We start from the raw sequence: 144,179 nt of genomic DNA on the forward strand, positions 1-144,179 counted from the left end.
ACATGATTTTCTCTGCTTCCTTGTACGTAAAGTATTTGTTTTCTGTTTGGTCTTAAACTGCTGAGAATGGCATTTCTCCTTTCTTGCACTTCCTGGGAGTCAGAGCAGAATCTGTGAACATTTCTGGATGATTTATTTAATAACAAATATACTGTTATCTGTTCCCCTCCTCAGTCTCCCAAGTGATGAGCAGTTTCAGGGGTATACATGGGTATACATCACAAGAGGAAGCAAAGTCAGGCTCTGTTTACAAATCTGCTTGTGTATTCATTTTGTTTAAATCAATAAAGCTATTGGTGCTGTTATTTGCATATTTAATTTCATCTATTCAATTACGCATATTGTGCAGGTTAACTAATATGAACTGTATTGCAAACACTTTAATTTGCGGTGCCGAAATTTAATTCAGTGTGCGGCCCCTCGCGGCCCACTTTACTTGAGAGCTTGGCCCGCACTGGATTATATGTGGTAACACGCACTTTAAGGCACGTAAAAGCTCCGCCGCAGTGGCTTTCTGGGAAATGTAGTCTTCCCCACCGCCCTCTCGGGATTGGCTCTTGCCTCAACGCCTTTCTTATAGGAGGCGTCTTGCGTAGAGGCCAGGCCAGCCATTGGTCAGCCGGCAGCCAATAGCTGCCGAGAGTTCCCTCCGGGCTTCCCCGATTGTTGTGGCCCGTCGGAAGCGGCGCAGGTGTGCGCAGGCGCGCCTCGCGAACTCACCTGTCTTCCGGCTCTACCTGTCCGCGCTGGAGCCGGAGGATGCGGCTGCGCTCGGGGGTCTTCGCCTCCGCCTGCCTGCTAGTGCAGGCGCTGGGCGTCGGGCTCTTCCTCAGGGGCTTTTTCCCGGTGCCGGTGAGGTCGCTGCCTAGGAGCGGGGCGCTTGCCGGGCCGCCGGCGGAGCCGCCTCCCACAGGTAAGCGCTTTGCCTCCTACCTGGCGGCGTGGGGGGGCGGGAAAGGTGTGGGGAGCGTCTCTTCCAGGCCTTGTGGGGGGTTGCACGCTTGAAAACAACGGGGGTCGGCCTCTTTCTCGTCGCTCAACCCGTGAGTTCACCCCTCCACACCCTTTTCATGGGAAAGAGGCGTGGGCGGGGTAGCTGCTCCACCCCTAAAACAAGTAAATACAGTGGTACCTCAGGTTACATACGCTTCAGGTTACAGACGCTTCAGGTTAGAGACTCTGCTAACCCAGAAATATTACCTCGGGTTAAGAACTTTGCTTCAGGATGAGAACAGAAATTGTGCTCCAGCAGCACGGCAGCAGCAGCAGGAGGCTCCATTAGCTAAAGTGGTGCTTAAGGTTAAGAACAGTTTCAGGTTAAGAACGGACCTCTGGAACGAAGTACCACTGTAATTGAAAATAGCTTACAAGTAGAAATAAGTAAAAAGATTTCGACAGGTTTTCCTGAGCACTTGGGGTAAAAAGAAAGGGATTTAAAACAACTGTTGTCCAATCTAAACCAAGTCCTTATTACGGTCAGGGGCCAGCATAATAGCACCTCCATACATAAATGTAACATGCTAGATAGGCAATAGCGTAACTGTTGAAGTAAAAAGGTAAAGGACCCCTGGACGGTTAAGTCCAGTCAAAGGCGACTATGGGGTTGCAGTGCTCATCTTGCTTTCAGGCCGAGGGAGCCGGCGTTTGTCCACAGACAGCTTTCCGGGTCATGTGGCCAGCATGACTAAACTGCTTCTGGCACAACGGGACACTGTGACGGAAACCAGAGTGCGCAGAAACGCTGTTTACCTTCCCGCCACAGCGGTACCCATTTATCTACTGGTGTGCTTTTGAACTGCTAGGTTGGCAGGAGCTGGGACACAGCAATGGGAGCTCTCTCCGTTGTGGGGATTCGAACCGCCGACCTTCCAATCGGCAAGCCTTAGAGGCTCAGTGGTTTAGACCATAGCTCCACTCGTGTCCCGCAAACTGCCAAAGTAGAGGGTACACTTACTCATGCTCACAGTTACAGTAGAACAGCATAAGATGAAAACACATGAAACATGTAAATCAAGCCTTCAGTTTTAGACCTGCCGTGTCGAACTGTTGTTGAGACATTTCATTCTGAATCTGCTAGACAGAGCCAGAGAGAAGGTGATGACAGGTGAGTGTCCTGCCCCCTTCCCAACATAAATCCTGCCTACGCCCATGGAAAGAGGCTCTGCCTTGCATGCAGAAGGTCCCAGGGGCAACCTCCAAGGAGCCCTGGGATTAAGCCTTTTCTGAAACCCAGGAGAGCCACAGCCAGGCAGTACTGAGTTAGATGCACCCAGTGGCCTGACCCACTACAGTAGACGCTCAGGTTGCAAACATGATCCGTGCAGGAGGCACGTTCGCAACCCGCAGCGTTCGCAGCCTGCAGCATCTGCGGACACGTGGGTTGCTATTCAGTGCTTCTGCGCATGCGCAAAGCGTGATTTAGCGCTTTGTGCAAGCGCTGAAACCTGGAAGTAACCTGTTCCGGCACTTCCGGGTTCAGTGCGGTGCACAACCCCAAAACACATGACCTGAAGCGTCTGTAACCCGAGGTATGACTATATAAGGCAGTGTCCTTTGTCTCTCCACAACCACCAGCCATCACGTAGCCCAGGAGAGAGGGAGGGCAAGTGAGTAGGGAGTGAGCTGGCAGGTTGCCCACTTTCTGCAGCAAGGCAGACAACTGGGGGATAGTATTTACACTGAAAACTAACCCTTGACTTGATGACTCATACATGTCCTAAATATATTTTAGGATTCTCTTCCAACTGGACGAAGGTGCCATCCCCTCTCTTTAAAAAAGCTGTCATAGTACTGATTGATGCCTTGAGAGATGACTTTGTGTTTGGCTCAAAAGGCAAAAGGTTCATGCCCTACACAACCCAGCTGGTGGAAAGAGGAACATCTCATAGTTTTGTAGCGGAAGCCAAGCCACCTACAGTCACCATGCCTCGAATTAAGGTAAGTTCTGATATTTGCTTCAGAACAATGTTAGAAATTAGCCGGCATGTTTTGCAACCAGTGCGGGTCTGATTGCAGCCATGTGGAGATCTCTGGCTGCCATGTTGACGACTGACATCTCCATCTGGCTGGCCTCTCCAGCTTTCTAAAACAGCTAAGCAGAAGGGCTAATTTATTACATTTATATCCCACCTTTTCCTCCAAGGAGTACATGGCTTATCACCTCCTCAGTTAATCCCAACAACAATCCTGTGAGGTAGGTTTAAGAGGCTGTGATTGGCCCAAGGTCACCCAGTGAGCTTCACGGCTTTGTGGGGATTTGAACCCTGATCTCACCGGTCCCAGTCTGACACTCTAACCACTGCACCACCCTGCCTTCCTAGAGCACTTCTGCTGTGGGACAGCTATATAAGTTAAGCAAGTAAATAAATATGGGGAAAGCAGAATGTCACTTAGAGAAGGATCTGAAATCTTTCTTTGAAGCTTGAAATTCTTTTATTCTGGGTTGTTTTATTTAATGTTTTAATGTGGTATAAAGTTCTTTGAGATTTTTTTAAAATATAAAGCTGTATAAATATGAAATTAATAATAAAAATATTAATACATTTCATTTTAAAAATGGCCCCTAGATATTCCATTGCTGCGACCGTAACCTAGGTTTAAGGTGCCATTTGGTGATTAGCTGACATATATGAGTTTCTAATACTGCTTCAGAATTGCTTGTACTTTTTTGAGAGGACTTCCAGGTTAGCAAGCACTCTAGGTGTAGGACAGAATTTCAAGCGTCCGGTATCTTTGTGCAAGACAGAATCTTGCTAGCTGTTTCTTCCCCTTAGAACTTCCCACTACTTAAGAGGCACCCTGCTTTTGAACAGAGCAGAGGCTTGTCTCTTCAATAGCAGCAACTATTGAGAGGAAAACTAGCCAAACTTTGCATGTGTTTGTGGTCCTCATACATTTATGTTCCTCCTTTTGATCCTGGCCATTGGCTTTGTTGTTATAATGAAGGGCAGACAATGGAAAATCTCCTGTTGTCATATTGAGGGTGGATGGTTTATAAAGTTTTTGAAAAAATGTTTCTTGAGCGGAACCAGTAATGACTTCTGCTAAGTGTTCATGAGATCAGGGTGTAATTTTATCTATATTCTTTGCCCCAGGGAAATTTGCTTAGCAACTCCTTTGTTTTCTGAGATTATATCTACATTTCCCCAAAGACTTGCAAACATACACATGTTCACAACTATGAGGACTAGAAACTAACATTTTTTTTAAAAAAAGGGAAACAGATTATTTAATCTGAATTATGTGATGTATCCGGTAGCTTTCTTGGGCTGCTGTATGTAGTTCCAGCCCAACAAAGTACCTACAAACAAATTGGGATCAGGATATCCAAATTCCACAAAACAGAAGAGTATAAACCAGTTATATACAACACCTTTATATCACAAATATGAACAAATGAAGACTGACATAACCTTTAAATACTTTAAGATTTAATGGGTGTGCCAGTACATTTTAGGAAGCAACATATTACAACTAGCTGTTGCAGAATTTTTAAAATTTTTTTTAAAACCATGGATTCAGAGCAGGAAATGTGCTAAATTGTGTTTTTACGGTATAATTGGTTGCATGTAAGAGCTCCATGAGCTTGCTTAGGCTAACCAACAAAAGCTGCTGACATTAAGGATGGAAATACAGTCATACCTCGGGTTACAGATGCTTCAGGTTGCACATTTTTGGGTTGCACACTGTGCCAAACCCGGAAGTACTGGAACGGGTTACTTTTGGGTTTCAGCGCATGCACAGAAGCACCGAATCGCAACCCGAGTGTCCACTGTATGCTTTAATGGGTTGCAGGCAACCAACACGTCCCATTAGCTCAAGGATTTTTGCTTGCATGGTGGGACGCTACCCCATCCTCCCATGTGTGTGCCCTGTGCCCTCCCCTAATCTGTTCTGGAGTGTTGGGGGAACTCCTAGAACAGATGTAGGGCGTGCATAATTTAGTGCTGCCTTTTTATATGCCACAACAGCTGCCAGGGTAGTGATTGCCACTAAGTGGAAATCTCAGGACACGCCAACAAAGGAAGAGTGGATTTGTAAATTAAGTGAGTATATAGAATTGGCAAAATGAACTTCAGTTATAAGATATCAATCAAATCAAAAGTTAAGAATGGAGTGGAAGTATTTCGAAGATTATATGTCAAAATATTGTTCTAAAAATGACATTCTAATAGGCTTAGAATAAAAAACGTAAGCAATAACAAAGCCAATAAAGAAAGAGGGGAAAATCAGAATTTAACAAAAGCAGTTTATTATAGAATGCAAGGGAAAAAAGGTAGAAAGAAATATAAAGAAGTCGAATTGCTGTGGAGGAAAGTAGAGGGTGGGGTGGGTGGGTTTTATAATTAAGCATATAATTATGCAGCTGTTGTAATTTAGATATTATATTTTACATGAGGGAATCATTGGGAATTTTGGTTATTATGTATATATGTTAAGTTTCAATAAAGATCTTAAAATAAAAACAAAAATAATAATTTAGTGCTACCTTGGATACAACCCAGTACTTTAAAGAATTCATCTGGTCCTATGCATTAAGAATATTCCTGTTGGGAGTTAATGGTGGGCTGTTTGCTTTAAAGGCTCAGATCTCCAATATCTACATGTGTCATTGTGGTGATATGATTGTTGAGGGGCAGCAATAACTAATATCTTTTTTTGCTGTATCTTAAATGAGAGTAAGGAGGCAAGCGCTCCTTTATCAGGTGTTGGCTGGAGATGTGAAAGTCCTTGTGAACCCCCACCCCACCCCCAGTTTCCCCTCCAGTTTCCACCCCTCCTCATTTTTTTTTTTTTACAGACCTTCACATCTCTAGTGTTTGCATCCAGAAAGATAAAATCCAGCACAAAATAAGACATAAAAAGGCAGGCTCCCACTTCATTAGAAGCACGACCACGTGGGAAGTTTCAGCTGGGTGATGTGATAAACTGAGCTAAATGTATAGAAGAGAGTTATTGCTGGTGTTACTACCTCTTCTTGTTTGTTGCTTGAACTTCCTGTCCTTTGTCAGAAGTGCCCAAGGTATATTGAAGCAACAGTAAAACATACCTATCCATCACTCTAAAATCAATAATCAATAGAGGGAGGATACTAAAACCAATTCTTCGTTTTCCCAAACCAGGATAAAACCTTCAGCAAACAATGGAAGCTGTAGAAACATGGTGCACCTCTTTGAGGAGGGAGTTCTACATTCTTGGGGCTACCACCGAGAAGTCCCCCTCAAGAGCTCACTGCTCCTCCTCAAACCACCAGGAGGTTGTCTTCCAATTGTCTTAATCCCAGGCTGGTCTGTAGGGGAGGAAACACTCCTTCAGATATAAAATTGCCTGTGCTATTTTTGAATCTCACAAAAGATTTTGAAGTGCTCCCCCCGGTATTTTTTTACTCATGCACCACTCTGAGCTGTGTTTAGTGTGTGGACTGAACCCAGGGACATATTTAAGCTATCCCATCACTAACTGCAAGAAGCAGCCCAGGTTTGGTCTTAGGTTTGACCTTGATGGGGGCCTCATTGAGCTGTGAGAAAGGTAGGAATGGGCAAAATAAAATGAACTTTTCTGTTCTAAAGACAAAATAAAACATGCAACCCTCAGGAATCTCTATAGCAAGGAACGCATACTACAGCCGTACCTTGGTTTTCAAACCGCCTTGTTCCTGAACGTTTTGGCTCCTGAACAAACGAAACACGGAAGTGACTGTTCCGGTTTTTTAATGTTCTTTTGGAAGCCGAACATCCAGCGGGGCTTCCGATTGGCTGCAGGAGCTTCCTGCAGCCAATCAGAAGCCGCGATTTGGACGTCGAAAGCTTTGGAAGTCAAACAGACTTCCAGAATGGATTCTGTTCGACTTCCAAGGTACAACTATACTATTTTGTGCATCAGGATAATAATTCCTCAGTACTAATATTAAATGAGTTTCTAATTAAATACTCTGACAACATCAAGAACTGTGTTATTAGAACTTAATGAGCCGTTGCAATTAATTCATCTTGTGCCCTTAAAACTTACTGTGAAGTTTCCAAAAAAAGACATTGCAATCTCTGTCCCAAAATAGATGCCTGTGAGGATTGATTGTCTGCTTCGGAAAGTGGCCGTCATCACAATTTGTCTTAAGTATCGGTTTCTTTTAATTTTGGTGAATGGATTCTGTAAATGATGCACAACAGCTACAGCGCAGTTGATCAACTTTTTAATTTTGTGTGTTGTGAAACGGCACTCGGTGCTTGTTGTGTCTTTTCCTTGTCTCGTTTTTGCTGTACAGCTGGAATCTTTCCAAGTTTAATATTGGGGATGGGCAGAAGTCTGAGGAGAGGGGATGGATGTGTGAGCAGAGGAGGCAGGGGAGCTGGATGATGATCTGGGGGAAGGGACCAGTGATATGTGGGGTTTTGTGCAACCCGTGAGGCAGGTGCCAAGGAGAGCCAAGGGGAAGAGACTGGGCACCCAGAGACAAGGGGAAAGGAGGTGGGAGGAGAGATTCAGGGAGTCTCAGAGGCAGAAGGGGCTGTGCCGGTCCCAGGGAGAGTCTTGCCTTTGGTCCTCCCTTCCACTGTCTCCATGCATAACGAGGGTCATAAAGTGATGGGAGGAACTAGAGCAGAGTTGTAGGGTGCTAGCCCCCATTGAGAGATTTTACGTTCTTGGGCACCATGATCACTGCAGATGGTGACAGCAGTCACAAAATTAAAAGACGCCTGCTTCTTGGGAGAAAGGCAATGACAAACCTAGACAGCCTCTTAAAAAGCAGAGACATCACCTTGCCAACAAAGATCTGTATAGTTAAAGCTATGGTTTTCCCAGTAGTGATGTATGGCAGTGAGAGCTGGACCATAAAGAAGGCTGATCGCCGAAGAATTGATGCTTTTAATTATGGTGCTGGAGGAGACTCTTGAGAGTCCCATGGACTGCAAGAAGATCCAACCTCTCCATTCTTAAGGAAATCAGCCCTGAGTGCTCACTGGAAGGACAGATGGTGAAGCTGAGGCTCCAATACTTTGGCTAACTCATGAGAAGAGAAGACTCCCTGGAAAAGACCCTGATGTTGGGAAAGATGGAGGGCACAAGGAGAAGGGGACGACAGAGGACGAGATGGTTGGACAGTGTTCTCAAACCTACCAGCATGAGTTTGACCAAACTGCGGGAGTCAGTGGAAGACAGGAGTGCCTGGCATGCTCTGGTCCAGGGGGTCACGAAGAGTCGGACACGACTAAACAACAACAAAGCCCCCATTGCATCAGACAAGGGGTTTAAAGTTAGTTGAAAGGGCTGTGGTCCTAGAGCTGCTCCATCTGTCCAAGTCGGAGTGCAGGGCAGTAGAATTAGATTGCCTAGGCAGCTACTTAGCAGGGGTGGTGTGTGTTACCATTGCACCTTAGGAGATGATGCAGCTGAGTTCTTTGTTATAAAGAAATAAACTTCCAAAAGCATGCCTTCATTGGGCTGGGTTTGCTCTGGACATTCTTGATCTCCTATCTAAACTTTCAGTGTTGGATCCTGGGAGCTGGGAACATTTTTCTCTTTGTTGACGGATAGAAGTTCTATTTTTCTTAGATAGCAAATAATCATTTGCCTTGATGCTGGCGGCGGCTAGGGACTGAGGGCCAGGTGAGTTCCCACCCTTCTTTCCAGGCTTAGGGCTGGTTCATAACATGGGTGAGGGTTATGTAGAGACACAGCCAAACCCAAGCAAAGCATCAGGCTACTGTGCTCTGTCAGGAGGAGGACTAAAGGTATGGTATGGTTTATTTAGATACTGCACTTTAGCCTGAAGGCCCCCATAGCGTTGAGCACCAGTAATACATATCAATGCAGAAGAAATAGCCCATAAAAGTACAATTCATAAAAAACACCAAGCAAAGCCCAAAAAAATATATATAAATAAAAATAGGGGCAGGATTTTGAATGGGGTTGGGGGTGGGAAATGAAATGTTCCATTACGTGCTGGTCCAAGGAATGCACTCCATATCGGAAGATGTCTCTTAGCACTATTCCATTCCTAGAAGACTTGGGCAGCTAGAAGTTCCTGTGCTCTTCTGTACAACTCAGTTGCCAGCTGTTCGCTTTGGGACGCAGGTCACGCACCCCTGAAGTCCTCCACCTGTAAGTGCCTGAGCAGAAAGGAGTGGCTGGCCAGCAGATGGCAGACAGACGAGCAGAGAATAACAGACAGCAACTTCACCCAGTCCTCCTCTCACACTTTAGCCCAACATGGGCCCCACGTGTTCTCCCCCTTCTATTCTGTTGGGTAGAAGACTACTGCCAAGAATAACTTCCATTGAAAATAATCTCAGCTTTGCATTGTGTGCGAACTGGGAATCCTGGCTTACAACTGAATGATGAACCCGTTGTTTCTTGGGTTTGCACATAATGCTAGGCTAAGATTCCCATCACCCTTGAACCTCGGCCATGCTGACTGTGGGGTGATGGGAGGGAGGAATCCAGCAACAATTGGAGGATACCACATTGGCTATCCTTGTGTACATTTCTAACTGAGACTTGCTTGGCAGTTGTGTAGATGTGTTCTCTCTGGTTTTTTGTTGTTAAAAAAGTGTCTCAGAATTGGTTCATCAAGCCTGTTACAGATGATTGTAATAGCGTTTTTTCCTGTCCATGCACCCTTGCCCTAAGGCAGTCTCCTCCTCTTCTCAAACCCTATCAAGATGTTTCACCCTCCGCTTTTGTGGGGCATCTGTTTGCAGGCACTTACAACGGGGAGCATCCCGGGTTTCATCGATGTCATCATGAATCTCAATTCTCCAGCCTTGCTGGAAGACAACTTGATACAGCAGGCCAAAGCAGCTGGGAAAAGGATAATCTTCTATGGTGATGATACTTGGGTTCGATTATTTCCAAAGCAGTTTGTGGAATATGATGGAACAACATCTTTTTTTGTCTCGGACTATACTGAGGTAAGAAAATGCTCCGGTACAGTGATGTAAGAAATTGCATTGTTAGGTTTGTGTGCAAATGATTACTGTGTGAAAATTTGATTTATTTTTGCCTATGTGTTCTTAAAGATCTGTATATTAATGCATAGCAAAAAAGCTAAATTGATCTGTGATACTCTAAAGCATGTTTTAGTTGCCACATTTCTAAAATGGGTATGTATTTCATGTCTGCGTTGTTTTTGGTGGTTTCTTTTGCAATTGGAGGCAGTCAAATAATTGACAAGCTCTGCCTCCCCATTTGTGATGAACTACTAAAAGCTCCATATGTGGTTGTCACAAAATACAGGCCGGCATTCCTTACTTTAGCTCAGGAATGGAGAGCTCCAGAAGATGCCAGACTCCAACTCCCATCATTGCTGAGCATTGGCCACGCTGACTGCAGCTGATGGGGGTTGGAGTTTAACATCATCTTGAGGACCACTGATTGATTCCTCAGCTCTGCCCTAGCCGGCACAAACCCTTGAAGGCTTTGGAGTTGCCATTTGCAGCAAGTACAACTCGTCCAAAAGGACGTGGGTGGCGCTGTGGTCTAAACCACTGAGCCTCTTGGGCTTGCTGATTAGAAGGTCGGTGGTTTGAATCCCCATGACGGGGTGAGCTCTCGTTGCTCTGCCCCAGCTCCTGCCAACCTAGCAGTTAGAAAGCACACCAAAAGTGCAAGTAGATAAATAGGTACCGTTCTGGTGGGAAGGTAAATGGCGTTTCTGTGCGCTGCTCTGGTTTTGGTGTTCCGTTGCACCAGAAGTGGCTTAGTCATGCTGGCCACATGTCCCAGAAAAACTGTCTACGGACAAATGCCAGCTCCCTCTGCCTCTAAAGCGAGATGAGCGCTGCAACCCCAGAGTTGTCTGCGACTGGACTTAACTGTCAGGGGTCCTTTACCTTTTTTACAACTGGTCCACTTGGAACGGTTCTCTAGAACTTCAGGCAGGGCTCTTTCCGGTCCCTTTTAATTTTGTATTTACTATGTTTTATATGCTGCCTTTTCTACCAAAGAACTCAATACTATTTATTTATTTTAAAACAATGGATACATGAGATACAAGGAAGCTAGGGAGAAGAGGAAAATAACTTACTTGAATATTGCCTTTTTCATACGGTTATGTTAATGACCAGGCAGAGAAGTCTCTGCAAGAGATGGTTCTGGGAGGGAAGAAACAAAATGGTGCCTTCTCCTAGCTGAGCCAATGGGGAGAGCCTAGCTTTTTCAACTCTTCCTCTACCACATCTGCATGGAAGGGTTTTTACAAGAGCCTTCTAACTGGAGATGCCAAGGATTGAGTTCCCGCTGTGAAAACCATGCCATGATCTCTGGCTCTTCCCAAACTGATGCACATGACATCATCATCATTATTATTATTATTATTACAATGTTTTGAAAGGTATAGTCTCTGCTTCTGTTGTAGGAGTTTAAAACTTCTGCCACTGCCTTGGTAGCATGAGGATTGGCAGCCTGGTCTTGTGGATTGCAGCCGAGTGTGCTCTGATTCAGAGAACCAGTTAACCTGCAACATGCTGTGCTTAGAGGCTTAGAAATTCAGTTAGGTCCACATGGTTACATAATTCTTATTAACTGGCCATCTGCCTAAAGATCCTTCTATACCAGTGTTTCCCAGACTTGGGTTTCCAGATGTTTTTTTTCTGGACTACAATTCCCATCATCCCTGATTATTGGTCTCGCTAGCTAGGGATGATGGGAGTTGTAGTCCAAAAACAGCAGGCGACCCAAGTTTGGGAAACACTGTTCTATAGTGTTTCTTGGACTCCAACACTCCAGAGGAGAGGGGCATCATGTCTGAACGCTCCCCAGTTGAAAACAGCTCATTGTATGTAGAAAATGAGCATGTCTGTGAGAGACATTCAGCCTTGACTTCTCCCTTTAGTGTGCAGTTTCCCCTCTTGTGTAGGAAATGATCGGAATCATTGCAGTGTGATAAAGTCCAGGAACAGCTTTTCCCCTTGGATTCTGCCGACTGTATAAACTGCAAGCTTGAAAAATTAAGATGGCGTAGGACTTTCAACCTGACTTTGCTTATCCTTTCCCTCTTAAGGTTGATGATAATGTTACCAGACACTTGGATAATGTGATGAAAAGAGAAGACTGGGATTTGCTCATCCTTCACTACTTGGGGCTGGACCATATTGGTCATCTGAGTGGACCGCACAGTCCTTTAATAGGGCCAAAGCTTTCTGAAATGGATAACATCATCAAGAAGATTCATACATCTCTCCTCTCCAAGGTGACATGCATATATATATTGATGTAAATTTAATCATGAGAGTAGGAACAGCATATGAAGCCTTAGGTTTCTATCCAATGTCATTTATACACTTATCGGCCTGTCCCAATGCATGCTTACTTGCAAGAAAGTCCCACAATATGTAGCAATTCTTATTCTCAGGCAAATGTACATAGGTTTACTGCCTTCGTGGTGCTGTCGCCTTTGACGTTTGGGGCAAGTTAACCTGATGCCCTTGAAAATCTTGGCCAATGTGTTAAGGATACGAGTAATCCTAACAATTAAAAACTTCATCAATGCGTGTGGCACAATTTCAGGCATTATGCAAAGGCTGTTTTCAGGCGTTCATGGCTATTTCAGGCGTTATGCAAAGGCAAATCCATGTTTGCCACCACCTGACAACTCAACACGAAGCTGCATCCGATGGCAGCTCTCTCGGCAAGGGCACCTGTGTGTAATACACACAACTGTGGTACTCAGATTGCACCTTTTTTCAGTGAAATGAGTTGAGTGACCTTAAAGCTCCATAAGGGAAAGGACCAACTGCCAACTTTTACCAGGGTGTGTGTAAAAAGGAAAAAAACAAAACAAAAAACAGTTTGTGGCTTAGTTACTTGAAAAAGTGATGCCGGGGCTCAAATCTGAGAATGCCACCTGATTTGGAAATTATTCCATCCTCCCTCAATCCCCGATGCGTTGGGGGACTCTCTGTACTTCCGAAGCCATTAAGGAAATACCCTCTGAAACCGCTCTAGTGTTTGAGGAGAAATAGGTGCCTTTTTGGAGTTGGGGGGAGTCCTGTCTGTGCTGTGTGGCACAAACTACATGTGCCATGGTGCTGCTCTCTGCCTTTTTCTTTTGGGTGAACAGTACAGTCGTACCTTGGTTGCCAAACACCTTGCGACTCAAACGTTTTGGCTCCCAAACACCGCAAACTTGGAAGTGAGTGTTCCGGTTTGTGAACATTCTTTTTTTTTTTTTTTGAAAATAATATTTATTTAGGTTTCATAGAAACTTACAATAATACAAAAAAAGAAAAATAAACAAAAAAAGAAAGAAAAAAAGATACAAAAAACAGAAAAAATAAAATAACAATTAAAAACAAATCAATCTTTCCATATCCTTACTTTCATTCGCTTGTTTCCCTGACCTCCTCACACCTCCCTTTTTTGCGTTCCCATTCAATTAATTAATTCAGCAAATCCTTTCCCTCTTTGATCTTATCTTAATCTTTTGTCTTAATATATTTTTACTTCAAATTCCCATCTATTAACAATCCATTTTTACATAAATCTTAATAACATTACTGCTAAAGCCACTTAACTTCAATCCAACATCATTCTAACATTCCTTAATTTTACAATATTTATGTAAATAGTCCTTAAATTTCTTCCAGTCTTCTTCCTTCGACTCTTCTCCCTGGTTTCGGATTCTGCCAGTCATCTCAGCCAATTCCATATAGTCCATCACCTTCATCTGCCATTCTTCCAGTGTGGGTAGCTCTTGTGTCTCAGTTTGTGAACATTCTTTGGAACCTGAACGTCCGACGCAGCTTCTGCAGCTTCTGATTGGCTGCAGCAGCTTCCTGCAGCCAATAGGAAGCCGCGCTGTGGTTTCCGAACATTTTGGAAGTTGAACGGACTTCTGGAACGGATTCCGTTCGACTTCCAAGGTACCACTGTGGTGGCCCTCCGTTTGTGAAATGCTCTCCCCAGGGATGTTCGCCTGGCACCTTTATTATGTACTTTTAGGCACCAGGCAAAAACATTCCTCTTCAGCTGGCCCTTTGGCTGCTTAATATTCTACAGCCTTTTAAATGTGTCTGTGGGAATGGGGGAGTATTGCTTTGCTGTTTTGTTCTATGTATTTACTTGTTTTTATCCTGTATTTAATTCTGCGAACTGCCCTGAGGTCTTATGACAAAGGGCGGTATATAAATCCAATAGATAAATAAAAAACAAACAATTGGCTGAATGGCAGCCATTCCTCAAACTGCAGATGGGGAACCTGGTGCCCTCTACACATTGTTGGCCTCCACTTCCCATCTGCCCCAGCCAGCATGACCAGCAGTGAGGGATATGGGGAGCTGGACCTCCCAACAGCTTCTACAGCGCCATGGGTGCCCTGTTCCTGCTCAAACAGTTTTGACTACGACAGCCTGTGCTTTCTGAGCTTAGATGTTGTGAGTTAAGGAAACGAAATGGTCAAAGGAGTATGTCAATCGCCCCGCTAAGCCCTCTGCAATTTCCTTCCTTTGCAGGAGGAGGGAGAGGTGACTTCACCCCACCTGCTTGTTGTGTGTGGCGACCATGGGATGTCTGAAACGGGGAGCCACGGGGGATCCTCAGAGGGCGAAGTGCGAACGCCCCTGCTTTTCGTCAGCTCTGCTTTCGACAGGGCCGGGGGTAAGGGCTGGATTCCTCTTGCCGGTGTTGTTATTTCAGTAAAGAGATCCAGCTGCTTTTATTAAAAAGTGCCGCAGAGGAGTAGCTGCTCCCTTGTGAAATGACGCAACTTTAGAAAGGTGTGCTTAGTGTGTCCTGGTAGACAGACAGTCTTATTTCAGAAAAAAGACAGAGTTAAAAATGTCTCAGGTCTGTGGCAGCCCTAGCATTAATAACGCCAGGACAGCTGCACAAATTATTATAGCTAGGAAGTGGAAGGGGCAAGGTTGAATATAAAATGGAAGAATGGTACAAAGAACTGTGGGATATAGCTATTAATGATCAATTGACATATGCCATTAAGGTAAGACATGGAATATGCAGGAGAAATGATTTTGAGGAGATGGGGAAGGTATTTGTAGAATTTGTACTGTTAAAATGGAAAGGGGTCAAACCATCGCGAGAGGTGTTGAAATTTTGGGAGGTTGGATAGTTACACTGGAATGGCCTTGGTGCTGGGGTGCACATTTTTTCCCCTTATTTATTTATGATTATTACTTTGTCAAAATAATAATAAATAAAAAATGTCAGGAATCACCCTTCCCCACTGTGGGTTTTTTCTTTTCTTTCCCCCCCGGACTACCAATCCCCTCAGCCTTAGGTATCACAGTGAAACTTCTTGATCTGTTTTGGTTAAAACGTGACACTGATAATGCCAAGGTTGCAGGTTCAGTCCCCTTATGGGCTGGCTGCATATTCCTGCATTGCAGGGGGTTGGACTAGATGATCCTCAGGGTCCCTTCCAACTCTACAATTCTGTGATCAGAAGGAACATGATTGTGTAGCAAATACCTCTTTGCAGTTATCATATTTTTGGGAAGGCAAGCCAGCGAAGTCTTAGCTGGCGTCTTTCTCCTCTCAGGTCTCCTGAAACCTCCAGAGCTTGTTCAGCAGACTGACTTGGCCGTCACGCTGGCCATAGGCCTTGGCTTGCCCATCTCAAGGAACAGCGTCGGGCAGCTTTTGTTGCCTGTCGTGCAGCAGAAGACGGTGAGAGAGCAGCTGCGGTACTTGCATTTAAATGGGTTCCAGCTTAGCAGACTCCTCCAGGAGAACATGGCTACCTATGAAAAAGGCAAGTAAGTTAATGTCTGCGCTTTTTATGATAGCTGTCGAAATGTTCTTAACCCACAGGAAACCCGCTTTGAAGAAATAACAATATTCTGATTGTTAGGAGGTTGAAATACTGTAGATTTTTGTAGCATGACAGGAGAGAGACAGGATCAAAAGCTGAGTTAATTAATAGGTTAGACTGTTAAGATAAATTACCCAACAAAAATTGAGAAAGATGGAAAGAATTTGCTGAAACAATTAACTAAACTAGAATACAAAAAGGGAGGTGTGAGGAGGTCGATGAAACAAGTAAATGAAAGATAAAGATATGGAATATTGGATGTGTGTTTTTTATTGTTGTATTGGTTTTTATGCTTTTTTATTTTTTTCCCTTTTTTAATGTATCGTAATGTATGTCTTGTTAATTTTTTTGTGGTTTTCTTTTCTTCTTTTTTTCTGTAATTTTTAAACTTTTAATAAATATCATGTTAAAAAACAAAACAAAAGCAACTCTTGTTCTTGTGACTCAACGGTCAGGGATGGTTCCCTCCTCCTAAGGCAGAACCTGCCGATGGTCACTTTCTGCTCTGGTGTGGACATACAGGCTGAGGCATTTAGTAATTTGCACATTTAAATCCCGCCTGCAGAGGGAAATGGCAGCTCTTCTCCCTTATTTATTTTAATTTAGTTTAAACAGTGTATAAAACAAATGAGTTGTTAGCTTTAACAGTGGTTTAAAGCGGACACGTGCTCATAAACACTTACTTGGATTTCTTTGCAAACTGTGTTTCGGATTCTGTTTAAAACTCAGTGGTTGCGAGGGAACCATCACAGACCTTTATGTCTCGATACAAGTAAGAAGAATCCTTTCTGCAGATCCCTCGAATAACTTTCCGGTCTGCGTTAATGTCTCTTGTGACTAGATCCTGGATACCAGCAGTTTAAGATGGCGGAAAAATCCCACGGAAGTTGGATCAAGCTCTATTTGGAAGGGAACACCTCGGAAGTCCTCAGAAACCTTGGCAAAAAAGTTCTCAGGCAGTATTTAGAGGCCATCAGGGTCCTCAGCTCTTCCTTGAGCAAGCAAGTGGCACAATATGACACGTATTCAATGATAATGGGAACCATCATTGTTCTGGAGGTACGGTTGAGTGTACAGAAGCCATGAAAATTTTCAGTTCAGTCAATAAGTCACTTACATTATCTCTTTTTCAAGTTGGGTGGTTAACCTACTTAGAAAGTACTTTGTTCATGCTCTGAAACAAGCTGACGCAGCACCAGCCTCTTGACTCAAATTTAGGTGGCAACATATCGGCAAGGAGCAGTGGGATGTTTCTTCAGAAGTTGCTGCCCTGGCCTTGCACCTTACATGTGTTGTCTCTGGTTTCCATATGGGCAGTATAAAAATACTGGGATGCGGGTGGCTTCGTTATGCTGGCCACATGACCCGGAAGCTGTACGCCGGCTCCCTCGGCCAATAAAGCGAGATGAGCGCCGCAACCCCAGAGTCAGTCACAACTGGACCTAATGGTCAGGGGTCCCTTTACCTTTATAAAAATACTGTTTTTCTGACAGTAGCAAAAGCTTCACTATCTAGATCCATGCTGCCTATATTTGCGTCGAAAACCTTGTACGTGCAAGACGCCCCATGCTGGATTGCAGACTTTCTCCTCAGTTTCCAAAGTTTTGTTTTCCTACGTGGCATTGGGAAGGGGCTGCTATTTGAGAGACCCAAGCCTGAAACTCTTATGAGCGTGGGAAAATATTTTGTGTGTGTGTTTTTCCTGTCGGATCCTGGCCATAGAGTCTGCGGCTCAAACGGTATAGCGTTGGGTAAAAGAGCAAGTCTTGCCTTTGCTCGCAAAATGCTCACGAGCAGTAGATGCAGAGAAACGCTGTCTTGCTCGGGTAGTTTGAGAAGTCAGCCGGTCTGGTCTGTCCCTTGTGCCACGCATAATGTGAAATAATGCAGGACCCTAACTAAATATAAAAAAGAGCCAGAGTGGTATAGGGGCACGAGAGTGTTAGGCTAAGACATTGGAGACCAGAGTTCAAAATCCCGCTCAGCCATGGCCACTGGGTGACGTTTGAGCCAGTCAGCCTAGCCCAGCTCCCAGGGTTGTTGAAAGGACAAAATGGAGGTGTGCAGTGGGGAGGACCAGGTCCGCCCCCTTGAGGCCATTGGAGGAAAATCAGGATGGAAACGTAATGGTCAAAAAACCAAAAAACTTCTCCTTCCACCGGTTTTGAGTTCAAGACTCTCATGGGATGTTCTTACTTGTTTTCTCCTCCTAGGTGCTGGTGCTGCTACTCTTGAGTACCGCAAAAGCTCTAAGCAGCAGGGCGGAACTGGAAGTGCCCCTCTCCCCATTGTGCTCTCTGCTGTTCTACCTGACATGCCTGATGCTCTGTGCGGTTCATGTCGTCGTGTGCACTTCGACGGAGAGCTCGTGCTATTTCTGCAGCATCTCCTGGCTGACAGCCATTGGAGTGATCATGCTGATTTCCGGGCTTCTCTGCGTCATTCTCTCTGCCCTGGAAAAGGTGTTTGTGAACCCCAAACAAATGGCAAAGGTAATAGTTACAGGAATGTAATTTAAGCTGCCGGGGAATGTGGATCTGTAGTTTTCTTGTGCCTCGTTGCTTCGGAAAACCACTACACCTTTCACATGGTAACTTAAACCAGTGTTTCCCAAACATGGGTCTCCAGCTGTTTTCGGACTACAATTCCCATCATCCCTGACCACTGGTCTTGGTAGCGAGGGATGATGGGAGTTGTAGTCCAAAAACAGCTGGCGACCCAAGGTTGGGGAACACTGCTTTAAACCTTTGCAAGGAAAAGCATACATTGTGCAGCATGCTGCACATTTATGTTCAGCACCACCACTTCTGCCTGTCGGTAGCCGCTGATAGGCAGACAAGCCCACAATGTTCTCCTTAATGAGACTGACCTGGCACCTACATCTCAATCTTTTCCATGCTAAGCAAAAGCGTTGCTTTTTGTCCCAGGCATTTTAGCTTGTGGAAAGCATGCTAACAATTGCATTGGTGTTGTTACTGTGTTTGTACTGCTATACAGTTAGTTGCATAATGACCTGGAATTCTAAATAGGATGGTCTCTCTCCCCAGACCACCCCCAGGCTGGAATTGGACATTAAACGACTCCCACTTCTTTGCTTTTCCATTGCCTGTTTAATTTTATTTTTTTAAACCCACCTACTGCTCCTCAACATGCTAGGTTGGTGAGGTCTTGCAGTCCAAGGCTGTTACAAATGATCTTAGCGTGGCAAATTGCGAACATCGATTTGCCACAGTGGTGATATTGCTGCCTGAAAGGTAAGCTGCTCTCAGTTATAATGACTAAATTACCAGTGCCTAAGAGCAGAGTTCAGGGAGATTAGTGGTGGTGGAGCTGCTGGCTCGGCTCTTCTGCAAAGCTTCAACGGGCATCTTTTAGTCTTTGAAAACCGCTGCATGAAAGCTGCTTCTCCCAGTAATCCATGTTATCCGATTTTTATACTGGAGCGGTAATGAAAACCCTAGTTTTGAAGTCACGTCTATAGATTTCAGTTTAACTGCTTTTTAATATGCAGTTTCTTGCAAAAGCGCTCTGGGAATACAGTAGCTTTGTATAAAAGTGGCATAAAATTGTGACGGGGAAAAACTAGCACAGAAAAAGGGGAAGCACGCGAAGGAAATTAAGCCCCTCCCTTTTGACTCAAACCCCCTTTTTTGACCAGTTTATGTACGTGGGCAGAAGTGTGCAAGCTATGGGGAACCTTAGCTTGGAACTGGTGAGGATGATGGAATTGGTGAGTACCAAAATCAGTACAGCTGTGAGTTTATGAGCAAACCTTTTAAAGCTACATTGGTTCCGGTGGTGTCGCTGTATGAGAGATCGAAAAGAAAGCATTAAAGATTACTCTTTTGGCTAAGAGCAAGTGGTAACTTCCCTTGACTTGTAGGTTTAACCTTGTGCACTTCTTCAGAATCTTAACATTGAGGTTTTGTTAATACAGTCATACCTTGTGTTGCGTTCCGCTCTTGTTATGGACTTTCAGCTTACGAATGTGGAAAACCCGGAAGTGTTTACTTCTGGGTTCGCCGCCCACGCAGAAGCAATCTGCATGCTTCACACATGTGCAGAAGCAATCTGTGTGCTTTGCACACACACAGAAGCGATCTGCGTGCTTTGCGCATGCACAGAAACGCTCAATCACGCTGCTCAGAAGAGGTGCTCTAATTCTGGACTTTTTGGGGTGCGAATGGCACCCCGAAACGGATTAGGTCTGCAACTAGAGGTACAACTGTATGGAAATTGAGTAGGAAAAAGGGCATACAAGCATCTTACTGTACATTGAATTGGTTGATTTGGCTCTGGCTGACCACTGTAATCCATGTGCTGGTAACCACAAGGCTGGATTACTGCAATGCGCTCCATGTGGGCCTGCCCTGGGGGCCTAGCTTAGAAGCTCCAGTTGGTGGCGAATCTGATGGCCAGATTGCTGATGGGGGGGGCACATGGCCAACGACATGACGCCCCGGTTAAAACATCTGCACTTGGCTGCCCATTGACTCCAGAGTCATGTTCAAGGTCTTAGTATTCATTTACAAAGCTCTGAACAACTTAGGTCCAGGGTAGGAACTGTCTAAAACCTTACCTTCCAGCTCAGCTGCCTAGTTCATCTGCAGGAGCATTGTTCGTCATCTCCTGAGTTGGCAAGGCTTATCTGAAAGCAAAAGGGAACTGAGCCTTTAGTGTCATTGGCCCTGCCTGCCCTGTGCAATGCTCTGCCAATAGAAATTCAGCAGACTTCTTCCGTGCTGATACTTATGCATCTGCTGAAAACTTTTCTATACTGCTTATGCATAGAAAACTATTGTTGTTGTTGTTTAGTCGTGTCTGACTCTTCGTGACCCCATGGACCAGATCATGCCAGGCACTCCTGTCTTCCACTGCCTCCCGTAGTTTGGTCAAACTCATGCTGGTAGCTTCGAGAACACTGTCCAACCATCTCGTCCTCTGTCCTCCCCTTCTCCCTGTGCCCCCAATCTTTCCCAGCATCAGGGTCTTTTCCAGGGAGTCTTCTCTTCTCATGAGGTGGCCAAAGTATTGGAACCTCAGCTTCAGGATCTGTCCTTCCAGTGAGCACTCAGGGCTGATTTCCTTCAGAATGGAGAGGTTTGATCTTCTTGCAGTCCATGGGACCCTCAAGAGCCTCTCCAGCACCAGAATTCAAAAGCATCAATTCTTTGGCGATCAGCCCTCTTTATGGTCCAGCTCTCACTTCCATACATCACTACTGGGAAAACCATTCTGCTTAATAAATAAATAAAACTGACTTGCCATAAGTGGGAACCATTTACCCCCTCCCAAGCTGAGGGATTCAAGGTGGTGGTCTCCAGTAAAAATAATTATGCTTAATGTTTAATTATGAGCTTTAAGTTTTAAAAAGAAGGGCTCCAAAGAGGTTAAGTGGTATGCCCAAAGAGCAGCCTTCATCAACTTGGTGCCCTCAGATGTTTTGAACCACAACCCTCACCAGTCACAGCCAGCAAAGCCATGCTAACTTGGGTCTGATGGTGAGTTATGGTCCAAAACATCTGCTTGATGAAGGCTGCTATAGACAAAGTCTGAGCGTAGGTGGCAAATATTCTTTGATATACCCGTAGTTAAAGAGTTCTTATTCCTGATACTTTCCGGCAGTCGAAACTGATTACACTGAATGCATAGACTAGAGCAGTAACTGAATAAGCAAGTCAGTCTTTCTTTCTGTTTCCCATATATACATCAAGATCCTTTCAAGCACTGCCTAGGCAGTGAAGTCTGAGAGGCCTAACATACATACAGCATTGAAGTCTATGACTTTGATCAACTGAATGGCTGGATATTTTTTATATACTTCTCTCTGCATGTCTTATTAGTGTTCAGATGATATCCCTTTATTTTACTTGACTGCACTTTTCCAGAGTCGTTTTGTTTTTTGTAGTGCTAAGCCAGTGTTTCTCAAACTTGGGACTACAACTCCCATCATCCCTAGCTAGTCAGGAACGATAGGAGTTGTAGTCCAACAACCACTGGGGACCCAAATTTGAGAAACACTGAGCTAAGTGAACTTTCAGCTTGCTAATAAATGGTGCACTCAAGGATTTCTGAAGAGCTATCCTTAAACCGGGTTACTCTGCAGCAATTAACATATAAAATAGCCATTTCCGAGGTAGACTTGCCTGGCTGCTTCTTAGGAAATAAACCCATAGCTTTAGTATGAGCAATGTAATAACCAGCGGATCAATATTATTCTTGCTGCAGCTGCGAAGCTAAATGAACAACTGTAGATGGTTGGTTTTTTTTCCTTGCATTGCAACACGCTGGAAAATGGGCAGATTTAAAGAGATCAGAGAAACGGCTCCTTACTTACCTCCTTTAGAATTTTCTGATTGCGAAAAGATTTTCTATTTTTAGTTCCACATCGAGGCACTTCATACTCAGTCGCGTGGCTAGAGAGACAATGCGAACTTTACATGGTAATGCTGGTTATTCAGAGAGGAGCCCTGCGCACTCCTTGAAAGAGAACGTGCAGCCGTTTCAATGGCACAATTAACCGAATGTTGACAGCAGCTCTGAATTACGCTGAAATTAACCTTGTTTTGGGCTAGGAATGTAGGAGAATTACATAAAACGTAACAAAAATACCGTTGTCGTTGAAGAAGCCAATGCATGCAATTTTATATGCCGGCGGGCTCTAATGATGCGTTGGATTCTTTCCAAATTATATCGCCAACACATTTTTCTCCCTCCCCTCTTCACAGAATCCAGCTGCCGCTACTTCCAGCTGGTCTGAATTTGACGTGCTCATCCTGGCAGGCACCGTTGGCCATGTGTCAAGTCTGGGCGCCAGCAGCTTCATTGAAGAGGAGCACCAAACTTGGTACTTCCTCGTCAGTACCCTCTGCCTCGCCCTCTGCCAGGAGACCTGCAGGCACTATTTCCTGGCTAAAGACTGCGATCTTCAGCTTCCCTCTTCAGCCAAAGCAAACCCTGAAGAAGCCAAAGGAGCCCACCACCACAGGGATGATGCTGGCTACCTGCAGGACGCCCCGAAAATGGGCAAGGCTGCCAACTCCGAGAGCACGAGGGGCTCCGAGAAGTGGATGGCGTTGGCCACTCCATGGGTTGTCCTCGTTTGCTGCCGTCTGCTTCGCTCGCTAAATCAGACTGGGGTTCAGTGGGCTCACAAGCCAGATTTTGGCCACTGGTTGACAAGGTGCGTATTTGAATTGCTCTGTGTTTGTTTTTGGTAGGATGGGTGATGGATTAAGGCTTGTACATGGTAGTTCACCTGCAGGGAGGTATAGAGTGGCTGGGAAAACCCACCAGATAGGCAGGGTATTAAAAAAACCCTATTATTATGTAGGGAAGCATAACAAAAGGTCTTTCTTTTGGGCCACAAGCTACTGATACTTTATGGATCTTGCGGCTTTATTAGCTAGTATTTGTAAGAGTTTGTGTTTCATGCCATGCCTTGGAAGGTTTCCTCATATTTTCTTGGTAACCTTCAAAACAGTGGAACGTAGGTCAGCCATCTACCCTGCGTCACTCAAAGGCTCTGAAAAGGTTACGCAGTTTTTGAAAATTTGGCAGTGGAATGTTCTTCCTCTGGGCGCTTTCGCTCTTCCAGGGAGGAAGATGGCAACCCCATAGTTTTCTGGGTTAATGACAATGTAGAGGGAGAAAGAACACTGGAGGAAGATGGCAATGTACCATTTGGAATATGGCTGGAGGTTCCCTTACCTCTGAAGCCACAGAGCAACAGGCTTTGGCTCTGGAGCACTGTTACTTCATCCCACCCTTCCACCCCGCACTCTACAGACCACTTTGGAAATTCTTCGGGTTTGGTCTGACCACTCAAAATGCTTTTGTTCTACAAATCAAGGCACAGCTTCACCACCAGCGTCACAGTCAGAACCAGCATCATCTTATGAAAATCCTAGCGCCTAGGCCAGGGTGGTGCCAGCCCGCTCATGGTCAAAGCAGCCTGTATGCCAGTCTCTACAGCGGTTCTCAACCTGTGGGTCCCCAGATGTTGTTGGACTACAACTCCCATCATCCCTGAGCTCTGGCCTTGCTAGCTAGGGGTGATGGGAGTTGTAGTTCAACAACATCTGGGGAACCCACAGGTTGAGAAAGGCTGCTCTAGAATGAAGTTCAGGGCCTAGCAACGGCTAGTCCAACAACGGCTGAGAACCCCAAATTTGAGAAACACTGGGCCAGGCTAGTCTTCCCCATGATTTTCCTTTCTATCTCCAGTTAGCCAATGGGGTGCTGAGCCTGAATAGTGTGGTGTATTACTTAAGGCCACTAAATGAGCTCACAACAGAGGCCAGATTTGAACTGGCGGCTTCCTGGTTCACTGCTTAATCATGCTGGTGCTCTAACTCTACTTGGTAGTTAGATTCATAGAATTGTAGAGTTTGAAGCAACCCAAAGGATCATCTATTCCAGTGTTTCCCAAACTTGGATCTCCAGCTGTTTTTGAACTACAATTCCCAACATCCCTGATCATGGGTCCTACTAGCTTGGGATGATGGGAGTTGTAGTCCAAAAACAGCTAGAGACCCAAGTCTGAGAAACCCTGATCTAGTTCAGCCCCCTGCAGTGCAGTTGTATCTGTTTGATGCTTTGCAAAAGACTGAAACAATCTTCCTTTGCATCTGCTTGCTTTTTAAAAAGAAAGTTCCCTTTTGCATCTAGGAAACAGTTACCTGCTCTTGGGTGGAAAAACGATGCTTTCTGACATAACTTGCCGATCCTTAACTACAGACTTCTTTCCAACAGACTCGCTTGGCCTGTGAAATAAGATTTTTAAAGCAAGCCTAAAAGTGAAGGCTTAAGTATCAGCTGCCGTTGCGTAGCAGCCCACTCTAAATCTGCAGTGAAGCTGCCTTATACAGAGTCCGACCATTGGCTTACACAACCTCACTCTGGCTCTTCAGGTTTTTGGGCAAGGTCTATCCCAGCCCTACCTAGAGACACCAGGATTAGGACCTTCTGAATATCAAGGAGGTGTTCTATCACATAGCTATGACACTTCCTTGTTATATTCATGTGCAAAAATAAGGTAGGGGGGAGGAAGGTGCCAGGCACCCAGAATGAAAGCCATGGCATAAATAGCTCTCTGTGCTCCGTGCTAAAAATACAGCGAAAACTCTGCTCCAAGGCAATCCAAATTCTCTGATGCAAAAAAAAGCTGAATTATGTCGCTTGTATAAATTAGGCAAGTTTGTGAGATTTCTCTAGTTTTGCATAACACTGTGCTTGATACTATTTTAATTTATTTATTTTTGCATTGGATATTCTGCTTCCGCTAATTGTGATGAGGGGCAAGGGGCTGGAACTCGTGACTTCCGAAATTTCACCAGGTGTTGGCACTGCACTTTGAAGAATATATTTGCAACCCTAATGGCTAGAAAGCTGCTCTTTTGCTGGAGCAGAGATGGGGCGGGCGGGGAGCAAAGCCCTTTTACAAATGGTGCTTGGAACATTTGACTACCCCAAGCACAATTCCAATTTTCTCAGGGTAGTAAAATTGTCCCCAAGCAGATCCACGTGTGTGATATCAGAAGAAATGTATTAAGGCTGCAATCCTGAACCCACTTACCTGTGAGTAAGCCCTATTGAATTTAGTAGGGCTTACTACTGAGTAGACATGGTTAGGTTTGTGCTGTAATTCTTCCTTGGATTACCTTTTGTTGGGAAAACCCCCAATGGGGCAATAAATCCCAATAATTTACACTGGCTGGGGCAAATATATCTAGTTATAATTATCCATATCTGTATCTATCTGTATCTAAGGTTTAGGATAGGGAGAATTCCTCTGCTGTAATCAAGAGGCAATTCCATTTTTTGGAGTCTGGAACAATGTGACAAAATGAAGTAATATGCAATTTAGACAAAAGCATATATATATCAGGGTATGAGATTTGCTGTTTTTAGGCTGAAACTAGTTAACTCTTTAGCCTCCTTCCCAATAAACAACTTTAATACAGGTCCAACCAACCAACAATTTCAAAAAATGAACTTGCAGTAGCTGAATCTGTTAAAATGGATCTAATTGAAATTATTCTTGTGTTTTTGCAGTTCTGAACATAAAGCTGAACTTTCTCTCGTGGCATCTGTATCTCTAGTTATGATTTTTATTCTTGTGCAGCGGAGATGTTCTCTGGTTTCAAAAATAGCAATGGCACTTGGACTCTTGGGAGTGTACAGTTACCGGGCAGCCATTGGAAATGTGGAATTTCCATGGCAACGAGACAGCAAAGATATTTCAAAGTAAGTTCATTAGCAGCTATGTAAATGTACTTAACACTGCGAGGTCTAAAAGGAAATGTTATACGAGCGAGCGGTGTGTTGGTTTGGGCATGAGCCTTAAGAGCTTCTTCAGATTGCCAGGGACCATTGCAAAATGGGAAGCCTCTGTAAGACTGTTCTGCCTTGGTCAGACCACACCTGCAATACTGTGTCTGGTTCTGGGCACTTCAATTTAAGAAGAAAATTGACAAGCTGGAATGTGTGCAGAGGAGGGCGACCAAGATGATCAAGGGTCTGGAAACCAAGCCTTATGAGCTGTGGTTAAGGAACTTGGGTATGTTTAGAGGAGATAGCCATATTCAAATATCTCAAGGGCTGTCACATGGAAGATGGAGCTAAGCTTGTTTTCTCCTGCTCTGGAGGGTAGGACTTGAACCAATGGCTTCATGTTACAAGGACCCTGTGAGGAGCCTCGCTGCAGCATTCTGCACCCGCTGGAGTTTCTGGGACAGCTTCAAGGGGAGCCCTGCGTAGAGCGAATTACAGTAGTCAAGCCTGGAGGTGACCGTTGCATGGATCACTGTGGCCAGATCGGGGCAGGAAAGAGGATACATGATTGGCTCATTGCAGGCGACCAGCTGAGTGTTAAATGACGAGGCTAGGGATAGTTGGGGATCAATTTGACAGCAAGGTTCTGCAAATCTCTCCGTTTCCTAGTTGCAGCCACCTGCTCTTTCACAAATGACGTTGGGGGCTTCTAAGCCGGAAGCATAATCCGCTGAACTTTCAAAGCTGCAGGTTCCATGTGTGACTCTTCCTCCCTTAAAGCTGATGGCTTAATATCGCCATTACAGTGTGAAGAGCAGTTTAGAGGCATGTGATCTGAGGCTTCTGAAGTGCAACAGCTCTTTTTTTAAAATGCATCTTTAACTGGGTTGATATATTATAATCATTTTGTACTGTTGTCATTTAAAATTGTCTAGTGTTTTTTATATATACATAAACACACACATATATGTACACAAACACACACATATATATACATACACATACAAATACAGTGGTACCTCAGGTTACATATGCTTCAGGTTACAGACACTGCTAACCCAGAAATAGTGCTTCAGGTTAAGAATTTTGCTTCAGGATGAGAACAGAAATCGTGCTCCTGCGGCGCGGCAGCAGCAGGAGACCCCATTAGCTAAAGTGGTGCTTCAGGTGAAGAACAGTTTCAGGTTAAGTATGGACCTCCGGAACGAATTAAGTACTTAACCAGAGGTACCACTGTGTATACACACCCACACACCCCCACGTACATACACCCCCCCACATATATATATACATACACACACACACGCATATATATATATATATATATATATATATATATATATATAATAAAATGTATGCCTCCTTGACTGGACTACGCCCCAAAAGTTGGCCTATAAATAAGTTCATTAAAAATACAGCAAGAAACTTCTGCTTCTGAACGTCAATGAGAGCAGTCATTTTAATAGCTAGAAATCTCGAGAGTGTTTGTAGCTACATATACGAACTGGAACACTAGGATTCATTCCTGTAACTTTTAAGGAGAGGTGGTTGAATTGATGTTTCCCCTGCAACTAATTGGTGGTCTCTTCATTTATGAAGCAAGTAGGATTTTTAAAAGTAACTTGGACTTGTGGTTTGTGGAGGTCCTTGTCTCTGATGACACGGCCAAATGTAGCCTTTTGTCATTCCCAGTAAATCATTTGCACCAGTTCCATGTACAGCATTTCCCTGTCCTTTTGCCTGATTTTGCTTGATTCATAAAGCCAGCAGAGTTGTGCTCAGGTAGTTTGTGGGCAAGACAAGTGGAGTTTGGACCAAGGGAAGAATATGGGTACACAAAGGTGTGAAGACCCGGGAGTTGGGTGGGTGAGTGTTATTTGGGTACATGCCATTTTCCCTCTGAATTTTATATTCAGTTGGGGGAATATTGAAAAGGAATCGCTATAAAATACTTTTGAAATGAATAACATGCTTTTTTCAGACAAGGTTTTACTTGCTTTAAAATGTATACTATGAAGAGTTTTATGTAAAATGATCTACAACATTAGAAAGTGATGATTTCTGTGTTTGTTGTAACGACATATACACCCCTCAAATATAATACAGTGGTACCTCAGGTTACATACGCTTCAGGTTACAGATGCTTCAGGTTACAGACTCCGCTGACCCAGAAATAGTGCTTCAGGTTAAGGATGAGAACAGAAATCGTGCTCCGGTGGCGCGGCGGCAGCAGGAGGCCCCATTAGCTAAAGTGGTGCTTCAGGTTAAGAACAGTTTCAGGTTAAGTACGGACCTCCGGAATGAATTAAGTACTTAACCAGAGGTACCACTGTACAGTCATACCTTGGAAGTAGAATGGAATCCGTTCTGGAAGTCCGTTCGACTTCCAAAATGTTTGAAAACCAAATCGTGGCTTCTGATGGGCTACAGGAAGCTCCTGCAGCCAATCAGAAGCCATGGAAGCCACGTCATACATTTGGGTTCCAAAAGAACATTCACAAACTGGAACAATAACTTCCGGGTTTGCGGCATTCGGGAGCCAAAACATCCAGGTTCCAGGGCATTCGGGATCCAAGGTACGACTGTACTGCAAAAGTTTAACTATCTAAATATGCAGCAAGTAATCAACATTATGACTGTGTGAGACCACTCTTCCAAATGGTACACTTTCTTTTGTTAATAACAAAATTTCTACTTTCCGTTTTCAACATTTATTTTCCCCAATTTATTATCATTATGATTATTTATTAAATTGGTATACAGACCCTTCATCCATAGATCTCAGAGCATTCAACTTATCAGATGACAAACGCTTAAGATACGTGTACTTAAGGTACCATAGGGCAAAGCACTTTGCAGCTTTCTCTAGTATTTCATCATATGTTAGTAATTTTGCTTCTACAGAACAGAGGCATACTTTTTGAGGCTGCAATTCTTTGTGTGCTTATCGTGGGAGAACTTCACTAAACAGAATGGATTTTGCTTCCTAGCAAGCATGCATAGGACTGCTTTGTGAATTTCATAAACACAGCAAATGGTATTCTTTATAAATAATGTATTTTATACTGATAAAGCCATAAAATAAAGGTAGGGTTTATGAGAATGTTAAATATTGCATATATTTCAGTTCCTCTCTCAAACTTGTTTTGGCAGGGATGGATGAAGAAGAGAGAGAAACCAGTAGGTCCTTTTAAAAAAATAATGACTTCAACATTTTCAGAAAGTTTAAGTCTCTGTTATGTAAGATTTGCAGCATATTGATATAATAGGTATTCAGCGCTGATAATAGAAAGTAGAACTCATTTAGCTGTTTAATATAGGATTGTATCCAATAGGTCAATTAATTCCAGTTGGTCTACTCTGAGTAGGACTTAGTTGGATGCAACCCTTCATTTAAATGGCACATTTGTTTATGTGGATTGATTTACTAGTGGCATAGTTTACTTTAACTTTCCGGTGGATGTTCCTTAGGGTCAAATGTTTTTCTTTATTTCTTGAAACAGAACAGAAACGTTATAACTGCTTCAATTGAAATGAGAGGGTATTTTTTAATGCAATTAGAGTAGTGAATAACTTCTTTTTGAAATGCCTACCAAAAACCTGCTTCTGACAGCTTAAGTGCAATCAGCATTTTAATTCCAATTATCATAGACTGAAATATAATGTTGTTGGTTTTTTTAAAAAAATCTCTTATCATAGAATTGTACAGTTGGAAAGGGACCCTTTTGTCATTTGCTTAAATTGCTGGTCTTTGGTAACACAGTGGTTTTCAAGATCTCTTGCGATAATGCCAGAGAAATGCTATGCTATCAACTGGAGATGTGAAGGTGCCTTAAAGATAATGGAGTTTGCTAACTGAGCAAGGTTCGGGATATACACACACATATACATATATATATATTCCCTACCCACCCTTCACAACCAACGTCCCAGGGGGAATTGCCATAGTATAAAAGACAATACTAAAATCCGTTGAAGCCAACCAACCAAACAAGGAACCTTCCTTTTTAACATGGAGGAAAGCTATTTAGGGGGGAAATAAAAACAAAAACACTTCCTCCCTTTATTTTTTAACAGTAGGGAGCGCTTTCCAGTTTTTTGTTTACATTCCCTGTTTATTTTGCCTGTTAGCAGCCTGTGCATAATTAGCTGAGCTCTTGAGAGTTTTTGAGAGCAGGAAGTTCTTCTGGTTTGTGTGCTTGCGAGGGGTTAAAATTGGCTGCAGCCTCAGGCTTCTATCCTTATTTATCAGTGTGTGTGTGTGTGTGTTTTAGGAAGGTGGAGGGAGAGAGCAAACAAAGCCTGCAAACTCTTCAAAGTACAGTAGTTGAGCGTCCATTTTGGTGAACATCTGCAGCAAACCCGGAAGAACTGGAACGGGTTACTTCCGGGTTTGCCGCATGCGCAGAAGCACAAACCGCTCTTCGTGTGTGCGCAGATTGTCCCTTTCGTCAAGTGTCCGGGGCTCCGGAATGGATCCCAGACTCAAAACCAGGTACCACTGTATCTGTAAAGTTTCTGCTGTGCTTACCCCCGCGAAGCTGTCCAGCTTTTGTTCACCAGTATGTTGCCTTGTTGAAACACTTATCACAAGGTTATTATAATCAGTGCCGGATTTACGTATAAGCTAAACAAGCTATAGCTTAGGGCCCAATCTCTGGGGGCCCCCAAATTTTTTTAAAGAAAAAACAAACCTGGATGTACATTTCCAAAATATAAGATAAAAAACAAACAGAATAGAACCTACATATAGTTAGAGCTTAATAAGTATGTCACTATTAATCATCAACTTAACTGTATTTCAGTTCAACACTTACTTTGATAAAATACATATTTTGTTATGTGCAAATGGCTTTAGATACCTCTTAGGTCCATAAATTACCATATAGCATATATTCAACACAAAAAACAGCGACAATTTGTTGCTGACAAAGGACAGCTGGACATATAAAGGGCCCCATTACCTTCAGTAGCTTAGGGCCTCATCAAACCTAAATCCGGCCCTGATTACAATTCAAAGGGATGGCAATTTATCGCACAGCCCTAGTGGCGGATGAGATGCTTTGAATGTTAGCATTACTTCTATTTCCTTTCAGTGTGCAGGTACAGGACGGTGCGCAGGTGAGTTCTGGACATGGCACACTGAGGCGTACCAGGCCTCTTCAGTGCTCCTCATGAGTGCAATGGGAGCCTAGAACATGCTGGCAGCTCCATGGCAGATATACAGGTTTTTCTTGGCAATAAAAAGTTTGGAAGCCCCTGGGTATAATGGGTTTGGCTGCAGCCATCGTTGAAACCTGCATGTGATTTTAAGTCTAGTTGTTTAAAGCTCCGGCTTCTCTCGCCTTTTCTTGCTCCGATTCCCCAAAACCATTAGAAAGTGCAATTCATCAGGTAATGGTGGTTTACAGAATAACAGGTCCTTTATGCACCCTGGTTGTGTACAAAAATCCAATTCCTGCTGATGTTCAAAAGGCATGTGAATAGTGGAAATCAGCCCGTCAACACCTTCCCCTTATTTTTAGCCCTCCCATCCCTCTTGAGGTATTTGAAGGAGTTCAGCAGGGGTCTGATTGCCTTCAAATTCAACATCCTCCTTCAAAGTGATTTCCAGAGAAAGAAAGGGAGATAAAGGCCCTGTGAGCTTGAGTCAGCTGTTCATTTCTTTGCCTGGGTGCTGGGCGCCAACTCAAATGAAAGACACCACTGAGAACATGGTCCTCGGATGCAGGAATTGTTATTCCATGCACTATGTTTTGGGTGTAACCGCTAAATCACATGTTTTTATATAGATTTGATGCTAAGACTAGTACTCTTTACCTCTAATATTGTTTCTATGAATTGCTTGTGATTAGCGTTTCTTGGGTCGGGGGTCCAGTATCCCAAGATTCTGCTATGAGGGGTGGGGGGTAGACCTCCCCCCCAAACCCCTGGATCCAGCAGGTGTTATATCTTAAGTCAGGCTAGCTTCCTGTTGAGGCGATTGCCTGGGCGATGGTCCATTAAGGGGATCAAAGGAATGGGGCTCTGTGCATGGTGCAGGTACCTTACCACAGTTTGTGGGTAGTTGGAAAGACAAAGCTGGGGATGAGAACAAACGAGTTGTCAGTGGTGTGAGCTTAGAAGCAAAGCAGCAAACTGGGAACTGAGAGAGAGAGAGAGAGAGAGAGAGACAGCTGTGGCTTTGGGGGAAGCAAGGCCCTCTTGGGTGCGAATGCTGTGAACCCCTCCATCATCGGCTCAGGTTGTATGTATGTGTAAATAAACAACAGAAAGATGCCACAGTCTCTGCTGTGCCTCATTCCAAAGGAAACACAGACCCTGGGTAAGTGCCTGGAACCCCTGGAATCTCGCACTGCTCACTTGGATAGTGGGGTGGCATGTAGCAATACTTTTTGCACTGTGAGTAGGAATGGTTAGGATCGCACTATAAATTTCTAGTCCTTATCAATGGAGATGTGATGACAGGTTATGAAATAAGAGGTGAAATGACCCCAAATCTTTCAAAGTTTGAACAGACTTTGGACAGAGCTGTTGAGACTTTGAAAGAGTGGGTGTTCAAAAGATTTGGGGTTTACTTAGAAATAATTCCTGCTGAGTTCAGTGTCCATTGTTTTTTGGTAAATGTGCACAGGATTGGAGCATTAGGTTTCGTCATGGGAATAACATCCCCATAACGGGTATACAGTGGTGCCCCGCAAGACGAATGCCTCGCAAGACGAAAAACTCGCTAGACGAAAGGGTTTTCCATTTTTTGAGTCGTTCCGCAAGACGAATTTCCCTATGGGCTTGCTTCGCAAGACGAAACGTCTTGCGAGTTCTTGCGAGTTTGTTTCCTTTTTCTTTAAGCCGCTAAGCCGTTAATAGCCGCTAAGCCGCTAATAGCCGTGCTTCGCAAGACGAAAAAACCGCAAGACGAAGAGACTCGCGGAACGGATTAATTTCGTCTTGCGAGGCACCACTGTAAAGGCTCCAGATTTCCATAGCTGAATAAGCATACAGGGTTATGGTTGAGAGTTGTAGAACAGGAAGTTCTGAGGGCAAATTTTACTCAGCATCCCATCAGGGTTCAAAATCAGCAGGGCGCTAGGCACATTTTGCGCCTAAAGATTCTCCATTTGCGAGCACCTCACAGAGTCTGGGTGCCATTTTTTGCACCTGGCTGACACTCAAGGATTACCGAAATGTATGTGCTTTGAAGCCTTAAAGTATATGTTAAGGACAAACAATATGTTAAGGTGTTTTAACAATAAAGTGTAGAGTGTTTTGAAAACTAAAGTATGGTACCAATGGTTTTTATTGTAAACACCAAATTAAACTTGTATTAACAATTTCTGTTAAAAATGTGATGTTAACAATGTGTCACTTACGTGAATTGCATATTAATTCTTGCTTATCAAAATAATAAATAAAAAGTGTTGCTGACCGCCCCACCCCGTGACGACTAGACATTCTGTTTGGGTGCCCACAACCCAAGTCCCAGAAGCCATTTGGCTCCTAGCTTTTCTATCCCAATTTCTAACACTGCATCCCATGGGGCTACAATCCACCAGGAAGATTTCCACACAGAACTCTTTGATTTATTCCAGTCATTTCTTGTTAATGTCTTGTTCCATTGGTAATGGCAACCCAAAACCCATTGCCTTACTTTGCTTCATGGATGGGCCTACTTTGGACTCTTCATTCCTCCAGGAATATTTATTTATTCTAGTTTCAACAGAAGCAGATTTTTGGACCCATCAGACGCTGAATTTGTTCTATCTTTTCTCTCTCATTTTAGGGGCATAATTGAAGCACGTTTCGTCTATGTCTTTGTTCTTGGCATCGTCTTCACAGGCACCAAAGACTTGCTCAAATCTCAGGTTCTCTCGACAGACGCCAAGACAAAGTTTATAGGATTGTGGGAAATCTACAGTGGGTTGGTTCTGCTGGCTGCGCTCTTACTCAGGCCTCACAACTTGCCTGTGTTGGTCTTCTGTCTTCTCATCCAAGCCATGATGACAAAGTACGTCTGGAAGCCGCTGGAGTTTGATGCAGCTCAAGTAACCATCATGCATTACTGGTTTGGACAAGCGTTCTTCTTTTTCCAGGTAAGAGCATATTGTCTTTAGAAGGAACATACAGTGGTACCTCAGGTTACAGACGCTTCAGGTTACAGACACTTCAGGTTACAGGCTCTGCTAACCCAGAAATAGTACCTCAGGTTAAGAACTTTGCTTCAGGATGAGAACAGAAATTGCGCAGCGGTGGTTTGGAGGCAGCGGGAGGCCCCATTAGCTAAAGTGGTACCTCAGGTTAAGAACAGTTTCAGGTTAAGAATGGACCTTCAGAACGAATTAAGTTCTTAACCTGAGGTACCACTGTATTTCCTCGGTTGTAGCCAGTTTCTTGTTTCAGTTCAGATGCTTGCCTGTTAGGCAATAAACTCTTGACCAGGAACTAGGACTACATTGAGAATGGAACTTGGACACAGGTTGGCAGGGCCCATTGCTGCAGCTGTTGTTATCTGCACACACGCCATTTCCCTTGTGGTTCAAAGAGTTAAAGAGGCCAGATTTATCCATGGTACCTCCAGTTGATTATTTCTGCCCAAAAGTGATCTGGGGCCAAGATACTTCAGGGGAGTACTTCCACCTATCTGCAGGACTCTTATGCCTCGGTACATCTCAGTTTTATGTGGTTGTGGACCTTAAGAAATTTGCTTGAGGGAGACCAGAATCATCAGGTTCTTTTCCATGCAAGTCTTTGCCTTGAAAGAAACCCATGTGGTTGTCCTTTTTGGACTTCCAGAGAGCATTTAAAACCTTCCTTTTCATGTTTTTTTTTTTTTAATATTTTAGCAAGCTGATAGATGATTCGTATTTATATTTTGTTTACAACTTAACGCTCGTCAGAATTTAATTTTTGTTTTTCATTTGCTGGACTGAAAGGCAGTCTATGGAAATGAATTACTGGGTGTTTTGTATAGCATTGTGGCAGCCTTGGGTTTCTAGGCAAGCTCTGTTTTCATTCAAAGCATTTAAAAAGACCTCTTGCTTCTAAAGAGACTTAAAGCCACTTACCAAGGAATTTCAGCAATGGCAACAATGGCCAGATCTTGCCAGCTTTAATTCAATTTATGAAAATTCAGATTGAGTCCTTTTCAAAGGTTAATTGTAGTTCTGCTTAAATGCAACCTTCATATGGAAGGGAGAGAAGTGGCATGAAGAATTTCTGTAGTGGCGATTGTACCTTTGTACTACAAAAATGTTTGCCTGTGGAGACTGGCAATTAAGTTTTGAAGAATTGAAAGTCCCAAAATACAGATGATCCTCCTTTATAGTGGAGAACATACTAAAGTTTGTGGAACACTTGAAGTGTATGTGGTGTTAGGGGAGGGGTAGTTCCTCTGGTGGAGGACATATTGTGCTCCTTCTGGGATAGTTCTTCCACCTTTGATCCCAACCCTGCACTCATATTTCACCTGCGGCTGCCAGAAACTGTCAGCATATGACAGTGGCCACACACTGGGAAATGGCTTTGACCGGCTTGTTAAACTTGATGAGGGTAGCTGATGGGCCTCAAACATTTGATGATTTAGGCATGCAAAGACAGGCCCAGCAGATTGAACAGACTAGACCAAAGGTGTGGGTCTAATGGTCAAGAAAGTGGTTTCTACACTTGTAAGGGGCAGATGGGGATTGTCAAGTTGGAAGGGTAGCCCACCTAGGAGAAGGAAAAGTGATCCCCAACCTCTGCTGCCCTGTGTCTATACTCATTCATGAGATCAGCTTCAAGAGTAAACCCTGAGGAAAAATCTGTACCCACTACCTTGTGGGACATCTTCAGGAGAAGAAAAGGCAAAGGAGTTAAGGTAAAGGTAAAGGGACCCCTGACCATTAGGTCTAGTTGCGGATGACTCTGGGTTTGTGGTGCTCATCTTGCTTTACTGGCCGAGGGAGCCGGCGTACAGCTTCCGGGTCACGTGGCCAGCATGACTAAGCTGCTTCTGGCGAACCAGAGCAGCGCATGGAAACGCCGTTTACCTTCCCGCTGGAGCGGTACCTATTTATCTACTTGCACTTTGTGCTTTCAAACTGCTAGGTTGGCAGGAGCAGGGACTGAGCAACGGGAGCTCACCCCGTCACGGGGATTTGAACCGCCAACCTTCTGATCGGCAAGTCCTAGGCTCTGTGGTTTAACCCACAGCGCCACCCGCATCCCTAGGAGTTAACACTACACAAATCCAGAGTGGAGTCCCTAAGGCAGTTGGATGGTGTCTCGTATGCCTTCTTCTGGTGACTCCTGCGGCCAAGCTGGTGCCAGATGTATTGCTCTGCTTTCCTTTGGATCACATCAACACGGTTGAGAAGGGACTTTCGAGGAAGGCAACCCAGGACTTCCATAGACACTTCCCAGGCTTGCACCGCAGGGAGATCGCTTTGGTGCTGCTAACACAGCAAAAACAACACAGAAGGCAGCAGTTGTTACTGGTCTCTGCAGCCACAGCAGGCGCTGTGATTCTCCAGTCGTTTGACTTCGCCCCCCAGAGGCGCACTCCATTGTCTTCTTGAGACAGATGGATGCCAACAACAGCATGAGGAAACTCTCTCTGGTGAATTTCTTGCATGCAAATTCACCACTCAAGTTTTTAAAAGAGGAAATGGGGATTTGCATCCCCTCCACCTGTCCGTCAGGGCACTCAGAACACCTAATAAAATACATGTTCAAGCCAATTCAGAATACTTGGTGCAGGATTAGCGGTTCTGGCAATGGAAAGACACCACTTTATTTTTTCACACCCAATACTTGCTCTTTAAAACCTGTCCTGTTTCTTACTGACACACTGCTAGGCGTACAATCTCTTTTGGCTTTGCTTCACTATTAATAGAAATGCATGCCCTGCACCCGGAAAAGTCATTAAACACTGCCCCCTCCCCCCATGTTAAAAGAAGCTTGAGCGATTAACAGGCAGTCGGTCTTCATAAAATAGTTCATGTGATCAACCCTGTAACTGAAATTGGAAACGTTTTTAGAAGCCTCAGGAATACTATTTTTGGAATACTCTTAAATTAAACTCTGTGTTGCCATTTTCTCTTAGCTGTGTTCTTGTGTAGAACTGCTGGCAATTAAGCAATGCTGGTGAGATGCATATGGTTTCTCTGCAGACTTTCTGTTGCATTAGAGGCTACAGTATATTGGTTGAGTCTTGGTTCATACTTTGGTTTAATTGAATTATCCATCCATGCACCCCTCCTGCGACAGATTGGCTAATGATCCTGAGTTCTGAGGCAGCAAGTACGAGTAGCTTTTAAAGATCCCATTAAAACCTAATGAAAAGTACTGCTTATATACTTCCCTCCATCTCCCTGTACTTATTTAACGCAAGCTTCCTCAGGATTATTCTAGAAAGGAAAGCCTTAAGCTTCTGAAATATTTGGAGGCCTTGCGTTTACAGTGTGTGTGTGTGTGTGTGTGTGTGTGGAGTTTATAGGGTAGACAGGAGAATGTCTGCACACCAGACTGCTTGGATGGGATCATGGCGGTGTTAACAGGATACTGTTAGTTCTTAGGGATTGTTTACAGCAGGACCCAAACCAATGGATTCAAGTTACAAGCATGGAGATTCTGGCTAAACATCAGGAAGAACTTTCTGAGGGTAAGAGCTGTTTGACAGTGGAACGAACTCCCTCTGGAGGTGGTGGACTCTCCTTCCTTGGAGGTTCTTAAGCAGGGGTCGGCAAGGTTTACCGGCCATGGGCCAGATCAGTCCCACGGAGATCATCTGTGGGCCAGACTGGCACAGTGCAGCACCGGAAAGTGTGTCTGCACATGTCTGCGGTGCCAGAAAGAGCGTCTGTGCATGCCCAGATGCCGAAAATTGCACTTGCACAGAAGCGATTTTCGGCGTCTGGGCATACACAAACATGATTTATGGTATCTGCGCGTGCGCAGACTTGATTTCTGGCGCCACTCTTCGAGTCCCCGCACTGTGCTGCACCAGTTTAGCGCAGCGCGTGGGGGACTCGCTGAGTGGGAGGCTTGGTTAAGGGGCGGCTCGTGGGCCGGTAAAACAGTCTTTGTGGGCCGCATCTAGCCCATGGGATGCACGTTGCCGACCCATGTTTTTAAGCATAGGTTGGTTGGCCATCTGTCATGGATGCTTTAGTTGAGATTCCTGCATTGCATTCTACAATTCCCATCAAGGCCCCTCAAGGAAGCATATGCAATGTCTCAGAATATCACAAGGCGCTTCCTCTGCAGACCTCATGGACTTGGGTGTGTAGCTTTTCTCTGCTCCGAGGGCCTTCTGGCAGTTCACCTCACTGTGAGAAGTGAAGCTACAGGGAACCAGGCAGAGGGCCTTCTCGGTAGTGGCGCCCACCCTGTGGAATGCCCCCCATCACATGGCAAGGAAATAAACAAATATCTGACTTTTAGAAGACATCTGAGGGCAGCCCTGTTTAGGGAAGTTTTTAATGTTTGGTCTTTTTTCGCTTTTTATTATTAATATTTTGTTGGGAGCCGCCCAGAGTGGCTGGGGAAACCCAGCCAGACGGGCAGGGTATAAATAGTAAATTATTATTATTGGGGCATGCCATAGTCCTAAAGTGGGTAAATCTGAGGAGAAATCTGATTTAAGAGATTAAAGCTTTTCCTGGCTGCAGAGAACTTTCCAACATACACTTATTTGCCAGGGAATCCTCTGGAATCGGCCATAGAGCCCTGGAATCCTCCAGAGAATGTTCCGGTGTGTTTCAGGGCATTATTTCAGGTCCAACATTACTACAATCTGTTGGGCCTCTGCAGAGCCCCAGTTGAAGCAAGAGTGTGCTACAATGTGCTTAACATTTCCCCGTGGCTGCACATTGCAAGGGAAGATTAATAATAGCTGTTGGCAACCGGTGTTTCAGGAAAGATTGCCCAACGTTATTAATCTTCTTTGAGGAGCCCCGATGAGCGTCTGAGGAATTCCGAGTTAAACATAAGGACATAAGATGAGTCTGTTGTTCAGGCCAAAGGCCCATCTAGTCCAACAGCCTGTTCTCACAGAGGCCAACAGAGGTCTCTGGGATTTCCGCAAGGAGATCCTGAGCCCAACAGCACTTAGCAACTGATATTTCAAGCATTTGGCCCTCCAGCAGAGTTAACTCTGAATTCCCTGAAATGTAGTTTGAAAGAAAGTCAGATAGTTGTTTATTTCCTTGACATCGGATGGGAGGGCGCCACTACTGAGAAGGCCCTCTGCCTGGTTCCCTATAACTTTGCTTCTCGCAGTGAAGGAACCATCAGAAGGCCCTCGGCACTGGACCTCAGTGTCCGGGCTGAACGATGGGGGTGGAGATGCTCCTTCAGGTATACTGGGCCAAGGCCGTTTAGGGCTTTAAAGGTCCTACTGGTTGACATGGACCCAGTGGTACTGGTTGACATGGACCCTGCTGGTACTGGTTGACATGGACCCAGTGTGTGCATGCTTGTACTTATAAGGCAAAGGGTGAATGAATGCTGAAACAAGGCCCAAAGGGTTGGTGTGTAGGCCGCATCTCAGGCTCTAATCGTGACTGATATTGGCATGGGTGTGTGCCAGGGCTGGGCAATATATCATCCAAAACTGGTTTGAAGTACATATCATGATATCGGTTTCATAGTTTTTGACCCGGCAATATACTGCGAATCATGATGTGTGTGTGCACTATGCAAAAATCATAATGTGGGGGGAAACGTGAAGCCAGCCAATGTCTCTTCATAGTTCTATCCTTATTTCAGACATTGTGATATATCGGTTTGTTGCGATGTTTAGCTGGTGATATGTCATGAAGTTGAAAACCAGATATCGCCTATCCCTAGTGTTTGCACAAGCTAGGAAGCCACAGATTTGTCCTCGTTCCTACTGGGTCCTTTGTGGGCTTCCTCTCAAAAAGTAACACGAAAGTAGACGTTGAGTTTTGTTACCGTACAAACATTGTTGTGTTTTGCTTTTCGCCCGTTTCTGTCTACCTCTTGATATAGAACCTAGTCGCCATTAAAAATTACTGTTCTGTTCATTTTGTTTCTAATGCTTGTTCAAAAATTTATAACGAACAAAAGAGAACATTTGTCTGGCCACTTAGGCCTCCCGTTGCAGTAGATACATATTGTGTGGCTGCTTCCTCCGCACAATGCTTCCATTCTGACGGTTTGTCCTCTCCCGAATACAAATTTGTATACGCCTCTGAGCACCGGGCAATGGCTTTGTGAAGCTGGCATCCTCTTGGGAACAGAATTCGCGTAGCACAGCGTAAATATTTAAAATGTAATATCTGCACAGTACACTTTACCTCAAGGTATGCCACGCTCTAAACTGCAGAATCAAATAAGGAACGAAGAACAGATTCGCTTCGAGCCGGGGGAGTATATAAAATCTTTATATAAAGAAAGCTAAAAATAAATAAGCCACTTGTTTGTGATTTATACAGAAGTGGTTCGAATGCCACTTTTAAACACTGGAGGGATCTCATATTGTCCTTTATATCCCTGAGTTGACAACAACAAGAATGGATTATCCCAGGGTTTTTTTCAGCCAGAACTCAGTTCCAGCACCTCTCAGGTAGGCACCATTGCTATTCTAAGAAAACAAGGGAGGTGTTCATGGTGACTTCCAGTACCTCTTTTTCTAGAAAAATAGCACTGGATTATCCACACGGGACATATTTTAAGCCACACGGGGGGCTGAAAGGCCAGCACATGGTCTCCCGCCACTGACCGACTCTCCCGGCAAACTGATGGGATCCATGAACTTTTTAATCCAGGCGTAGGCAAACTCGGCCCTCCAGGTGTTTTGGGACTACAACTCCCATCATCCCTAGCTAACAGGACCAGTGGTCAGGGATGATGGGAGTTGTACTCCCAAAACATCTGGAGGGCTGAGTTTCCCTATGCCTGTTTTAATCCCATAGTCCCTAATATGAAGAGCAACAGTCGGTTCCCTGTGTGAGCTAGGACCCTAGCAAATAGGAATGAAGAGCATGATGGAGGACTCTAGAAGGCTTAGATGTGACAGTTGCAGAGATCAGATCCAAATTCTCCCCTCTCCAAGCTGCTGTGTACTCCACGTGGCAAAGTATTCAGGTACTCGTGATCATACATTTATGGTCTCTTCCCCCTACCCCTGGTAAATAGCAAATGTGAGAGGGGCTTTTGATTGGGGAAAACTGGAAGAAAGGGTTAATACCTTACCTTTTGCAGCACTGTGTCCATAATCAGCACCACCTTCTCCATGCACACCTTCCATATAGCTAATACATTTCCTGATACAAATGGTTTGGCCTTTGAAGGCCTCCTCTTGGTGCCCACACCTGAGGCCTGAGACTTAAAGGGCTCTTTGCTTATGTCTGTTTAAGAAATTGAGTGAGGTGCATAATATCTACATGGTGCCTAGGGAACAACTTGCACCTTAATATCAGCAAGACAAAGGAGATGGTGTTGGACTTTCGGAGGAAGAGAGGAGAACTAGCCCCGCTGTACATCGGGGAGTGCTGTGTGGAGAGAGTCTTTTCCTTTAAATTCCTAGGAGTTTATCTCAGTGAAGAAGTGAAGACCTTACTTGGAAAATCAATACAGCCCAGGTGGTTAAGAAAGCCCAACAGAGACTCCATCTCCTCAGAACATTGCAAAAGAACGATGTCAATCAACATTTGATGATCTCCTTCTACTGGTCCACAATAGAAAGTGTCCTTTCATACTGCATCACGGGGTGGTACACTGGTTTGACATCAACTGATAGGAAGTGCCTACAGAGGGTGGTGAATACGGCACAAGATATTATGGGCTGTCCCATGAATCCACTGGATGACATTGTGGAAGAACGTTGCCTCAGGAGAATGAGGAAAATTCTCAGGGATGATTCACACGCTGGCCAGCACTTTCTTGATCTCCTGCCCTCAGGCAGAAGATATAGAAGCATGATTAGTTGCACCAACAGGGTAAAGAACAGCTTTTATCCATGGGCTGTTAGGCTGCTGAATGAAAAGATAACAACAGGGCAACTGACTTTTGGGTTTGGTGGGTGTGCGTCAGTAAACGAGGGGAATTAAGACTAAGAGAGCTGAGTGGGGGGTGCTCGTGTAATCTTACTGTATATACAAGTTGTACAAGTGACAATAAAATATTTCAATTTCAGTTCAAAAAAAATATCAATTCAATAGTGGACAGCTTCCTGAGGTTGGGGGCTGATTGAGTCTCCAGGTCTCTGTTACTATTAATGGTCTTATTTCTTTAGGAAATTTATATTTAAAAAATGCACACGCACACACATAAACAGTGTACTACAAGGGAAATAAAAAAGCATAAAATATAGCAGAACATATTGCATAGTGATCAGTGGCCTTTTGTTGATGACAATAATGATCCAGAAATGCTTGGGAAACAGAAAGATTTCTTAAGAAGGCAGCAGAAAACATGATATAGTTGACACCTGTTTAATGTCTAGGGCTCGAGTGTGGAACTTCCAGTCTTGTCTAAGGGGCCCTAGAGGTGCCAGTAATGCCTCTTACTGGATGGAGATATGTACATGTAGAAACCTCTGACTTCTCTGTGGCTGAATCACAGCCTCTGGACAGTTGCTCACTAGTCGGAGTGTTGCCCTTTGGGCTAAAAGTATTCCCTGCCCCTGGCCTGGGGGAAAGGTGTAAAGACAGAGTTCTGAAAGGCCTTCTACCCCTAATGACCTGAGATGTATCTTGGATACCTTTACCTTGCAGGATAGCTTTCAAATTTTCACTGTGTGGATCTAGCTGCTCAGTATTTTCCTTTTCTTCCAGGGCAACTCAAACAGCATTGCGTCTGTAGACGTTTCGGCTGGCTTTGTCGGGCTTGATAACTACGTGGAAATCCCGGCCATCTTCCTAACTGGATTTGCGACGTACTCTGGACCTTTATTGTGGGCCATTCACTTGCTATGCTATTTGAGCTCCGATGTGAGCAGGTAATCTGTGTGTTTGGGTTTTTTTTGCACTGACCGCAGCTTTATAAATACTGCTAAATGTTTGATTTCTTTCTGGCTGTGTGCTGAATGTCACAGTCCATGCTCCAGCGAACTTCGCAAGCCTAAGGGGCGAGCTGGAGACGTTTTGGCAAATGCGTGTTCTCAAACTTGCGTGGGCCGAGATAATGGAACGTTTAAGAGGGCAGGACTGGCAGGCAAGCGGGAGGCTCTTTTTTGTTCTGCCCACTGATCCAGCAATTGGGTGTTTAGAGTCTGGCTGGAGAAAAGAAGTGAAAAACTATTGGTGGGTAGGGAGAGAATTCCTGGGCAGGGGGGATAAACATACCTGCCTGCAGATTCTGCCTTGCAATTGTCCACATTTCCCCCTATATTAGCATTTTGAAAAGGCTTTGTTGGCATCCGTCTGTCTCAAGAGACAATGGAGTGTTGACAATGGAGTCAAACTGCTGCGCTGGCAGCACCAAAGTGACCTCCCTGAGATGCAGTCCTAGGCTGTGTGTATGGAGGTCCTGGGCTACCCAGGCGACAAGACCCCACTCCCACCCCGGCCTCGCTGATGTGGTCCAAAGGAAAGCAGAGCAATACGTTTGGCACCAGCTTAGCTGCAGGAGTTGGCGGAAAGAGGCGTACAAGACACCATCCAACTGTCTTAGGGACTCCACTCTGGGTCTCTGAAAGGTTTACTCCTTAGCCTTTTCTTCTCCTGAAGAAGGCAGCGGAGGTTTAGTGTCAGAAGTCTGATCCTAAGGGTTGGAAAAGGTGTGCTTTCTTTTTCTGCTTTGGCTCAAAATAACACGGATGGGATATGGCAGGCATAGGCAAACTCGGCCCTCCAGATGTTTTGGGACTACAGCTCCCACCATCCCTGACCACTGGCCCTGTTAGCTAGGGATGATGGGAGTTGTAGTTCCAAAACATCTGGAGGGCCGAGCCGAGTTTGCCTATGCCTGGGATATGGCTATGTGGCCCAGAGCATTGGAGAGCCTTGGTTACAAAGATCCAAAGTCTCCACACCTGTTGGCTTTTCCTGATTCAGAGTAGGAATGATGGGGAGCAGGGAGTGGGATGCCATAGCCTGAGGGCACTCGAGGTACCTTCAAGCAGCATCACCCAGTTGGCCTCTGTCCTCTCCTAGCCTTCCCTTTGGGGGTGGTGACAACAAGGCCATCCAAAAATTGTAGGACACCCCCCCCCCCCATATAGAGTGAATGTATATAATCACAATATAAAGGGCTTGCAGCTGAATGTGTATCAGCTTTTTAATATGGAGCACTGGTTTTGAAGCTTGGTGTGATGGCTTGGGAATCTGATTCAGAGGCTGAACCGGAGGAATCCCAGCCTGCACAGGAGTCCCTGCCTCCAGAACCAGCTGAGCCTGGGGCTTGAGCCTGAAGGGTCCTCACCTGTGCTGGATCCTCAGGTGCAGGCACCAGCTGTGTCTGCTCTGGCTCCTGAGGTGATGGAGGACCCACTGCCTGCAGGTGCTCCACTCTCAGCCCCATCAGAGGAAGCTGAGGTTGCCTCTGGGTCCAGTAACCCTCCAGCCTCTCCTGAGCTGCAGAGGCTCAGGGCAGAGAGGCGGAGGAACTAAGTTCCCGCAGGAGGAGTGCTCGCCTCCAGGCCAGGAGAGGCGAGTCACCTGTGGGCCAGGACCGCCCTAGGCCCCAGAGGAGAGAAAGGCCAGTCAGCCCAGTCCCAGGTTGAGGGAGCAACGACATTGGAAACCTGTTTCTGCCAGCACCCAGACCTGTTTTCCAGAGTTCCCGACCACACCCGGCTCCCTGTGTTGGACCCCGCTTCCCCCTCGGCCCAGGACTGGACTCTGACCATGCCTCACGGTAACCCACCCCCCCAGGACCAGACACTTTCTCATTATATGTAAGCTAATTTGAAGCCGTTGGCGGGGCTTCCTGGTAAAAACTCTGGAGAATTGCTAACTCAGGAGACCTTGTCGCCTTTCTCCTTTTCAAAATATGGTAGTTCATATTATTTATATATAAAATAAAATAATAAATAATAAATAAAACCACCTTCCTTCCCTATAAGGATCGTCAAAGCTGCTTATGTTACAAGTATCAAATAAAAGGACTATTAAACTCCAAAATAAAAATTAGACAACAATAAAAACAGCAGCTTACATGCTCAAAATGACAACATAAAAATTGCCATGTCAAACTTGCCACTACCCTGTAGCCAGCTGCAAATACCTGGTGGGGTGTTTATAGTTTTTATTATTATATTTTATTATTTTCTATTATTTTAAAAATTAGTCGCCAAAAAGAAATAAGTACTTTGAGTTACATGTTGGAAAAATGACTCAACTAAACAAATGTTTAGTTAATAACTATTCCTAATCTATTTTACAGCAACTTAAAACATTAACTTAAGATGACTTGACAATTAAGAGAAAGGTATTTACAGTATTTTTAATTAATTTGAACTATGTTAAAATCATTTAATATCGGCTCCAGAAGTAATGTTTGGACAAGCCCTAGTGGGATGAAAGTGTTTGTTTTAAGTATACAATCTCCATTTTTTTAAAACAACGCAAACAGTTCCTATTAAAACTTAGGACGAACAACAGCAACTGGAAAATTTGGCAAAAAGATTAATTGCATTACATCAGAATGACAAATTTTCCTGGCTGGACTGCTTGATTAAAGAGCTGCAAATATTGTTCATGTTCTTAAAATAGATTCTTAGTTTAATTGGTTGTGTTCCCTTTAGTTTCCTAAAGCCTTACTAGATGGGTGAATTTCACCCATATGCAGTGTAGTTCAGATCCTTTAAAAGGAAAGTAACCCTTTTGCGGTATTGCCACTGACTAGCTAATTCAATCCTTGCAGCGACAGTCACATTAACACCAGTTTTTTAAAAACGTGTTTTCATTCCAAAACCTTTATATAGCTAAGTAGAAAAATACCCAGGTGCAGGAGAGGTAAATGAACAACAGCCACATGGCGATGCAAAGAAGTAGACCGAGAGTCCTAAAAGTATTCTGTTAAGATGAAAGTCGTAATGTGAAAATATGTGAATGGCCAGAGAAGGGTTTAAGGCTGTGTAGTTAAAACATTTTGGCTTCTGCCTTCCTTGGCAACTTCATCTGCATCACTGAACTCAGCTGGAAACGACAGTTTTTTGTCACCATATTGATAACACCCATCTCCAGACCCTCAGACCTCATTCGTAGGCTTCATGCCCTAGGGGCTGAGGTCCCTTCGCCCTCTTCAAAAAATATTTGTGATCGATTATGTGGGACAGGGCTTACCTAGAACCCCTCTCCCCGTATTTTATTCAAGTTGGCACTCCTGGCTTCATGCAAATGTTGAATGAGGAGCCCTGCATCCCAATCCCACCTTCTGGAACTGGTCCTCCAGGTTGGAGCAGAACCACCCAACGCTGGTGCCTCCACACGCCAACCTGAGATCGTACCCAAAGGCTACCATGGTTCATAATGTCAAATGCCAGAATGAACAGGGTGGAGCTCCCTGTGTCTTTCCCAGCACAGGTTCAGCCTGACCAATGCAGTGATCCTCCTAACAACCTTCCAGGTTGGTCACCATTATTTCCATATTGCAGATTCCATGGGTGGGCAGGAGGGACAACATGAGGACTGAGGCCTTCCTGATTCCACAGTTCAGCTACTCAGCCTCTCTGCCTCACTAGCACACAAGCTGGGAAAATCCTGACTAGCCAGAGGTTATATTAAGAGAACAGGACCTGCCACTGAATTATTGCCAGGTTGCTGTGATTTTCGCTTCAAAGTAGAGATTGGCTTATCAGTCTCACTACTGCCCAATATGAAAACCAGCGTTTAGGCCTATGACAACCATTACTTGCTCAATCCAATGGCTAGTGTGTTCAGCAGCACATCATTTTGTTTACCAAGTGCTTTGGTATTGCGTCTCTACAGACTTAGCAAGCACCTACTGTGCATCAGAGAGATTGCCTGTGTGCCTGTAATTCTGTTTTGCATTACAAAACCTACAGCACATCCCCCCCACCCCTCCTCCAACCCTTTATTAAACTTAATAAGCTGTTTTTTGTGCAGTACACAATTCTAGCGCCGGCTGCAAAGCCTGCATAAATACGTTCTCCCAGGATGCAGAGGCTGTGTTGTCAGAATCCCTTAACAGCCGCCACAGAATCACAAGTGTTATTCATGGTATGGTTAATGCTCCTCACGCAGACAGGAACCTGGAGAGCTTTTAGCTGACCTTGGTTCATCAATAGGCTAACATTGGAGAGGGAAGAAACTCCTGATGAAGCACAATGTTCACTTCAGTTCTCAAATTTCATTGTATTCTGCAGCCTCCCTCTTCTCTCTCCCCCCACCCCCGCCAAAGTGTAGGGATCTAGCTGGAATTTGCAAGGAGATTGTCCTTATGAGCACTGATCAATAAAAATATGTAGAACTGTAGAGTTGGAAGGGACCCAAAGGATCATATGGTCCGACCCCCTGCAATGCAGGAATACGGGGATCGAACCTGCAAATGTTATCAGCACCATGCTCTAACCCAGTGTTCCCCAACCTTGGGCCTCCAGCTGTTTTTGGACTACAATTCCCACCATCCTTGACCACTGGTCTTGCTAGCGAGGGATGATGGGAGTTGTAGTCCAAAAACAGCTGGAGGCCCAAGGTTGGGAAACACTGCTCTAACCCACTGAGCTCTGTAATGCACTGTACTGTATGCTCCTCTGGGAGCCTTGGTTGAACTGTGGCAAATGTTTCCATTAAACAACGGCGGCACCTGCCTCCTAACATAAACCCAGCCTATAGGTATCAAGGGACGCGGGTGGCGCTGTGGGTTAAACCACAGAGCCTAGGACTTGCTGATCAGAAGGACGGCGGTTCGAATCCCCGCGATGGGGTGAGCTCCCGGTTGCTCAGTCCCTGCTCCTGCCAACCTAGCAGTTCGAAAGCACCTCAAAGTGCAAGTAGATAAATAGGTACTGCACCGGCGGGAAGGTAAACGGTGTTTCCGTGCGCTGCTCTGGTTCGCCAGAAGCGGCTTCGTCATGCTGGCCACATGACCCAGAAGCTGTACGCCGCTCCCTCGGCCAATAAAGCGAGATGAGCGCCGCAACCCCAGAGTCGGTCACGACTGGACCTAATGGTCAGGGGTCCCTTTACCTTTATAGGTATCAAACATTGAAGAAACACAGGTCTGGTTTGAGGAGTGGAGAGTAGCTGAACAAATGGATTTATTGCCCCTGTGTTGACCATACATTGATAGGCACACCTTGCTTATCTTAACTAGTTCCTAATGCATGTGACATTCAGGTGCCTCGGTGCTATTTGACGTGCACCTTAATGATAGCAGATGGACCTCTCAGCTTGATAATTGGTGATGAGTGCTGGAGATGTGTATAGAATCAAAGATTTGATGTTGCCGGCCCTTTAGAACGATCATCTTGAGTGCCTTGATGCTGGCGGGTGGGGGCGCATTGTCACGTTGAGTAAATGGAAATAATTGCGCCTGTATTGTGTCAAGCCTTGAAGATCAAATTGGCACAAGACCAGTGGCTAGCAGAGCCAAATAGTGGAAGCTGAAGGATAGGCTTTCTGCCAGCTAGGTGGCTCTGTTCTGGAGTCTTTCGTCTTCATTAATGAAGTGGGATTGGCCTGTCACCTTTTGACAGTTTAAAGCAGGCTTTTCCTCCCATCAGATGCAGTGGGACTGTGGGGTCTCTTGCCAAAAATTAAAAATCTGCTCTTTGCACTCTTACTGTTTGGCCTTGAGTATCAGTCTGCAAGGGACATAGTTGGCGCTGTGCTCTAAACAGTTTCTATCCAAATGCAATTTTGGTTTTAAATGGTAAGGTAGTCTCTAAGGGAGTACATTGTATTTAATTATTTTATTTTAATTATTTTGTATTTTATATGTCTTGGAAGCCGCCCAGAGTGTCTGGGAAAACTCAGCCAGATAGGTGGGGTATAAATAATGAAATAATAATAATAATAATAATAATAATAATAATTGTTATTATATTTTCTGTGAACCGCCCTGAGACCTCTGGGTATAGAGGGATATATAAACTCAATTAATCATCATCATCATCTCAACCAGGGAGACTAATTTTCTCCCAATTGAAGAACCTGACAGGCAGCTTCTCACCTCATATCTTACAATAGTATTGGGGTGACAATGAGGACCTTCAGTTGAGCCATATCTGCAGTATCGTGCAGTACACAGGCCATAGCATGCAATGGGTCATGTTTCTTATACATACACAGGCAATAGAATGGCGAGCCCCTGCTCCTCTGCCATGAAACACCTGTGCAGTGTGCAGGGAATTCTGGGACATAGACAGAGTTCACACTGGGCCCCATCAGGCCTATTGCAAATTACCCAGCTCTCTGTGGGAACTAATAGTCAACACATAGCACTTTCCCATGGCCCCATGTTGCCAGGGAATGCCAGTTGCGCTGGGCAAGCTGTCGTTCCAAGAAGCTTGCATGCCATTACTGATTGCCTCCGCGAGGAGCCGTTGGCATGCTTTCAAGGAAACCACAGCTCCCTGGAACACACTGGCGGAACTGCTGCTCCAAAGGCGTTATTACTGCTTGGCGGCAACAGCTCCCATTGGACATGTTTCATTTTGGTTCCTTCCCAATTACCCATTCAGCGAGAGCTGTCTTCATGTATGAGCAGTCCCATCATTTCTCTTTATTCCCTGACTGTCATGATGACAAAGCCTTCTCTTTATGACAGGGCTTACAAAAGGTCATGTGTAATAGCTCTACAAAGTTAATGGGCAATAAATCTATAGCCTTGGGAGCCACCAGTATGGCTTTCTCTTTTTTTAGTTCTCTGTGATTGCCATGTGGTGTCTGCCAAACCATCTCTTGAACTGTTAAGTCGACGTCTGGATTTCTGCCCGGCACTTAGATGGTTCCCATCGTCTTGGGCCTGCTTTGGAACTTAGCAGCGGCAAGACGCCCCCTCCGAACCACCGCTTTTCTTATACAATAAAAAAGGGTGGGTGGGTGGGTGTCCCCAGTTGTAGGTAACAGAAAGACAAAGTCCCAGGAACACAATTTAGCAAAAAAAATGAAAGTAATATGTATGTAAACATGTGCACTGCAGTAAAAGAATACAATGATCTACGAATAATACAAGCCAAAGCCATCAGCATTCCTTTTAGTTTTGCTAAGTTGGGTTGCTGTGACCCCACCCCACCCCTTATAAAACACCTTTATTGTTGTTGGCATCTGTCTGTCTCGGGAGAAGGAGTGCACCTTTGGGGGTGGAGAGTTACAGCACCTGCTGAGGTATCGAGAAGAACCATATATCCATTGAGACTCAGGCCTCCACTCGGCATAACTCCACCTGAGTTGTTTTTGGCTCTCTGCAGATCAGGCTGCAATGCTGGAAGCCGGTTGTCCTGCGTTTCCTAAATCCACTTCCATCTTTCATTTATTACAGAGGCTTTCCTGTGCCAGCCCAAGGAAATTATTGGCTAGGGCACTGACACGGGCTGAGATCATGTTTTGCTTTTTTATTTATTTAAAGGAATCCTTCAGCCATGGGGCACGGCTGCTTCTGTTACGCGCTGCTGCGTTCCATCCCGGTTGCCGTGTACATCGTCTTGGTCACGGGCCTGCGGTACCACCTCTTCATCTGGAGCGTTTTCTCGCCAAAGCTTCTCTACGAGGGGGTGCACGTCTTCATCACGGCAGCCGTGTGCACCTTCTTCACAGCCATGGATCACAACCACTTGCGTAAAGTCCAAGACTGAAAGCAACCCTTAAGGCAGAGTCTTGCATAATTTCGAGCGACGGACTGAATTTCTACTATGGAATGTGGATTCTTGCCTTTAGATTGATATTTAAAAGTTAACTGGGTAATCTATTTTTGGCAAACATGTTTATACATTCATACATATCTACACACACACACACAAACACACACACACACACACACACAGAGAGAGAGAGAGGGGGGGGGGTTTGCATTGCAGAGTCTGTCTTGAAGTCCTGTTCCAAGCGTAACAGGCCATGCGGTCGGGAACTGTATCTAAATTTCGGTTGGACTATAAATGGATTGTTGGATCGTGTCCCTTCCATGCCAGTTTTCATTGCCTGCCTTAACTACAGTCAAGCATCCCATTGGCATAGATGTTGATTGCAATGGAAACCAGCCAGGCTCTCTTCTCCATCTTACTAAACCAGAGCTTGAAGCTGGTTAGCAGGCCCTGGTCAAGTGGGCATTTGGCTTGATTTAACTAGGATTAATACCCATTGCTGACTGTTAAATGGTGGTTATAGTAATCAGTGGCAATTGATGCTGGAAGAGGTCACAGGCTGCCCCCGATTTCTTAATTGCACCACAGTTGTGTATTCACTACCTGGGTTTGAACATCTGAACAGGATCATCTCTTGAGAAGTTCTTACTGGTCTTCATTCCTTCATATTGGAGTTTAGATGAAAATCTACCAGGCTTTAACCGATTGCTGGGGGTAGGGTTCTCTCTATCACTGGGACTGTATGTTGAAATTTTATTCCACTCCTGCACTGCATTTCTCATTTGTTAATCATAACTTGAATAAGTAAAGTTTTTATTAAATTCCATGGAGTGCTGGCTGATGGACCTCACTCAAAAGGTTAAAACTGTGAAGAAGATTCTCTCCAAACCAATTACTCGTATTTTTGTTGTTGTTCCTTTGATATACTCTGAACGTGATGGCTCACAATGTGGCAGGATGCTGTGAACTGGAGATTAGACATACACACATTTATACACACACGCATCACAGTTATATGAATGTAGCTCTCACAGTTTCCTGTCGTTTTCTGCAAACAGCAGTCAAAGACTATGAAAGCGCTCAGGCAGGCTTAAAAGTGCTGGCATATCTGTAAATATGTGTGTGAAATTCTTTATAAGCATTACTGGAATGTGTTTTTTTATAGGGAAAAGCAACTAATTCCATTATTTTTGATAGCTGAATTGTAGCATGGAAATGTTACAAGTTATATATGTAATTATATAAATAAGCTATCGGCGAATGTCAGTATACTTGCTGCTGACAGCAAGCTTTGCTTAAGAAATGCAAAATCTATGTTTTAAAAAAAGAAGAGTTATATTTATTTATGCTAACTTTAACTCTCCTGGGTGAGACCTTATTTTTTGGTATTAGCGTGTGTTCAGAGGCTACCTTTCTGAGAATCCAGCCCTTGTGGGGTGAGAGGGAGCTGGTTGTGGGTGCTTAATCACATGATGTTAGAAGGGGTGTGTGCTGCATTTATCTGCCTGTACTTACCCTGCGACTCATTCTCAGATCATGGAGGCAGGAAAAGCCCATAGGCACAATACAGCCTGGCCCAAACTTCATATTCTCTGTTTATAGTGTGTCAGGCCAAAGGTCATTCACATTCTCAAGTTACACACTCAAGTATTATCCAAGCAAGCCCCATATTATTCAAGCTTTTTGCGTTTGGTGAAATGGTGTCAGATCTAAATGTCTAGACGAGGTATACCATATTTTTTTGCTCTATAAGACTCGCTTTTTCCCTCCTAAAAAGTAAGGGGAAGGACAGAATGCTTTGTTCTGTGAGCAACGGTGATTTACAAGGTGTTTTCATTCCTTCCTACAGAGATGCAAGCAAGGACCGCAGAAGCACTAACAATGGGATTTAAACAGCATCTCTGCATTTGCAGCTGTTGATCTCTTATTGTTTTTAGCTGCACGGTTCTGAAAGCATTTGATTATTTACATGTTATTGCAAACTCTTGGAATACCAAGCAGGAGAAGAGCAAATAACGCTGCTGCTCTGGCAAACAGCAATGCTAATATTTTTTCCTACTTTAAAAAAAGAAATTTTCTCACTATATTTCTAGGCGGTGTTTTCCAAGTGGAACTGTCTGCCTCCAGAGCAGGCCCTCTCTCCCCGCATCTCAGTTTGAGTCACTGTTCCAGTACAGCCCCAGTTGGAAGGAGGAGAAACTGGAGGTGCAATGAGCAGACTCCTCTGAGGACAGGCAGTTTTGCTCTGTACAGGGAGGGAGGCAGTTGTCAGAGGTACCTCTGCTAGAAGCAGGGGGTGGGTGCTCACACCTGGAGCTTACCTGCATGCCGTGACATAGTAGGTAAGTACATTGGGCTTACAGGAGTCTTTGATTGGTTTCTTTAAAATTGTAATACTTATATTTCTAGTGCAACAAGCTAATGTGCCCCAGTGCACAATTTGGCGAATTACTGCTCCGGGGTAAGTGAACAATTGAATCTTTTTCCAATAAGAAAAAATAGCTTATAAGAAACATTTGCATCATGCCACATGTAAATTCAGTTTGAGTTTATCTGAGCAACCACTCTGGCCTGTATATATGCTAATATTTAAGATAGGGTGGCAGTTTTTCAGGCAGTGATTTTTAATAGGTTAGATAAGAATCTTGTTTTAGTTTCAATAACAAAGAGTCTCTCGGGGCCAAACTAGATGAGATGCAGGAGATCTGAATCTAGATTTCCTGGTGCTTTTCAGCTTTATTCCAATGCTGCAACTTTGCACACTCAACTAGACTGGGCCTGGGGAAGAGACTTTAATTCCCAGTATGTTTCCCTTTGCTTTGCTGGGGTGGCCTTTGTATAGGTAGCTATATCTTTTTCTTCACAGGGCAAATGACAACTTACGCATGTGCTTTTGATGAGGAAAATGACTTGGAAGGATTGACTTTGCCTTCTCCCGTATCGGAGCCTGATCCAATTCTAGAACTCTGATCACAGATCTTCCCCCATCACCTCCAGTTTGGCTATAACCCTGGTTTAAAATGCAACTTGAATGCAGTGTAAACATGTTTTACAACCTTCCCTCACAGCCTCTCATAAAACGGAGGCCATCACTGCCTATCTCACACACTGACTCAATTCAGATATTGCACTTCCCATTTGACATCCCAGGTGGAAACCTGCAAACTGATACTGCAAGCCAGGATTACCTCATGATTTGTAAGAATCACACCAGTTTCCCAGTAAGGTGTTATAGCAAGCCAGTAACTCTTGTACTGAGGGACGCGGGTGGCGCTGTGGGTTAAACCACAGAGCCTAGGACTTGCCGATCAGAAGGTTGGCAGTTTGAATGCCTGCGACGGGGTGAGCTCCTGTTGCTCGGTCCCTGCTCCTGCCAACCTAGCAGTTCGAAAGCACGTCAAAGTGCAAGTAGATCAATAGGTACCGCTCCGGTGGGAAGGTAAACGGCGTTTCCATGTGCTGCTCTGGTTTGCCAGAAGCGGCTTAGTCATGCTGGCCACATGACCTGGAAGCTGTCTGCGGACAAACGGCGGCTCCCTTGGCCAATAAAGCGAGATGACCGCCTCAACCCCAGAGTCGGCCACGACTGGACCTAATGGTCAGGGGTCCCTTTACCTTTTAACTCTTGTACTAAGATGGGCATGTGAGGAAGGGAGGAACCACACAGGGACATGGTGCATTTCCCAATCCAGGAATGTGATGGTTGAACCAAACAATTGAACTGCTTTTCTATCTAACAGAATGACCTAGAGCAAAAAATATCTGACTTCTTAGGTCAAGCATTATCAGAGTGGCACAAGACATTATTATTAGAATCATAGAACCGTGGAGTTGGAAAGGCTAGTCAAGCCCATGCAATACAGGAATCTCAGCTAAAGATGACAGACGGCCATCTAACTTCTGCTTGAAAACCTCCAAGGAAGGAGACTCCACAACTTCCTGAGGAAGACTGTTCCACTGTTGAACAGCTCTTACTGTCAGAAGGTTTTCCATATATTTAGTCGGAATCTCCTTTCTTGTAACTTGAAGCCATTGGTTCGAGTCCTACCTTCCAGAGCAGAAGAAAAGCTTGTTCCCTCTTCCATGTGACAGCCCTTAAGATATTTGTAAATGACTATCATATCTCTTCTTAGTCTCCTCTTCTCCAGGGCAAACATACCCAGATTAGTACATTCCCTTTTCATCTCCATAGAGGACTCTTGCCTAGTAATTACCAGTCATTGTTTCTGAAAGTTTTGAGCGCTTCAAGTAAATGATCTTGTGTCGTGTCTTTGCATGGGTATGGAGGAAACCAAAAAGGAACCTTTCATTTCATAGTGGCTCCTATGTCCATTTATCCAGGAAAGATTAGGACTCCAAAAACGGATTAAGAAGAAATTAATGAAGGCTTCTTCTTATTTCGCTTAAGGCCTCATTGCACAGTAGATTTTAATTTGTATGCATTAAGATGTTTTCTAAGTATGTCAAAAATATAAAGGTGCAAATTCAACAGACATGTTCACAAAAGCACATCTCAGTCCAGTAGACGTGGCAGGGAGCTGGAACTGGCTGCAGTTGAGTATCCCAGCCAATTTCACATACTAATAATAATAATAATAATAATAATAAATTTTTATTATTATTTATATCCCACCCTCCCCAGCCGAAGCCGGGCTCAGGGCGGCTAACAACAATAAAATAATACAAGTACCAACATACACTAATTTTAATGATTTTTGCTTTAGCAGCATCTGTGCACTTGATGCTTTCTTTACACAGCAACATAGACAGTCTTGTCTCTTTCCTAAATAATTTTATGTACAAATGAAATTACAAGAAATAAAGGGAGAACACCCACAGTGTTCGGGGGGCGGGGGCGGAATTGGCTGGGGCTTTTATGCTTTAACACAGCACTGCAAAAGTATTTTGCCATACATACATGCTTCTTTGCGTATCCAACTTTAGGTCTTAAAGGAATGAACTGTACTTCTCATGCAAGTCTAGTTTGCTGCTGCGTATTGTGTGCTGTCTGTTAGGCTGTAGTGGACAGCACAGCGCTAAGTGACCTTTTCATGACAACTCCCAAAGAAAGTTATATTTCTTTTGTTCTCCAGATAGGTCACGTGTGGATGTATTGTTCAACCATCCTTTGTGCTAAACGTGGTTTGTGGTCTTAATTCTGAGTGAGACCCTAAAAATACAGCAAAATGGTAGTTTGGCTTGTCAAGCTGAGGTCTGTCCCCATAGGGTGTGACAGCCGCTTGCCACGTTGCAAGCGGAGAAGCTGGAGGGGCAGAGAAACTGCCTTAATCATTGTTGGTTTGGTGTAGATCCTATTCTTTACCTATGGCTTGCATGCCCACATGGAACCATGGTTTATGGCCAGTATTAACCATCGTTGAGGAAAACAAACCATGGTATAAACTACAGTATGTGCAGCGTGTTAGATTTTTTCCATTAGAATTCATCTCTTTTCCCAGCTAACATATCTGTTGGATGGGCTTTGCTTTATGATGAATGTCAGAAAAGAAGTGTTGCTGTTTTAACTAGCTTCTGTGCTCGTGAGACCTGCTGCTGTTCAAAGGCAGCTTGCTCCCCCAGAGGTTTGTAACACATCTGTCAGGATTTTGGTCTAACAAGGAGATTCTTTTGGGGATCAGGAAACAGCAACTTTGAGTTTGCTGCAAAAAGCCAGATAGGCATGCTTACTGTATACAATTGTCTCTACTGCAGGATTTCGACTAGTTTGGAGGCACAACTGCTTCTCTGACACACACACACACACACACACACACACCCTGGCCACTTGACATTCAGGCGGGTAGCTGCGCCAGTTCTTCAGGTCATAACCCAGGATCCCATGTAAATCTTTCAGCTCAAGATTGTTCTAAGAATTGACCTTTATTCGGTGTCCATTTGCTTAATTAGGTAATGCATTGTAGCTCCAATTCCCTGCTGTTTTGAAAAGATTCATTTTAATGGGAAAGCTTGCCTCCCTGCGGTACGATACGAGGCCCATTGATTTGACCAGTTTGCACAATCAGACTCATGTAGCAAATGTTTTTTTTCTTCTTCTGGACTCAGGAACATCAGGGTGCAGCTGTTTGCATCTGTGTGTTGAGAGAAAACGGCATATTTGTATGCATTCTCCCCCAAGGAATATATATATATATATATATAGAGAGAGAGAGAGAGAGCGCTTTTCCTAGGCATGGTACTTAAACTGAACCCTTATTTTGTGGTAATCTAGTTCTCCGTGTAGATAATCCCTCCCACCCCTCTTTTTTGGGGAGGAGCAGTTCAAACTGCCCTAAATCATATATTTCCTGTTATAAAGCTTTCTGGAAATAGACATGGAAACCATGAGGTTAAAAACAAGTACCTTATTTTTTGCTCTATAAGACTCACTTTTTCCCTCCTAAAAAGTAAGGGGAAATGTGTGTGCGTCTTATGGAGCGAATGCAGGCTGCGCAGCTATCCCAGAAGCCAGAACAGCAAGAGGGATTGTTGCTTTCGCTGCACAGCGATCCCTCTTGCTGTTCTGGCTCCTGAGATTCAGAATATTTTTTTTCTTGTTTTCCTCCTCCAAAAACTAGGTGCATCTTGTGGTCTGGTGCGTCTTATGGAGCGAAAAATACGGTACTTTTTAAAGAAAGAGGTGGGGGCTGATGCAGTGCATTTGGGGGACTTGCTGCAAGTTTATTACTTACTTGAAGTCCACCATGGAATCAAAATTAACTTTGGTATTGAAAGAAAGAAAGAAAGAAAGAAAGAAAGAAAGAAAGAAAGAAAGAGTGGTGAAGAGAATATCCAGAAATTTAGAATTCTGATTTTGGGTGGTTGTGGTGGTAGCAGCTTAATGGTAATGGAGAAAAGTCCAAATCTGCAAGCTTTGAAGGAGTGAGTTGAGTGTGTGTTTAGATGTTTCCAGGCTGAAATGCCAGAAGACTGTTACTTCTAGTTTTTTGATAACAAACTGAATTAGCATTTAATAGTTTTAAAGCATTCTTGTTCCTTAAGACACAGACTTTGTACAAATTGAAAGGTAGGTTAATCTTTGGGTTGACTTTCAGCCCAAGCCTATGAATGTTTGCTCAGAAGTCCCCCTGTGTTCAGTAGAGCTCACTCTGGGTCATCGTGCATGGAATTTCAACCTGAGAATTGGGAAGGTGTGGGAGAGTCTTCCAGTCAGGAAGCCGAAAGGACAAGGAATACTGCTAGGCCTGAAAGGGTAGCTTTCAGGACTGAAGTGGGCAATGATGACTGTCTAGGCAGAGGAAAGAAATATTCCAAGTCCAGGGCAGAAATTGAAGGCACTTGCAAGAGTCACTACAATGAGAATTTCAGTGTTGGCAGAGTTCCCTTGTTTTCAGCTTCTGTTGACTTCTGATTAGTCCATGTTTTAATTTCCTGTTTGTGTGTGTTCTGTACACGAGTGATTTCTCCTGTTCTGAATAAAGTTTGTTTGTTTTTCTTTTGACTAATTTGGCTCTTGATTGTGCTGTTTTTAAGCATGTTGTCATCTTGAGCACAGCTTGGCTGGTTTTTGGAATCCATCTTGGTACGCTTCCCTCGAAGTTTCTATGCCAGTACTGTATATATATTTGCAGCTCCGTTTCCCTTTTCCCCTCACAAAAATGCATCTTCGTTCCATGTCAGAAGCACATGGGGAAGGGAAGGCCTTATTGCCACAGACCAAATATGCAATAACATACAGTGGTGCCTCGCAAGACGAAATTAATTCGTTCCGCAAGTTTTTTCTTCTTGCGAGTTTTTCGTCTTGCGAAGCACGGTTTCCCATAGGAATGCATTGAAAATCAATCAATGCGTTCCTATGGAAGTCTGTTCCCCGACCTCTTCTGAAGGCTGGGGGGGGGGCAAGGGCTTTTCTTCCCACCCCCAGCATTTTAAAAAAAACCCGGGACAGCGGAGGACTTCTCCGCTGTCCCGGAGCGATTTAAAAGCCCCCGGGAAGGCACCTCTTCTGAAGGCCGGCGGGGGGCGAAAGTCTTTGCTCCCCCCGCCTGCCTTCAAAAGCCGTCCGGGATAGCGGGAAGCACTTCCCTGCTATCCCGGACTGCTTTTAAAATGCTGGCAGTGGGGAGCAAAGCCTTTCGGCCCCTGCTGGCCTTCCTGGACCTCTTCTGAAGGCCGGAGGGGGGGAAAAGGCTTTGCTCCCCACCGCCAGCATTTAAAAGAGGTCCCCGGAGATTTCCCTATGGGCTTTCTTCTTGCGAAGCAAGCCCATAGGGAAATTCGTCTTGCGAAGCAACTCGCAAACGGAAAACCCTTTCGTCTTGCGGGTTTTCCGTCTTGCGAGGCATTCGTCTTGCGGGGCACCACTGTATATATTCAAATCCTTATTTAATGGCTGAAAGGGAATGAATGGACTAGATTTCATCAGGCAAACAGCCTTCTAGGTTACAGATGAAGTAAATGCAGATGACAAAGGAGCAGAAATCCACAGTCAGTTCATCAGGGGGGAAAAACACGAGAAAAAGATTTTAGGGAATAACGTGAAAGTGAAGAAGATACAAGCGGATCATGGAATAGCTAGAAGCTTTTAATAGACCTATACCCAGTGGATTTGTCTTTTTCTTTTTTTAAGGAAGCACAAGAAATCTACCCCAAAACAAATAACTGGAAGGCAACAAAATTAATACTAAACTGTGTAACAAATATTGACACAGCATAATTGGACTACAGTGGTGATGTGGACCCACAACTAGCCTGTACAAATGACAGATGGAAAATGCTGAAGTGAGCCAAATTATACATGCAGGACGTGATTAGAAATATCAACACCTGCTGCCCAGCATGGGTATAAAGTTGCTCATGAACCATCGGTGCTGATGACATCTCTTAATGTTCTGCCTAAAACCCTGCTGGGAGACTGGTGCATCACTCCCAAATGGATTTACCCATTGTAAGAATGATTAGCTGCACAAGAAAAACCCAAAACGTGCTATGTATAGCGGACATATTTATTCAAAATTGTGCTGATAGCAGACCTGCACTGCTGTCTCACGACTTCTAAGAGCAACCCACTGAATATACAGGTAAAGGTAAAGGGTAAAGGGACCCCTGACCACTAGGTCCAGTCGTGGCCAACTCTGGGGTTGCGGCGCTCATCTCGCTTTACTGGCCGAGGGAGCCGGCGTACAGCTTCCGGGTCATGTGGCCAGCATGACGAAGCCGCTTCTGGCGAACCAGAGCAGTGCACGGAAACACCGTTTACCTTCCCGCTGGAGTGGTACCTATTTATCTACTTGCACTTTGACATGCTTTCGAACTGCTAGGTTGGCAGGAGCAGGGACCGAGCAACGGGAGCTCACCCCGTCTGGGGATTTGAACCGCCGACCTTCTGATCAGCAAGCCCTAGTCTCTGTGGTTTAACCCACAGCGCCACCCACTTACAGACTCCCCTCCCCCATTAAGCAGAGGTTACGTTTATGCGCATAAGTGAAAATCATCATATAAGTGGGGTGTGTCAGTATTTTCATCCCTCCCATTGCAAAGATCACAAAATCATCTTTGTTTTACTTTCTGTCTGAGAGAAAGGAGGGGGCAGAAACTACTCTTCCAGACTTCCATCCCTCGTACTGTGGTGGTTTTTCTTTGATCTGTCTAGAGACAAGATGGCAGTATGAGAGAGCTGCTTCTCTCGTACATGTTTGTTACATTCTTCTATTTTTTTACCGTATTTTTTGCTCTCTAAGACTCACTTTCCCCCTCCTAAAAAGTAAGGGGAAATGTGTGTGCGTCTTATGGAGCGAATGCAGGCTGCGCAGCTATCCCAGAAGCCAGAACAGCAAGAGGGATTGCTGCTTTCACTGCGCAGCGATCCCTCTTGCTGTTCTGCCTTCTGAGATTCAGAATATTTTTTTTCTTGTTTTCCTCCGCCAAAAACTAGGTGCGTCTTGTGGTCTGGTGCGTCTTATAGAGCGAAAAATACGGTAATCAGTAGAAATAAATTAGGTATGCCACAAAACCTCCACAGCTTTGCTTTTGTTACTCGGCTGCTTTTGAGGTCCTCACATCAGCAAATGTGAGTCTACTGCACCAGGTGCTTTCGACATGGTGCCCATGCAGGCGCTGAAGACGTGGGCTGTACATGGGTGTATTGGGGGGGGGAGCCTCTTTCCCCCCTGCTTTCCAGCTCTCTCTCCTGCTTTCTCTCCACACAACTCTCTCTTCAACTAGAGTTGAAGCTCTGGAGCTGAGTGGAGGCTGGAGAATATGTGGAAACATTGCTGTTGCATCAGCTGCTAGGCGGGGTGGCTGAGCAGCCTAAACCAGGCATGTCCAAAGTCCGTTCTGGGGGCGTAATCCGGCCCGCCGGTTGGTTTAATCCGTCCCCTGTGTCCCAAAATACCTCAACAACTTCAATCCTAAAACTAAACAACTTCAACCCTAAAAAAGCTCAACAACTTTGGGGTAAAATCATAAAACTCAACAACTTCAATCCTAAAATAAAGGTTAACAACTTTGGTTGGGCCTCGCGGCCCTTCACTTCATCAAAAGTTAGGACACCACTGGCCCTAAACAAAGCCCTGCTGTGCCTTTTTGGGGCTTCCTTGACTCACACTGAAGTCTTCAAGCTCCAGAGAGGGTCTCCTCATGAGCCACATGGACTCCCCAGCTCTTCCGCCATTTCCTGGTTTGAATCTATTTTATTTCCCGGTGCTGAGCATATATGCAGTCGCACATGAGTCAAATGTGCGTAAGTGGTGGGGGGAACGCCTGTATAAAATATACATTCTGTCCTTTGTGAATGTTGGTGATTTGTATTCTAATTGGTTGTAGCTGGACTCGGGGAATTACAGGCTTGCATTCATCTAAGACCTCAGAGTAGGCCCTGTTGGAATTAATGAACCTGTTAGTCATGCCCATTAATTTCAGTGGCTCAACTCTGAGTAGGACTAACAAAAGTTACAACTCTATAGATCCTCCCCACTTGAACCTTGTGCTGTGTGTTAGTTGCACGAAGGTGTGTTTCATTCAAAAGGCAACCCATCAGTTTATCTTTGATCCATGCTAAAGCCTCTCTACCAGCAGAATTTTGCAGTTTCGCAATATATAAACTATTAAGGTCCAGTACATCGCAATTGATTTACAAATGGATGTTTTTCTGCTGCTATCTTTCCTATGAATAAGATTGTCCGAAATAAATCAATGGACCAGCCTCCCGTGGGGATTTGTTCAGAATATGAAGCGATCTCTGCATTAATGGACTTTCTGGCAACTTTACATTCATGCAGGGCTGAAGATTTTGGTATTTCTGGTAATGTGCTGGATGTTTATTTGGCATTTAGATGTCCAGCATCTTTTCTGTCTTTTGTACCCGTTACTTTCCTTACAGATTACTCTTTACATCTATATGTTCTAATTGCACTGTGTTCATGCAATTCTAGGATTTTGTTCCCTACCATATATTTTTGGGGCATTTCTTGTGCTACCATATTTTCTGTCTAGCTGACCTCATTCTGCCTCCCTTTTCAGTGCTTGTCCTTCACTGCATCTTGCATCTCTTAATTCCACAACTTTTTCTTATGCCTTGTGAGCAGTGCCAATTTTCTACAAGGAGGTGCTAGAACTCACCATGGATACCTCCCTCGTTCTCTTAGAATGGCAACGGTACCCACCTGACAGCTGCTGGAACTGAGTTCAGGTGAGTTCCAGCTGAAAAAAGCCCTGATTGCGAGAAGTATTACTTCCTGTGCCTGTTCTCAGCTGTGTTTTAAGAAAGAAATGCTGGGCAGCTGGAGTCTTGAGTGGGAAACACTTCTATGCCATCATGCTTCTCTTGCCGACACAAGAGACCAGTAAAAGGAAAATGATTCCATAGATCCAGCCTTGCCTTGAACATATATCTCTCTCAATTACTTTACACCTGCAGTTCACAGCTCGTCATGGATGCCACTACTGGATGGAGCCTTGCCCTTGGGTACATTTATTTATGTGGAATGTACACTAGGGCAACAGGGTGGTGCTGTGGGTTAAACCACAGAGCCTAGGACTTGCTGATCAGAAGGTCGGCGGTTTGAATCCCTGCAATGGGGTGAGCTCCCGTTGCTCGGTCCCTGCTCCTGCCAACCTAGCAGTTCGAAAGCACATCAAAGCGCAAGTAGATAAATAGGTACCACTCCGGCAGGAAGGTAAACGGCGTTTCCATGCGCTGCTCTGGTTCTCCAGAAGCGGCTTAATCATGCTGGCCACATAACCTGGAAGTTGTACGCCGGCTCCCTCGGCCAATAAAGCGAGATGAGCGCCGCAACCCCAGAGTCGGCCACGACTGGACCTAATGGTCAGGGGTCCCTTTACCCTTTACTATACTAGGGCAACCTTATCTTGAAGTTGATATAAGCTTAGCCAATAGATAAAAGTTGCCTGAATCCAGTCATTCTTAACAGCTGATTCATACTGGCAAGTACATCATTTGAGCCCTTTCTACCTGGCAAGTTGCAGCTGAATGTTTGAACAATGCTTGGCGGGGCGATTGAGATGATGTGATATGAAACACTATCCATGACATCATCGTTGACACATGCCAGTGCCATATGAACTGATCCAGACCCTGAGATATCATCTGAGGCCCTTCTTCGTGTGCTTCCCCAGCGAGAGGTCTGGAAGGTGGCAACACGGGAACGGGCCTTTTCTGAGGTGGCTCCCTATTTGTGGAATGCTCTCCTCAGGGAGACTTGCCTGGCCCCTTCATTACATCTTTTTAGGTGCCAGGCAAAAAATTTCCTCTTCCCCTGGACCTTTGGCTGGTTAACATTCTGTGACCCTTTAAATGTGTCTGTGGGATACGGTTATTGGCTGTTTTTGTTTTTTTATGTCTTCATTTTGCATTTTTAATTTGCGAACCACCCTGTGGTCTTTGGATGATGATGATGATAATAATAAATTTATTAATTATACCCCGCCCATCTGGCTGAGTTTCCCCAGCCACTCTAGGCGGCTTCCAATTAAGTGTTAAAAACAATACAGCATTAAATATTTAAAACTTCCCTAAACAGGGCTGCCTTCAGATGTCTTTTAAAGAGAAGATAGCTGCTTATGTCCTTCACATCTGAAGGAAGGGCGTTCCACAGGGTGGGCACCACTACCAAGAAGGCCCTCTGCCTGGTTCCCTGTAACCTCACTTCTCGCAATGAGGGAACCGCCAGAAGGCCCTCGGTACTGGATCTCAGTGTCCAGGCTAAACGATGGGGGTGGAGACGCTCCTTCAGGTATACAGGACCGAGGCTGTTTAGGGCTTTAAAGGTCAGCACCAACACTTTGAATTGTGCTCGGAAACGTACTGGGAGCCAATGCAGATCTCTCAGGTGTTATGTGGTCCTGGCGGCCACTCCCAGTCACCAGTCTAGCTGCCGCATTTTGGATTAATTGCAGTTTCCAGGTCACCTTCAAAGGTAGCCCCACGTAGAGCGCATTGCAGTAGTCCAACTGGAGATAACTAGAGCATGCACCTGTGATGGCCTGGGAATCCGATTCAGAGGCTGAACCGAAGGAATCCCAGCCTGCACAGGAGTCCCCGCCTCCAGGGCCGGCTGAACTGGGGCAGGGCAGAAGCGCCTGCACCTGTGCTGGATCCTCAGGAGCAGGCACCAGGTGAATCCATTCTGGCTCCGGAGGTGGTTGAGGACTCAGTGCCTACAGGTGAGTCTCCCCCTGGGTCCAGTAACCCCTCAGCCTCTCCTGAACTGCAGAGGCTCAGGGCAGAGAGGCGGAGGGAACTGGTTTCTCCCAGGAGAAGTGCTTGCCTTAAGGCCAGGAGAGGCGGGTCTCCTGGGGGCCGGGACCGCCCCTGGCCTCAGAGAAGATAAAGGCCAGTCAGCCCGGTCCCAGGTTGCGGGAGCAACGTCATTGAAGAGCTGTTTCTGCCAGCACCCAGTCCGGTTCCCCCAGAGTTCCTGTCCTTGCCCAGCTCCTTGCTGTGGACCCCGCTTCGCCCGTGGAGGACTGTCTGCCGACCCTCGACGCCCCATGGTAACCTCCACCCTGGACCAGCACAGCACCACTCTGGCAAGACAGTCCGCAGGCAGGTAAGGTCTCAGCCTGCGTACCAGATGGAGCTGGTAGACAGCCGCCCTGGACACATAATTAACCTGTGCCTCCATGGACAGCTGTGATGTGAGTCCAAAATGACGTCCAGGCTGCGCACCTGGTCCTTCAGGGGCACAGTTACCCCATTCAAGACCAGGGAGTCACCCACCCCCACCCACCCCCTGTCCCCAAGAACAGTACTTCTGTCTTGTCAGGGTTCAGCCTCAATCTAGATAAATGAAGGGATTCCTTGCACAGTGAACTCTTCATCTCAATATTTACGTTGGGCTTTCCCCCTTTACTTTTGTGTGGGATTGTTTTACTAGACACAGGCCAGTATTGTGTGTTCCTAATAGTGCACCACAGAGCTATATGGTGCAGACATGCCTGCCCTGCCTTCCTAATCTCCTGCAGACCTCAGGACCCCCGTGATAATTTTAGCTCTGCTAATAACAGCTCAGTCACACCTTGCTGATGGTGATTGTTAGAATGAGGTTGAATCATTAGGGTCTCTTGAGCTCCTCTGAAAAGGCATGTTTTACAATCTTAATGAATGCCATGAACTGATATGGAAATTGCCAAATTGCTCTTAATGAAACCACCTCTAACTTCATACTGCAACGTAATTGCTTTTAATTGCTAATTTTCTTCTGTGCCGTTGTGCAATCAGGAAGCCTTTGTGTGTGTGCTTTTGTGTTCCTAGCCTCCTTTGCCCGCTGTAAAAGGGGGAGAGAAATTAGATGCACTTGTTTTGAAGTGTTTGGAGTGTGAGGACCTGGGTTTTAACCCACATTTCATTTCTTCTGCTGGAAAGTTGAGTGTTGTGGGCTTGTTTTATTCTAGGGTGTGCTCGATTCCTTCTCATTGCCTGCAGGGGGACGTGTTGGAGATAGAGGAATGTTCAGCCTTTGCCTGCTATAAAACTGAGCCAAAGTCAGACTTCAGATCAATGTCCTATTGAAGGGCCATTAAAATATTGTTCTATATATGATCCCCAAAACTCTTTGAGACATTTTCTCCTCTCTCATATGTTATCCCAAAACCCCCTTCCTTTAAGGGGGTGGGGGAGGTTTTTACACCAGCCAGAAGAGCAAGGCTTTTTCTTGTTTAGATCTTACAGTGAAAATAGGCCTCTCTCTCATTAATGTCTGGCTTAGGCGGGTAGAGGTAAGAGCAAGGTTGAATGGATGTTATTGTAACCTCAGACGGGGAGGCTGAAAAGGAGGAGGGTAACACAAGAAACAAAGCTATATCTTATTATATACATGTGAACATGTGTCTGTGCATTCTAAGGGGTATAAAAAGCTGGCACGCTCAGAATTGGGTGTGCAGATTGCGAGCTTATCGCGCTGTGCCTTTGTCCTGCATATGCATTTCAAATAAATCCTTTTGAATCCTGCAAGGTTGATTGCCACTTTGTGTGAATCTGTGCTTCAGGGACCCAATAGCAGATATGGAACAGGTCCAACACTATAAATATTTTTTTTAAAGGCTTGTTCTGCTGTTGATCTATCTCCCTCCATATCCTGCTTCTCGAATTTAATTTAGAATGTCTGAGGTAGGTTAGGCTGAGAGTGAGTGATTGGCCCAAGGTCACCTAGTTAGTGAGTTTCATGGCCAAGTGGCTGATTCAAACCCTGGTCTCCCAGGTCCTATTCCAACACTCTAACCACCACACCAAACCGTACTGGCTCTCCAGGAGGCTTTTCTTGTGGTTTTATGAATCAGCTGCAATATGACGTAGGAGGCCTTGCTCTGGCAAGTGGCAGAAGAAAGGACAGACTTTCTCTTCTTAGTCTTCCTTATGGTTCTACTCCCCCAGTGCTGAGCTGAGGCTCTGCGGGTCCGAGATTGGCGCTTGGGTGCAATGGTTGGCTGGATGAGGTTCAAGAAAGTGACATCAAAATCTGCTAAGATGGGAAACCAAGAAGCAGAACTGTGGTTTCCAGCAACTGGCATTCAGAAGCTTCACTGCTTCCAAATGTGGAGGCAGATCATATAGTCATCATGGTTGGTAGCCTCCAATATCCCTCTCCTCCATCCTTGCCTATCCTTCTGCCTGCATTCCAACCCTACTTCAGATAGTTTACACCAGGTTTCCTCAACATCGGCCCTCCAGATATGTTTGGCCTACAACTCCCATGATCCCTAGCTAGCAGGACCAGTGGTCAGGGATGATGGGAATTGCAGTCTCAAAACATCTGGAGGGCCGAGGTTGAGGAAGCCTGGTTTACACCAAGTTGGCTCAGCCTCCTCTGGTTCCCGCATCACTGATCTATGAAACACCCTTGTTATGACTCGCCTTTCAGTTCTCTCTGCATGCGAATCTGCTGGTGGCTCAGGTCTTGCTTGTTCCTCTGCTACCATGAGGAGGCGGGGAGTGCATTGGGAGACTAACCCCAACTTTATTCGTAGGGGTGCTGTTTCTGACTCTCTGAAGCATTTTATTTATTGGAAACGTTACAAATGTTCAGTTTACAAAACTTCCAGGGGCCTCCAGAAAATCCTTAAAATGCTATCAAATACAACATGACTTTATTAAATTAGCAAAAGCAATAACAGCACAGCAGAGTGATTAGAACCAATATTACTTTTTATTATAATAATTATTTAGCGTTACCTGACATTTTCAGAAGGTAAAATTATAATTCTTTGGTTTGCCCAAAAGCAGTTGATGTGCTTCTTCATCAAAGGTAGACTTACCAAACAAAACTTCCAATCACAAAAATAATAGGCAATTTCAATTCCTCACACCCAAAAGCATATATATATCTCCCACTCATCTGGCTGGGTTTCCCCAGCCACTCTGGGTGGCTCCCAACTGAATATTAAAAACACAATACAGCATTAAACATTAAAATTCCCAATACAGGGCTGCCTTCAGATGTCTTCTAAAAGTCAGATAGCTGTTTATTTCCTTGACATTTGATGGGAGGGCATTCCACAGGGCGGGCACCACCACTGAGAAGGCCCTCTGCCTGGGTCCCTGTAACCTCCCTTCTTGCAAGGACCCCTCAGTGAAGAAATTTGCACAAATTAAACCTCACCCCCCGAAATGACACACCGTACAACGACATGCTCAGAAATTGACATGTTTGCACTTTTGGCAGCAGAAAAACCTATGATAAGTGGGGGGAGAACCTTAACGGGTGGTTTTTGAGTTGCTAAACCAGCCGCCTTCAGCAGACTGTTCCATCCACCCCACTGGCATCCCTTTTAATGAAGGCTACATCAGTTGCTGTCAGGAATGAGTTCTGCAAAGCCATCAAGGGCAGCCCTGGCAACAACACATTGTAGTGGTCTAAGCAGGTGGTGATCGAAGCATAGGTCAGTCTGTTTTTCAAGTCTCCGTACTGCATGCCACCCTTTTTTGGAATGACTATAACTTCACCAGCTTCTCTCCATATTGCTTCAAGCAGGGATGAGTGGGAAACTTCAGTAGAGTGAGTCACGTCGACCGGGACTGTAAACGCAGCCAAGTACATAAAATCCACATCAAACCAAGTTTTTGGTGTCTGAGACACCCTAGTCAGGCATCACCCGGTAATATTGTTGTAGAAAAGGAATAATCAGTAGCACTGCGCAGGAAAGGGCTGTCTTGATTCCCGTTGAGTTGTAAGGGGCAAAGTAAATGGGCTGTATTTTGTAGCATAGTTGAGCTCTTCCTTTCCCCAAAACTCTGGTCCCAGTAATGTGGTTGCAGGTTTAGCACCCGCATCCCAATGGGACCCGGCTATACCTCTTCCCATAAAAAGAAATGGACTAGGCTGCCTATAGCTGCACTCAGAAATCCTCATCTCCTGACAAGATTATCTTAATTTGTGCTGCTCATGGATGAGAAGCATCTGGAGAAGATTTCATCCAAGGAAGGAACTAGTTCCTGTGTCACCATAGGATGAACTAAGCCTGCTTTGAGCTTTCTGTTTCCCCTTTTGAAACATGCATTGGGAAGGCATGTAAGGGAATAAACCTTTGGGCTCGTCAAGATTTCAGAACCAGCCCCCCACTCATCTAAATTAAGATTTGTTCAATCTTAATTTGTATTCCAAAGTATTCCAAAGCCTCTCATATGGGCTTTGCTTGCATCCCAGATTATTTTCCCACCTGTGCCTTGTTTTTCATTTATTTCAAAGAATTCTTTCAGCACTTCTTTGGCTTTAATTACCCTCTGATCATCTCTCCACAATTCATCATTCATCCTCCCCCTCCCCTTGTATGTTTTTTAAATTCCATACGTAAAGGAAACCTGACCATTAGGTCCAGTCGTGACCGACTCTGGGGTTGCGTGCTCATCTCGCTCTGTAGGCCGAGGGAGCCGGCATACAGCTTCCGGGTCATGTGGCCAGCATGACTAAGCCGCTTCTGGCGAACCAGAGCAGCGCACGGAAATGCCGTTTACCTTCCCGCCGGAGCGGTACCTATTTATCTACTTGCACTTTGAGGTGCTTTCAAACTTCTAGGTTGGCAGGAGCAGGGACCGAGCAACGGGAGCTCACCCCGTTCAGGGGATTCGAACCACCGACCTTCTGATCAGCAAGTCCTAGGCTCTGTGGTTTAACCCACAGCGCCACCCGCATCCCTAAAAATTCCATATGTATCATTACTAAAAAAGAAGAAGAGGGGAGCTCCTTGAGAGTTGGCTGCTAGCACCATTCAACAATCTAGGAATCACAGAATTGTAGAGTTGGAAGGGGCTGCAAAGGTCCTTCCACCACCCCCCTTGCAGTGCAGGAATCTTTTGCCCAACATGGAGCTCAAAACCCGTGACCCTGGGATTAAGAACCTCATGCTTTACCAACTGAGTTAGCAGCCAGGGTGGTGGACATAAAAGAGAGAGATTGGGAAATGGTTTTCAGTCTATTCCTGGTAGAGCCATTGAGTGACACTTCAACTCCTGTAGCCTCCATTTCCTGTATTTTCTGCTCTATAAGACTCACTTTTCCCCTCCTAAAAAGTAAGGGGAGATGTGTGTGCGTCTTATGGAGCGAATGCAGGCTGCGCAGCTATCCCAGAAGCCAGAACAGCAAGAGGGATTGCTGCTTTCATTGCACAGAGATCCCTCTTGCTGTTCTGGCTTCTGAGATTCAGGATATTTTTTTTCTTGTTTTCCTCCTCCAAAAACTAGGTGCATCATGTGGTCTGGTGCATCTTATAGAGCGAAAAATAGTATTGACCCTGTTTGGGACAGCAGGAGGAAGCCTGGGACTTCTTGCTTCACACAGCTTCTCCTGCCACGCAGATCTCTGTGTGTCCTCACGACGAACACTTGTTTAGTAAGAAATAGAGCTGTTTTTGTTGAAAGCAGCAGCTGTTGATGTGCTTTCAGATGCTGGTGTGTTTTCTTCTCCTTCTGTGGGACCCGGTCATTGGGTCACAGAATGATAAAAATGGAAAGTTAGTGCAGATAGTTTGCCGATGAAAAGGAGGTTTCGGGATGCAGTGAATCAACTAACTGCTGCGAATATGATGTGGGAAGATTTGTACCGTATTGAAACAGGATGAGAATAAAGAGGGGGCATGAATAGGGAGCTGAATGAAGCAGGAAGGGAATGAGATCAGTGCAAGAGGTACTGATTGAAAGGGAGCTTCGTTCCCACTGCAGCCCTTGTGATTCTGTTCAAGCTGCCAATTGCTTCCTCTGACTCAGCGCTTAGTCACTCCTCGTTAGGGAGCCCTTGCTGGGATTGAGCTTTCTTTAGCTGCTTTCCTCACAAGCCACTGCTCTGTTGCCCTGCCCTCACTGCTAGGTTTGAGACACCTGGAGGAAAAACAACAGCATCCAGCTCATGCTTTTGTTTTGTTTTGTGCAACCTGGGTAGACTAAGCTGGTTTGGAAAATGGGCTAAATGCTTATGGCATTCGGCACGCTTGGAACTTTTAAGGGCTCTGCGAGAACCCAAAGCTTGGTGAGAGTGACACAATATGGTGCATTGATTTTTATCTTGCTGCAATTTTAGGATTTGCATATGCTAACAACAGTTGCTTCCTTGTGGTGTAATCCCATGCTGCTAAGAGTGCAGCTGTTGGAAATGGCCATACTGGTAAGGCTAAAGACGTTTCTCCTTCCTTCCTGAGCACCAATATGTTTCTAGAACAATGTGGGATAACGCCACAGGGAAGTGGCTCCCACATTAATGTGGATGCATGCGAGACAGCCCACCACAACCTCCAAAACACTTTTTTGTTGTTTAGTTGTGTCCGACTCTTTGTGACCCCCATGGACCAGAGCACACCAGGCACTCCTGTCTTCCACTGCGCCCCGCAGTTTGGTCAAACTCATGTTCATAGCTTCGAGAACACTGCCCAACCATCTCGTCCTCTGTTGTCCCCTTCTCTTTGTGCCCTCCATCTTTCCCAACATCAGGGTCTTTTCCAGGGAGTCTTCTCTTCTCATGAGGTGGCCAAAGTATTGGAGTCTCAGCTTGAGGATCTGTCCTTCCAGTGAGCACTCAGGGCTGATTTCCTTAAGAATGGATAGATTTGATCTTCTTGAAGTCCATGGGACTCTCAGGAGTCTCCTCCAGCACCATAATTCAAACGCATCAATTCTTCGGCAATCAGCCTTCTTTATGGTCCAGCTCTCACTTCCATACAAAACACTTGTATCCTGCCATTTCCACTAAGAAGTTCCAAGCAGCATATAATGGTCTTCCCCACATTTTATCTTCACAACAGCCTTGTGAGATTGGTTAGGTTGAGAGATGGTGACAGGTCGAAGGTCACCCAGGGAGATTCTTGGCTCAGTGAGGATTTGAACCCTGGTCTTCCAGGTCCTGGTCTGTCCTTTGAGCCATTCTGCCACATCAAAACCATGTGCAATGCCTGAGACTGACCCTTGGTTCTCGAGGGAGGAAAAGGGGGCAGTTGGGGGTACTGTGTTTCAGTCATTCCACTCTTCCCCTGCATGCTATTTAACATCTATATGAAGCCTCTGGGAGTTGTCACCAAGAGATTTGAGGTGAAGAGTCATTAGCATGCAGATGATACCCAGTTCTAGTTATCCTTTCCATGTGAACAGGAGGGATGGAGTCACCTCGATGGACCCTGAGCCTAATCAGACAGACTATGAAACATCTCAGACCAAAATGGGCAGTTTTACAAAGCACTAAATCAGGGCCCAAACCAAATATTGTCATTGGTACACTCTGAAACTTTCTTTTTTGGTGGAGGGCTGACATTTTCAGGAATTGTCTGCCCAATACAATCTGCATGCCAAATATCTGACTAATTCTAAACCTGCCAACCCAAGCTAGTGAAAGTTGAAAGTGACCATTAAATTGAACAACCTTTGTTTTATAAGGATATGTGAACATTTCCTTTGATTGTTGATAACATCTGTATTTTGGATAATAATAATAATTCATTATTTATACCCCGCCCATCTGGCTGAGTTTCCCCAGCCACTCTGGGCGGCTATACTATGCTCACTATACATTCTGAGCAAATAAAATAAATTGATTTATGTGCCAAAGTAACCCAAATCTTTTGGCACCAAATCATAGTACAGTGGTACCTTGGGTTAAGAACTTAATTCATTCCGGAGGCCTGTTCTTAACCTGAAACTGTTCTTAACCTGAGGTACCACTTTAGCTAATGGGGCCTCCTGCTGCCGCCGCGCCACCAGAGCACGATTTCTGTTCTCATCCTGAAGCAAAGTTCTTAACCTGAGGTACTATTTCTGGGTTAGCGGAGTCTGTAACCTGAAGCGTCTGTAACCCGAGGTTCCACTGTATGCTTTTACATCTTTCCTGGCACCCTTGAGTGTGGTTCTTGGGAGGTAAGCTGAAGTTCATATGTGAAGAGTGGAATTGTGGTGTGAACATGCACACCTCACTTAATTACGCTTTCACAGTGGAACGGAGCTACAGTGGTGCCCCGCAAGACGAACGCCTCGCAAGATGGAAAACCCGCTAGACAAAAGGGTTTTCCGTTTTGGAGGCGCTTCGCAAAACGAATTTCCCTATGGGCTTCCTTCGCAAGACGAAAGCCCATAGGGAAATCTCCGGGACAGCGGGGAAGCGCAGCGCGTCTTCCCCACTGTCCTCGGACCTCCTCCGAAGGCTGGCGGGGGGGGGGTGGGGGTGGAGAGACCTTCTCCCCGCACCAGCCTTCGGATGGTTGTCCTGAAGACTTGCGATGGGAGGAGGGTTTTCCTTCCCACCGCCAACATTCAGAATGCTGTTCTGAATGTTGGCGGTGGGGAGGAAAAACCCTCCTCCCACCGCAAGCCCCGGGAACAGAGGTGAAGCGCTGCGCGCCTTCCCCTCTGTTCCCGTACCTGTCCTGAAGGCTTGCGGTGGGGAGGAAAGCCCTTCTCCGCACCGCCAGCCTGGCAAGCGGTCTCCATAGGAACGCATTAATTGATTTTCAATGCATTCCTATGGGAAACCGTGCTTCGCAAGACGAAAAACTCGCAAGAAGAAAAAACTTGCGGAACGAATTAATTTCGTCTTGCGAGGCACCACTGTATCATGTTACAAACACAGATGGAACGTAAGGCACCCACGGTGGCTTGTTTAAATGCAAAGGCTTCGCCTTCTTGGCAAAAGAAGGAAAGATTTGCAATGTGATCTCAATCAAACTGGCACACTGTAAGATCTTCAAGAGTATTGACTTTGCATGAAAATACCTTATACCAGGCATGTCCAGCAGGTAGATCGTGATCTACTGGTAGATTGTGGGGAGTTCCTGGTAGATCTTTGGCCCCTCAGTGGTCTCCTCCCCACCCCCCCAAAAAAGGGGGGGGGAAACAACAAACAATTTAGGCTTCCTAAAGAAAGCTCAGCAACTTTGGCCCGTCCAACAACAATGGGTAGATCACTTCCAGTTTTTTATACTGTGAGTAGATCACAGTCTATTGGGAGTTGGACGTCCCTGCCTTATACTGTAAAACTGCCAATTAAAGAGAAGCAGTTTTCCATTTACATGAACTTTGACTAATTTCAGCCCTTAACCTGTGTACAAAAAACACACCCTTGTCTTACAAGAAATAATTAACTATTTTAGAAAATTGTAACAAAAATTATATTGTGCCCAACACCAAAGCGAATACAATTGTTATGTTTTTCTTTAGCGAAAGATGCTTGATTACACAGCACATGAATGGCTAGAAGATACTTGCTCAATACCTTCTGTCAGCCTACTGAAGTATCCATCCTGTTTTCTGTGGGCAGGTGGCAGAGAAGTCTATTTTAAAGCAATTCTCGAAAAGGCCAAGCGAGTTTCTACCATGACTACATGTTTAAGCTGCCTGTGTATATACCCCACATTTATTGGGGGAAACAATGTTTGCTTTATATGTACAAAGGAACAGTAGAGGCTGTATATTCAAAGATGAAATATATGAAGTATGTGAATTAGTCATAAATTGTGTGCTGTTCCATTTGACAAAAGGTAACGGGTGGTAATCTTATTTGAAAATATTCATTATTTAAACAGCATGGTTATAATTAGAAGTAAAAGAGTTATGTCTGGATACTGGAAATATACATTTCTCCCTAATTCTAAGTAAAGGTGTTGTTGTTTTTTAACATCTTATGGTGTTGTCATGAACTGCCAGGACAATGGGGAGGTGGCAGAGGATTCCAGCTATGGATTGTAGCCAGGGCTGGGGCACACCAGGGCAAGCTGGCATTGAGGAAGGAGAGGTTGGTGTAGGAAGTACTCACTGGGTGACTGAGGATGATGAGAGGATGAGGGTCAGTGCACAGGAACGAGAGCAGCAGGACCCATCACCAGAGCCAGAGGGGCCCCTGTTCCCATGAACATGGTGGGCTCTGAGGCCTAGGGAGCAGAGGGTGACATGCTCCAGGAGGCTGAGGCAGGGCCCACAGCCCAACTCACTGCCTGGCCAGGTGAGGCTCGCTAGCTCTGGGAGGGTGTGTGTGATTCCTCAGCTGGAGGAGGCTTGGAGCAGGTGAGGTCACTTGCCACATCAAGCCCACATGCTGCAATCAGCATGCAAAGGACAAAAGGGCAGCCGAGCTGAGGTGCTGTGTCTGCTCAACTCCCCATATATGGATCTCAGCTTGTTGATGGATCTCAGCTTGGATTCTCCAGGATCTCTGTGGAACTGTGCTGACTTTGGTCCTGTGATTTGCCCCTCGACTAGAGACTTGATATTCTGACTTGCTGCCAGGTAGGCCAGGGGTTCAGGACAGATGTGTGTTTTCTTATGTACTAGTACATTGCTGCTGCTATTTGTTGGTTTGTTTGCTTTTAATTGTTTTGCATTATCTTGAAGGAACAGAGTAGCTGTAAAACAGTACATGGGTCTGGGAGTTTGGGGAGCTCTCCCTTCCCTCATGTTCCAGAACCCAGGGAAACTGGGGTGCTGTGACACGTTGTTGTTGATTAAAGTGAGGGACAGGGAGCTTTGTGGGCAATAAGGTATCATTTGTTAGCTGGGGCTGTGAGTGGTTTGCAGAAATATTTAATTTTGCAATATTGTAATCCCCTCCCCTTTCTTCCCCCTTTTCTTTTAATAATTCAAATTGAGATCTACGAGAATCGTGCAGAATATTTTGCTGTGCAATCCCTCCCCTCCTGCAAGTTTCCATGTGCCTCACCCCCCAAACTATCCAGCATTAGTTGCTGTGTTGATGTGCCCCATTTTCCGCTTACATACTGAGTTTGTTGTGCCCTTTTCAGCTCCTTCCAATTGCCTCTTTTGTGCACTGGTTGCCTAGTAATAGACCATTTCATGTTTCCTGACTTGGCTTACTGCAGAAAACAATGAACAAGTCAAAAGACCCTTATTGAACAGTGTTTTACATAGCCAAATAACTTTTTCTACCTTTTAATGCCTTGAGTGAATGGTGGTAACCATCTACACCACTCTGATTTCTTCTCAGCACTGAACTGTCCCACAATTAAACCCCTTCTGTTTCAAATGTTATAATAAGGTGCTAGCTTTTTTAAGGTTTGGAAACAGATATACTGATTGTGGGGCGCACAAACCTCCAGATTACGAAGTGTTTTTCATCCTGCAAGAACCAGTTGTTTGCTGCTGTTCTGCAATGGACCCAAAATTGTTAGAGGCAACCAGATTGTGCACACCCAGTTGGGTAAATGCCCTTGGATGCCAGCGAGAGAAAGGCAGCTAAAAAAGCTCTAAAATACAAAGTCGACCAACTAATAAGTGGATGTCTGTATTATATGGTCCCGGCGGCCGCTCCCAGTCACCAGACTAGCTGCCGCGTTCTGGATTAGTAGCGGTTTCTGAGTCACCTTCGAAGGTAGCCCCACGTAGAGCTCATTGCAGTAGTCCAAGCAGGAGGTAACACTGAATGCATGCCTGTCAGGTGTGATACCACTACTCCTCATGGATCATTTAATATATGTATGTGTGTGTGTTTGCAAGGACAGTCCTCATATTAAGAAGACAATTGTGTCAGGTGGCAGATGCTGGAGGACTGATTCCCTTTCTTGAGGAATCGCCTAATCTAGTCTGTTACCTCAGGTGCAATAGAGGATGGCACCCTGTCACCATTGTTGAAGTAATATTGAACGGCCAGGCCAACTAGCTTATGTACATGGAATTGGTGCCCTTTTGTCCCTTGCCTCGGGCAGCAAAACGTCTTGGGTCAGCCATGGGTTGTGCATCTGAATAACCCTCCCGAAGATCTGACATGAATGCTGGTCCATGCACCTAGTTAATTGTTTATAATAACAGTCAAGATCGTAGAACCTATGAACTGGCTGGAGATATAGGTAATCTTGAGATCTCATTATGTGTCCCTGGATTTAATATTGTTTCAAATGCTCATTTATGTAGCTGCTCTTTCTAAGAATTGTTGCCCTTTCTGCCCTAAATATTTTAGCTGTCTCTCAATACTGTGCTATATGACAGTCACTATTTTTACATCTGCTTCCAAACCATCCTTTTGTCTCTGGTGAACTGCCTGCTACATAACTTATTTATAGTCAACCATATCAAACATTGATGGGTTTTTATGCTTCCTTTCAACCATATTTTGAAAGCCTGCCTACCAGACCATGCTTACTATCACTGAGAGATCCTTGTAAAATTAGATTTTGGGGTCTACGTGCTGCTGCAAAATGACTCATTGTGTTGTACTGAGAGGGGGAACAGAAGGAGGGAGATAACATCAAAAGACGTCTTTTCATGCTGGGAATGGGGGGTGGGGATTTTGCTGCAAATCTTGGAATCCAGCGCTGTTGAACATATTGTTGTGTACTATTTGTGAATCAATGAAACTGTTTACTAACAACAAGAACAGCAAAAACTCTGTGGAAGTATAAAATCACCCCAGAGGAGCCCTTGTAATCTTACCTGGAGCAGTGTGAGAAATACAGCAGGATGAATTTTCCAAACGATCAAAAACCTGTACCCTTGAGTGTTAATTAGCTGCCAAACATTTGCCGAAGCTTCTTGCTTTTATCAGTATTTTTAAAGATCCTTTAAGGAACCTGACAAGTTGCCTGTAAATTGGAATAGAAAAGGTTTAATCCTTCAGGTTTATCTCAAAAGTAATCATGCATTTTTGTGGACTCCAATCATATACATTTCCCCCCAGTTGTAACATATAATGGGTATCTTGTTCTTCACTGGGAATTCCACACTGAACTCTTGTAAAAAACACACACACACACACACACACACACACACACACACACACACACAAAATTGTTTCCTGCACAGAAATAAGAATTTAAGCCAAGAAGGAGTTTTCATTTTCTGCTGGATTTGAGAAGATAGTACCCTGAACATAGGATCTTCTAGACTATTCTGCAACTGGAACAAGCCTATTACTTAATGGCTGGAGAGACAATATCAGTCAAAATGGGATGCCAAGAAAATTGGTGAAGTTATCAATTGACATGCATTGTTCCAAGCATCCTTTGACTCTGTAGAATGGCTAGAATTGCCTTACCCAGAAGCTTTTGGTATAGTTAGCCAGCTGGATGTACTTTTAAGAATGGCCTCAGTGGCTGAGAGCTACTAGCTATTGCACATGCCTCACCTGCTTGGGTGGAAGCTGAAGAAAACAGGTTGGCAGCTGCACGGCTGCCAGCAAAAAAAGAACAAAGCTTGGGATTTTGCAGCAGGCAGGGAAGAGCTTTGGGGCAGGGCAGGAGGACTCCAAAAGAGGCTGTTTTTCGCTTGAAGCAACTTGTGCTGTTTCATAGGCTGTGAGCTTCCTTGCACCCACTCCATGCTAAAACTTCTCCTTTTGTAAGCACACAGGTATTACAAAAATGCCCTCCTGCACACCAGTGCTGCCGTTTTGGCCACACTGTTCCCAGATTGAGCAATGGGAACAGGACACTAGTGGGATCTGCAACAAAATGTTGCAGTGTGGAGTGCACCTGTTCAGGATTCTAGCTAGCTAGCCATGCCTTCTTGCAGGAAACTCCATTCCATTCCCTTGAACCCTATGGCACCTGACATATAGGATGAAGTGGCCCTCATTCAGACCTTTCCAAACTGTGTGTCACGACACGTTAGTGTGTCAGCTGCAGTGTGTAGTTGTTGTGCGAATGTTTCCCACGCTCCTCATGGAGCTGGAAAGGGTTAATTTAACCTCTGGTTTGCTAGTAAAACCGAATTCTGTGTTGTGAAATGATGCATGTCCAAAATGTGTCACCAACTTGAAAAGTTTGGAAAGCCCTGCCTTAAATGATGGATTCCACTATCATGAGATACTCCTGTGATGAGTTATAGTGAGATACTCCTTGATGCCTAAATACAGAAGGCCAACTGAATTCAGCCTGGCTTGGAAGTTCCTCGGGGTAAACTGGACTCTGAAAAACGCATGCAATTTGTGTGCTCGAGTCCTGCAGTCCCTGAGCTATTAACGCTAGATTTCTGCAGTTCCTGAGTCAGGCTTCTGTGCTGAAATAGATTTAAGGTACAATAGAAAACGATCATTTTCAGTAGGTCCTTGGAGATTTGAGGAACTTAATATCATCTATATTCTTTCCCCACTTTTTATGCTTTACCTGTTGGCCCCTGTATTCTCTGTGGATTCTGTTTGTACACACACAAACCTTTGGAAGCCTGTACTTGATCAGCCAGCCAGGAGCTTAAGCAAAGTGTCTCTGCAGTGCCAGCCTTATATTGATTCCATAGGAACCATGCCAAAAAGAGAGAGCACTCTTCTCTGCCTTTGCAGTCAGTTCTCATCCCGGGGAGAGTGAGCGCGTTGCTGTTTCTGAACTGAAAGGAGCAGGAATCCTCCAATACCATGTGGTGATCTTAAATCAATACACCTGCAGTCCTTTCCATTTGAGCATTTGTTCTTTTGGAAATAGGCTTTCACCCCATTCCTCCTCGCACTACCTTTAAATTTCTACCTGAGGATGAGGGTTTTTGTTTCATTTTGCACTCAATTGCTACGTTTTCCCAGCAGGAGTTCAAGAACTGCTTTTGTGGAACAGAAACCATTGACGTTCTGCAATAGCCATGCTGAGGCACAGGTTTTCACATTGCGGCCATGCCGAAGAATCAAACTGAGGACTTCCTCAAGGAGCTTGGCCTGCCTGCACATACAGCGCAATGTAGATGCAGAATGGAGTGTGTCGCTTCAGATTGCAGATGGGGGAATTGTATATTTTGAATGCCCCTCCATGCTTAAAAACTCTATGTAAATAGTAAACCGATACAGCTGGTGAAGGGCTAAGATACGATGTTTCTTCCCATGGTGCAAGTGTTATTCATGCAGGGAGATTTTTCTTCTTGTTCTTTATAGAGAGAAATGTTCAGAAACAGAGTTTCCCTCCTTCCAGGTGCAAAAGTGGTGCAATCCATCCTAACACTGCATTCCCTTGCATGTTGTTGGAGGAAGCACTGTAGCTTTTGGGACATGCTAGCAATTAACATAGGGACGCGGGTGGCGCTGTGGGTAAAACCTCAGTGCCTAGGACTTGCTGATCGCATGGTCGGTGGTTCGAATCCCCGCTGCGGGGTGCACTCCCGTCGTTAGGTCCCAGTGCCTGCCAACCTAGCAGTTCGAAAGCACCCCTGGGTGCAAGTAGATAAATAGGGACCGCTTACCAGCGGGAAGGTAAATGGCGTTCTGTGTGCTGCGCTGACTCGCCAGATGCAGCTTGTCACGCTGGCCACGTGACCCGGAAGTGTCTGCGGACAGCGCTGGCTCCCGGCCTATAGAGTGAAATGAGCGCACAACCCTAGAGTCTGGCAAGACTGGCCCGTACGGGCAGGGGTACCTTTACCTTTACTAGCAATTAACATGAGTCAATGGCAAGCCTCGCTGGCCAGGGCACCATTCACATTAACTAAGTATGTGTCCTAGAAAAGGGAAGTAGGCGGGCTGCTCGGTCTTGGAGTTGTGGGTGGCTAATTAGGTGTGTGGGACGCGGGTGGTGCTGTGGGTTAAACCACAGAGCCTAGGAATTGCCGATCAGAAGGTCGGCAGTTCGAATCCCCGTGACGGGGTGAACTCCTGTTGCTCAGTCCCTGCTCCTGCCAATCTAGCAGTTCAAAAGCATGTCAAAGTGCAAGTAGATAAATAGGTACCACCCTGGCGGGAAGGTAAACGGCGTTTCCATGTGCTGCTCTGGTTCGCCAGAAGCAGCTTAGTCATGCTGGCCACATGACCCGGAAGCTGTACACCAGCTCCCTCGGCCAATAAAGCGAGATGAGCGCCGCAACCCCAGAGCCGGTCACGACTGGACCTAATGGTCAGGGGTCCCTTTACCTTTATCTTACAGCTTCCCAAACCAGAAGTGGGAACGTGCTGGATGTAGAGTAGCAGGAATGTTTACACATAGCCACTGTTCATTCACCCACAAATCCACTATTCCTCTCCCATGTTTTCTTTGTTTTAGTAGCCTAACTCATACCCCACAAGTATCCTGGTTAAACTGTTACACCCGGTTTGTTTCGTTCAAGAGCGTGGCAGCCATTTTGGGTCCCACAGTCTCGCATGATTTTGTGTTGCGATCTCAGCCAAAAAAATCTGGGGTTTTTTTTCGGGGGGGGGGGGGGGGCCTGTGATATTGTGTGGTGTTCACAGATCTCTAGAAGATCCCAATCTATCTTCTTCCCACTCCTACCCTTGAACATGCCTCAGAATCCGCACCGGATTTACGTATAAGCTAAACAAGCTATAGCTTAGGGCCCCACTCTCTTGGGGGCCCTCAAAAAAATTAAAGGAAAAAACAAACTGGATGTACATTTTCAAAATATAAGATAAAAAAGAAATAAAATAAAGCCTACATACAGCAACAGTGTTTTGTGTTGTGTAGGCTCCTATGATATAAGTAATGGGCCCCGCCTGCTAGCCTGCTCCCTAAAATATCACTGGTTTGTTCATTTCTGTATATAGGGTGCCTACATTATGCATGGACTGTTATGTGCAAATGGCTTTAAATACCTATTTGGTCCATTAATTACCATATAGCATATATTCAACACAAAAAACAGCGACAATTTGTTGTTGACAAAGGACAGCTGGACATATAAAGGGCCCCATTACTTTCAGTAGCTTAGGGCCTCATCAAACCTAAATCTGGCCCTGCTCAGAATCCTCTGGAATATTTTGAGGTCCTATTTCTTGACAGATGGATCAATATGAAAAGGAGTCCCTGGATGTATAGTTTCTAAACCAATCTCCTGATGTCCTTGGCTGCTGGAGCACTTGCTGTTGGGTTTAGGTCTTTGGGTGTGGACCAGGAAAACAAACAAACAGACCCTAACATGTGAAGTATTCCTAAACTTCCTGTCTGTTGTCCTGGCTAGGGGTAATGGGATTTGTAATCCAAAACATTTGGGGGAGCACCAGCTTGGCCAGAGCTCTCAAAATACAAATAAGAAGGGGGAAAGGGGGGGGGGGGGAAGAGGAAAGAAGTGAGATGAACAAGTATTGAGCATAAATCACACAATATTCCTGGTATTGATCTCCAAGTTTCCCGTAATCCATTAAGAGGATTTATGACAAGCATATTTCTTATGAAAAATGAATGAAAGTGATAATGATGAGCACAATTCAGGCTATGCTGCAATAAACCTAAGCATAAGAGGTGTAATATTTGCTTTCCAAGGACGGTGAATTTAAACAATCTGTTTATTTTTTTCATATGAAGATACTTTTGGGGAAGGATGGGGACCAAAAAGGAATATACAATGAAAATGATGTGTGGACTCGGCTTTGAACAAAGCAGAAACTTTTTAAAAAGTAGCAACTTAATATATATTGTGGTTCCTAATTAGAAGCCTTGGAGAAAGAGTCCCCCCCCCCCCCCCCCGCTGCTTCTGATGGCAGCAAATTGGTATATTTAAATGTTTATGAGCCTTAATTGCTAGTATTGATTTGGTGAGGAAGGAAATCAAGGCACAGTTATGAAGTAAGTTCAGAAGAGAGCATTTAGCTTCAAATAACTTGAGAAGGAAGGTTCAGACATGCTGGTGAAGTTCAAGTAGCAGATTCTGCATTTGCGTTGAAAGTGTGTAGCACCATGAATGAGTCCTTGGTTTGCGCCAATTTCCTCCCTTCCTGGGTTAAGGGAGCCTACAGAGGATGCTTTGCCAGTAGCCTCCAAAATCCTGGGGCCATTGTTATGAAATACTATGAAAATCTGTTCTGTTCTGTGGGTTCAAGGAAACAGAAAAGTACAGGTGGTACCTTGGGTTACATACGCTTCAGGTTACACACTCCGCTAACCCAGAAATAGTGCTTCAGGTTAAGAACTTTGCTTCAGGATGAGAACAGAAATCGTTCTCCGGCAGCGCGGCAGCAGCAGGAGGCCCCATTAGCTAAAGTGCTGCTTCAGGTTAAGAACAGTTTCAGGTTAAGAACGGACCTCCGGAACGAATTAAGTACTTAACTTTGAATTAAGTTCAAATATATAAAAGGATGTCACATAGAGGAGGGAGAAAGGTTGTTTTCTGCTGCTCCAGAGAAGCGGACACAGAGCAATGGATCCAAACTACAAGAAAGAAGATTCCACCTAAACATTAGGAAGAACTTCCTGACAGTAAGAGCTGTTCGACAGTGGAATTTGCTGCCAAGGAGTGTGGTGGAGTCTCCGTCTTTGGAGGTCTTTAAGCAGAGGCTTGACAACCATATGTCAGGAGTGCTCTGATGGTGTTTCCTGCTTGGCAGGGGGTTGGACTCGATGGCCCTTGTGGTCTATTCCAACTCTATGATTCTATGATTCTAACCCGAGGTACCACTGTAGATGGGGAAATGCTGGACTTGAGTAGTTCAGCCGAGTTCTCACTGAGGTGGTACCTTAGTCTGTAGTAGTTGGGAGCTCATAGAGTTGAATGCTCTTCCATGCAAAGCCAAAAAATAAATCTCTCTCCCCACCCCACCCTTAGGAAATATGCTGTTAGAGCAAAAGATTATCCTAACTTAGCCTTCTCCCTAGCATGCTTGTTTTCTGTCTGAGGGGTTATGTTTTGTGCTTGTATTGTTATAGAAATCGGGGTTCACTTTTACAGCTCAGCAATTCCCACAGCAGGGGCTTAGGATTTCCCAAGGTCCATTCTCAGTCAGAAAAATAAAAGGAGAAGCCAGGCAAGTCGCTAAGCCTGATCTTTCTTGATCTCTTGCAACCAAGTCTCCCTCTCCACCAAAAAGAAGAAGAGCCCTGAGCAAAGTGGGGAGCAACTTTTAAAACTTCAGAAAGGGTGCAGCCCCCCACCTTGACAGAAAGACCACCCGAAAACGTCACAAAATGTCATCAAATGAGGGGTTGTCAGGTGAAACTGGAGCATGCATAATTTACATGGTTCCCAACTTGTCAATTGTGATACTTTGTGAATTGCCCATCTCACTCTTTTATTATACAGTGGTACCTCGGGTTGCAGACGCTTCAGGTTAGATGCTTCAGGTTACAGACTCCGCTAACCCAGAAATAGTACCTCGGGTTAAGAACTTTACCTCAGGGTGAGAACAGAAATTGTGCGGCGGTGGCAGCAGGAGGCCCCATTAGCTAAAGTGGTACCTCAGGTTAAGAACAGTTTCAGGTTAAGAACGGCCCTCCAGAACGAATTGAGTTCTTAACCTGAGGTACCACTGTATTCCTGACACACACCCAACCATCCCTTTAGGTATTGTAACTATCCTGTCTCCTCCTCCCTCTTGGATCCATTTTTCTTTCTCTCGTCTGTTTGACAGGTCTCACCTTTCTATTGACAGGCAACCAGTTCAATCCATTGAGAAGTTTCCAAGTTTCTCGGACGTGAGATTGCCAGGCTGACACTAGATAGACTGATGGATTTTGGGGATTGAAACCGGGAAAGAGGGGAGGGAGAATGGGAATCCAAAGGGTGTACAATTATATTTTGAATTTTTCTTTCTTTTATATGTTGTTTTGAAGTGAATATAAAAAAGGGGAATTCGTGGAAGGGAACAGGGGTCGATCTTAGAAAAAAGAGGTTTATGTTTAAAGACGGTGGATTATGAAAGAGGGTATGTAAAATGAGCTAAATTGAATAATGGGTCAAATATGATAAGGTCAAAAATGTGGGATAGGAACTTGTTGAATTAAACAAATAGAAATGGAATAAAAGAAGGGGAGGGGTGGGGAAGTCCGGGAAAGATGTTATTGAAATTAAGGCTTGAAATGTAAATGTTTTCTATTTTTCTTTTTTACTGTTTTTCTTTTTTTGGACTTTTTTCTTTTATTGTTGGAAAATTTAATAAATATGATTTAAAAAAAAAAAGAGAAGTTTCCAAGTTTCCTGCCACAGAGGTAGCTGCCAGGGCCAGATACAGTATGGGCAAATCATGGCTCCTCCGTTCCCCTTTTCAACTCCACTACTGTGTTTTGGCACAATCATCATTCATAAAACGTGTAATTCACAAATATTTTCAAAGATGAGGGTTACTAATGAATTCTCTCGGGGTGGTGTGTATGTGGCAGGTGTATTCACTTTGTAGTGGGTACAATTCCTTTCCCTGGCAGGCACCTGACTACACACATTGGCAGCTCAACAACAGGGCCACAAATTCACATAACATTTGCATGTGCCAATTTATACATATTAATGTAAAATTTAGAAATAACGGTCATAATTTAAATATAAAGACCGTCTACAAGATTTGATTTTTACCCCGGTGGAAAAGAAGTGGGTGTCCACCTGCTCTCACTTTTTCTGACACCGTGGAGGTGGGGTGGGGGCTGATCCAGGGGTTGGGGGGAGGGAAGAGACCAGAAGGAATAGCACCCATCGTGAGTAAAAAAAGGAAGACCCTGAGACAGTACCCCCATGAGCGCCCTCCCCAATTTCTATCAAGATCTCTCTCTCTCTCTCTTATTTATTTTCCATTTAAATATATACGTTCACTTCATTATTATCCACTTTACCTCCCTGGCTCTTTAGAGCCTATCGATTTTCTTCCCTCCCGCCTGATATGGCTTCCAAAATTAACCTTTATATCATTGCATTTTGTAGGTTTTCCAGTTCTAATTACACTCATTACAAAATGGCTCAAAATTTAAATAAATATAGAAGGGTAGAAAATTTCTCATTACAAGTCTTTGGACAACCCCGCTAGTGATGTTAATTGCTCACAATATTTCTAATATTGTATAAATTTACTCCAGTCCTTTTGGAATACTTGATCATGCTGGTTTCGGATTTTTCCTGTCAGCTTCGCCAGTTCTGCAAAGTCCATCATCTTCATCTGCCACTCTTCTTTCGTTGGCACTTCTTGTTGTTTCCATTTTTGGGCTAAAAGAATTATTGCCGCAGTTGTGGCATACATAAACAGTATTTTATCTTCCCTTGGCCTCTCTTCACCCACTATCCCCAATAGAAAGGCTTCTGGTTTTTTAACAAAAGTATTTTTAAACATTTTCCTTAACTCATTATATACCATTTCCCAGAAACCTTTACCTCTTTACAAGTCCACCACATGTGGTAGAAGATACCTTCCCTTTCTTTACATTTCCTTTTTTTATATATACACACATTTTATTGGTTTTTTTAAAATATCATTTCCAACACTCATATAACGTAACTTCTTATCTTATACAACGTTTTAGACTTCCGTCAACACCTCTGATGATTTTCCGTTCTTTATCACTTATTCTGCATTTCTTAATTTCTCTATTACTCTTATTCTCCTCATAGTCTTTCTTGCAATATTTCAGCTAGTCCTCCTTACAAAACTTCTTGCAGTCCTACTAGTGTAATCCGTTCATTACAATTACTTTTCAAATAGTTCATATATTTACCCCCTTTTTTTTTTACATTCCAACACTCATTGGTTCTATCAAGCGAGATCTCAGCCAGAAATTGATGCCAATGCCAGCAACAGAGTGAGTGGGGCAGAGTGGCTGTGGCAAGGGCAGCTCTTTGTTTTGCTTTACCTGGATGTGCCAGCGCTGCAGAGGCCTGCTGAAACAGAAAGGTTTTCAGCATAGTACAGTCATACCTTGGGTTACAGATGCTTCCGGTTGCATTTTTTGGGTTGCAGACCGCCGAAACCTGGAAGTACCGGAACGCGTTACTTCCGGGTTTCGGCGGTGGTGCATGCGCAGAAGTGCTAAATCGTGCTTTGCGCATGTGCAGAAACGCCGAATCTCAACCTGCGTGTGTGCAGACGCAGGTTGCGAACGCTGCGGGTTGTGAACGTGCATCCCGCACGGATCACGTTTGCAACCCGAGCATCCACTGTACTGCGATGGGGCTTGCCCAATGTCAATCAGAATGTCATTGTATAATGTACAGGTAAAGGGACCCCTGACCATCAGGTCCAGTCGCAGACGACTCTGGGGTTGCAGAGCTCATCTCGCTTTACTGGCTGAGGGAGCCGGCGTACAGCTCTTAGTCATGTGGCCAGCATGACTAAGCCGCTTCTGGCGAACCAGAGCAGCGCACGGAAACGCCCTTTACCTTCCCTCTGTAGCGGTACCTATTTATCTACTTGCACTTTTGATGTGCTTTCGAACTGCTAGGTTGGCAGGAGCTGGGACCAAGCAATGGGAGCTCACCCTATCCGGGGATTTGAACCGCCGACCTTCTGATCGGCAAGCCCTAGGCTCTGTGGTTTAACCCACAGCACCACCCGCGCCCCTCTAATGTACAGGTGCTGCCATGCTAAAGGAAGGCTTCCTGACAAATGTGGAACAGACATTGCATGGCCCTTGCAGAAGTGCCAGTTGTGCAGATCTTGGTGACTTAAGATGGCCCATATAAGGCAATTTCTTAAACTACACTGGTCCCAAACCATTAAGTGCTTCATATACCTTGACCTCAGCCCAGTAGTGAAATCTCAGCCAATGCAGATCTATGAGCAGAGGTGTAATATATTGATAAATTCTCACTCCTATTACTGCAAAATGCTGCTGCCCAATTGCTAACTACACGTGCAAAGGTAGCCTTGTGTAGCCTAGTCTGGAAGCCACCAGTCCCTGAACCACTGAGATCAAGTCTTCATACATTCATACAATTTAAATGATTAAATTGCTCAATCCAGCCAAATTTTAAGTACTTCATACTTATTTATTTAAGTAGCTGCTTAGCTCTCCTGTTGAAAATCAATAAATAGGATTTAAAAGTGCTTAGCATTGCATGGATCATGCCCTTTCTTTTCCACCAGAATCTGAAATGCTCATAATGCAAATGCCTCCTAAAATAATGAATATCTTGCAAGCTTGGAAATAAATAAATTTACACACTAGCATGCTTGTGCACACAATCCTTATGCAATCCAATGTGTACGTATACAAAATCAGTTTTAGAAACGTTGTGTAGCATTAAAAAAATTAAACTGCTTTGCATATTATTGGGACCGAGTATTGAAGAATAGATTAGGGTAGTTCACTGGGTGGAATTAATTCAACCTGACCCTTTCAGGCTTATTTAAATGTTCTGGTATTTAATTGTAGATGTTTTTAGTAGTCTGCTCTACCGTGAGGCACTGTAACATCTGCATTGCAAATAAATAAGTATGAGAGGAAACAGTCTCCTGTGTGAAATAAGCAAATATGTGCAGCAGTCTTCAACAACTCAGCCCTTGAATGCATAAGACCGGCTTAAGAAGATTCGTTTGCTGACAAATTGCTTTCTTATGTTGTTTCTGCCATTTGAGCCTAGTGGGCTTATGTTTTGGTTGAAAACATGATTTTCCTTCTTCTGTTTTCCTGACGAGGGAAGGAATTTTTGCATCAGATATGAACAAAGAAGTGGAAATATGTATTGCACTGCTTTCTTTCCCCCCTTGGTTCACATTTCCCTTTCCAGAGTATTTTGAAAATAGATCTGTAGACAGTGCTGGTAGTGAGTTTGGACTCTGCATTCTTAGAGATGGCTAGTCTGTTTAAAGGGCCATTTGCACTTTTTTTGCAGAGCCCTTGGCAAGGCCAGGTTTGTCAGCCACCAGGAGCCACGGCATATGGCACTGGCCTGGCAAGTACAGCGCTATGACACTTACCCTTTAAGTTATAGATGCATGCTTTAAAACATCTTAGCTATACAACCAAATCAAGGTGTAATGTGAGAAGTGCCCTTTTCCTTTGTTAAGTATAACAGTCTAATTGACACAGAAATGAAAATTAGCTAAGGGTATATTGCAAAAAGGTTTGACATGGGGCTATATTGAAAGCCAAGGAGAGCACTTTGAGCTCTTGATAAATTAATGCTTAATGGGTGGTTGTTCTCTGGTAGCTAACATGTGAGTGTTGTAACCTTAGGTCATGTGAGAAGTATTGGGTTGCAAATCTCCAGTTTGAAGGGAGTTGCCTTTGAGTCTTTTATCCCAAACTCAGTGGAGTGAAGATGAAAAATGAAGCTCCCCTGAAGGCAGAGCAAACAGCCTGGAGGCTGGAATGTAGGCTGTGAAGAGAGAGAGAGAGAGAGAGACCTTGTCTTTTAGGTCTGTTTGGAATATTTCATAGTTTTTTAGAAGCGGAGCCTGTGCTGGACAGCACAAGACATTGTATGGATATTTGGGGTGTATCATTGAATGTATTCTGTTTTATTTTAAAGACTTCTGCCAGTAAAAGTTTGAATAATATTTTTATGGGTCTGGAAAAAGATTTATTCCAAAAGGAGTCAGTTTTTATGCTTCCAGTCACTTCAAGCTGCACAGTATTAATATCTGCAACATCCTTTACCTCTGGATAAAAAAAGTTTTTTGCTACAAAATAAAACAAAAGAAAGCTAGGCATGTGACGTTATTTTAAAGAGAACCTAATTTTACTATCCATCATAGTAAATTGAATTTGGGGCATAGTGAAGCATTTACAATGCTTGTAACGGTGCATATTTTTGTATAAATGTCAATTGGCATATAGCCCACCCGCTGCCATCGATATGTATGTTTTGTATCAACTCTTACACCTGTATTTTCCAAAAATGCTAAGAAACATGATTTTCTGAATTGAAACAAATGGCACACTTTGCTCTTACATGGCCTAATAATAAAACTTTTAGCATACCAGAGAATTGCTTGCTCTGAGAGGAGCCCAAGTCTGGTTTCTGCATGAGTCACTACTTTTCTGAATGACACTCCTGGTGGAAAGGAACCAGCTCACAACAGTGACCCGTACAAAGATGCAACAGGACCCCCCCCCCCCCCCCGAGCCACTGTCTCTTTTTGTTAGGTGGCTGAATGCTCCATTCACACCTAATGCAGAGTTGAGGAAAAAATTCCCACCCCATTTTAAAGAATCACAAATTGTGTTTATAATAATATTTCTATACTGCTCTCTCACGAAAGATCAGGGCGGGATGCAACAACATTTGGAAGCAATACAAAGCAATTGCAGACCCTCCAAGTGTCCCTATTTTCTGGGGACAGTCCCCGATTTATAGAAGCTGTCCCAGTTTCTGATTTAATCCCGGAATGCCCCACTTTTCCTTAGGACGTCCCTGTTTTCATTGGAGGAGGAGGAGGGAGGAGGAGGAGTAGGAGGAGTTTGGATTTGATATCCCGCTTTATCACTACCCTAAGGAGTCTCAAAGCGGCTAACATTCTCCTTTCCCTTCCTCCCCCACAACAAACACTCTGTGAGGTGAGTGGGGCTGAGAGAATTCAGAGAAGTGTGACTAGCCCAAGGTCGCCCAGCAGCTGCATGTGGAGGAGCGGGGACGCGAACCCGGTTCACCAGATTACGAGTCCACCGCTCTTAATCACTACGCCACACTGGCTCATGGAGATGTCCCTGTTTTCATTGGAGAAATGTTGGAGTGGATGCAATAATCGAATGGCCAACTACTCAACAGTCACTTTAAAGTCTTCAAGAGACACCAGGGAATCATAGAATTGGACAGTTGGAAGGGAACCACAAGGGTCATGAAGTGCAAACGCCCTGTGGTGCAGGGATCCATGCCGTAGCTCAATGGCCAAGAATCTGCTTTGCATGCAGGAAGTCCGAGGTTCAACTCCTGGCATACTCAGGCAGAGCTGGGAGGGACTCCTGCCTGAAACCCTGGAAAGCTACTGCCACTCCATGTAAGACAACACTGAGCTAGATGGAGCAATCCTGTGCCCAGTAGAAGGCAGCTTCCTGTGATCCCTAATTTCGAAAGTAAGGAGGCCAGCACAGTGTCCCACAGCCTGGGACCAGCAACACTAAATGTCTTGATTTCTGGTTAAGGCAGGTCAGGCCTCTGTAACATGAGGGGCAACTAACGGCGCTCCTCTAAATGACCTCAGTTATTTATTAGGGCATTAGCTTTATTATGGAATAAAATTTCATGGACCACAACTCACTTCATTAGATGAATGAAATGTTATCCAGAGTTGCAGACACATAAACACGGAGGAATTTCAAAGTTGAGGCTGCAGTGTCAAACCTTGGAATTACAATTCTTCAAAATGCACAGGGTTATCACTTGTGAAATGAAAGGGGGCACAATGGATTTCAATCACACTACATGGGTCAATTGGCTTCCCATTGCCAGGATATAAAGACAAGTGTTTTTCATGAATGTCCACCATTAATGAGGTAATTATGATCATTTCTATCTGACCTCCCTGTTTACAATCTGTGTCACACCCTCCAACATTTCTCGGATGAAAATAGGGGTGTCCTAAGGAAAAGCAAAATGCGAGGGAGATAGTGAAAGATACAGGAAATTGAATGCAGATTTCCAAAGAATAGCAAGGAGAGACAAGAAGGCCTTCTTAAACGAGCAATGCAAACAAATAGAGGAAAACAACAGAATGGGAAGAACCAGAGATCTGTTCAAGAAAATTGGAGATATGAAAGGAACATTTCGTACAAAAATTACCATAATAAAAGACAAAAGTGGAAAGGACCTAACAGAAGCAGAAGACATCAAGAAGAGGTGGCAAGAATACACAGAGGAACTATACCAGAAAGAAATGGATGCTTCGTACACCCCAGGTAGTGTGGTTGCTGACCTTGAGCCAGACATCCTGGAAAGTGAAGTCAAATGGGCCTTAGAAAGTACTGCAAATAACAAGGCCAGTGGAAGTGATGGTATTCCAGCTGAACTATTTAAAATTTTAAAAGATGATGCTGTTAAGGTGCTACACTCAATATGCCAGCAAATTTGGAAAACTCAGCAGTGGCCAGAAGATTGGAGAAGATCAGTCTACATCCCAATCCCAAAGAAGGGCAGTGCCAAAGAATGCTCCAACTACCGCACAATTGCACTCATTTCACACGCTAGCAAGGTTATGCTTAAAATTCTGCAAGGAAGGCTCAAGCAGTATGTGGATCGAGAACTCCCAGAAGTGCAAGCTGGATTTAGAAGAGGCAGAGGAACCAGAGACTAAATTGCAAACATGCGCTGGATTATGGAGAAAGCTAGAGAGTTCCAGAAAGACATCTACTTCTGCTTCATTGACTATGCAAAAGCCTTTGACTGTGTCGACCACAGCAAACTATGGCAAGTTCTTAAAGAAATGGGAGTGCCTGATCACCTCATCTGTCTCCTGAGAAATCTCTATGTGGGACAAGAAGCTACAGTTAGAACTGGACATGGAACAACTGATTGGTTCAAAATTGGGAAAGGAGTACGACAAGGCTGTATTTTGTCTCCCTGCTTATTTAATTTATATGCAGAATACATCATGCGAAAGGCTGGGCTGGATGAATCCCAAGCTGGAATTAAGATTGCCGGAAGAAATATCAACAACCTCAGATATGCAGATGACACAACCTTGATGGCAGAAAGTAAGGAGGAATTAAAGAACCTTTTAATGAGGGTGAAAGAGGAGAGCGCAAAATATGGTCTGAAGCTCAACATCAAAAAAACGAAGATCATGGCCACTGGGCCCATCACCTCCTGGCAAATAGAAGGGGAAGAAATGGAGGCAGTGAGAGATTTTACTTTCTTGGGCTCCATGATCACTGCAGATGGTGACAGCAGCCACGAAATTAAAAGACGCCTGCTTCTTGGGAGAAGGGCAATGACAGGCCTAGACAGCATCTTGAGAAGTAGAGACGTCACCTTGCCAACAAAGGTCCGTATAATTAAAGCCATGGTTTTCCCAGTAGTGATGTATGGAAGTGAGAGCTGGACCATAAAGAAGGCTGATCGCCGAAGAATTGATGCTTTTGAATTATGGTGCTGGAGAAGACTCTTGAGAGTCCCATGGACTGCAAGAAGATCAAACGCATCCATTCTTAAGGAAATCAGCCCTGAGTGCTCACTGGAAGGACAGATCGTGAAGCTGAGGCTCCAGTACTTTGGCCACCTCATGAGAAGAGAAGACTCCCTGGAGAAGACACTGATGCTGGGAAAGATGGCGGGCACAAGGAGAAGGGGGCGACAGAGGACGAGATGGTTGGATAGTGTTTTCGAGGTTACCAGCATGAGTTTGACCAAACTGCGGGAGGTAGTGGAGGACAGAGGTGCCTGGCGTGCTCTGGTCCATGGGGTCACGAAGAGTCGGACACGACTAAACGACTAAACAACAACAACAACAACAAAAGGAAAAGCGGGACATTCCTGGATCAAATCCGAAACTGGGATGACTTCTGTAAATCCGGGACTGTCCCTGGAAAATAGGGACACTTGGAGGATCTGTGGCCACCATGAATCAGGTATTTATGACCGTAGTCATAGCCTAGAGCCATATAAGGTATAGCACAACAGTAAGGAATGTTAGCTTCTGAAGGGGTCTTTCTTAAATGGTGGCAGAACTTGAGAAATGGGTCTGCTCACTGTGATCTTTGAGCTTGAAGAGCCAGAGGAGTACGTATACAGTGATGGTGTAGAGAGGAAGACGCTTAAGTGGCTGGGTACTCTCACCTAGGCTCTCACCTTGGGTCAGGCGGAATGGGGACAACTCAAAGTGGATGAATCCAACTCTGCAGGGCTTGATGTTCACCTCTGTAATTGTGCAGCCATCAGCTGAATTTTTCAGTCTCATTCTGGGGGAGGTGACTGGCTTCATCTCATTCCATTTGCTTCTAAATTGATCTTGCTTGCTCTGTGGCAAGGGGGTCACTCAGAGAAAATGGAAAAAGGCTGACCTGTCTGCCTCCTGGGGACTAACTTTCTAAAATGCCTGGTGCTTTCTTGATGGAAAAGTTCTGGTTTACAGACAAAAACAAAAAACCAAACCAAACCAAACCGAAACCCCACCAAGTGAAGCACTGCAGCCTTTTGATGAGAAGCTAATTGCCAGCACCAGACACCCTCCTTTATTGAAGGACTCCTTCAGATGGACAGACCAAGGCTCTGGCCTCCAGGCCAGCTGGCAGGTCTGAGGTCCAATTTTACCTCCATACAAGAATTAATAAATACGTCTCTTACTGCACCTATGTTTTTCATTGATAGTCAAGTGTGTATGTCTTAACACTATTAGCTCGCTTTTATTTTGCATCCAACATGGGTTGATAGGAAGAGGGCTGAGATGAAAACCCTCACTGTTCTTCATGAACGTATTTGTTAAGAGTTGAAAGTCAAGCTACCTATCCCACTTCAGGGACCTTTTGTGTAGAGGTCGCTTTAAATATACAGTGGTACCTCAGGTTAAGAACTTAATTCGTTCCAGAGGACGGCTCTTAACCTGAAACCGTTCTTAACCTGAGATACCACTTTAGCTAATGGGGCCTCCCGCTGCCACCGCACAATTTCTGTTTTCATCCTGAAGCAAAGTTCTTAACCCGAGGTACTATTTCTGGGTTAGCGGAGCGCTGTGGGTAAAAGCCTCAGCGCCTAGGGCTTGCTGATCGAAAGGTCAGCGGTTCAAATCCCCGCGGCGGGGTGCGCTCCCGTTGCTCGGTCCCAGCGCCTGCCAACCTAGCAGTTTGAAAGCACCCCCGGGTGCAAGTAGATAAATAGGGACCGCTTACTAGCGGGAAGGTAAACGGCGTTTCCGTGTGCGGCTCTGGCTTGCCAGAGCAGCTTCGTCACGCTGGCCACGTGACCCGGAAGTGTCTCCGGACAGCGCTGGCCCCCGGCCTCTAGAGTGAGATGGGCGCACAACCCTAGAGTCTGTCAAGACTGGCCCGTACGGGCAGGGGTACCTTTACCTTTACCTAACCTCAAGTGTCTGTAACCTGAAACGTCTGTAACCTGAGGTACCACTGTATTTAAGAAGCGTGGTCCTCGTTCTGAATTGACCTGGTTTGGTCTCAGTGACATCCGCACAGTGCCTGTGTAGCTAGCTGGGATCTGCCGTGTAACTGATTCGGGAAACATTCCTGCTGTTTTGAATCGGTTGTTTTGCCTGCAGCGATTTCATGTTCGGCCCATAAGAAAAATGTCAAGCCTATGGGTTCTCCAGAGCTTTTCACTAGGCCAGATGGGAAACAAAGCAGCAGTTGGGTGACATATGCTAACTTCTAGTGACTCTAGACAAAAGTGAGCTTGATCTGCAACAGATAAACCTAGGCAATCCAGGAGCCAGGCACTGAGAGACTCCATTTGGCACATTTGCTATCCCAATCTCTCAAAGTGGGATCAGGAACAGAGGCAATCTCAGCTTGCCAGTTATGTTGCCCATTTGCCTGTTGTGACCCCGGGATAAGAAGCTTCTAAGACCTACAGGGGCATGAAAGTCACTGGGAAATTGCCACAACTGTTTTCATGTCATCTTTTCAATTGTGGCTAAGAACATAGGAAGAGCCTATTGGATCAGCCAGTGGCCCAGCTATGGAGTGCTCTCCCCAGTGAGGTCCACCTGGTACCTTCGATGACATATTTTCAGCGTCGGGTAAAGACTTGCCTTTCTCCCCAGGTCGACTAAGACCATGTTGTTTTACCGTTAGTGCATAGCTGTCAATTTAGATTTGAAAATAAGGGACCAGCAGCCTCGAAAATAAGGGATCAGCAGCCAAAATAAGGGATTTTCCGAACACAGGTATGTTCAACTTCTGAGCCCCTCCAAGCCAAAGGCAGAAAACCCAGCCAGCAGCCAAACGAAGCCTCAAGCAGTGGTTCCCACAGCGCAGCAACCCTGCAAAGGGGATACAGCAAGGAAAACCACCATCACCTCTCCGCTGGGAAGCGCTGAGCAAAGGCGAGTCCCCAGGCAACATGGCCGATTTGATCGGCACAAGGCATGCAAGCCCCACCCCCCAGTCTTTCTTAGACTCTTTATTGGGTGAGCAATGCAGCCAAGCAACACAGTTGGAGCCTCCCTCCTCCCTGGCTGGCAGGGAGGGAGGTAGAGGAGCTGCTTCCTTTGAAACCCGGGAAATTTAAGGGACATCATCAATAAGGGATAGCAGTGGGACACAGTGCTAGGATAAGGGACTTTCCCGCCAAATAAGGGACAGTTGACAGCTATGTTAGTGTGATACCAAAGTTTCCTACGGCTGTCAAGGGGTGTGGGGTGGATGTGAGTGTGTGTATGACTTAATGATTTACAATGTATTTAAGTTTTTAAAGATAAGCTGCTTGAAGACTTGGTAACAACAAATTAAATGATGATGATGCAGCCACTCATCTGCCGACAATCAAACTTATCGTGTTATTTTAAGACAAGTAGCATCCAAGCGTGTTGTTAAATTGAGGAAGTTGTCATGTGATGTCAAAGGAAAAAGAACAAATAAACAGTGAGCTCAAGGAAAGAGCTAGGGTGATGGTGGGAGGATTGGACTATCCTAGATGGCTAAAAAACCCTCTGTGGTCATGGCATTCTTAAATCTCTAATTACTGGGAGCTGCAATTCAATGAGAGGAGTCAAGCCATTCTAATTACTCTATGGACTTGGAGAGAGGTGGACCAAACTGCTCTGCCATCAAAGAACATTGGGCTGACTAGGGAGGAGGGATAGGCGCCGTAACTTCCAAACCAAGCCGTTTGCAGCTTTAGAGTCTTAGTAGCACAAATTTTATTCCTGCTCTTTTGCTAGAAGGAAGGATACAGCTCAGTGGTGCTGATTCCTAGCTGGCTGGGAGCTAGATTCTTTTAGTCCTGTACTTCATATTATGTTGTGGAAGGCTCAGGTATGTTTTAAGCTCGAGGGGATGAACACTTGCTTCAAATATGGGTTGTGACGCTTCTTTCCACAAGGCAGTGAAACTGCTAGGGTGAGGCATTGGTGTCCGCCTGTTTGATGTTGCGGTTGTTACTCTTCTCCGAAGGAATAATGATTCCTAATTGTGTGCTGTATGCTGCAAAGCTAGAATATCATCTATCCGGAAGTAAAAGTGTAATAACTTGTTGGACTTTGCATCTTTTTTGTAAGTGGCACCATGGTAGAGATATTTTATTGGTAGAGGGTGGGAAACAGGGGTTTTTATGGTGAAAGAAGATTCTCAGCATGGTTCAAAGTTCTATTGACAAACAGATTTAAGATTAAATGACAAAAAAGCAGCACTTGGTTCTGGTGATTTGATTTTTTTTTTTAATCCACATACAGTGGTACCTCAGGTTAAGTACTTAATTCGTTCCGGACATCCGTACTTAACCTGAAACTGTTCTTAACCTGAAGCACCACTTTAGCTAATGGGGCCTCCTGCTGCTGCCACGCTGCCAGAGCACGATTTTTGTTCTCATCCTGAAGCAAACCTGAAGCACTATTTCTGGGTTAGCGGAGTGTGTAACCTGAAGCGTATGTAACCTGAGGTACCACTGTATAAAGATTTAGCTCCTCCTGAACAATAATCACATGTGATCCGAAACACAGGTACAAAGGGGGCAAGGAACTGTAGTGTCTTCCCTAAAATGGTGACGATGCTATGACATTTGAAGAAATAATTCGAACATAAATGAAAAATGTTCAATTTTTTCAACCACAAAACTGCGAACTTTCAAAGACCAGTTGTTTTACTTTGTGATGGTTAGGGAACTTCTGAGGGTAGCGCTACACAGTGACTTGCAGGGAATGCCAAGCCATGGTTCAGTGTAAAGGCATGGGCCTGTGGATGACTGGAGAGATCAGTTTTCACACTCCTACCTTGGTTCTCCTGCTGCTATGAGCTAAGCCATGGTTTGCCTTAGCTCACAGGCAGATTTGCAAACCACGGAAATTGTTACGGACACCACACATGCTAATAACATTTGCCATTCTTCCATTGCTACAGCATGGGCCAGCTTTCTGACATTTTTAAATAGTTCAGTCCGTTGTTTAGGCAATATTGAAATGTATGCTGTACTTGGGTATGAGCACAGCACTGAGTGGACATCAGTGAATGAAGAAAGAGATGTGTTTTCACCAGGTAGATCAGCTGAGTGGATGCCTTGCAGCTATATCCCATGAATCCCATGTGTATGTGTGTGGGCAATCACTGGGGGACAAACATATTTCCATCTCCATTAGCAAGGAGGCAAGAATCAGCGTAACATAGGATGGCAACTACCTTGGGATCCATTTTCCGCAGGTTCAGGATTCATGCCATGGGCTTAACCACTGTGGATATAAAACAGTCTGTCCCTGCCGGAAGAACGAATTACATTGCATACATGTGTGTTCATGCACATTTCAATGAAAATGGTAAAATTATGGTATGTTGTTCACTCATGAAACCGTGGGAATACAAAAAAAAAGGTGTGTTCTTCCACATCAGATTTTACAACTGTTTAAGTCTGCATTAGGTTTGTTTACTTCATTCGTTTTGCCAATTTCAAATATTTGATATCCATCCATTACTCAAATGGCCATTTTGGAAAACAGCCACCATTGCCAAACAATGATGAATTTGAATTGATCCTATGGTCTGCTTTGATCTGCTTTTAAAAAACACATGCATTTGGGCCTGATTTCATGCTTTTACTATGACAGGAGCAAGTCTTGGTCATGTTGCACTGATCAGATTTTTCTCCACCATGATTTTATAACAGGCCCCAGTATTACTCTGATTTTTGTCTGGTGTATATAAATAGACAATGGGAAGAATATTAGGCATGCATAATAAGTAACCTTCCAGAATATGACAACCATTAACAAAATACATGAAAGCATCAATAGTAAAGTTCAGGTTTCATAGCCCATGAAAGAGAGGCTGTATGAACTTTTATTAAGTCTACGGAGCCACAAACCTGAATTACCTGCAAGTTACTTTTGCAGTCCTTAATCTCAACATCTCTTGCTTGCAGACCTACTGATGTGATCAGATCAGTATTGGGGATCAGAACTAAAGATAAATCGTCCCCCCCAAAAAATATCAAATTTCAGAACTCAGGATTCGAAATGGCACAGGATGACCTAATGACCACATATTTCACCATGTCCAATACCTCTTAATCCAGATGTGTTATCAATTCAACCATGTTTTTAATTTATGTGTCTTGTTTGTGGAGTGATTATTTTTTATGCTGAAGGGAGTATGTGAAGTGAAGGGAGCTGAACAGTCACCTGCCTCATCTTCCCACACTTTGTCATTCCTAGCCTGCCTACAATACCAGAAGGGGCCCACCTTCCTCCATTTCACCCCCAAGCCCTGCACCAATGCATTGTGGGAAATGGTGTCTCCTCACAGCTCTCAAGCTCAGTCTTGTTCACACAGTCAAGGAACATGCTCACATCAAGAATTCTACCCTACGGCGATTCCTCCACATGTAGTGCTCTGCTTCTACATGGAAGGCTTTTGCAAAAGATTATGGAGGTTTGCCAGTTGGTGTCTTAAAAACTAGGTAAAGATTAATATAGGTAGTATTGTTGGCTGCCTCTTTACCTATTTGCTTTAAGAAATCTAGCTCCAGAAGCCGAACTACACATTATATACAGTTATATACAACAATGTTGGGACACGGGTGGCGCTGTGGGTTAAACCACAGAGCCTAGGACTTGTTGATCAGAAGGTTGGCGGTTTGAATCCCCGCGACGGGGTGAGCTCCCGTTGCTCAGTCCCTGCTCCTGCCAACCTAGCAGTTTGAAAGCATGTCAAAGTGCAAGTAGATAAATAGGTACCACTCCGGTGGGAAGGGAAACGGCTTTTCCGTGCGCTGCTCTGGTTCACCAGAAACGGCTTAGTCATGCTGGCCACGTGACCCAGCAACTGTACGCCGGCTCCCTCGGCCAATAAAGCGAGATGAGCACTGCAACCCCAGAGTCGGTCACGACTGGACCTAATGGTCAGGGGTCTCTTTACCTTTATATACAACAATGCCCTGATGAGGTTTTTTACGAAAGGAAAAATAGCCTTGGGAGGATGTGGTTTTTCACTGAACAAATTGTTTATGTAGGATAATGCTATGCTTTTAAATCTTTTATTGTTCCTAAAATATTGGCTTTTTAATGTATTTATTAGCACTACTCCATGCTGTCTAATTTTGATTGGATCTTTTCACGGCCTATCAGCAGTTACTCCCATTTAGAAGATGGCACCATGTTAGAGGAGTCATATTCACATTCATTCATTCTCTGTTTCCCTCTCCCCCCACCAACCCCATACACACTCAAAGACTGACTATACTAAGGGCAAAACTAGATATGGCACAAGTTATACAATTAGCAATTGTGCAAATGGCTTTTTCAAAGTATATTACAGGTGTCAGGGACGGGGGCTGAACAGGACCATGGCCTGTAGGGAGAGGAAGTTTTAAACACACCCCCCCCCACTGCAGTCCCAATCCACCCAGCTCCTTGCACCTGTTGGTTTGCAATGGGAGAAAGGCACTATTCCAGGCTGGGACTCCTGGGAGGGGTAGTGGTGGCAAAGTCCCCTACCCCATGCCAGGGTCCCATACTATATCAGGCCCCTAAATACCAGCAGTTAACTTTCAAAATGCCATTCAAGCAATTGCTAATTGTATGAATGGTATTCACATCTAGCTTGCCTCTGGGCTCTTCCAGACAACCTATTTGTTGAGCATTCACCCCCATTTGCTTGCACAAAGCTTCAGCAGAAGTGACAATTATATCCAATCTTTATTGAGCATTTGGTTCCATTTGTTTATGGGGGAGGTATATGACTAATGACAGGGATGCGGGTAGTGCTGTGGGTTAAACCACAGAGCCTAGGGCTTGCCGATCAGAAGGTTGGCGGTTCGAAACCCTGCGACGGGGTGAGCTCCCATTGCTCAGTCCCTGCTCCTGCCAACCTAGCAGTTCGAAAGCACGTCAAAGTGCAAGTAGATAAACAGGTACCACTCCGGCGGGAAGGTAAAGGGTGCTTCCGTGCGCTGCTCTGGTTTGCCAGAAGTGGCTTAGTCATGCTGGCCCCATGACCTGGAAGCTGTACACCGGCTCCCTCGGCCAGAAAAGCGAAATGAGCACCGCAACCCCAGAGTCGTCCGCCACTGGACCTAATGTTCAGGGGTCCCTTTACCTTTACCCTTAATATGACTAATGAGCATTTGTCCTGGAGTCATCCCAATTTGCCTGTGGGCTGTTTATACATCTTCCCGTTAATCATTTGTCCCTCCCACACTTCAAAATACATTTCCCCTTCACTTTCCAAACTGCAAAAAGGCCAAATTCTTTTTAAATGTGGCACTAGGGCAACAAAGTGTTTTAGTCAACTTTAATTGTGCAGCTCTAAACTTGTGGTATGTGCTTAAATATGTGACAGTCTGGAGACACCCAGATACTCTTTGCAGTTCTCTCTCTCTCTCTCTCTCTCTCTCTCTCTCTCTCTCTCTCTCTCACACACACACACACACACACACACGTAATCTAACTAAAGGAAGTACTTTTCTTCTTTAGTATTCTTATTCTTTACATATGCAAATGTATGCCACTGTGAGTAAAACTCATACAATTATATCAGCCAAGATTTCTCTTAATTACACAAAAGCCCTAATAATTAGAGTTAGATTATGTGGTTAGTGAAGCCTTTAATATGGTAGACTTAAAAATCTCACCAAGCTGTCTAAAAACTACGAAGGCTCAATATCTTCACAGGTTTTTAAAGGTCTGTTCACACAACTGGCGAAGGCATGGAGATTCCAGGTAGCTCTTTTATCATCAGATGAGCTCCATACTACTATATTGATGCCATAAGAAAAAACGGTTGTGTGAATCAGTCCTAGACAATAACATTAACAGTACAATCCTATGCATGTCTGCTCAGAAGTCCCCTTGTTTTCTGTCGGGCTTACTCTCAGATCAGTGTGCATAGGATTGCAGCCCCAAACTGCAGTCCTCAGCACATTGATTTGGAGCAAGGATCCATTAACATCCATAGGATTTACTTCCACACAGACATGCTTAGGCTTGAGGTTTTTTGGGTCTTTACCCCCATCTCATAGGAATATTTCATTCCCTCTCTACTTCATGCATGCCAGAAGAATTGGACATCACCCTTTCCTATTTTCAGTCTAATCACAGCAAGCTTTTTCACATACCCTCTAACATTATTGCTTAATGAATAGTGGTGATTTTCAAAAGCTGCCAGAAATGACTAACTGAAGCCTTAGTGATATTTTGCAATCTTCTTTCTTTGTAGTCATAAATTTCTCATTGAGAAATTATTAAATACACCTACTACACCACAAACATTAATCACCTGGAACATTTGTGTGCCTTAAAATAAAATCATAATAAAAAAGGTTCATTCATCTAATTTGCCTGCCTGATTTTTTTAATTTCTAAAATTGTATGCGTGCTTAGTCTTAGTGGACCACCAACTTCTTTTCTCTTTTTTCAACACCAGTGTGGCCTTTCACTGCAGCATATGTCTGCAATGTACTTCTTGCATTTGAGGAAGTCTATGAAATAAACTCACTCTGCAATAAGCTTGCTACGCTTTAAGGTGCCACAATTATTTGTGTTTCTTTATTTTTTGGAATCATGTTGGTTATACTAGAAAAACCAGTGGCCTCATACTGATGAATGCAATTAATAGTCCCAGATGGCCATGCGTGAGCCTCCCAACAGATGCATTCATTAAATCAATGGCACTCAGATGTACATCAGCAACAACGGCAATCTCCCTTGCTGAACTGGAACTCATACATTTTCCCATTAATGATTGCATATAGATGCTATTCAACTCTCTCGCTTTCCCCCAATAAACTGGTTGGCATGTTCCCAATGATTTTGGCAGGACTGGACTATTTTTCCTTCACTTTTCTCCTGTCATTAAAACAAGCTCCTTCAGTTATGTGTAATGCCTCAAGCGTAAGGGAGGTGGGTGAGAGTCCTGGATCCAATGATTTCTTAAAAAAAAAAAAGAAGAAGAATTTAAGTTAAACTTTAATTTAACAAGTTTAATACTTGAGTGTAACACACAGCTCTCGTGACTTCCCATTCCCCACCCCTGAGCACTGATCTTTGGAACAACTGGAGTTTTAAGACAATTTCAAACTCCAAAACAGCCACCTAAAGCATCTGTACAAGTAAAATTAAACTCCCTTTGCTTATATATGGCCATTTTTAAAAAATTAAGTTTGTGCCTAAGTTTTTCACAGTACAGTTGATCAGAAAACCTGCTTAATTTCCCTATTTAAAGGACAGGTGCAAACTTTTTTTTTTTTTTAAAAAAGTCCCAACCATGAGAGATATATGCATGTGCTTAACTTCCATGTGCAAATCAACGGGACTTAAAAGTGTTGAGCTTTCAGCTGGGTTGTGAGGTGTGGTGCCTTTTTCTGCACTGAAAGATGCTTACCACAGAAATTTTCATGTTTGGTGTTCCACTTTAATGTGCTTAATGTAGCAGAGACATTCGAGGTGGGGTGGGTGGGTGTAATATTGCCATCTTGCTCTGTTTGGAAGCTTCCCAGAAATACTTGCTTGGCTCTGTTGGGAAAAGAGTGTTGGACGACGTGGTCCAATCAAGCATAAGCAGTCCTTTCAATACCAGGTGCCCGTTCCATCTAAAGAGGAGGACATTTAATCCCAGTGAATTCAATGGAAATGTTTCCAAGCACAATTCAAAGTGCTGGTGCTGACCTTTAAAGCCCTAAACTTCTTTTGCCCTGTATACCTGAAGGAGCGTATCCACCCCCATTGTTCAGCCCGGACACTGAGATCCAGCTCTGAGGGCCTTCTGGCAGTTCCTTCATTGCGAGAAGTGAGGTTACATGGAACCAGGCAGAGAGGGCCTTCTCGGTATCAGATGTCAAGGATATAAACAACTGATTTTTAGAAGACATCTGAAGGCAGCCCTGTATTGGGAAGTTTTTAATGCTTGATGATTTACTGTGGTTTTATAAATCGTTGGAAGCCGCCAAGATTGCCTGGGGCAACCAAGTCAGATAGGCAGAATATTATTATTATTATTATTATTATTATTATTATTATTATTATTATTATTAAATTAACAACAATCACTAGTTTTAACCCCTTCACAATGAATAGGACAGTAAATGCATAACTTTGGATGGACTCTCTCTCTGTCTCTCTCTCTCTCTCACACACACACGTGTGCACCAACAAGCACCTCAAAATATTTCTTTTAAATTAAAGCTGAATAAACAGTTGTTAAAAATAAACATTGCAAATTTGAGGTTACTTAACGTGAATATACGTTTTGGTTTTCTTAATGGCCACAACAGCCCAGCCAAACTGAGGTATGAGTCAATCCGATTCAAAATGGAACTCAAGTTAGACATGAGAAAAGTCCCATCACATCCCTTTCAATAGGGTTTGGTTGTGACTGATGTTTGCTGAATTGCTCCCACTGTACTATTCCCACAAAAAGATGCAATTCAGCACAGAAGCTTCCTGGCTTACTTCTGTAAAATAGGACAATGTCCTTTACCCATAATGGCAAATTTCCATGCACACACAAGACATACAGTATAGGTCTGTGACGCTTTCGATTACATCTGTTCTTTTGGCTTGGGGAGGGAAATCTATGCATATATGCTGGGCTATATCCAAGTAACTTGGAGTAGACCCATTTGAAATGAATGCAACTTAGTCATAGTCACTACTTTCTATGGGTCTACTCTGAGCAGAACTAACACTGGATGCAATTTGTTATTTCAAAGGCAGGGTAGGGAGACTGATAGCATGTACAGTGTATTCACATAACTGGTAGCCTTCTCTGCCCTGGTTTTAAACTCCGAAGCATAGACCTAGCACAGTCAACCAGGGAATTATCTCATGGGACTCCCATTAAAATGAATGGGAGTTGTTCAAGAGCACAGTACTATTTAAGACTGCAGATCCCCTTCAGATCAACAATGGATTTCACAATAGAGGATTACGCCTTTGGTTTGTTTATTTTTTACTGTGGGTGGTGTGATTCTAAATAAAATAAATAAAATACAAGCGCTCTGTGAAATCATGAAGTCCCAAATGATAGGGTGGGACTTTATGATACATTCTAGTGTAGAGTTTCTCCAACTTTGTTTATGGTGAGCCCTCTTAAATCTGGAAGCATGCTGCCTACGATTTTCCCAAACAAAGATTTTTTTTAAAAAATCTACAAAAACAAGCCTGTATAACTTGTGATCCATCATTCTGAATACAGTGCAACAACTCCAAGATATAGATCTGTAAACTGCAATGATTTAGGCTGCAGTTTGCAAAAACTAGCCTGATGGGTCCTTAGGGTTCATTATGTCTATGGATTTTGCTTTGAGGTTTAGACCTAGCTCTCACACAAGATGGTAAAATCCCTGCCCAGACCGCACCACTTCAGCTTGCTAATGCTGGAATATATGACTAAATTCTCCTACTCACAAACAAACAAAACCCCAGCACATAAAAACTGGTTAGTGAGAAAACCATGATTATGATTAGCACGTAGGTAGATGCTTTTGCAGCCACAATTAGCCATGTGAGCCAGCATCTACATTCCGAAGTAGCATAGACCAGATACGTGCTTACCTTCTCATGCACAGCTTGAGATAATGAGGCCTCTCTTGTTTAAGGTTTTCTTTCTTTTTTTAAAGGATTCCAGTCAGAGCATCTCAATCAGCTTATGCTCTGGCTCAGTGAGATGGTTTGAGGGCTCCTGTTTAGAAGCCAGTTCCAAAACTTATGGAAGCCACTATAACTGCATTCATGCTGAAATCAGGCTAACTGAACCGTATAGGACTACAGGGCCAGCTTAAATATGACAGCTTTCTTGGAGTGTATTGCATTTCCATGTAGGAAAGAACATGTAAAGCACAAGTAGATTGGGACCAAACCGTCTGCATGCTCGCCCCCAATATAAATGCTGTCCATGTAGGAAATCTGTCATTATTTAAAGCATTCTCATGGTCTAAACTGCTCATCACAAACCAAACTGTTTCTGGACTGCACTACTACAGGTTTCAGTTATGGGATCACACATTTGAACACTCCATAATAAAATAAAAAATTGGAACGTAATAGAATGTTAGCATGCCTGCAGAAATGGCTAGTCTAGGAGCCATTTTCACCCTAATGGGCTTTTAACACACACACACACACACACACACACACACACACACACACACGCAGTGCTATTTTTGTAGAAAAGAGGTGCTGGAAGTCACCCTGAAAGCCTCCCTTGTTCTCTTATAATGGCAATGGCGCCCACTTAAGAGGGGCCAGAACTGAGTTCTGGTGGGGGGAAAAGCCCTGTACTTATGGTCTGCCTAGCCCAGGAAGAGTTTTAACCACATGATTAGCTATTTGTCTGGACCTGTTCTCGTTCTACTGAAAGATGCTAATATGAATAGCGCACTGACCACACCCCTTAATGTAGGAAGAAGTATGCAATGTGAGCTTTTAAAAAAGAAATTTGGTTGTTTTTATTTAGATACTTCAATAGGGATTTCAAAACTTAATTTAGGCACCAGTTTATCTTACAAAATTCCTGGCCATATATACATCCAAAATGCGGCCTGTCTGCACTGTAGTTAAGGGGACACGATTTGCTAGGAACTTCTCTTCCAAATATCCCTGTGAAGAAGATGGGAGGAGTACACGGGTAAAGCCATCCTGTTCTACAACTCCTATTCATTAAAAATAAAAATAAAAATGTGTTGGAGATGTTTCTTGTGGACTGGGCCCAAAAGGATCCACGGAGATAGAATCTATACTAGTCTAGAGAGTAAAGAAATGAAGGAAGAAGGAAGTGCAGTACTTCAAACTAGGTCTTGTGCACTAGATAAACATTGTGCTTGCTCTCAGCAAAGGAGAATCTTTTACATAATTTATAATAATAACAGTGGCTCTAACCTTTGAAAAAATGTGAAGCTACCTTGTGAACCGGATTAGTTGCTTTTGATCCAGTTACCTAGGGTGCAGGTTTTGCTTAGTTTTTAAAGGTATATAGTTTTAAATGTTCTAAGGCATTTTTTTTTTTTTTGCATTTTAGATTATACAAAGTGTGCAAGTCGAAACAACTTCAGATAAGAAAGTAGTGCAGAGAGGCTTTTTACCACTGTTGGACTTTTAATCTAAGGCTGCAGATTTTTGACTTTGCTCAGATCCTTAATCAAAAAATAATCTTCTGTACATCGCAAAAATAGGACAAAAACTGTTTTCCTTTAACACTGTCTCTGTTGATAACGCTCACATTCCACAGCAGTCTCCTAAAATGAATTATTATTAATATTTATATAGCGCCATCAGTGTACACGGCACTTTACAAAGTGATATAAGCAGCAGACAGGTCCCTGCTACAAGGAGCTTAACGAAGGGGTGGAATTTTAAATGGAATTCTGTCTTAATACATAGTAGCAAGAATAATAGGGGAACGATATGAGCTGAAGTGTCTCTCTTTCATCCCTCTGAACAGCTCTAAATTAAGCCTTCCTTTTTATGCCAGTGTTCCAAAAAATAAAATAAATTAATTGCCTTCCCTGTGCTACCTGATTCATTGACATTCTCTAGCAGACTGTGGGCTAAACCACCCACGGTGCCTGAGATTTGTGACCAGATCTCACAATGCACCTTTCTTTCATTTTAAAACAGGTGCAATTGGCTCTGAATTTGATAACTGCAGCTATGCTTGTATTGTGTGTGTGTGTGTGTGTGTGTGTGTGTGTGTGTGTGTGTGTGTGTTTGTGTGTTTCCCCTCTCGCCAGTTCCCAATTTAAATTGCCCTGGCTTTTAGCCTCACAGAGGGAAATTCCAGTATTCTAGAAGGGCTACGTAAGCCATTTTTAGGCGTAGGGCATTTAGATCAGAGAAATGATAAAGATGGAAACATTAAATGCTTTCCTCTTCCAGCACTGCTATTCAAAACAAGGCTGGAGCCCCTTGCCCCTGTTTAAAAGCAAAATGAATGTCATGAGAGTCGATCACGGGTCTCCTGTGTCACTCGTGGATTTGCCTCCAAAAGAGCATTTTTGGTGAAACTATTAAAATATCTAGACAAGAGTTTAGTCACTATAATCGGAACCTTTTTAATGCAGTATTATTATTTTCAATGCTCACCTGTTGAATTCTGTCAGAATATGTTGTTGTTTTTATAAACCATACTTCAAAGGAGTTTGGGTAACTCCGCTGAAAATTGTGACCATCAGTTAAGGCTGCTTAAAGCATATATAGATATATGTATATATTATGTATTTATATTTAAATAAAAACTTATTATTCAAGCTTCTCAGATTAATTAATTGGTAACACTAAAATGAAACTACCTACAAGAATAACTGGCTGCATGTGTACAAAATAGGATTAGACTGTTTTAAAACAAAATAAAAAATAAATATAAGCCCTGCTTTTGCATTAAAAACACAGAACCTGTTTACAAAAAGGAATGTATGAGACGATTTGGACTTTCCTTCTATTCAATATAGCATTTCTATTGTAGTAAAGGAACTGATTTGTTAATTCTACGTTGCAATGACTTTACCAAACATTTTCACTATAGACTTTTTGAAAGCTTTTACAGTAAGAAATTATCAACAAAAAGCAGGCACATTAGTGTACAAAAATGTTGCTGTTGACTCTCTCCCCCCCCCCCTTTTGAAAGTGCAGGTTTATCATGTGCATCTTACAAGACCAACAATGGTTTTAACTCTCACTGAATTTTAAACTTAAAACATAAAATCTCCCAGGAATACTGTAAACATAAGAGGCTTGGATCAAAACTGCTCTCGGTCTCTCTTCGTGGTTAGAAATATATTTGCTTGAGAGGGAAAGATTCATCCTTACATTTTGTGTGTGTTTTTCTTGTTCTGGCTGGCTTTCTAACGACACAATTTTGTAACTCTTAAAGCTGAGGCTATCATGAAGATTCATTTGAAAGGGGGGGGGGGGCGGCAGGTGTGTGGGTAAGCCAGGCTGATTCATTAAAACAAAGCAAAACAAATCCGAGCCAAATATGACTGTGTAAACCAACCCTGAAATGTTCACCATTCAATCAATATCGAAGAGACGGATGAAAAGATTCCACCAGACTAGGGGAAAAAAGGGGTAAAATTAAAAGGTACTAAAAGCATCATCCCCAAGTAGGCCCAGCCATCTTTAAGAAACCCAAGAGAAAAATGCACTTTGCTAAAACCTCTAGTATGTAGGTATAGATTTTAGTGATAGAACCAAAAGGAGCAGGAAAAGAGAAATCTCGACAAGGACATATTGGAGAAACCTCCAACAGGTTGCAAAACACTGGCAACTTTCTGAAACTCTGTTCAAGACTTCTCCATCAAAGAGGCGATGAAGAGAAAGTGTGCCTGGTCTTCAGAAAAACGAAGCCAAAGTGGTCTGGACCAATGTTTCAACTTGCCACCAGATCCGCCCCAAGAGCGTGCACCAGCCTTGTCTCATGCTAGGTATCTTATGGGCACCTTCCTCTTTAGACGGAGGGTTCTCGGAGGAGTCCGCACTACTACTACCACCTGTGGCTTTGGCCTCACCTTGTGCTACTACTGATCCTGCCAATAAAGTGTTCTTGCTCTGCCCCAATTCTCCTCCTGCTGCCCCTTTCGGTCCAGCAGGCCGATTGTCCAAAGGGCGCTGTCCGGTGGTGCCTAGATGCGGTTGGCACAGGGCTCCCTGGGATAGATTTCCTCGTAGGCCGGGGGCTGCTCGTTGGGCAACGGGTAGCAATAGGGGTAGGACACCTGGAGGTCGGGGTCCATGGGCGAGTAGCCCGGCAGCTCGACGGAAGGGTGGCCTCCGCAGTGCACCTCCACGCCCGCCTCGTCGAACACGTGGAAGACCCCGACGTTGATGTACGACACGGCCTGGAAGGCGCAATCGCCCCCGGGGGACACATCGGGGTCTTCGCTGGAGAAGATGGAGCCTTGGCTGGGGCGCTGCGGACGCCGTCCAACGCCGGTGCCACCGCCGCCGCCCCCGGGACCCCGTCGCCTTCTCCGCCGCCCGCCCGCCACGTGGTGGTCGTGCCGCCGCCGCCGCCGTCGCCGCAGCCCCCGCTGCTGAGCCGCCTTGTAGTTCTTGACCAGCAGCAGGTTGAGCAGCCCCAGCAGGCACTCGAGGGCGTTGAAGATGGTGGAGATGACCAAGCCCCGCTGGTAGTCGCGCAGCTTCTGGCAGCGCAGCGCCGCCGCTGAGCCGTCGGGGCTGCCGCCCGCAGGCCTGGCCCGGGCGGGCGCTGCTCCTGCTCCTCCAACTCCGGCCTGCAGGAGGCAGTAGTGCGAGTACTTCTTCTCCACCAGCGACACCGTGTCGCCGTCGATGACGGCGCCGGCGAAGGCGCTCAGCACGCCCAGCATGAAGACCAGCGCCCCCAGCAGCAGGAAGTTTTGGCGCCCGTTGGCGGTCGCCTTGGGCGGCGCCTGAGGCGGCGCTTGGGAATCCCCGCTCACCGGCACGGCCACCACCTCGCTGCCCCCCGCGTGGCCTCGAGGGGGCGCTGCGCCCTCGGCCGAGGCGCCGCTGTGGTCGTCGGGCTGGCGGCAGCAGAAGAGCGCGGAGCCCAGCAGCGAGAGGCCGGTGGCCAGCAGCAGCCCCGAGTAGAAGGCTCCGGCGGCGCTGCCGAGGCGGAAGGGCTCCCCCTTGAGTTCGGAGCCCAGCGAGAAGCACTTGAGGCCCACGGCGGCGGCGCTCAGCGCGCAGGCGAGCAGGAGGCAGCTGGAGAGCGCGGCGCAGGCTCCCCGGACACTCCACTTCATCCTCCGCGTCTCCTCCGCCGCCTGCGCCTCCTCCTCCTCCGCGCTGCCTGGCCTCGTCCGCCTCCCACCGCCTGCGCCTCCTCCTCCTTCGCCTCCCTCCTGTCCTCATCCTCCCGTGTCCTCCTCGGCGCCGGCGGCCTTTGCCGGGGAGGCGGCCGCCGCGCGCTGCGGGGACATAATGCTGCTGCTGCTGGCGGCGCCAAGAAGGGAGCTGTCCAAATGCTCCGACGACGACGACGACGCCGTTGCTCGGGCTCTCGCTGCTACCGCCACAGCGGCCGCCGCTACTGCTGCTGCTTGCCGCTTGCCGCCGCCTTCGCCTCTCTGCAGGCAGCCGGCAAGCCCGGCTCGCGCGCACGCTTCTCCCTCCCCGCCCCGCTGCCTCCCTCTCTCTTATCCAAGCGGCGGCTGCTGTTGCTGCTGCCGCCGCCGTCTCCCGCGCTCCGCCGCCGCCGCTGCTGGGAGCCAATGAATTATTGATGGCAGCAAGTTCCCGCTCGGAGAGGGGCAGCCACGCGCTCGACGGCAGGGGAGGGGCCGGGCCGGCGCAAGTGGGGCGCGCTGGGATGGCATGGGGGGGAGGGAAAGAGGTTTCTCTCGGTTTCTCCTCTTTGCTGATGCAGACCTCGTACCACCTCCCTCTCCCCCCACCCCCCACCACAAGGGCTCAGTAGCGCCGTCCATTCGCACCGAACCGGGAGGAGCGCGTCGGTGGGCAGGTGGGCAGAAGCGGCGCGCGCGCCGGGGGCGCACTGGAAAGTTGGAGAAAGGTCAGCCCGAAGATCTTTCCCTCGAGGGCACCACGAGCGCCGTCGTTTTGCGCGTCTTCTCCCCCCTCCCCAAAAAGTGGTAGGTCCGTGCCTTTCTCCCCCCCCCCCACCCCGCCTCTCTTCTTCCACCCCCAACTGAGGTGAGAACTTCGAAGTCTCCTGCACCTGGCAAAGTCCTTCGCGCCCGAAAGGAGGCGCCCGAGTTACCTCAGCGAGAGAGGCTTTCCGCCGGGTTGCAACGAAACGCAGCCCCGGGGAGCGGAGTTAGCTTTGGAAAATAAAAAAAAAGTGGGTGGGCGCGTGGGGAAGGGGGCCTTTTCATTCATCAGTAACGTGGTGATGAATCTCCGCTGCCTCCTCGGAGCTACACCTGTAAAGCGCGGAGAAGAGGCAAGATTCCCGCCCCTTCGAAGGAGCTGGTGGCGTTGTCGCGAGTTATTTTGATACGCGCCGCTGTCATTTTTAGCACCGAACTAACAGGCCGGGGGAGGATGTTTTAGAAAAGGGCGAGATGGGATGTAATTTAAGCAACTGGGAAGAAGCGGAAATTGGCGAGCGGCAGGAGGCGTCGGGGAAATCGGGGCCGAAAGTGCTGGTGAAGTTTAATAATAATAATAATAATAATAATAATAATAATAATAATAATACATTTTATTATGTATTATTAAAATTATTTTATTATTAGCCCCTAGTGCTCAGGTTGTGCTATCAATGGCTCTCTTCCGCCTCCCCTTTGCGGTGCATCTCTTTGCACGCTTTCCTCTTGGGGTGGGGGGCACTAGCCCCCCTGAACTCGGGGGGGGGGGTCTTTCTTCGGAGTAAGCATGCATAATATTGGGGTGCACATCTCCCTGGAGTTGCTGGTGACCAAATGATGTTTTATTTACCGTCCCTCATTCTTCCTTAAATGATGATGATGATGATGATTTTACTCTTTCCCTATAGCTAATAGCTGTTGCGCGCTCTCCGGCTGGCTGGTGTTTGGCAAGAAATGGATGGAGCAGGAGCAAACAAGCGAAAGCAAACGCCCGTGGAGGAGCCTATAAACAGGCTTCTGTCTGGGCTCTGCTGCCCCCCTGAGCATCGGGCTCCAGGGGGAGAGATGCGTGTGTTTGAAAGCAGAGGGAGGCGAGGACCAAGAACTGACTAGCAGGGGCGCTTTCCATCTCCCAAGCATCGCCTGTCAATTAAAAAGGAACCGTGGAATCAACATGGGGAGGTGACGGAAGGCTTTGCGCTCCTGACAGGGTGGCCACGTAGAATCCGCTTTTGCTGCGCTTCGGGACTTGATCTCTTTCCTTCTCCCTCCTCCAGAGATTTTGATCAGGAGCTTCTGCTGCTTAGCAGTCGGAAGAGATCAGCTCAGTCTCTTCGGCACATTCCTTTCCCTTGCTGGGATTAAAAAAAAGGAGAAGATACCAAGCGGTTTTCATACCAGCAATTACTCAGCATGCCGAAGACCTTAAACTCCCTTTAATCCAGTTTCTCGTTCACATGGAAGGCAGAACAGGAGGAAGGAATATTCCCCATTAAAGAAGCGGTATATGCAGCCCCTGCTCCACAGTGGAGTCCCCCCCCCCCCAGCATTAACAGCTGATTTTATTTGAGGTTGATTTGCATTTCAAAGCTCACATGCAACGGAGTTGAGTATTTAATAGCTGGCTGTTTATTAGATTTCATTTTAGAAGCCTGCCAAATACTAATACAATGATGACAGACTGACTTCGAGGCTGAATTTCACATTTGGAGTTCAGTTCAGTCGAAATATCTAATAAAAAAAAAGTCCACATTCAACAGCTGGATATTACAATTGGAATTTTTCAGACCTATAAAGAAAATACAGCATAGACAGAGGTTTTCAGTCACCAAGAGTTATTCTAAAGGTGCAGAGGGAGATATTACCCATAGAATCATAGAACTGTAGAGGGACCCCGAGGGTCATCTAGTCCCACCCCCAGCAATGCAAGAATCTCGACTAAAGCATACATGACATGACCATCCAACCCTCAAAGGAAGGAGAGTCCACCACCTCCTGAGGGAGTCCATTTCGCTGTCAAACAGCTCTTATTGTCAGAAAGTTATTCCAGATGTTTAGTTGGAATCTCCTTTCTTGCAACTTGAAGCTATTGGTTTGGGCTGTACCCTCCAGAGCAGGAGAAAACATAAGCTTACTCCATCTTCCACGTGGCAGCCCTTTAGATATTTGGGGATAGCTATCAACTCTCCACTCAGCCTCCTTTTATCCAGGCAGGGTATAAAACAAACATACCCAACTCTCTCAACTGTTCCTCATAAGGCTTGGTTTAATTAAGTGCAAGTCAGGTTAAGTAAACCTTAAGTGAGAAGTGACAGCAGCCATGAAATTAAAAGACACCTGCTTCTTGGGAGAAAAGCAATGACAAACCTAGACAGCATCTTAAAAAGCAGAGACATCACCTTGCCAACAAAGGTCCGTATAGTAAAAGCTATGGTTTTCCCAGTAGTGATGTATGGAAGTGAAAGTTGGACAATAAAGAAGGCTGATCACCGAAGAATGGATGCTTTTGAATTATGGTGCTGGAGGAGACTCTTGAGAGTCCCATGGACTGCAAGAAGATCAAACCTCTCCATTCTTAAGGAAATCAGCCCTGAGTGCTCACTGGAAGGACAGACCCTGAAGCTGAGGCTCCAATACTTTGGCCGCCTCATGAGAAGAGAAGACTCCCTGGAAAAGACCCTGATGTTGGGAAAGATGGAGGGCACAAGGAGAAGGGGACGGCAGAGGACGAGATGGTTGGATAGTGTTCTTGAAACTACCAGCATGAGTTTGACCAAACTCTGGGAGGCAGTGGAAGACAGGAGGGCCTGGCGTGCTTTGGTCCAGGGGCTCACGAAGAGTCGGACACAACTAAACGACAACAACAACAAGTGAGAAGTGTATCAATTTCCTATCCCACCTCCATAGTCACCACACTCTTTGCAATCTCTCTCTCCCTCCTGCCCCCCCTTTTATGTAAAAGTGACCAATACTTGTAGGGGTTTTCTCATCCTTCTGTGTGGAATAAACTGTTCCTTCAAAACATGAGGCTATAGGTTTCCTTTCAGCTCACAGATTCCTCATTAGATGCCTTATTCTGTACTGCGCCAGCAGTCTCTCTTTCTCACCACCACACTGCGAACACTTTGCGCTCACACTCTCTCTGGTGCTTTAGCAAATAGTTAAAATGTGCCACCCAAATACGCTACCCCAGCCTCTGAGTGGTGTGAGATTCCAGGTGTTCCAGGAGCTAACCCAGTGTTCATTTTTCCTTTTGGGAATGAGGCATGACGGCAACTGTGATGTCTTTATGATATTTACTTTATTTACACATATAGACAACCTGAGCCTATGATGAAGGGGTTCACAGCATTGACACACCAAGAGGGTCTTCTTTCTCCTATAGCCACAGCCTTGGATTCAAACAGAAATCAAATATCATGCTCTGCCTCTCTGACTTTTCAGCTTGCTGCTTTGCGTGCTAAGAGGAAGGCACGCTTGGCAAACCCTCACTGTGATCAACCAATGTCCCCACTGTGGAAGGACATGTGGTTCCCAAATTGGCCTCCACAGTCACTTACGGACTCATTGTTAAAACCGTGTTTACGGAAGACAGTCTTACTCGGCTACGAGTGATCGCCAAAGAGAGAGAGACTTTCTACCTCTCATAACATAGACTCTCCACTCTATACTGTGTTTTTTGTCCTTCTAACTATGAGCTGGGGGAGGAGCACCACCCATTTGCCATCTCACAGAGAGCCCCCTCTCCTTTGCTTTCTTAATGGCCCATCACCCAGGTGATTGCTTGAACACAGGAAGTTAGCCTTACTTGAGTAGCTTTTAACACCAAGGATTAGGGGTGTCTGGCACCCGTAGACTCACAGCAATGCATATATTCTCATGCAGCAGGATGCATGCATGTTTCTTACTCCCATAAAAGTCCCTGGTTGTAGCAGAGGAGTCTACACACGGCAGCTCCAGGTGACCAGATCATCATCATCATCATTATCAATACCATCACCTTAAGGTACCAGGACGGGTTTCAGCAATTAAAAGTCAAATGTTTGGCACATTTTATCACTCATGGTGGTCTTGCAGAATAATAAAATAATTATGGGAGATGGTTTATAATGAACTTGAGAAAAATGTTTAAAGGAACCTTTCCTAAAAACCCAGGAGCTTTTCTTCTGGGAATAACAACAATAGAAATCCCCCCCAAAAATCAAATGACTCTATGGATGTATGTGACTACAGCTGCCCGAATTCTGGTAGCATGAAAGTGGAGAATAGATGCAGTACCATCAAGAGAAGAATGGCACCTTAAAATATTAGAATATATAGAACTGACCAGCATGATAAATAGATTAAGAAATAAAGATGATAATTTAAAAAAGGACTGGACATTACGTATAGAATACATGGAAAAATATAATAACAAGAAAATAAGTGTAACAGACTGGGGAAAAATACCCAGCAGTACATGTGACAAGGTGGGACAGTGTAAGGTAATGAAAATAGCAGAATAAGAAAACAGTCCAAAAGACAACAGATAGGAAACCAGAAAAAGAGTGGAAGGGAAGTTAAAATTAAGGCTCATAAGAATCAATTAAATCGGAGGAATAAGTTACATTACTATTATTATTTACAGTCGTGTGTCTGTAACATACTATGCATTGATGATATGATAAAACAGAAAAGCAAATAAACAAATATCTCTATCTATCTATCTATATCTATCTATCTATCTATCTATCTATCTATCTATCTATTATCTATCTATATCTATCTATCTATCTATCTATCTATCTATCTATCTATCATCTATCTATCTATCTATCATCTATCTATCTATCTATCATCTATCTATATCTATCTATCTATCTATCTATCTATCTATCTATCTATCTATCTATCTATCTATCTAATCTATCTATCTATCTATCTATCTATCTATCTATCTATCTATCTATCTATATCTATCTATCTATCTATCTATCTATCTATCTATGTATCTATCTATAAAACAACTATTAAAAGGCAATGTTAAAAGCAGTTTAAAGCAACTTGCAATCACAGAAATAGGTTGGCTCCTAAAAATATACCTCTTTGGTGTTGAAAGCCAGGGAAAAGAGGCATTACTAAGTCATTTTGTGCATGAACCATGTTAGGTACACCTGCCACTTGGGAAAAGATCATCTGTATTTGAGCTAGTGCCAATATGGTATGTAAGATACACCTGCAGCACCAGCATTGTCTGTTTAGCAATAGCCAACCAAATGCCTCTAGAAGCAGGTCATGAAGCTGATGAATCTCCCTGGTTTGTCTGCTGAATCTGGAAATTTTAGAATTTGCAAATGTAACCTAGCTGCAACAAAATGTTGCAGTGTGGCTTCTTTTGAGTCTTCCAGCCACGCCATGTTCCAGGATTCTCTGTTCCATTCTGGCATTCCATGGCCACTGAACATGCTCAGTCCTCACTGGGTTGTGGTTTCTTTGTGTGCATGTGTGTTCAGGTTGCCTAAATATTTTTATTTCTTTATTTTACTTCCCCAAACTTTGGGTTTCACAAAAAATAAAATAAAAATGTGCAACCTCCCTCTTATTTCTCAGTATCCCCTTTTTAGTTCTGTTGTCACTCATCACCTTGAATTCACTATTATAACTTCACTATTATAATTTTGTTTAACTATAATGGATGAAAGCTGATGTACGCCTTTCTTCCATGAATCTGGCTAATCCATTTTTCCCCTTTCCCTTTTTAAAACTGAAGCCATTTAAACAGTGTACACCAGCAGTAAATCCAGGAAGTCTACAAAGTGCAAATAAATACTTTTCTTCTGTCTTGTGTCCAGTGGATCAAATTCCAGTAAACTACAAGAAATGCATTTTTACCTAGATATAATTATTATAAACCCCTGTCAATCCCTCTTTAGCCATATTACACCCCCAACTAAAAATATCCAGATCCTTTAGCACCAGCTTGAACCTTTAGTTGTGGTTTTCTTTTGCTACCTTTTTAGGTCTAGAAGATCCTTTTTGAAACAAATCGTTCAGAAGAGCCTTATATATAATACCCTGAATGGGGCTGGATCAAATATTGGCATAGTTTCCGTTATGGCACTCGCTGTTCTGTTTTCAGTCCCTTTCTTGACAAACCACTGGCTTTAAATTTGCTTTTTTCATTGCCAGTGCACCCAATCGCACAATCCTGGTGCGGTTTGCTGTTATAGGCACGCTCCTGGAAATCTTCCTCCATCCTCTTCCTGCACGAGCAATCAATTTGGAGACCTCATGAGATAGAGTTGTTCTCTTAGTGGCAATTCTTCGGGATATATTTTCACAGCTGATTCCAGCGGGAGGCTGCCCCTTGTCAGAGCCTTGCTGCTTGTAATCGCGCCTGGGAACATATCCCCAGAGGAAAGCAAACACGCTGATTGTACTGAGGACTGTATTTGGACGCACCTTCAGTGAATGAAAGGGCAATGAGAAAGCAGTAGAGATCTCTCTACATCTCTCTCTCTCTCTCTCTCTCTCTCTCTCTCTCTCTCTCACACACACACACACACACACACACACACAGCAAATTGGCTAGAGTGCTTCCTGCAACGTTTTCAGTTCAGTGATACTGATGGTGGATGAAATAGGTTCTAACAAACTGCATATAAAATACAGCACTTAAAAGGCAGGGGTTCTTAAATCGTAGCCTCTGCGAGCTCCAGCTCACAATGAAAATAGCGGCATGGCGTGGGGGTGGTGAAGTGTAGGTGGGTTCCCACGAGGCAAGACACAGTGATAACAGCAAGAACCTTTATTGAACTACATAACTGGACAACAGGGACAAAGCAACCGCTTATATACATTTCTGAAGGCCTGGGCCACTCCCGCTCCCTATGTGATTGGCTGTCTAGACTTCCAAGCTGCAAATCATGACTCAGAGTTTAAGGGCCAATGGCAGAGGTCAAAATCCTGAAATGTTCTGTGATTGGATATCATGTATCGAATCAGAACACAGGAGCTCAGATTCCTTAGTCCAGACTCAAGCTCAGGCAATCACAGGCCACTGAATACATAACAGGTGGGAAATGAAGTGTTGAGCTCCTGTTAAAGAGGCACGTCACATTTCAGTTTAAACTATGCATGGCATCTCTGTTCTAGGGCAAATCCCCACTTGTGCCCCATGAGCAGAACTCAACCCAACATGCTGCTGCGGTTATGCATTATTGGGGAGAAGGGTAATGATGGACACAGAAATGTTTATCTCCCATTCCTGATCTTCCTGCTGAGGAACCTCTGAGTAGCCTTAAACTGCCTTAAAGCAGGGATCAGCAAACGTTTTCAGCAGGGGGCCAGTCCACACTGTCCCTCAGACCTTGTGGGGGGCCCAGACTATATTTTGAAAAAAATATAAATGAATAAATTCCTATGCCCCACAAATAACCCAGAGATGCATTTTAAATACAGTGGTACCTCGGGATGCGAACGGGATCCATTCCGGAGCCCTGTTTGCATCCTGAAGCGAACGCAACCTGCGCCCATGGGTCGCGTTTTGTCGCTTCTGCACAGGCGCGTGACATTTTGACTGCCTGCGCATATGCGCGTGGCGAAACCTGGAAGTAACACGCTCCGTTACTTCCGGGTCGCTGTGGAGCGCAACCCGAAAATACTTAACTTGAAGTACATTTATCCCGAGGTATGAATGTAAAAGGATACATTCTACTCATGTAAAAACACACTGATTCCCAGAACCATCCACGGGCTGGATTTAGAAGGCCATTGGGCTGGATCCGGCCCCTGGGCCTTAGTTTGCCTACCCATGCCTTAAAGTGAGCTGGGCCATCCTACATGGACTCACAGTAGCAAACTTGCCCAGGATGGAACACCAGAGCTTTTGCAAGCAAAGTGTGTGCTGTGTGTCACTAAGCTATCATCCTTCCCATAGGCTAGCACACACATAGACTGCTTCCACACAACCATTGATGCCATTGGTAGTGAGGGAGCTTTGAAACGTCTCATTTTGGTTATAAATTGAGCTCTGATAAGCTTCTAAGGAACCCCAGGGTTTCCTGAAACACAGGGAGAAGGGAAGCTTGTGCCTGGGAAAGAGACATGCGTGCTGGATTTCACTTCATGTAAGTTTCTTACATGAATAGAAAGTGAAGGATTTATAAATCTTACTGATTTCAGTGAGTGAGTCCTTCCAGCATGTGTTTAAATCACTCCACTCCCAAAGCAAAAGGGAGTCAAAAGCTCTTTAACGTCTGCCTATTTTCCACCAGAATTCCCCCTCCCCCCGAAATAATAAGTTAAAACTGTTTAATTTTTAACATATTTCAGGTTTTCTAACTAATAAAGGAAGAAGGATACAAACGTTGATTAAAAAAACCATTTCTGGTGAATTTCACTAGATTGTTCTAATCAAAATGAATTGTTTATTTGGATTGTCATTGAAATAAAGTGATAAGGCTTTTTTGCTTTTGTATTACTGTTGTGTTGTGAGCTGTTTTGGGTGTGTTTATATAACGTGGCATATAAATAATCAAAATCAACATCCGGAAATATCTCAAGAATATATATATATATATATATATATATATATATATATATATATATGCAGGTTTTGGTGTCCTCGGGTGTCTTCCCGTGTAAAAGTTGGGGTGTCTAGGCGACGTTTCGACGAGGTCTCACTCGTCATCTTCAGGCTGGTGCTTTCGGCTTCTTGTTACTGGAACAGAGCAGGATCTCAGTGTTTGAGTTCCTATAAATACTGTCGAGGAGGTGTGGTGTATAGCCTCCAATGTTCTGGGCAGAGAGGCAGTTCCCAGGCTAGTGTGCCTTTTCTTCTTTTGTTCCTTAATTGCTTGAGGGATATCTTGAGTGATTTCTTGAGTGATATCCTGAGTACCACTTAGGTGGGTCATTAGGTATGGATTAGTTGCTAAAGCCTTTGTGTCTTGACCTCTTGAACTTTGTGAAGAGTTTTTCTGAGAAGATGGCTGTACTGCATTTAGTTGTGCTCTGGCTTGGCTTCGTGTATAGGGGCGAGCTGTGGTTTTGTGGCCTGTGCCAGCCAGATCTGTGTAGGGATTGCAGGGGGGTGCAGCATCCGGAGGTGCCACCATGGTTTGGCTACTGGATGGTGTCTGTAATTTATCTGTGGAGAGGGTCTGGGTTTGGGTCTGGTGTGGTTGATTGGTGATGGCGTTCTGTGTGCCTCTGGATCTGGTGTCAGTTTTTGTGGGGAGGGCTAATTTCCAGATGTCTGGCAAGCGGGATGTGTCGTCACGCTTGTTCATGTTGTGAGGGTGTTTCTCTATCTCGATGGCTTCCATGATTATTCTCTTGTGGTGATGTTCCATGTTAGAGAGCAATTTGGAATCTGCAAAATTAATTTCGTGTCCTGTTTCTTTCATGTGTTGGAAAAGAGAGGAAGTTTTTTCTTCTTTTTTGACGGCATTCTTGTGTTCTGCGATACGTGCATTTATTCGTCTGTTTGTTTGTCCAATGTACGTGGCTGGGCAGACTTTGCAGGGTATTTCATAGACCCCTTGGTTTTCCAACTGGATTTTATCCTTGGGGTTTCTGAGGATATTGGCTATTTTTTGGTTGGCGCAAAAGGCTGTTTTGATATTGTGTTTATGGAGGATTTTGCTAATTTTATCTGTAGTGCCCTTGATATAAGGAAGGAGGGCCATGCCATTGTTTTCTTCTGTGTCTCGGTTTTTGGGGGGTGTTTCTTTTTGGATTAGCTTCGTAACCCTGTTTTGCTGGTATCCATTGGCAATTAACACATTTGAGAGATTCTGTAACTCAGTTGTCAAGTGGTCTTTGTCAGCCAGGCGTTTGGTTCTGGAGATGAGAGTCTTGGCTACGGAGTTTATTTGTGCAGGGTGGTGGTGTGATTGTGCATGTAAGTAGCGGTTGGTGTGTGTTTTTTTCCGGTAGATAGTGTGTCCTAGGGAGCCATCAGGTTTTTTGTAGATTAGGACGTCAAGGAAGGGAAGTTGGTTGTTGGCTTCTATTTCCATAGTGAATTGTATTTTGGGGTGTAGGCTGTTGAGATGTGTGAGGAAGCTGTCCAGTTTTTCCTTCCCGTGTGGCCAAATTACAAAGGTGTCGTCAACATATCTGAGCCAAAGTTTGGGTTTGTGTTCTGACTTGTCTAAAGCATTGGTTTCAAAGTGTTCCATGTACAGGTTTGCGATGACCGGTGAGAGGGGTGATCCCATAGGTGCTCCTTCTATCTGTTTGTATCTTTGTCCATTGTGGATGAAGTACGTGTTGGTTAGGCAGTGGTTGGTCAGGTCCAAGATGTATTCGGGGGGATTGTATTTGTTTTGAATGGCTGTCAAGGCTTCATTAATGGGCACTTGTGTGAAGAGAGATACAACATCGAAGCTCACAAGTAGGTCATTGGGATGTAGGTTTTGCTTCTTTATTGTTTCTATGAACTGGAAGGAGTTTGGAACGTGTGAAGAGATGGATTCTGCATAGGGCTGAAGTTGCTTGGCGAGAAATTTAGCGAGATTTTGTAGAGGTGAGCCTATGGAGCTGACTAGCTGACTATCCACCCTGCACTCTGGGACAAATGCAAACAACTAGCCGTCTGGAGAGCTGAAACGGAGACCTCACATAAGACAGACACACACACCAGCAAACTCCACAAACTAGAGAAACGCCAGAAGCCCAGCCACCCTCCACAACAACCCATGAAACAAATATCTCACCTCTACGGGGAGGAAACCTTCCAGCTGACAAGAACCTACGAGAAACTAGAAATCCGAAGAGCCACCATCTTATGTGATCTCTTGTTCCTACGCAACTGCCGAGACAACAACTTAATTCCCACATGCTTCCAACTTAAATTCCACTCTAAAACCCCAGCTACCGAAAGGATCCTGAAACGAACTGAACTATCCCTAATCAGAAACGAACTACACAAGAAAAGATACCTACTAAACCAAACCAACAAAGATCTGCTCACTCTTCACCTCAAACTCTGCAACAAAATCCACCCTGCACTCTGGGACAAATGCAAACAACTAGCCGTCTGGAGAGCTGAAACGGAGACCTCACATAAGACAGACACACACACCAGCAAACTCCACAAACTAGAGAAACGCCAGAAGCCCAGCCACCCTCCACAACAACCCATGAAACAAACAGTACATAACATATCAGACAGGATCCTCACCTCAACTGAAACCAAAGTACTCTCCAAAGGTTTCAACTTTGCAGTCGCCCCGAGACGCATCCCCACGGAAAACATCATATGCGGAGTCGAAGCTAGCCTAACCAAAATCAACCCAGATGAAGCCAATAAAATCAGACTTGAAGTCACCAACATCCTCTGCTCCAGCAAACCACCCAGAAGCAATTTACACAAAGAAGAACAGAAAGCACTCACCAACCTGAGGAAAGACAACAACATAATCATTCTCCCAGCAGACAAAGGTAATGCCACTGTTGTGATGAACACATCGGACTACCAAGCAAAACTATCAAATCTACTCCAAGACCCTACCTACCAACCTATAAAAAACAGATCCCACCACCTATCTGGAAAAAACCACCAAATCCAAAATAAAAGCCTCTCCTATCAGTGAAGAAATCCAGCTAAGAATCATCCCCAGAGAAAAATCATCCAGATGCCCCAAACTCTACGGCCTCCCCAAGATACACAAAGAAGGAACACCACTCAGACCAATAGTCAGCTCCATAGGCTCACCTCTACAAAATCTCGCTAAATTTCTCGCCAAGCAACTTCAGCCCTATGCAGAATCCATCTCTTCACACGTTCCAAACTCCTTCCAGTTCATAGAAACAATAAAGAAGCAAAACCTACATCCCAATGACCTACTTGTGAGCTTCGATGTTGTATCTCTCTTCACACAAGTGCCCATTAATGAAGCCTTGACAGCCATTCAAAACAAATACAATCCCCCCGAATACATCTTGGACCTGACCAACCACTGCCTAACCAACACGTACTTCATCCACAATGGACAAAGATACAAACAGATAGAAGGAGCACCTATGGGATCACCCCTCTCACCGGTCATCGCAAACCTGTACATGGAACACTTTGAAACCAATGCTTTAGACAAGTCAGAACACAAACCCAAACTTTGGCTCAGATATGTTGACGACACCTTTGTAATTTGGCCACACGGGAAGGAAAAACTGGACAGCTTCCTCACACATCTCAACAGCCTACACCCCAAAATACAATTCACTATGGAAATAGAAGCCAACAACCAACTTCCCTTCCTTGACGTCCTAATCTACAAAAAACCTGATGGCTCCCTAGGACACACTATCTACCGGAAAAAAACACACACCAACCGCTACTTACATGCACAATCACACCACCACCCTGCACAAATAAACTCCGTAGCCAAGACTCTCATCTCCAGAACCAAACGCCTGGCTGACAAAGACCACTTGACAACTGAGTTACAGAATCTCTCAAATGTGTTAATTGCCAATGGATACCAGCAAAACAGGGTTACGAAGCTAATCCAAAAAGAAACACCCCCCAAAAACCGAGACACAGAAGAAAACAATGGCATGGCCCTCCTTCCTTATATCAAGGGCACTACAGATAAAATTAGCAAAATCCTCCATAAACACAATATCAAAACAGCCTTTTGCGCCAACCAAAAAATAGCCAATATCCTCAGAAACCCCAAGGATAAAATCCAGTTGGAAAACCAAGGGGTCTATGAAATACCCTGCAAAGTCTGCCCAGCCACGTACATTGGACAAACAAACAGACGAATAAATGCACGTATCGCAGAACACAAGAATGCCGTCAAAAAAGAAGAAAAAACTTCCTCTCTTTTCCAACACATGAAAGAAACAGGACACGAAATTAATTTTGCAGATTCCAAATTGCTCTCTAACATGGAACATCACCACAAGAGAATAATCATGGAAGCCATCGAGATAGAGAAACACCCTCACAACATGAACAAGCGTGACGACACATCCCGCTTGCCAGACATCTGGAAATTAGCCCTCCCCACAAAAACTGACACCAGATCCAGAGGCACACAGAACGCCATCACCAATCAACCACACCAGACCCAAACCCAGACCCTCTCCACAGATAAATTACAGACACCATCCAGTAGCCAAACCATGGTGGCACCTCCGGATGCTGCACCCCCCTGCAATCCCTACACAGATCTGGCTGGCACAGGCCACAAAACCACAGCTCGCCCCTATACACGAAGCCAAGCCAGAGCACAACTAAATGCAGTACAGCCATCTTCTCAGAAAAACTCTTCACAAAGTTCAAGAGGTCAAGACACAAAGGCTTTAGCAACTAATCCATACCTAATGACCCACCTAAGTGGTACTCAGGATATCACTCAAGAAATCACTCAAGATATCCCTCAAGCAATTAAGGAACAAAAGAAGAAAAGGCACACTAGCCTGGGAACTGCCTCTCTGCCCAGAACATTGGAGGCTATACACCACACCTCCTCGACAGTATTTATAGGAACTCAAACACTGAGATCCTGCTCTGTTCCAGTAACAAGAAGCCGAAAGCACCAGCCTGAAGATGACGAGTGAGACCTCGTCGAAACGTCGCCTAGACACCCCAACTTTTACACGGGAAGACACCCGAGGACACCAAAACCTGCATTCCTATACCCGTGAAAATCTACGAAAGCAAATATATATATATATATATATATATGTTGCCTTTGTGGCTAGCAATCCACTCACCTCTCCCCCCCCCAGGGGGGTAATTTTGACATGGTGAGAGATGAAGAGAGAGAAAGAGAGGAGATAAGTGCCTTTTTAATCTTCCACCCAAGCTATAAGCCTGTGTCATGCAGAATGCCACTGAGATTTGCCTTTCCTGTTAGTAACTCTTCTGCTTTCGATTGCTGAAAAGAGCTCTTTGGAAATTGCTTATACCACTTGCCAATTGTGTAAAGCTTGTCTTTGACTTATTTATTTATTTCATCTTTGTGGTGCCTTTCCTAAATGAAAACCTTCTGTATTTGCCATATCATAGCATGTGTATTTTCTTGTATTTTTCAACTTTTGAAATGGGAGCACACCATTAATCATGCAATATTACTGCCAAATTTGGGGGGGGGATGTTTTGTGTGTGTGAACCTGCATTAGCCGCTGTGGGTTAAACCACAGAGACTAGGACTTGCTGATCAGAAGGTCGGCGGTTCGAATCCCCGCGATGGGGTGAGCTCCCGTTGCTCGGTCCCTGCTCCTGCCAACCTAGCAGTTTGAAAGCACGTCAAAGTTCAAGTAGATAAATAGGTACCACTCTGGTGGGAAGGTAAACGGCATTTCCATGCGCTGCTCTGGTTCGCCTTAGTCATGCTGGCCACATGACCCAGAAGCTGTTCCCTTGGCCAATAAAGCGAGATGAGCGCCACAACCCCAGAGTCGGCCACGACTGGACCTAATGGTCAGGGGTCCCTTTACCTTTACCTTTAGGCTTTTTCCAAGATATGGATTTGGATTGGATGAACTACACTATTGGCCAAAATTGTGGAAACCTTTTGGAAAATATGTATTTCTAAGACTCACAACATCAGTCTTTTTTAGAATAATACCATATATATCATTAGAAAGACAAATTAATGCAGAATATAATTTAACAAACTATGTTGAATTATCTTTATTTCATCAAAAAGTATAGCCAAATAAAAAAAGTTACACACAGAAAAACATGATAAATGGTATTTCATAACTTATCACAATTTCTGTTAGGGTAGAAACCTTTTGCCGCAATTATAGTCCTACAGTGGCATCCCATGGAGTGAACCAAGGATTTTAGTTTGTCAGGTGTTATAATGTGAAACCAAGATTGTATTTTTGCTTCTGTCAATTGTGCTTTATTCCTTGGTTGCTTCTGACTAACAAGCTTCTTTAATCGGATCCACAGGTTTTCTATTGGATTCAGGCCAGGGCTGTTACATTGCTTTCTAGGCAACTAGACCTCTCTTTTCACTCTGATTGTCATTGGTCAGTTGTGAGTTAAGGAAATCCACTTCTTGCTACACAAGGCAGTTGCGCTCTCCTTTTTTCCTAGTTGTTTGGCTATAACTTTTGATAGAACAAAGACGTTGCATTATATTCCGCATGAAACAATCTTTCTAATGATATATAATGTTATGGTATTATTTTAGAAAAGACTGACATTATGAATCATCAAACTTTAGAAGTAACTTCCACAATTTTGGCCACTAGTTTAGAGTCTCATACAATTTAAAAGAATCGAGATGGGTAGGTTGTGTAACATACGGTACAAACATTATTGCGAAAGTTAGGATTTATCAGAATCTCTACCAGTTCTCTCTCTCTCTCTCTCTCTTTCTCTCTCTCTCTCTCTCTCTCTCTCTCTCTCTCTCTCACACCCACCCACACACACACCCACACACACACCCACACACACCCACACCCACAAACAACACCCACACACATTCAATTAAGCTTCACTCAGATTAAACCCATTGAAATTAATAGGCTTATGATAGTCATGCCTATTAATTTCAATGACTACTCTGAATAAGACTGGCATAATCTGGATTCAATTTATAATAAATTTGGACACCAATGAGTCACCATTAACTGAGAATCTCAGGGGACACCTACCCCTGAAATTATTATTTGTTCATCTCACCTTGCTCCATGTTCTGTAAATTAAGGAGTTTATATTGTTATCAACTGGAAGCAGGGCCTTTTCTTTGATAGCCTCTAAAAGGTAGAATTTCCTCCTCCTTGAGGTTAGGTTGGCAAGTTCCTTTCCTTTCTTTACAGACTATTTCATTGTGTTATTTCTATTCTTGGAACTTTGTCACCATGCCATTGTTATCCAGCTGCTATCTGGTTTTTTTTTTTTTTTTTTTTTTTGCATTTCTTGTTTTACTTGCACAGTTGCAGATGGTAGTTTTAAATTAATTTCCATGTACATTTGTTTTTTTTAAAATAATAGAATCATAGAATTGTAGAGTTGGAAGGGACCTTGAGAGTCATCTAGTCCACCCGCTGCTTTATTATTCTTTTCAACAACTTTGAGAACCATTGTAGTTGAAAAACAGTATTCAAAAACTGCAAATAAGTACAGTGGTACCTCTGGTTACGCACTTAATTTGTTCCGGAGGTCCGTTCTTAACCTGAAACTGTTCTTAACCTGAAGCACCACTTTAGCTAATGGGGCCTCCTGCTGCCACCGTGCCGCCAGAGCACAATTTCTGTTCTCATCCTGAAGCAAAGTTCTTAACCCGAGGTACTATTTCTGGGTTAGCGGAGTCTGTAACCTGAAGCATCTGTAACCTGAAGCGTATCTAACCCGAGGTACCACTGTAATCTGTAAATAAAACAAAACACTCTGAAGTTCTACCAGGTTCATTGGGATTATGATTTCCCTTCCATTGAAATCAGTACAACTTCTCAGTGTTTAGAACTGGGTGAATGGTGCCCTGAAAGATCTATCTCATTTGTCAGACAAAACACATATCCTGTAAACAGCACACTTGCAAGACACATTCTCTTTTTTTCAGGTTGCTGTGTAATAATAATGATAATTATGATAAATAGGTTTTGCCTTGTGAACCAAGCTAAGGATGGTTCATAGCCCTTTACAACCAAAGGTTTCTGAATCAACACTCCTCTTTTTTCAGCTATTAGATAGCTTATAATTAACTTCATGCCCATGATTGGAATGGCCCAGGTGCCCTGACACCTCTGACAGTTATGCAGAAGAAAATTTGAGCAGATGAAACTTGCATGACAAACAATATACACTTGCTCAAATTCCCTCTTCTGCAGAGCTCCAAAGCACATATTATTTAATGACTGTTTATAGAAGGCTTTGAAACAGGAAAAGAAAGGGTGGGTGGGTGGGGAGCTATAAAAGTGGTAGGCTTTTTATTACTATTATTAGGAGTACAATAGTGGTAGCATTTTAGTTTCCAGACCTTTAGCCGAAAGAGAGCAGAACAAGAAAATGTTCATGTACAATATCAGTGACCTTCCTGTATGCATCGTCTCCTCTGCTTGCATGGATGTTAAATTGCAGCGTGCGGCACTGCTACATGGGAAATTCTGCTAACTCAGAGTGACACTGAACCCCTAGAGAGCGGTGAATAATAAATTGAGCATTTGCTCTCTGGGCAGCAAAATGCCTATCCCTGAACAGTGAATCTGGTGCTGGGAAGGCGGAATCCTCTTCTGAAGACCTTTGGGAAAGACAGCGCTTGCAGGAAAAGGTCACTGGCAATAACTGGTTATCTTGGGGGCAGCGAGCGTTGGGAAGGGGACCATGAAATAAACCAGCATGATGAACATTCAACTTGAAGGTTGCTTTCAGACACTGGTGTCGCGTCCCAGCCTCCCGACGCCTCAGACACAGAGGGTCTGTAAGGAAGATCAACAGGAGCGTACTTCAGAGACGCCACACTCCACAAGTCTGCTTGCTGCCGAGTCTGGAAAAAAACAACCACCCCCTAGCTGGGCCACCTGAAGAAGAGCCTAGTCTTCCGACTTTGCCCCTGAGGCTGCTAACTCCTGCCAAGCAAAGAGCTGGAATCTGCAGCTCTGCTACTCTACCAATTGCCCCAGGGCCCTTCACTTGCCCTTAAGCTCCCTGCTGAGAAGACAGAGGTGCACCCAGAGTGTGTGGCTCCAAGCCAGAACACTTCACCTTTAAATCCCTGGCAGCTCTCAGCATACCACTTATACAGCAAACTATCGCTCGTACCTGAGGTACCTAACGAGATAGAGGGGTCAGCAAACTTTTTCAGCAGGGGGCAGGTCCCTCAGACCTTGTGGGGGGCCGGACTATATTTTGAAAAAATAAATACAGTGGTACCTCGGGTTACATATGCTTCAGGTTACAGACTCCACTAACCCAGAAATAGCACCTCTGGTTAAGAACTTTGCTTCAGGAGGAGAACAGAAATCACGCAGCAGCGGCGTGGCAGCAGCAGGAGGCCCCATTAGCTACAGTGGTGCTTCAGGTTAAGAACAGTTTCAGGTTAAGAACAGACCTCCAGAATGAATTAAGTTCTTAACCCGAGATACCACTGTAAATGAATGAATTCCTATGCCCCACAAATAACCCAGAGATGCATTTTAAATAAAAGCACCCATTCTACTCGTGTAAAAACATGCTGATTTCCAGACCATCCACAGGCTGTATTTAGAAGGCGATTGGGCCGGATCCGGCCCCCGGGCCTTAGTTTGCCTACCCATGAACTAGAAGCACACCAGGCCTGAGCAGTGAATCATGCTGAGCTGCAGCAGGCAGACTCCTTTGTGAGTGGCTGTTTTGTGGTCCTGAGAGCCTTTGTTTGCTTGTTTTGGTGCACACAGTTTGGGAATTGGTGCTTTAGAGCTGAGTTGCAACTGCTGGACTAAATGAACGGTGTAAAAGCATGAGCTAGCGCACGAGACTCTTAATCTCAGGGTTGTGGGTTTGAGCCTCACCCCGGGCAAAAGATTCCTGCATTGCAAGGGAGTTGCACAAAATGATCCCCGTGGTCTCTCCCCATTTTACAGTTCTGTGATTGAATCTAAGCCTGGGTTATCAAAACTAGGGCTCTGCATACATTTGCAAACTGCAAGAGGAAAGAGCAAAAGCAAACAGACTTGCCCTGGAATCTCAGAAGATGCTGCAATCCTGTAGCAGCTAGGACTGTTTCCGGTTTTGGTTTGTGTTGCTCTCACTTTTCAAAGAGTGTTTTGCCTCAATGAGCATCACCACGGAATTTAGTATTATATTTACCGTTCGCAGCTATCAAACCCACTTGTTTCTAGACAACTCCCCACAATATGGCATATGTATAATTAGAGTTAATTAACTCTAATTAACCACATCACATTTCCAGCACTTTCTTTCAAGCTGTGTTTAGGAGGGTTTGTGGTAAATAAGCCCACATTAAAAAGTTAGGGTGATTTTGATTATCCCTTGCTTCTGCACTCGTGACATGTTATTATCTTGCTTTATTCAGATTCCTACTTACAGAGATTGCTGTTTAATCCTCGGCTAGGTATCTGTTTTTTAAAACAACAACAACAGCCTTAAACTATTTTTATTTAGACTGATTTCTTGTATAAGATTGCCTGCATGCTTGTTTTAGATTCCTAGCCCACCCATGTAACAGATTATCATCTCCAGGTCAAAGCATTACAACACAGCAACAATGTATCTTCCCAGTGCCCCAAATTAATACCCGCCACAAAATAGCAGTTCACATTAAAAACTAACCAAATACCTTCAAAATATGCTTTGGGACCTTTTTGGGGGAGTCAGGGGTCAGGTCAGGGCTTTCTTTTCTTTATTAAAAAAGTTTCAACGTGCAGAGGATGCCATGCAGGCGATTCTTTCTCACTAGCAGGTTAAAGGTAAAGGGACCCCTGACCATTAGGTCCAGTCGTGGCCGACTCTGGGGTTGCGGCGCTCATCTTGCTTTATTGGCCAAGGGAGCCGGCGTACAGTCATGTGGCCAGCATGACTAAGCCGCTTCTGGCGAACCAGAGCAGTGCACGGAAACGCCATTTACCTTCCCGCCAGAGCAGTACCTATTTATCTACTTGCACTTTCACGTTCTTTAGAACTGCTAGGTTGGCAGGAGCAGGGACCGAGTAACGGGAGCTCACCCCGTCGTGGGGATTTGAACCACTGACCTTCTGATCGGCAAGTCCTCGGCTCTATGGTTTAACCCACAGCGCCACCCAGGACAGAAAAGTCCTAGGTGAATTTTCTGTGCAGTAGAACTCAGGACCTGCTTGTGGGCCTCCATAGGTATCTGGTTGGCCACTTCAAGAACAGGATGCTAGAGTAGATGGACCTTTGACCGGATCCAGCCAGGCCTTTTTATATTCTCACCATCTCTCCTTTGGACCCAAGGGAAGTTCATGTATATTTTACTAGCCCTGGGCAGGGAAGAAGCAGATTGGTTACAATGACTTATCCGGTCATAGTGCTGGCTGCCTCCCAACATGTCTTGTTATTCACTACTGAGGTCCAGCGCCAAGGGCCTTCTGGCGGTTCCCTCGCTGCGAGAAGCCAAGTTACAGAGAACCAGGCAGAGGGCCTTCTCGGTAGTGGCACCCGCCCTGTGGAATACCCTCCCACCAGATGTCAAGGAGAACAACAACTAGAAGAAGAAAGAAGAAGAAGAGTTTGGATTTGATATCCCGCCTTTCACTCCCCTTCAGGAGTCTCAAAGTGGCTAACAATCTCCTTTCCCTTCCTCCCCCACAACAAACACTCTGTGAGGTGAGTGGGGCTGAGAGACTTCAAAGAAGTGTGACTGGCCCAAGGTCACCCAGCAGCTGCATGTGGAGGAGCGGGGAAGCGAACCCGGTTACCCAGATTACGTGACTACCGCTCTTAACCACTACACCACACTGGCTCTAAAGCCGGGGTGAGCTCCCGTTACTCGGTCCCTGCTCCTGCCAACCTAGCAGTTCTAAAGAATGTGAAAGTGCAAGTAGATAAATAGGTACTGCTCTGGCGGGAAGGTAACTACCAGACTTTTAGAAGACATCTGAAGGCAGCCCTCTTTAGGGAAGCTTTTAATGTTTAATAGGTTATTGTTTAATAGGTTTAATGTTTTAATGTTTAATAGGTTATTGTATTTTAGTGTTCTGTTGGAAGCCGCCCAAGATGGGCGGGGTATAAATAATAATGTCCAATAATAATAATAATAATAATAATAATAATATTTATCTTCAGAACTGGGGTTTGTCTCCCTTCCTCATACTAAAGGGAGCCACCTCCTCCTTTTTTTTTTTTTTTTTTGCTCATCCAGTTCTTCAGATTCCACATAACACTCCCGTCCCCAAGAGAGACTCTGGCACAACTCGGAACTCCTTGTCTTGTACACTCTGCAGCTTCCAGTGACATTTTCTTCTCCTCCTCCTCATTTGCCTTGGTGGCCTGCCAGCTTGCTCCATGGCAGCATTCCAGGCAAACAAAACTGGCTTTGCTTCTCCAACAGCAGGAAGAAGTTGATCGGACTGCAAGCAAAGAAAGTAGTAGAGGGACCTAGCAGTGAGGATCAGGAAGAGCCCACACGAGATGCTCTGATTCACCGGAATTCTGTTTTTAATCTGGAATCAAGACATTGATTGCTTAGTCACGTGGATCAGTCAGTGAATGTTCAGAGCTATCTTCTTATTCATTTGGTTATTTTTATTGTTGTGAGGCTGGGGGAAAAGGCACCAGGCCCCCCTCCCACTGAATGAAGTGACCCGAAACTGAGGGATGATGAGTTAGTGACTGCAAACAAAGTCAGTTGGGTGAGAGAAGTTGCTGAATTACAGTTTGGGTGGTCCTGATTCCTCTTCTATACATTTTACTTACAAAATCATTTTAACCTAGTCGTTTGACGCAACACAGGGACCCACATGTGGCTCGCAACTGCTAGTTGTTAACGTACAACAATCAAAACTGTAATGAAACGATACAGAGAGCTAAAAAATGAAGCCAACTCAAATATGAGAGCGGGTGCCTAAATCTGTTCAAAGGCTTGGCAAAAAGGAAAGATAACAGAATGCTGAAAAGCCATTGAACAATGAAGTGTTCAATCAGGGCTCCTGACTGATGCCTCCACTGAAAAGACCCTGTCCCACTTCCCCACCAACCAGACACCTGTACATGTGAAGACCATGTTGGTCATGGAATACCCTGGGATTTTGTATCAAGTCCAATACATTGTTATTAACAGAGCATATGTTTAATAAAGTACACAGACTTGAGTCAAAGACTTCAGCTGTTAGACAGCACTAAGGTCATGGTTAACTTGGAATTCACCTCTTGCAAGGTATTCTGATAGTTACTCATTAAGGCTGCAATCTTCAACCCACTGGTGGTGGTGTCTGATCTGCTGTGCTTGTTGCAGCAGCAGATCATGGAATCATAGCTGGAAGGGACCCTGAGGATCATCTTGCCCAGCCCCCTGCAATGCAGGAATATGCAACTGTCCTGTATGAGGATGAAACCTGTAACCTTGACATTATCAGCACCACGCTCTATCCAACTGATCTATCCAGGCAAGGGGTTAGGACGTTGCTCTCCATCTTCTGAATTGTCTTGCTTACATAAACAACTACTGAAATAGAATTCTGGGAAACTTGGAAAACTTGTTCACTTCTTTGTGACATTTTGGTTGGTCCTAATTAGGAATGAGGGAGAAATGTGAAATTGTATGTGTGTGATTTAAATTAATAAAGATTATTTAAAATTTCAAAAAAAGAAATGTGTTTGGTCAGATTTGCACTTCCTGAACAAACGTGCAAAAGCAAAATATCACTCTCCTTTGAAATCCACACTTCTCCACACTTTGCAATACAGTTCTCCAGCCAGAGAACATATAAACACATGTGGCAATTTGGCAAGCCAAACATAAGAATGGAAAAATGAGAACTGTTTCATGTCATAACAACCCTATAAGTTAGGTCACTTATTATTCCCCATCATAGGAGCCAACTCCTAGTGGCCAAGGTCCAAATAAAGTATTTAAGGGCGCCGCCCCCCCGCAAGTTGATGGACATTGCCATTCAAATGGTGTGTGTGCTGCATCATGTGATTAATTACGTGGGGTGGGTCTTACCTCCCCCCCAATATTTTATTCCAGTTGGCACCCCTGTCCCCCATGTTGCAGATATGGAGCTGAAAGAGTGGATGAGCTCATGGTAAGGGTGAGTTTTGTAATTCAAAATTCCTGATGCATAGCTCATTCATTCTCCCAGCTACTACATTATACCAGAGCTGTGGTTTCAGTGTTATAATTCCATATATGCTCTAAATGTCACTTTTATTAATGAATAAGTCGGTGTGTTCTTTCCTGTCATTTCCCTGGACACATCTCAAGATGAGATTAGCCCTCTGTGCACGTTTTACATGAATCAACCTGTAATAAAAAACAAACAGCTTTCTCATTAGCCTTGCACTGTGCAAAGGTCAAATAAACCCTCCCAAGGCGCTGCCTTTGGGGGATGCAGGAGAAGGAGCTGGGGGGGGGTGTGATGAAGAAAGTCAGGCTTCCACAAGGGACTCGTGATTCTGTGCTTTTAATAATGGGTGAAATTAGTCCTTTTGATGTCTTAGATTTGTTGTTTTTGTACGTCCGTATATACCCCCGCCCACTTGCCATCGTGTTGAATCAAAGGTGAAATGTTTTGGAAGGCTTGCATCTTGGTAGTCAAAATAACCCCAAAACTGATCAAGACACCATTTTGGTAGTCAAGATAACCCCAAAACTGATAGGAACGCATGATGACTGCACCACCTGACTATCTCACAAATCGGATGACAAGAGAAGGTTTGGGTGCTTCAAATGCTAAGACTCCATTGCTCGCTAATTGGGCAAATGTGGGCATTTCATCTGATAAGAACCACCTCTTCAGCCCCCCGCCCCTTGCTTTTCAGCCAGTGTGTTTTGTCCTCCTGTAACTGCAATCAGCTCCCTGAGTGGTGAAGATAAAAGGCTTCTAGAGGCAAGAGTTTTCAACCTCTATCAGAGAGCACTTTGGACTTTCCCAGATGGCAGCAGCCTCCCTCCAGCGTTATTCTTAGCACTGCATTAGTGCTAACTGAGATCCCGTGTCAGTGGCATCGTGACCTGCCTTTGTATAATGCATGGCATATGGGCATCCTTGGAGTGTGGAAATAGCCTTTGTTGGGGGTAGAGGTTCCAAAAAAACAAGAGAAGAGGACGCACATTTCTATGCTGGAGAGCTAGAAGTGCACAGACTACAGAGAACTAAATCAAAAGACAACCCATAATGTGCAGTGCAAGAGAGGACATTTCTTGCTCTGGGAGGTGGGAGGGAGGTGTGTTGGAAGAGAGAATGCAAGGCCTCCAGAGAAAGGAAGAAGGAGAAATGAAGAACTGAAAAAGATTCGCAAAACAGTAGAGCCACTGCGATGGGACGAAGGGAACAGATGCTTAGCCATCAATAAATGTGCAGGGTCCCAGCTGTGAGGTCCCTCCTTCAGGTTCCAGGGCACTGGGATATCATGGAGTATAACTTAAGTCATATATAATTCTTGCTTGGGATAGCACACAATATGGCTTTTTTGTTTTGTTTTGTTATAAGCACTGCACATGGAGTGGAAAATAAACAGAGTGCAAGTCTGACAATTCCACACCATAGCAGAAGAGACAAATGGTACACTCGGTACATAGGAAACGATGTTTTAAACAAGTCACTTTTTGCATTGGTGAAACCTCAAAAAGAATTCATTTGCAGGCAATGCTTGTTAGAAAAGAGGCAAAAAGCGGGGGAAGAGTTCAGAGGGGAGCAATGAAAGTGATAGATGGCTGGACAATGAGGCTGGCTACACCAAGAAAAGGTGAAGGGAGCTGGAAATGTTTTGTCAGGGGGAAAGGGAGCTGAGAAGTAAAAAAGAAATACATATAAACGCCAAAATGGCTGCTTCTGAGATGAAAGGCACGGGGACCAATTATTTTCAGCAGCCAGTGAAGATGGCAACAGAGTGTGTCTTAGGCTTCAGGAAGGAAAATGTGATAGAATGTGAACTCAGTCGTTTGAATCGCAAAGTATCAGATCGGCTGGATCCTTCATGGGACATTTGTCAGTGCCTCAAGTGGCCTAACAAAGGGCCCCTTGTCTGTGGCTCTAGGCTTGTGCAGACAATTAAAGGTGGGCGGGTGGAATATGGTATAGTTAGCCAGTGATTTCTCTCTGTATATTTGTTGTACACCGCTTTGATATTTGCAAATGAAATGATGTTTTTTAAGTACGCTTGCTCCACTCAACAATGCCTTCTCTCTCCTCAACCTCTCTCACTCCACTCTGAAAAGTAAAGGTAAAGGACGCCATGACGGTTAAGTCCAGTCAAAGGCGACTGGGGTTGCGGCGCTCATCTCGCTTTCAGACCGAGGGAGCCGGCGTTTGTCCAAAGGCAGCTTTCCGGGTCATGTGGCCAGCATGTCTAAGCTTCTGATGCAACGGAAACACCGTGACGGAAACCAGAGTGCACGGAAACACTGTTTACCTTCCCACCACAGCGGTACCTATTTATCTACTTGCACTGGTGTGCTTTCGAACTGCTAGGTTGGCAGGAGTTGGGGCAGAGCAATGGGAGCTTGCTCCGTCACGGGGATTTGAACCGCCACCCTTCCGATCAGCAAGCCCAAGAGGCTCAGTGGTTTAGACCACAGCACCACCCGCATCTAAACCTACCTCCCCCCCCACTCCAGGCTAACTCCTTAGACCTTCCCCTTTCCACCTCATGCCACTGCAGATACTGGTGCTTCTGGGTGCCTTCCTCTTCCCTGAGCTCCTTCTCCTGTTGCTTGGGCCAACCCCTTATGCTAAGTGGACAGTAAGTAGCATCAGTGGATTCAGTTTCTGGGGCAAGGCCCCTGAGGCTGGCAGATGGAGGATTTGTCAGTGCTAGCCAACCCTCTGCGGCTCACCTGGGCTGCCCATCCCACCTGTCTCATCCCTCTGTGGCTCACGGCACCTTTTGTTGACGGCCATGCAAACTGCTGCAGAATGATGGATGAGAGAGAAAAATTGCCAAGACAGGTCTTGCTTTGTATGGACCACGGAATAAAACTCCATTTCTTCAGTCAGATAATCAGTCTGGCTTTTTTTGTGTGCTGGCTTTTGAGGAGTTCCAGAGTGCTAAAGTTCTGCTTATGATATCCAGCTGTGCTCCCCCTCCTCTTTTTTTTTTTAACAGGCTCTGATCTCATCAAAGAGTAACTGCAGGGTTTATTCCAGGGGAACTTACTAAAGCTTGCAGTCAAAGCGATAATGCCACTGCAGACACCTTTTGAAAATGGCGTATAAAAGAGCTGACATCCACTCTGCCTGACCTCGGGAGAGTAAGTCTCTGTGTCAGTGCTCCTTAGTGCCTTTTGTCGTCCCCTGCCACACCTTTTCTCCCTTGCAAATGTGCCACTTTCAGACTTGCTCAAGTCCCTGCTGGTGACAAATCTTATGTCCACAATACAGCTACTGTCACACCATTCTAGTACTATCTGCCATGTGACAAGCAGACATCCTTGGAACAAGACATGCAGCTCCCTTGGGAGTGTCTGTGGTGATACATGCCCCAGCATCCATTTTGATCTGTCACTGTAGCTGCCTGCCTAGACCTACCAGAGTGATTCTTGTGTAATCTGCAGCAAATGGCTGTCCGTGTGTTGCCGAAACTACCACCCCCGCCACCCTATCTTCGGCAAATCACTCAGCCGCAATAGGCAATATGAGGGAAATTATCCGTAGTGACATACCTGGCTGAGCTGTTGTAAGGACTTCCAAACTAATGGGGGTGAAGTGTTTGAAATCTGCCATGTGCTGTATGCTGGGATGGTCTTACCATTAGGCTGGGTGAGACAATTGCCTCAGGTGGCATATGCTGGAAGACAGGGGCAGCAGGGCAAGACTAGCAAGTGGCACCAGCCCACACCTCCCCTCCTTTTGTCTCCAGAAAGCTTAAAGGCCAATTTTGCTGCCCACCCTCAGAAGAAGAAGACAGTGTTAACCTCTTCTTCCACTCACAACTCCACTCTTGGTGGACTGGAGCCCTATTGTGCTCTTCTCCCTGCAGGCTGGGGTGAGTCAGGCGAGGCCTGAGCAAGGGCACAAAACTCTCCAAAGCAGAGGGACAGATGATGGAGACAGGCAGCCCCAGGGTCTGTAGGCCCCCTTGGCTGGCAGCCAAGCCTCTCGCTTACTTGGCCAGACTCGGTTCCTGAGGTATCTTTTTACAGTGGTACCTCGGGTTACAGATGCTTCAGGTTACAGACTCCACTAATGCAGAAATAGTACCTTGGGTTAAGAACTTTACCTCAGGATGAGAACAGAAATCTCACGGCGGTGGTGCGGTGGGGGCCCCATTAGCTGAAGTGGTACCTCAGGTTAAGAACAGTTTCAGGTTAAGAACGGATCTCCAGAACGAATTAAGTTCTTAACCTGAGGTACCACTGTATTTTGGATAACATTTCCAGATAAAGTAAAGGTAAAGGGACCCCTGACCATTACGTCCAGTCATGACTGACTCTGGGGTTGAGGCGCTCATCTCACTTTACTGGCCGAGGGAGCTGGCGGACAGCTTCCAGGTCATGTGGCCAGCATGACTAAGCCGCTTCTGGTGAACCAGAGCAGCGCACGGAAACGCTGTTTACCTTCCCGCCGGTGCAGTACCTATTTATCTACTTGCACTTTGACGTGCTTTTGAACTGCTAGGTTGTCAGGAGCAGGGACTGAGCAACGGGAACTCACCCCGTTGCAGGGATTTGGACCGCGGACCTTCTGATCGGCAAGTCCTAGGCTCTGTGGTTTAACCCACAGCGCCACCTGGTCCCTTTTTAATTTAATTTTCAACAGTGGTTTTTTTTCTGTCTTCCATTAGTTTTTAATGCTGTTCTTTTTGTCCAGTCATTTAAATTATTATTTTTTAATCCAGTTTTATTATGCATTAGACAACAACAAATGTTTATTCGGCTTTACGCCCATCATGAAGCACAACACAACAAAACAAATCAAATAAAACAGCGGACTCATACAAACCACAAGTAGTATAACACAGTTCACAACTCACAAGGACGGATATTAGCCATTCATAAAAAAGTTTAAGATTATTCATTTTAATTATAGGGTTTTCCCTTCTTGTTTTCTGGTCACTTTTAAAATAACAACAGCAGATAGGCTACTCAGAAGCCTAGAATTTATTTCTCCTGATATTATCCACAAGGATGTCGGGACAGAAGGTTTATTTAAGTCTGCCGGAAGACTCACCACGATGCAGGGCCATCACTGAGGACATGGGTTTACTTTATGGGAAGAGGAGCGCCATCCAGCTAATTCTGTCACGCTCTTCTATTGATCCCAGACTGGCTATTTGTCGGGTTTCTTGCTTACTTTGCTGCTGGAGGCCATTCTCTTAAGCTGGGAAATTGAAAATAAAGCATAAAAGTGTGTGCAGTCCCATCCAGAGGGAATGCTGTGGTTATTTTATCCTTGGTACTTAAATGCTGAAGTGAGAAATGTCAACAGCTCTTCCTAGACTCCATGCCCTGCGAGTTATTATTCTGGACTTTCCTTCTCCTGGATTTTCTCCTTTGCTTAGCAAATGTACACAATAGCCTTTCGTCATTAGGTTGTGAAGGGGAGGGACAGGACAGGCTCACAGTCCTCTCTGGGTCTGAGACAATCTTTTATGTCCAAGATCTAACCATTTCATTGAGAGAGATGACGACGATGACGATGATGATTAAATTTATATACCACCCTTCATCAATAGATCCCAGGACAGATCACAGAATAAAACACAAGATAAAACACAAGTAAATAATTAAACAAAACAACAAAAGAATAACCCCCCACTCCCTTTCCACAGATAGATTTTAAAGGCTGTAGGATATTAATCAGCCAGAGGCCTGGTTGAAGAGTAACGTTTTTGCCTGTTTCTTAAAAATATACAGTGGTACCTCGGTTCCCAAAAGCCTCCATCGTCGTACGTTTTGGTTCTCAAACGCCGAAAAGTAAATGTTTCCATTTTTGAACATTTTTCGGAACCCAAGCATGCGACGCCTGCTTCCCCTGTGTGCAGGAAGCTCTTGCAACCAATGGGAAGCCGCGCCTCGGTTTCCGAACGTTTCAGAAGCCAAACGGGCTTCTGGAACGGATTCCGTTTGAGAACCAAGGTACCACTGTATAATGAAGGCGTCCGGCGAACCTCCCTGGGGAGAGCATTGCACAAATGGGGAGCCACCGCAGAAAAGGCCTGTTCTCGTGTTGGCGCCCTCATGTTTAAATCATGGTAAATTCAGAAGTTATGTGTAGGAACATAGGAAGATGACTTAGTCTGAGGGAAACCATGGGTCCATATAGCTCAGTAATGTCTACACGGGCTGGCGGCATCTCTCCAAGTTTCCAAGCAGGGAGCAATCCCAGCCCTGCCAGGAGCTGTTGGAGAGTAAACATGGGACTTCTGCATGCAAGGCCGTTGCTCTTGCACTGAGCTGCGATGCTAGAACAGGAGCTTTGTTGAATAAACTGTGCTCTAGGCTACAGGGTTCAGCTGCTAATATTTTTCTCATTATATCTTATTAATTTACATTCTATTTTTTTTAAAAAAAAGAATAACAACTATTCCTTTGTGATGACAACTTATTTTTAACAACAACGCATGCTATTTTAGCTTCAAGGACCTAATATTTTAATAGGCCCTTCAGTCAACGGTGCAAGAAGCCCAATTTTTCAAATCAACCATAAATTAATAGCAAATTCCCAGCAGTACTTAGCAATGTAAGCAAAAGAAATAAGCACCCGAGGTTCTGTACTGCTCCGTGGAGATTGCAGTTTAAAGGATAAGCTCACCAGCAAGAGCAATCCTATGCTCACATTAGGTAAAGGTAAAGGGAGCCCTGACCATTAGGTCCAGCCGTGGCCGACTCTGGGGTTGCGGCGCTCATCTCGCTTTACTGGCCGAGGGAGCCGGCGTGCAGCTGCCGGGTCATGTGGCCAGCATGACTAAGCCACTTCTGGTGAAACCAGAGCAGTGCACGGAAACACCGTTTACCTTCCCGCCGGAGTGGTACCTATTTATCTACTTGCACTTTGACGTGCTTTCGAACTGCTAGGTTGGCAGGAGCAGGGACCAAGCAACGGGAGCTCACCCCGTCGCAGGGATTCGAACCGCTGACCTTCTGATTGGCAAGTCCTAGGCTCTGTGGTTTAACCCACAGCGCCACCCGCGTCCCTATGCTCACATTACTGTGGGACATGAGAAGCCCAGCGGCTACACCTGCTGAACAGCTACTGTATCTTATGCGTGCTGAGCCTGGGAGGAAAGGGGGAACAGCACCCAAGCAGAAAAACCAAAAAGGGGACACACACACACACACACACACACACACACACACACACACACAGAGCCCGCATTCCTGAAAACACAGCTACAATACACCAGTCAGAGACTGGGCACTTGTGATGCGCACATGCCACTCATGCAGAGGGAGCCAATGGATTCACAATAATACAGTGGTATCTCGGGTTAAGAACTTAATTCGTTCTGGAGGTCTGTTCTTAACCTGAAACTGTTCTTAACCTGAAGCACCACTTTAGCTAAAGGGGCCTCCTGCTGCGGCTGTGCAGCCTCAGGATTTTTGTTCTCATCCTGAAGCAAAGTTCTTAACCCGAGGTACCATTTCTGGGTTAGCGGAGTCTGTAACCTGAAGCATATGTAACCTGAAGCGTATGTAACCTGAGGTACCACTGTAGTGTGCTTCACTGCTTCAGCACACCTGCAACACCCAGGACCAGGGGCAGAGGAAGGGGGGTGCGGTAGGTGTGGGCCGCCCCGGGTGTCACTACTGAGGGGGGTGACAAAATGCTGGGCGGCGCTCACCGCGGGGCCTGCAATGCGCCCGAGCCACGTGTCTCTCCTGGGAGAGATTCGGTAGCTTGCACACGTGCAGGCTCCGCACTACCCAAACAGTGCCCCCACTGCCTCCCCCTCGGCTGTAGGGCGGCTGAGTGGAAGGAGGCAGGCAGACTCCAGAGGCCCCACAGTGCACCCTGCCCCTATGGGCGGCTCAGCCTGTCCCTGGGTGCACTGCCCCAGGCGCCCGAGCGGCTTCTGAGCAGAGGGCAATGTGATGTAGTGGTTAAGAGTGGTAGACTTGTAATCTGGTGAACCGGGTTTGATTCCCTGCTCCTCCACATGCAGCTGCTGGGTGACCTTGGCTAGTCACACTTCTTTGAAGTCTCTCAGCCCCATTCACCTCACAGAGTGTTTGTTGTGGGGGAAGAAGGGAAAGGAGAATGTTAGCTGCTTTGAGACTCCTTCGGGAGTGATAAAGCGAGATATCAAATCCAAACTCTTCTTCTTCCTCCATTGCTGCCCAAGACAACACCCTCACTCCCATCAGCCTCAGTAACACAGCCAGCAATGATCATGCCTTCAGCAGCCTCGAAGCCAGAGCTTCCCCCCCCCAGCTGGAACTTGTCATGATAAGAGAACGAGGGAGCCGTTCATGGTAAGTTCTGGCACCTCTTTTTCTAGAAAAACAGCCCTGCTCCAAGCATTCCTAAAAAGCAAGGGTTCAAATTAGCTTTCCTTGTCTTTGAGCACAAAGAGGAAGAAGGAAGGGGGTATACAACACAGCACTCGCTTTGAGACTCCTTAAAGGGAGTGAAAGGCGGGATATCAAATCCAAACTCTTCTTCTTCTTCTTCTTCTTCTTCTTCTTCTTCTTCTTCTTCTTCTTCTTCTTCTTCTTCTTCTTCTTCTTCTTCATATAACTTCCTGGGCTGTGTTTTGTTCAACTGCTGGTGCGGCTTCTAGACACAGAAAAATTTTGTGCCCTCAGATGAGACATCGCATGAAGAAGAAGAAGAAGAAGAAGAAGAAGAAGAAGAAGAAGAAGAGTAGTTTGGATTTGATATCCCGCCTTTCACTCCCCTTCAGGAGTCTCAAAGCGGCTAACATTCTCCTTTCCCTTCCTCCCCCACAACAAACACTCTGTGAGGTGAGTGGGGCTGAGAGACTTCAGAGAAGTGTGACTGGCCCAAGGTCACCCAGCAGCTGCATGTGGAGGAGCGAACCCGGTTCCCCAGATTACGTGACTACCGCTCTTCACCACTACACCACACTGGCTCTAGATTTTACTCCTCCTGACCAAGAGGCACATCCAGGGTAGGGACTTCTACAAAGACAGTGGATGGACCTGGGGCCCACCCTACCCTCAGATACAGCGAGGCAACAAATTCTGGGTGTCACAAAAGGGGGCAGCAAATTCTTACGTTATTTAAATTACTTCAATTATATTTTTATTCCCAGGGAAAATAACTTGTGTGGTTTTCTGCCCCCCCCATATAACTTGGCCAACCTTGAGTAACATGCACTTTGACTTGAGAAAGAGGATTCCCTTTTCTGTGCCTTGGGGAAGCCTCTTCTTCAGAAGAGTTTGGATTTGATATCCCGCTTTATCACTACCCTAAGGAGTCTCAAAGCGGCTAACAATCTCCTTTCCCTTCCTCCCCCACAACAAACACTCTGTGAGGTGAGTGGGGCTGAGAGACTTCAAAGAAGTGTGACTGGCCCAAGGTCACCCAGCAGCTGCATGTGGAGGAGTGGGGAATCAAACCCGGTTCACCAGATTACGAGTCCACCGCTCTTAACCACTACACCACACCGGCTCTCTGAAGACAGGTAGTTCTTTCCCAGTTTTTATTGAGGACAATCTTATGAACATTCATACATTTACACAGAAGGAAGGCCCATTGAGTCATCGGGAAGTGGATAGAGGATTGCAACCTTAGCCCTCGGAAGTTTGGAAAAGACTCTGCTAGTATTTATCTGTGAAACAGAAGTACTTAAGGATTATTCCTGCCAAATGTCTTGTGCTTTGAAGGCAGGAGGAGGAGCTCAGAAAGAAGGGTTCTGTGTGTTCTCTCATATGCATGGAAATAATTGAATCCCAAACTGTTCAGTCATCAGAATTTAAATAAACAGAGCTTCATTTATTCATGAGGCCAAAGCTGAAATATAATGTTATTTCTGTCTAGTAATCAAAGTGCAAATATCTTTTAAATCAAATTTAAGATTAATGAACCCTCCAGGAAAAAAAGAACAGTTGTTCTCCAGCACTGAGGGAGAAATAAACACAGATGGAGAATGTGGATTAATTTCTGTGCCAGCCCCTTCCCTGCAACTTCACTTAAAGATGTATTGTTGCAGCATTGAGCAAAACAAACTCTTTGGGGCTGGGGAATTTGAAATAATAATCATTTCTTGAGAGGATTAATAATGAATAGGAAATGCATTCTGTAAGCCTAATTGAACTGCATGAGAATCATCAAAAGAATCACTATTTTTCATGTTCTGGATGATCAAGGTAGGCTCACACTAGAATTTAAAGTTCTTATAAATGTGACCAATGAATTAAACATGGGGGTGGTGGTTTCTTGGTTTAGTTCAACAGGCTTCTATATGTCATTTCTGCCATCACAACAACCCTGTGACCTAACATAGGAAAAGAAAAATGATTTTCCCAAGCCACTCAGTGGGCATTGTGGTTGAGCAGGGATTTCAACTTGGGCTTCTTGCAAGGAGGCTGCCATCCTATACATTTGCTTTAAAGTATGATGCAATGAATACGGTAGGACTTACTTCTGAGTAGGCACACGCCTATTTAAAATAACAATAAAATCTTCCGAAGAGAAAATGCAGCAGCAATCCTGGTCAAATAAATATAATGCCTCTTTTAAGACATCAGCAAAAGCCTAGAAATACAGATATGTAAGTCTTCAAAAATCTCTTCCCAGGGAATCTTTGCTGTAGGCAGATCCCATGGCTGATCATATTATTTTTACAGGCATTACATATGGCATTTTGGACTGTAAGTGTCTTTGATCAACTG

General features: G+C 44.8%; 2 protein-coding genes across 5 annotated transcripts; one reads left to right on the forward strand and one right to left on the reverse strand.

Moving 5' to 3' along the window:
• Positions 1-648: 648 nt before the first annotated feature.
• Positions 649-58,216, forward strand: PIGG (phosphatidylinositol glycan anchor biosynthesis class G (EMM blood group)). 4 transcript variants are annotated; one of them, XM_077921552.1, is made up of 13 exons: positions 650-913; positions 2,732-2,937; positions 9,699-9,908; positions 11,999-12,187; positions 14,448-14,592; positions 15,494-15,706; positions 16,608-16,825; positions 17,980-18,258; positions 22,495-22,949; positions 25,823-26,014; positions 33,822-34,131; positions 42,820-42,983; positions 50,522-58,216. In XM_077921552.1, exons 1-13 carry the CDS (start codon positions 760-762, stop codon positions 50,745-50,747), a joined length of 2,961 nt encoding a protein of 986 aa, XP_077777678.1. In that variant the 5' UTR covers positions 650-759; the 3' UTR covers positions 50,748-58,216. The 4 variants fall into 4 exon arrangements, with proteins under 4 accessions (XP_077777679.1, XP_077777680.1, XP_077777678.1 ...); XM_077921553.1 differs by lacking the exon at positions 42,820-42,983 and having other exon boundaries at positions 649-913; XM_077921554.1 differs by lacking the exon at positions 25,823-26,014 and having other exon boundaries at positions 649-913.
• Positions 58,217-102,225: 44,009 nt separating this feature from the next.
• On the reverse strand, positions 102,226-110,524 carry TMEM271 (transmembrane protein 271). Its single transcript, XM_077921028.1, has one exon. The coding sequence runs from the start codon at positions 109,993-109,995 to the stop codon at positions 108,889-108,891; it is 1,107 nt and encodes a 368-aa protein (XP_077777154.1). The 5' UTR covers positions 109,996-110,524; the 3' UTR covers positions 102,226-108,888.
• Between the last annotated feature and the right edge of the window lie 33,655 nt (positions 110,525-144,179).

The sequence above is a fragment of the Podarcis muralis genome, chromosome 17 (genome assembly GCF_964188315.1).
Source record: "Podarcis muralis chromosome 17, rPodMur119.hap1.1, whole genome shotgun sequence".
In the NCBI taxonomy this organism is placed as follows: domain Eukaryota; kingdom Metazoa; phylum Chordata; class Lepidosauria; order Squamata; family Lacertidae; genus Podarcis; species Podarcis muralis.

What these genes read in the sequence shown, in the direction of transcription:
- PIGG (XM_077921552.1), top strand. Translation starts at nt 760, where the DNA reads ATGCGGCTGCGCTCGGGGGTCTTCGCCTCCGCCTGCCTGCTAGTGCAG. An exon ending in TCACCATGCCTCGAATTAAG is followed by an intron (nt 2,938 to 9,698) that starts GTAAGTTCTGAT and finishes ATCTGTTTGCAG; the next exon opens with GCACTTACAACGGGGAGCAT. An exon ending in TTGTCTCGGACTATACTGAG is followed by an intron (nt 9,909 to 11,998) that starts GTAAGAAAATGC and finishes TTCCCTCTTAAG; the next exon opens with GTTGATGATAATGTTACCAG.
- TMEM271 (XM_077921028.1), bottom strand. Translation starts at nt 109,995, where the DNA reads ATGAAGTGGAGTGTCCGGGGAGCCTGCGCCGCGCTCTCCAGCTGCCTC.